The 144,179-nt window shown below is 47.1% G+C and overlaps 1 protein-coding gene across 1 annotated transcript; it reads left to right on the top strand.

Annotated features, from left to right (window-relative positions):
* Positions 1 to 86,849: 86,849 nt before the first annotated feature.
* IDH2 (isocitrate dehydrogenase (NADP(+)) 2) lies at positions 86,850 to 134,279 on the top strand. Its single transcript, XM_063925827.1, has 11 exons — positions 86,850 to 87,050; positions 102,377 to 102,468; positions 106,338 to 106,503; positions 128,115 to 128,275; positions 128,353 to 128,496; positions 129,522 to 129,658; positions 130,520 to 130,671; positions 132,293 to 132,405; positions 132,818 to 132,915; positions 133,744 to 133,839; positions 133,932 to 134,279. Exons 1-11 carry the CDS (start codon positions 86,942 to 86,944, stop codon positions 134,017 to 134,019), a joined length of 1,356 nt encoding a protein of 451 aa, XP_063781897.1. The 5' UTR covers positions 86,850 to 86,941; the 3' UTR covers positions 134,020 to 134,279.
* The last annotated feature ends 9,900 nt before the right edge of the window (positions 134,280 to 144,179 follow it).

Genomic DNA, 144,179 nt, shown 5'->3' with positions numbered 1-144,179 from the left:
CTCTGCACAGAAACGTGACATGCACTGACTGCATGTCACGTTTCTCCAGGGAGCCAATCAGGAGGAGGAACACACTGGAGTGGAGCAGAGCATGAACGATCATCCTCCAGGACCAGCAGCAGCAGCCTCATGTCGGGTGGGTGCGCCGTGCGCACTAAGAAAAATACAAAAATCAACAAAAAATGACAGGGGGGGCACGTGCCTTGGTGCCCCCCCCTAAATCCGCCACTGGGTCTATTTACTAAGCCTTGGATGTATATAAAGTGGACAGAGATAGAGTACCAGCCAATCAGCCCCTAACTGCTATGTTACAGGCTGTATTTGAAAAATTACATTTAGGAGCTGGCCGGTTGGGACTTAATCTCCATCCCAGAGGTGTAACAAGGGTTTTTGGAGCCAAGGGCAAGATTATGAATTGCCCCCCCCCCCCACCACCACCACCACCACCCCAAGGAATTCATAAGCTAAGCTATGTGCCTCAAAAATGGGCATGGTCACGCACCAGAGGGTGGCATGGCCACCGAAAATGGGGCGTGCCGACATGACATGCCACCTGTTTCACGTCACAATGGAAACATTCTCTTCAGTTGCACACGCACCTTACCTATATGATGGTTTCTCACAATGTGGAACCTCTGGAGAAATGTATTCTCTAAGGCAGATGGCATCTTCAGTCGGTATTCACTATTCATGTAGGAGATCACATCGTCCAGAAGATGCCTGGTTGTGTAGGAATATTAACAAAGTCAGCATTGTACAACAGCGGTTCAGCCAGACTCACATCCTGCCCCTTGCTTCTCTCAGCCACACTATCTCCCCACTGCATCTCTCAGCCCCACCATCTCCCACCTTTGTCTCTCAGCCACACCATCACCATCGTCACTCTGCACATCATCACCCACCCTGCGCGGTCACTCAGCACACCATCATCTCCCCTTGTGTCGTCACTCAGTACACCATCACCTACCCCTGCATCATCTCTCAGCCCACCATCACCTACCCTATGTGTCGTCACTCAGCACACCATCACCAATGTTGCCGCTGACAGAGTAGTAGCCTTAGACGGGTAGATGGCGGGAGTATTGTGTCTAGGGGGCTGGGGGTGATAGGTGGGCAGTGCATGTACCTGGGGCCGGAGGGGTATGGTGGATAGGGTATGTCCCTGGGCTGGGGTGGTGGTTAGGGAGGAGGTATGGTGCGTAGTGTATGTTGCTGGCCTGGTGGGGGGGGGGGGGGGTGCTGAATGTCTAGGGGGCCAGGGGGGATGTATTTTATGTCTCAGAGGCTGTTGGGGTACTATGGCTTACGGGTATGTTCTGAAGGCAGGGCTGGTGGTTAGGGTTGGTACTGTGAGGCCTGGAGCATAGCCTCCATACACTTCACCACCACTGCCTGGGGGCAAAATGGGAGTAGAAGTAGTGGGAATAAGGGGGCAGGATGGGAGTAGATATAGTAATGGGAAGCAGGGGGCTGGATAGGAGTAGTGGAAAGCAAGGGACAAGTTGGGAGTAGTAGTAGTGCAGATCAGGGCAGGCTGGGAGCAGCAGTAGTGTTGAGCAGGGGGACAGGATAGGAGGAGGAGGAGTAGTGCGGAGCAGGATAGGAGTAGTAGTAGTAGTAGTGCAAATCTGGAGGCAGGATAGGAGTAGTAGTAGTGCGGAGCAGGGGGGTAAGATAGGAGGAGAAGTAGTGTGGAGCAAGGGGGTAGGATGGGAGGAATGGTGTGGAGCAGGGGTGGTAGTATGGGAGCAGTGGTGCGGAGTGGGGGGGCCGGATGGGAGCAGTGGTGTGTAGCAGGGTGGGCAGGATGGGAGTAGTGGAACGGGGGGGCAGGATGGAAGCAGTGGTGCAGAGCAGGATGGGAGCAGTGGTGTGGAGCAGGGGGGCAGGATGGGAGAGTGGTGTGATGTGGGGGGGGGGGCAGGATGGGAGCAGTGGTGCGGTGCATGGGGGAGCAGTATGGGAGTAGTGGTGTGGAACAGGGGTGGCAGGATGGGAGTAGTGGTGTCGAGCAGGGGGGCAGGATGGGAGTAGTGGAACAGGGGTGGCAGGATGGGAGTAGTGGTGTCGAGCAGGGGGGGCAGGATGGGAGTAGTGGAGCAGGGTGGCAGGATGGGAGTAGTGGAGCAGGGGGGCAGGATGGGAGTAGTGGTGTGGAGCGGGGGGGCAGGATGGGAGTAGTGGTGCTGGGGGCAGGATGGGAGTAGTGGAGCAGGGGGGCAGGATGGGAGTAGTGGTGTGGAGCAGGGGCGCAGGATGGGAGTAGTGGAGCAGGGGGGGGCAGGACGGGAGTAGTGCTGAGAAGAAGCGGCAGGAATGATGGTAGTTAAATGGACTCGCTCAGTTAAACAATAATGTTGTCACCTGCACCTGCAAACAAGAATAATGCAGCTCCCAGGTCCCGGTTCTGGCCGCCGTGGTTTCCTCCGTGGACAATGGCAGCAGCCTCACACAGGAGCCAGGACAGACAGCCGGCGCGAGTGTGATAGTTGAAAGCTCCCGCTCCTCCGGCTCCTACTCGTGACGTCACAAGTCCAATCAGCATAGCGCCGCGGGGGGGGGGGGGACAGTAATCGGCATGTGTGAGTGAGGGTTGCCGGATATTAGGGGGTGCCTGTGCGCACCAGGCCCTCCCAGTGCACACGCCTATGGCAGCAGCGACTGTGGAGGGCAGACTCAGAGCTCTGGCGGCGGTGGGCGCATAGGGCGAGTGGGCCGCGCAGGTGCCGGTGGCGCCCCCCTCTGCTGGGGCTGCCACGGCGCCCAGGGCACGCACCCTGCTCGCCCTGTGCTAGTTACGCCTCTGCTCCATCCACTTTATCTCCATCCAAGGTTTAGTAAATAGACCTCACAGAGTTTTATGGGGCATAGTGGAGGGTGGGTTAAGTATACGCTCGTCCTTTCAAGAGCTTATCAGTCATGGCATCAACTCACTCATTAGGTGCTTGTCTGGCACCAGGGAGACTAAGAAGAAACAAGTTTCTTCAAAAAGCAGCATGACTGTGGGGTAGTACACACTCCTCCTATAAGGGGGCAGTGCTTGACAGCAGCAGTCATCAATTAGCGCTTACCCTTGTACAGATGGAGCCCTCTTCATCTTTGCCTTTAATAGGATTAACTGAGCCAAGAAATCGGACTTGATCCCCTGCTGTATTGTTCTCTCTATTGTATCGCAGCTGAGAACAATAGATGAAAGGCTTATGCTAATAAACCATGGTGCACCTAGGCGCAGCAGAGAAGCCAAGATGAGCGTGGCTCCATCTGTATAATCAAATACTTATTTCCCTATAGCCAGTATACACTGAAGTGCCAAAAGTCATGGGGTAGGTGCCTAGCATCGTGTAGGACCCCTTTTAGCCCAGTAAAGTGCAGCAAATTGACATGGCGCTGATTCCACAAGTGAACGGAAGACCTCTGTAGATCTGGATAGCTTCCCACAGCTCCCTGATATTTTTAGGTGCAGGACCTCTTCACAACAAACTATTATGGAACAACCACCAGCATGCATGGTGCCTTGTTGACAACTGGAGTCCATGGCCTCATGGGGTCTGCACCACACTCGAACCCTAAACAACTGGAACCATGACTGATCGGACCACACCACATATTGCCAGTCCTACAGGGTTCAATTAGCGATGTCAGGAGAGGTGCTGTATCTAGTGTCGTAGTGTTAACAGGGGCACTCTGGTGGGTTTTCTGCTCCCATGTCCCATGGAAGCTAAAGATAGCTGAACTGGCCTACTGGTTATGCGTCTGGTAACTCCTGCATTGAATGTGCATGTGATTTTAGCCAGTGTCACAGACAATTCTGGCCACATGCTGCAGGTCACAATCATTAAGCACCCGCAGACAGCTACTGTGCTGTCCACGGTGGGTGGTAATGCCTTCCATGAGGTATTCCTTGTACACACGTGAGGACTGTTGAATGTCCACACAACTTTGGAAATGGAATGTCCCATCCGTCAAAAACTCAATATCATGCTCTTTTCAAACTCTGATAATTCACGTTGCCTAGCTGGTGTTCAAACTGACAAGATGTCAGATTACAACTGATGTAGGTCTGGCCATTTCCAAGACTTCACAGTACGGTGGTACCACCTACCATTACCTATACATACCACTATCCCAGGATATTTGGCACTTCAGTGTAAGCTTTTCGACTTTTACTTTGTCTATCTGTTATTACAGAGTCTTATTTTATTATGTTTCTATTACTGTTTTGTTCCTAATAGTAAAGCACAATGGAATATGCTGGTGCTATATAAGTAAAGGGGGCCAGACTGTGGTGATAGTGCATGTATAGGCGGATGGTGAGCCGACAGAGCAAATGTGGGCTGAGCACCATTTGCACTATCCTAGTTATGGCCTTGCGGTCAGGGTACAATGGAGGAGGCTGGAGCCAGGTGTCCTCTTCAGGGCTGGAGCCCGGAGGCAACTGACTCTGTTGCCTCCAGGAGTTCCACCCCTGGCTCAAGCAGCTACTGCCCTCACAGAGCTGGCATCTATACATAATATGTGCATTTTAGTAGAGATGAGCGCCTGAAATTTTTCGGGTTTTGTGTTTTGGTTTTGGGTTCGGTTCCGCGGCCGTGTTTTGGGTTCGAACGCGTTTTGGCAAAACCTCACCGAATTTTTTTTGTCGGATTCGGGTGTGTTTTGGATTCGGGTGTTTTTTTCAAAAAACACTAAAAAACAGCTTAAATCATAGAATTTGGGGGTCATTTTGATCCCAAAGTATTATTAACCTCAAAAACCATAATTTACACTCATTTTCAGTCTATTCTGAATACCTCACACCTCACAATATTATTTTTAGTCCTAAAATTTGCACCGAGGTCGCTGTGTGAGTAAGATAAGCGACCCTAGTGGCCGACACAAACACCGGGCCCATCTAGGAGTGGCACTGCAGTGTCACGCAGGATGTCCCTTCCAAAAAACCCTCCCCAAACAGCACATGACGCAAAGAAAAAAAGAGGCGCAATGAGGTAGCTGTGTGAGTAAGATTAGCGACCCTAGTGGCCGACACAAACACCGGGCCCATCTAGGAGTGGCACTGCAGTGTCACGCAGGATGGCCCTTCCAAAAAACCCTCCCCAAACAGCACATGACGCAAAGAAAAAAAGAGGCGCAATGAGGTAGCTGTGTGAGTAAGATTAGCGACCCTAGTGGCCGACACAAACACCGGGCCCATCTAGGAGTGGCACTGCAGTGTCACGCAGGATGTCCCTTCCAAAAAACCCTCCCCAAACAGCACATGACGCAAAGAAAAAAAGAGGCGCAATGAGGTAGCTGTGTGAGTAAGATTAGCGACCCTAGTGGCCGACACAAACACCGGGCCCATCTAGGAGTGGCACTGCAGTGTCACGCAGGATGTCCCTTCCAAAAAACCCTCCCCAAACAGCACATGACGCAAAGAAAAAAGAGGCGCAATGAGGTAGCTGACTGTGTGAGTAAGATTAGCGACCCTAGTGGCCGACACAAACACCGGGCCCATTTAGGAGTGGCACTGCAGTGTCACGCAGGATGTCCCTTCCAAAAAACCCTCCCCAATCAGCACATGATGCAAAGAAAAAGAAAAGAAAAAAGAGGTGCAAGATGGAATTGTCCTTGGGCCCTCCCACCCACCCTTATGTTGTATAAACAAAACAGGACATGCACACTTTAACCAACCCATCATTTCAGTGACAGGGTCTGCCACACGACTGTGACTGATATGACGGGTTGGTTTGGACCCCCCCCAAAAAAGAAGCAATTAATCTCTCCTTGCACAAACTGGCTCTACAGAGGCAAGATGTCCACCTCATCATCACCCTCCGATATATCACCGTGTACATCCCCCTCCTCACAGATTATCAATTCGTCCCCACTGGAATCCACCATCTCAGCTCCCTGTGTACTTTGTGGAGGCAATTGCTGCTGGTCAATGTCTCCGCGGAGGAATTGATTATAATTCATTTTAATGAACATCATCTTCTCCACATTTTCTGGATGTAACCTCGTACGCCGATTGCTGACAAGGTGAGCGGCGGCACTAAACACTCTTTCGGAGTACACACTTGTGGGAGGGCAACTTAGGTAGAATAAAGCCAGTTTGTGCAAGGGCCTCCAAATTGCCTCTTTTTCCTGCCAGTATAAGTACGGACTGTGTGACGTGCCTACTTGGATGCGGTCACTCATATAATCCTCCACCATTCTATCAATGTTGAGAGAATCATATGCAGTGACAGTAGACGACATGTCCGTAATCGTTGTCAGGTCCTTCAGTCCGGACCAGATGTCAGCATCAGCAGTCGCTCCAGACTGCCCTGCATCACCGCCAGCGGGTGGGCTCGGAATTCTGAGCCTTTTCCTCGCACCCCCAGTTGCGGGAGAATGTGAAGGAGGAGATGTTGACAGGTCGCGTTCCGCTTGACTTGACAATTTTGTCACCAGCAGGTCTTTCAACCCCAGCAGACTTGTGTCTGCCGGAAAGAGAGATCCAAGGTAGGCTTTAAATCTAGGATCGAGCACGGTGGCCAAAATGTAGTGCTCTGGTTTCAACAGATTGACCACCCGTGAATCCTTGTTAAGCGAATTAAGGGCTCCATCCACAAGTCCCACATGCCTAGCGGAATCGCTCCGTGTTAGCTCCTCCTTCAATGTCTCCAGCTTCTTCTGCAAAAGCCTGATGAGGGGAATGACCTGACTCAGGCTGGCAGTGTCTGAACTGACTTCACGTGTGGCAAGTTCAAAGGGCATCAGAACCTTGCACAACGTTGAAATCATTCTCCACTGCGCTTGAGACAGGTGCATTCCACCTACTATATCGTGCTCAATTGTATAGGCTTGAATGGCCTTTTGCTGCTCCTCCAACCTCTGAAGCATATAGAGGGTTGAATTCCACCTCGTTACCACTTCTTGCTTCAGATGATGGCAGGGCAGGTTCAGTAGTTTTTGGTGGTGCTCCAGTCTTCTGTACGTGGTGCCTGTACGCCGAAAGTGTCCCGCAATTCTTCTGGCCACCGACAGCATCTCTTGCACGCCCCTGTCGTTTTTTAAAAAATTCTGCACCACCAAATTCAAGGTATGTGCAAAACATGGGACGTGCTGGAATTTGCCCATATTTAATGCACACACAATATTGCTGGCGTTGTCCGATGCCACAAATCCACAGGAGAGTCCAATTGGGGTAAGCCATTCCGCGATGATCTTCCTCAGTTGCCGTAAGAGGTTTTCAGCTGTGTGCGTATTCTGGAAAGCGGTGATACAAAGCGTAGCCTGCCTAGGAAAGAGTTGGCGTTTGCGAGATGCTGCTACTGGTGCCGCCGCTGCTGTTCTTGCGGCGGGAGTCCATACATCTACCCAGTGGGCTGTCACAGTCATATAGTCCTGACCCTGCCCTGCTCCACTTGTCCACATGTCCGTGGTTAAGTGGACATTGGGTACAACTGCATTTTTTAGGACACTGGTGAGTCTTTTTCTGACGTCCGTGTACATTCTCGGTATCGCCTGCCTAGAGAAGTGGAACCTAGATGGTATTTGGTAACGGGGGCACACTGCCTCAATAAATTGTCTAGTTCCCTGTGAACTAACGGCGGATTCCGGACGCACGTCTAACACCAACATAGTTGTCAAGGCCTCAGTTATCCGCTTTGCAGCAGGATGACTGCTGTGATATTTCATCTTCCTCGCAAAGGACTGTTGAACAGTCAATTGCTTACTGGAAGTAGTACAAGTGGGCTTACGACTTCCCCTCTGGGATGACCATCGACTCCCAGCAGCAACAACAGCAGCGCCAGCAGCAGTAGGCGTTACACGCAAGGATGCATCGGAGGAATCCCAGGCAGGAGAGGAATCGTCAGAATTGCCAGTGACATGGCCTGCAGGACTATTGGCATTCCTGGGGAAGGAGGAAATTGACACTGAGGGAGTTGGTGGGGTGGTTTGCGTGAGCTTGGTTACAAGAGGAAGGGATTTACTGGTCAGTGGACTGCTTCCGCTGTCACCCAAAGTTTTTGAACTTGTCACTGACTTATTATGAATGCGCTGCAGGTGACGTATAAGGGAGGATGTTCCGAGGTGGTTAACGTCCTTACCCCTACTTATTACAGCTTGACAAAGGGAACACACGGCTTGACACCTGTTGTCCGCATTTCTGTTGAAATACCTCCACACCGAAGAGCTGATTTTTTTGGTATTTTCACCTGGCATGTCAACGGCCATATTCCTCCCACGGACAACAGGTGTCTCCCCGGGTGCCTGACTTAAACAAACCACCTCACCATCAGAATCCTCCTGGTCAATTTCCTCCCCAGCGCCAGCAACACCCATATCCTCCTCATCCTGGTGTACTTCAACACTGACATCTTCAATCTGACTATCAGGAACTGGACTGCGGGTGCTCCTTCCAGCACTTGCAGGGGGCGTGCAAATGGTGGAAGGCGCATGCTCTTCACGTCCAGTGTTGGGAAGGTCAGGCATCGCAACCGACACAATTGGACTCTCCTTGTGGATTTGGGATTTCGAAGAATGCACAGTTCTTTGCTGTGCTGCTTTTGCCAGCTTGAGTCTTTTCATTTTTCTAGCGAGAGGCTGAGTGCTTCCATCCTCATGTGAAGCTGAACCACTAGCCATGAACATAGGCCAGGGCCTCAGCCGTTCCTTGCCACTCCGTGTCGTAAATGGCATATTGGCAAGTTTACGCTTCTCCTCCGACAATTTTATTTTAGGTTTTGGAGTCCTTTTTTTTCTGATCTTTGGTGTTTTGGATTTGACATGCTCTGTACTATGACATTGGGCATCGGCCTTGGCAGACGACGTTGCTGGCATTTCATCGTCTCGGCCATGACTAGTGGCAGCAGCTTCAGCACGAGGTGGAAGTGGATCTTGATCTTTCCCTAATTTTGGAACCTCAACATTTTTGTTCTCCATATTTTAATAGGCACAACTAAAAGGCACCTCAGGTAAACAATGGAGATGGATACTAGTATACAATTATGGACTGCCTGCCGAGTGCAGACACAGAGGTAGCCACAGCCGTGAACTACCGTACTGTACTGTGTCTGCTGCTAATATAGACTGGTTGATAAAGAGATGTCTATGTAACTATGTATGTATAAAGAAGAAAGAAAAAAAAACCACGGTTAGGTGGTATACAATTATGGACGGACTGCCTGCCGAGTGCAGACACAGAGGTAGCCACAGCCGTGAACTACCGTACTGTACTGTGTCTGCTGCTAATAATATAGACTGGTTGATAAAGAGATGTCGTAGTAGTATGTATGTATAAAGAAGAAAGAAAAAAAAACCACGGTTAGGTGGTATACAATTATGGACGGACTGCCTGCCGAGTGCAGACACAGAGGTAGCCACAGCCGTGAACTACCGTACTGTACTGTGTCACAACTGAGGGCCTGAGCTGACGGGAGGCAGCCTCAGTTGTAGGGGCTGAGATGTACCGGAACCTGGGAGGTTGTATCAGACCCCTGGACATGTAAGTAACATAAATAATAACTGCCCGAAGGCGTGACCACGACAACTTGGATAAAAGTCAATGATGTTTATTATGACAACTCCGCAACACAGCAGCAGTAAAAGAAAACGTAAAAGTCAGCAAAGAATAAATACAGTTCCTGGGTACTACAGGATGGCAGGAGCCACAGGGCACTGGTAGTGTGAGATAGTTCTTATGATCTCCTAGATGGAAAGTCCTTACCAGGCCCGACTGTAGCAATGGAGATAACCCAGGATTGTGCCAGCTGGTGTTCCAGGAAAAGCTGGGTTTCTGAAGATAAAACAGCTGCTGTGGATACTGGCTGGAACCAGACTGTTGTTAGCACGGAGTGGATACTGGCTGGAACCAGTTAAATAATAAATGAACTTGGGAGCGATGAAATATGAACTGAAATGTAGAACTTGAGAGCGGAGAAATAATAATACCGGTGGAGAGTGGTAAAGTGTAGAAAGGACACCGGCCCTTTAAGGGAAGCTGTACTCTGCTGGAAGCTGAGCTGGAAGCAGGTAATGTTGTAGCTGGAAACAGATGAATCCACAATGGATTGGAGAGTCAGGCTACACCGCAGGTGGAATGCTGGTGCGGGTCTCTATGGTGGAAGTCTTGAGACAGGAGCTGGAACCTGGAAGACAATCACAAGAGAGAGACAAACAGGAACTAGGTTTGACAACCAAAGCACTGACGCCCTCCCTGCTCAGGCACAGTGCATCTACACCTGCAGCAAGGAAGGGATTGGCCAGGCAACCATGCAGATCATCAACACTGAGAACAGATTGGTGGAAATGATCAGCTGACAGAATCCAAGATGGCTGCGCCCATGCAGACACCTGGAGGGAAGTTTGGTTTGTAATCCATGTGGTAATGAAAACAGTAATGGCGGCGCCGGCCACCGGAGACAGGAGGCGCCAGGCTGACAGATGCACATCCAACCACGCGGACACAGCGGAGGCCGCGGCTGACGTAATCGCCACTCAGACACTCTGCATGCAGAAGTTCAGGGACGGCGGCGGAGGCCGCGGGAGACGCCATGCCAGGTGTAATATGGCGTTTACTGTGACAGCGTCCCAGAGTGACAGGAGAGGATACAGGAATGTACACATCAGGATAACAGATGGGATCCGGTCCTGGAGCGCTGAGCCAGCCTTAGGAGGCATCTGATGGGTAAGAAATGGCGTCCAGATACCCGGATCGTGACAGCACCCCCCCCTTTAGGAGTGGCCCCAGGACACTTCTTTGGCTTTTGAGGAAACTTGGAATGGAATCTCCGGACCAAGGCAGGAGCATGGACATCAGAAGCATTGGTCCATGAACGTTCCTCAGGACCATAACCCTTCCAGTCAATAAGATATTGTAGTTGACCGTAACGGTGACGTGAGTCCAGGATCTTGGCCACTTCATACTCAACGCCTCGTTGAGTTTGGACTTTCGGAGTTGGAGGAAGTGAGGAATGAAACCGATTCAAGATCAGCGGTTTCAACAGGGAAACATGGAATGTCCTGGGTATTTTTAAGAAGGGAGGCAACTGGAGTTTGTAAGCAACAGGATTGATGACTTGTTCAATCTTGAAAGGACCGATATAGCGAGGTGCAAACTTCATACTGGGAACTCTTAACCTCAAATTCTTCGTGGATAACCATACCCGATCACCCACCTTGAGAGCAGGAACTGCTCGACGCTTCTTATCCGCAAACTTCTTGTACCTGAACGATGCCTTGAGCAGAGCTGATCGTACGCTCTTCCAGATATTGGCAAACTGATGCAAGGTGATATCCACTGCGGGAACAGAAGTTGCTGGAAGCGGTTGGAACTCAGGGACTTTAGGGTGGAATCCAAAGTTAGTGAAGAATGGTGTTGAAGCAGATGAAGAATGATACTGGTTGTTATGACAGAACTCGGCCCAGGGAAGTAATTGAACCCAGTCATCTTGAGAGGAGGACACATAGATGCGGAGGAAGGCCTCCAAGTCCTGATTCACCCTCTCGGTTTGACCATTGGTCTGAGGATGGTAAGCCGTGGAAAACTTTAGCTTGACTTGGAGGACTTGACATAAACTTCGCCAGAATTTGGCTGTGAATTGAACTCCTCGATCAGAGATAATTTCTTCAGGAAGACCGTGGAGTCGGAAGATCTCTTGTATGAATACTTGAGCCAACTTGGAAGCTGACGGAAGACCGGTGAGAGGAATGAAGTGTGCCATCTTGGTGAACCGGTCAACTACCACCCAGATGGTATTGAACTTGTTGCACATGGGTAAGTCTGTAATGAAATCCATCGACAAGTGGGTCCATGGTCGACGGGGAACGGATAGTGGAACCAGTTGCCCCGCAGGCGACTGGCGGGATACTTTATGTTGGGCACACTTTGGGCAAGATGCAATAAACTCCAAGACGTCCTTTTTCAGAGTTGGCCACCAATAGGACCTAGAGATAAACTCCAGGGTTTTTTGGATACCTGTATGTCCGGCAAAACGGGAAGCATGGGCCCAATGCATGAGCTTCTTCCTTAGCGTCGGCTTCACAAAACTTTTCCCTGATGGGGGCGTAGAGTCCATCCCTACCGTGGAGAATGCCAACGGACTTATAATAGGATGCTTGTCTGAAGACTCTGACTCATTTTCTTGCTCCCATGAGCGGGAAAGGGCATCGGCCTTGCGATTCTGAGAGCCCGGACAGAACTGGAGTTTAAAGTCGAACCTGGAAAAGAAAAGTGCCCATCTGGCCTGACGAGGGTTGAGACATTGTGCGCCTTTCAAATATAGAAGGTTCTTGTGGTCTGTAAGGATGGTGATTGAATGAGAAGCTCCCTCCAACAGATATCTCCACTCCTCTAGAGCGAGCTTGATGGCTAGCAACTCCTGGTCGCCAATGGCATAGTTGCGCTCCGCTGGGGAGAACTTCCGTGAGAAGATACTGCAAGGATGTAAATGGCCATCTTTAGCCCTCTGAGATAACACCGCTCCTACTCCAACGGAGGAGGCATCCACCTCTAGGATGAAAGGAGAGTCGATGTCAGGCTGTTTCAGGACAGGCGCAGAGATGAACCTCTGTTTTAAAAGATGAAAAGCTTGCATGGCTTCTTCAGACCACTTGGACGGGTTAGCACCCTTCTTGGTGAAAGCAGTAATAGGCGCCACAATGGTGGAAAAGTCTCGTATAAACTTTCGGTAATAATTGGCGAACCCTAAGAACCTCTGGACCCCTTTGAGGGTTAAGGGTACCGGCCAATTCTGAATTGCTTGTAGTTTCTCAGGATCCATCTCTAGTCCGGAACCGGACACAATGTACCCTAGAAACGGAATGGACTTGACTTCAAAGACGCATTTCTCTAATTTGCAATAGAGATGATTGACACGGAGACGGGACAGAACCTCCTTTACCCAAAAACGATGTTCCTCTAAATTGTTGGCAAAAATGAGGATATCATCTAGATAGACCACGACATGACGGTATAGAATGTCTCTGAAGATCTCATTGACGAAATGCTGGAAGACAGCTGGAGCATTGCTCAATCCGAAGGGCATGACGAGGTACTCATAATGTCCGTCACGGGTGTTAAATGCGGTCTTCCACTCGTCACCCTCACGGATCCGGATGAGATTGTATGCACCTCGCAAGTCCAGCTTTGTAAAGATGGTAGCTCCGCTAACTCTGTCAAAGAGCTCAGTAATCAGGGGTAAAGGATAACGGTTCTTGATGGTAATGTCGTTCAAACCTCTGTAGTCGATGCACGGCCGCAGACCACCATCTTTCTTTTTTACAAAAAAGAAGCCTGCGCCGGCTGGAGAAGAAGAAGGTCGAATGAACCCCTTTGCTAGGTTCTCTTTAATATATTCCTCCATAGAATGCGTCTCAGGCAGAGACAACGGATAAGTTCGGCCTCGAGGTGGAACCTTCCCTGGAACGAGATCAATCGGACAGTCCCATTCTCTATGAGGAGGAAGGATATCAGCAGAAGCTTTACTGAACACATCCGTGAAATCTTGATATGGAGGAGGTGGAACATCAGACGACCTGGGGGAGGAAGAACAGACAGGAAATACTTTAAACAAACATGTCTCAGCACAGGAGGAACCCCATGCCAGGATTTGCGTAGTCGTCCAATCAATTGTAGGATTGTGAAGACGGAGCCATGGAAGGCCCAGGACCACAGGATGTGTGGCTCTTGGAATCACTAAAAAAGAAATAAGTTCGGAATGAAGAACTCCCACTCTCAGACGAACTGGTAGAGTCCTTAAAGAAATAACTGCATCAAAAATTTTGCTGCCATCCACGGTAGTTAAAGAAATGGACGAAGGAAGTCTCTCGGTGGGTAGGGACCACCGTTTAACATAGGCTTCGGTAATAAAGTTCCCAGCTGCTCCGGAATCAAGGAGGGCAATGACGTTCCGATAACGTTGAGCAACTTGAAGCGAGACTGGGAGATTACAATCTTGAGAAGATGGAGAGGAGATCATTACTCCTAGCCGGCCCTCTCCTTGGCGAGCTAGGATTTGGAGTTTCCCGGACGTTTGGGACAGGCATTAATGGTGTGAGACGGAGCTGCACAATAGAGACAGAGAAACTCGGAGAGACGTCTTCGGCGCTCAGCAGGAGTTAAACGGGAACGGCCAAGTTGCATGGGCTCATCTTTAGATGGTGACAGTTGACGAGGAGGAGGAGCAGAAGATTTTGGAGCAGATGATCTTCCACGCTCAGTTGCTCTCTCTCTGAAACGTAAATCAACTTTCGTGCAGAGTGAGATTAGCTCATCTAACTTAGAAGGTAAGTCTCTGGTAGCTAACTCATCTTTAATACGCTCAGATAAGCCATGCCAGAATGCAGCATACAGGGCCTCGTCGTTCCATGCCAGTTCGGACGCCAGGATCTGGAACTGTATCAGATATTGTCCTACAGTACGTGACCCCTGGCGTAAACGGAGAATCTCGGATGAAGCTGAGGTTACCCGGCCTGGCTCGTCGAAGATGCGCCTGAATGTTGACACGAAGGCAGTGTAGGAAGATAGCAGGGTGTCGGACCTCTCCCATAACGGTGATGCCCAATCAAGGGCTGAGCCACTGAGAAGAGAAATAATGTAGGCAATTTTTGTACGGTCACTGGGAAAATTGCCAGGTTGTAGCTCAAACTGAATCTCACACTGGTTGAGAAATCCCCTGCAGAATCTTGGAGATCCGTCAAATTTTGCTGGCGTTGGAAGATGAAGACGTGGAGCAGAAATGGGTAAGGTGGGTGGGGTTATAGCTGGAGTCACTGTGGTTGACGCACCAGACGCGCCTGATCCACGGAGAGTTGTCTGAATCCCATCCAGCCGAGTAGAGAGATCCTGGAGACAGCGGATGATGTGGCCCTGTGCAGCCTCCTGATGTTCTAGTCGGGCTGCCAGTTCTTGCATCGGCCTGGCCGCTTGATCCTGGTCTCCGGCTGGATTCATTAGGTCAGTGCTTACTGTCACAACTGAGGGCCTGAGCTGACGGGAGGCAGCCTCAGTTGTAGGGGCTGATGTACCGGAACCTGGGAGGTTGTATCAGACCCCTGGACATGTAAGTAACATAAATAATAACTGCCCGAAGGCGTGACCACGACAACTTGGATAAAAGTCAATGATGTTTATTATGACAACTCCGCAACACAGCAGCAGTAAAAGAAAACGTAAAAGTCAGCAAAGAATAAATACAGTTCCTGGGTACTACAGGATGGCAGGAGCCACAGGGCACTGGTAGTGTGAGATAGTTCTTATGATCTCCTAGATGGAAAGTCCTTACCAGGCCCGACTGTAGCAATGGAGATAACCCAGGATTGTGCCAGCTGGTGTTCCAGGAAAAGCTGGGTTGCTGAAGATAAAACAGCTGCTGTGGATACTGGCTGGAACCAGACTGTTGTTAGCACGGAGTGGATACTGGCTGGAACCAGTTAAATAATAAATGAACTTGGGAGCGATGAAATATGAACTGAAATGTAGAACTTGAGAGCGGAGAAATAATAATACCGGTGGAGAGTGGTAAAGTGTAGAAAGGACACCGGCCCTTTAAGGGAAGCTGTACTCTGCTGGAAGCTGAGCTGGAAGCAGGTAATGTTGTAGCTGGAAACAGATGAATCCACAATGGATTGGAGAGTCAGGCTACACCGCAGGTGGAATGCTGGTGCGGGTCTCTATGGTGGAAGTCTTGAGACAGGAGCTGGAACCTGGAAGACAATCACAGGAGAGAGACAAACAGGAACTAGGTTTGACAACCAAAGCACTGACGCCCTCCCTGCTCAGGCACAGTGCATCTACACCTGCAGCAAGGAAGGGATTGGCCAGGCAACCATGCAGATCATCAACACTGAGAACAGATTGGTGGAAATGATCAGCTGACAGAATCCAAGATGGCTGCGCCCATGCAGACACCTGGAGGGAAGTTTGGTTTGTAATCCATGTGGTAATGAAAACAGTAATGGCGGCGCCGGCCACCGGAGACAGGAGGCGCCAGGCTGACAGATGCACATCCAACCACGCGGACACAGCGGAGGCCGCGGCTGACGTAATCGCCACTCAGACACTCTGCATGCAGAAGTTCAGGGACGGCGGCGGAGGCCGCGGGAGACGCCATGCCAGGTGTAATATGGCGTTTACTGTGACAGCGTCCCAGAGTGACAGGAGAGGATACAGGAATGTACACATCAGGATAACAGATGGGATCCGGTCCTGGAGCGCTGAGCCAGCCTTAGGAGGCATCTGATGGGTAAGAAATGGCGTCCAGATACCCGGATCGTGACATACTGTGTCTGCTGCTAATATAGACTGGTTGATAAAGAGATGTCTATGTAACTATGTATGTATAAAGAAGAAAGAAAAAAAAACCACGGTTAGGTGGTATACAATTATGGACGGACTGCCTGCCGAGTGCAGACACAGAGGTAGCCACAGCCGTGAACTACCGTACTGTACTGTGTCTGCTGCTAATATAGACTGGTTGATAAAGAGATGTCTATGTAACTATGTATGTATAAAGAAGAAAGAAAAAAAAACTACGGTTAGGTGGTATACAATTATGGACGGACTGCCTGCCGAGTGCAGACACAGAGGTAGCCACAGCCGTGAACTACCGTACTGTACTGTGTCTGCTGCTAATATAGACTGGTTGATAAAGAGATGTCTATGTAACTATGTATGTATAAAGAAGAAAGAAAAAAAAACCACGGTTAGGTGGTATACAATTATGGACGGACTGCCTGCCGAGTGCAGACACAGAGGTAGCCACAGCCGTGAACTACCGTACTGTACTGTGTCTGCTGCTAATATAGGCCCTCATTCCGAGTTGTTCGCTCGGTATTTTTCATCGCATCGCAGTGAAAATCCGCTTAGTACGCATGCGCAAAGTTCGCACTGCGACTGCGCCAAGTAACTTTACTATGAAGAAAGTATTTTTACTCACGGCTTTTTCTTCGCTCCGGCGAACGTAATGTGATTGACAGGAAATGGGTGTTACTGGGCGGAAACACGGCGTTTCAGGGGCGTGTGGCTGAAAACGCTACCGTTTCCGGAAAAAACGCAGGAGTGGCCGGGGAAACGGTGGGAGTGCCTGGGCGAACGCTGGGTGTGTTTGTGACGTCAACCAGGAACGACAAGCACTGAAATGATCGCACAGGCAGAGTAAGTCTGGAGCTACTCTGAAACTGCTAAGTAGTTAGTAATCGCAATATTGCGAATACATCGGTCGCAATTTTAAGAAGCTAAGATTCACTCCCAGTAGGCGGCGGCTTAGCGTGTGTAACTCTGCTAAATTCGCCTTGCGACCGATCAACTCGGAATGAGGGCCATAGACTGGTTGATAAAGAGATGTCTATGTAACTATGTATGTATAAAGAAGAAAGAAAAAAAAACCACGGTTAGGTGGTATACAATTATGGACGGACTGCCTGCCGAGTGCAGACACAGAGGTAGCCACAGCCGTGAACTACCGTACTGTACTGTGTCTGCTGCTAATATAGACTGGTTGATAAAGAGATGTCGTAGTAGTACTGTATGTATGTATAAAGAAGAAAAAAAAACCACGGTTAGGTGGTATACAATTATGGACGGACTGCCTGCCGAGTGCAGACACAGAGGTAGCCACAGCCGTGAACTACCGTACTGTGTCTGCTGCGACTGGATGATAAATGATATAAAAAATATATATATATCACTACTGCAGCCGGACAGGTATATATTATATATTATATAATGACGGACCTGCTGGACACTGTCTGTCAGCAGAATGAGTTTTATTTTTATAGAATAAAAAAAAAAACAACACACAAGTGAAGTCACACGACGAGTGTTTAACTTTTTCAGGCAATCACAATATAAGTATACTACTAACTATACTGGTGGTCAGTGTGGTCAGGTCACTGGTCAGTCACACTGGCAGTGGCACTCCTGCAGCAAAAGTGTGCACTGTTTAATTTTAATATAATATTATGTACTCCTGGCTCCTGCTATAACCTATAACTGGCACTGCAGTGCTCCCCAGTCTCCCCCACAATTATAAGCTGTGTGAGCTGAGCAGTCAGACAGATATATAATATATATAGATGATGCAGCACACTGGGCTGAGCCTGAGCAGTGCACACAGATATGGTATGTGACTGAGTCACTGTGTGTATCGCTTTTTTCAGGCAGAGAACGGATATATTAAATAAACTGCACTGTCTGGTGGTCACTCACTAGTAAACTCTCTGCACTCTCTACACTTCTACAGTACTCCTCCTAGTCCTAAGCTCCAGTAAATCTCTCTCTCTTATAATCTAAATGGAGAGGACGCCAGCCACGTCCTCTCCCTATCAATCTCAATGCACGTGTGAAAATGGCGGCGACGCGCGGCTCCTTATATAGAATCCGAGTCTCGCGAGAATCCGACAGCGTCATGATGACGTTCGGGCGCGCTCGGGTTAACCGAGCAAGGCGGGAGGATCCGAGTCTGCTCGGACCCGTGAAAAAAACCATGAAGTTCGGGCGGGTTCGGATTCAGAGAAACCGAACCCGCTCATCTCTACATTTTAGGGCTGAAGGCATATATGGTGTCCTCTATTATGAAAATCATGCACTTGGTCTTGTAATTTTAGAAACTTTAACTAGGCAGAGAAATCATTCATAATATTTGAACATGAGAATACACGATGCTCTAGCTCTTTAGTTTTATTGTAACCTCTAGAAAGCTCTTTGTTTCAGACTAATTGTTTTCATTGCTGTGTTATCAGTAATGCTTGCAGGTTTTAAAATACAGGCTAGCAAAAAATTCTAATAAGGAGGAACTGACTCTGTTGCCTCCAGGAGTTCCGCCCCTGGCTCAAGCAGCTACTGCCCTCACAGAGCTGGCATCTATACATAATATGTGCATTTTAGGGCTGAAGGCATATATGGTGTCCTCTATTATGAAAATCATGCACTTGGTCTTTAATTTTAGAAACTTTAACTAGGCAGAGAAATCATTCATAATATTTGAACATGAGAATACACGATGCTCTAGCTCTTTAGTTTTATTGTAACCTCTAGAAAGCTCTTTGTTTCAGACTAATTGTTTTCATTGCTGTGTTATCAGTAATGCTTGCAGGTTTTAAAATACAGGCTAGCAAAAAATTCTAATAAGGAGGAACAGCCTTTCATTAACACCATACCCCTCCGATAGTCCTGATTGTGCAGTACTGTCACACTATCGGGAGGCTGGTCCCAATTTGCAGGGGTGGGAGATATTCCAATGCATGCCTCAGAAGAAAGGAGTTTTTATTGTAAAAACATCCACTGGGGTGTGTCCACATTTACCACGATGCGGTCATTACCCCCGTATCCATTTGTATTTTCCCAATGTCGGGAGATATGTTAACCACTTAACTGACTAATTTTTATATCCAAAAGCCCCACGGAAATTTTTTTTTTAAGATTGATTTAGGTAAAGAATAGTTAGATAAATTATCAAATAATGATTTTTTACAACCCCCCCCCCCAAACCCCCCCCCCCCCCACCCTAACATTTAAAAAAAAAAGAATGTAAAAATAAGATTTTAAACCTACTGGTAAATCTTTTTCTCCTAGTCCGTAGAGGATGCTGGGGACTCCGTAAGGACCATGGGGTATAGACAGGCTCCGCAGGAGACATGGGCACTTTAAGACTTTAAATGGGCGTGAACTGGCTCCTCCCTCTATGCCCCTCCTCCAGACTCCAGTTATAGGAACTGTGCCCAGAGGAGACGGACATTACAAGGAAAAGGATTTTGTTAATTAAGGGTGAGACACATACCAGCTCACACCACAAACACACCGTACAACATGGTATATAAGTAAACCAGTTAACAGTATGAACAACAAATATCAGCAACAGCCTGATCTCAACTGTATCACAACCCTTGTGTTAACTTATCAATAACTATGTACAATCATTGCAGATTTCAGTCCGCACTGGGACGGGCGCCCAGCATCCTCTACGGACTAGGAGAAAAAGATTTACCGGTAGGTTTAAAATCTTATTTTCTCTTACGTCCTAGAGGATGCTGGGGACTCCGTAAGGACCATGGGGTTTATACCAAAGCTCCAGACCGGGCGGGAGAGTGCGGATGACTCTGCAGAACCGATTGAGCAAACATGAGGTCCTCATCAGCCAGGGTATCAAACTTATAGAATTTTGCAAAAGTGTTTGCACCCGACCAAGTAGCTGCTCGGCAAAGCTGTAACGCCGATACACCTCGGGCAGCCGCCCAAGAAGAACCCACCTTCCTAGTGGAATGGGCATTTACCGATTTTGGTAACGGCAATCCAGCCGTAGAATGAGCCTACTGAATCGTGTTACAGATCCAGCGTGCAATAGTCTGCTTGGAAGCAGGCGCGCCAATCTTGTTGGCCGCATATAGGACAAACAGTGCCTCTGTTTTCCTAATACGAGCCGTTCTGGCTACATAGATTTTTAAAGCCCTGACCACATCAAGGGACTTGGAATCCACCAAGACATCCGTAGCCACAGGCACCACAATAGATTGGTTCATGTGAAACGACGAAACCACCTTGGGTATAAATTGAGGACGAGTTCTCAATTCCGCTCTATCTACATGGAAAATCAGATAGGGGCTCTTGTGAGACAAGGCCGCCAATTCGGACACCCGCCTTGCTGATGCCAAGGCCAATAACATGACCACTTTCCAAGTGAGAAATTTCAAGTCAACAGTTTGAAGAGGTTCAAACCAATGTGATTTAAGGAACTGTAACACCACGTTAAGGTCCCACGGTGCCACTGGGGGCACAAAAGGAGGTTGGATGTGCAGTACTCCCTTCACAAAAGTCTGCACTTCTGGAAGAGAGGCCAATTCCTTCTGAAAAGAATATTGATAAGGCCGAAATCTGCACCTTAATGGAGCCTAACTTTAGGCCCATATCCACTCCTGTCTGTAGAAAATGGAGAAAACGACCCAGCTGGAAATCCTCCGTAGGAGCATTCTTGGATTCACACCAAGACACATACTTCCTCCAGATACGGTGATAGTGCTTCGCCGTTACCTCCTTCCTAGCTTTAAGTAGAGTAGGGATGACTTCCCATGGAATACCTTTCCTAGCTAGGATCTGGTGTTCAACCGCCATGCCGTCAAACGTAATTGCGGTAAGTACTGGAACACACACGGCCCCTGTTGTAACAGGTCCTCTCTGAGAGGAAGAGGCCAAGGATCTTCCGTGAGCATTTCCTGAAGATCTGGATACCAGGCCCTTCGAAGCCAATCTGGAACAATGAGTATCGTCTGAACCTTTGTTCTTCTTATGATTCTCAATATTTTTGAGATGAGTGGAAGTGGAGGGAACACATAGACCGCCTGATACACCCATGGTGTTACTAGCGCGTCCACTGCTATTGCCTGAGGGTCCCTCGACCTGGAACAATATGTCCGAAGCTTCTTGTTGAGGCGTGACGCCATCATGTCTATTTGAGGAAGTCCCCAGCAACTTGTCACTTCTGCAAAGACCTCTTGATGAAGTCCCCACTCTCCTGGATGTAGATCGTGCCTGCTGAGGAAGTCTGCTTCCCAGTTGTCCACTCCTAGAATGAATACTGCTGACAGAGCGCTCACATGATTTTCCGCCCAACGAAGAATCCTGGTGGCTTCCGCCATTGCTGCTCTGCTCCTTGTTCCGCCATGTCGGTTTACATGCGCCACAGCTGTGATGTTGTCTGACTGGATCAGAACGGGTAGGTTGCGAAGAAGATGCTCCGCCTGTCTGAGGCCGTTGTATATGGCCCTTAATTCCAGCACATTTATGTGCAGACAAGCCTCCTGGCTTGACCATATTCCCTGAAAGTTTTTTCCCTGTGTGACCGCTCCCCATCCTCGGAGGCTCGCGTCCGTGGTCACGAGAACCCAATCCTGAATTCCGAACCTGCGACCCTCTAGAGGGTGAGCACTCTGGAGCCATCACAGGAGAGAGATCCTGGCCCTGGGGGACAGGTTTATCATCCGATGCATTTGGAGATGGGACCCTGACCACTTGTTCAATAGGTCACACTGAAAAGTTCTTGCATGGAACCTGCAAAACGGAATGGCCTCGTAGGCCGCCACCATCTTTCCCAACACTCGAGTGCATTGATGAATCGACACTCGTTTTGGTTTCAGCAGATCCTTGACGATGTTCTGGATTTCCTGAGCTTTTTCCACTGGAAGAAAAAACCTCTGTCTTTCCGTATCCAGAATCATGCCCAAAAACGACAGCCGAGTTGTCAGAACCAACTGCGACTTTGGCAAATTTAGAAGCCAACCGTGTTGTTGTAGCACCCTCAGAGAGAGATCCACGCTTTTCAGTAATTGTTCTCTTGATCTCGCTTTTATCAGGAGATCATCCATGTATAGGATAATTGTGACACCCTGCTTGCATAGGAGCACCATCATTTCTGCCATTACCTTGGTGAAAATCCTCGGGGCCGTGGAAAGCCCAAACGGCAATGTCTGAAATTGGTAATGACAATCCTGCACAGCGAATCTCAGGAACGCCTGATGAGGAGGGTATATGGAGACATGAAGGTATGCCTCCTTTATGTCTAGTGACACCCTAAAATCCCCCCCCCCCCCCCCCCCCCCCCGTCCAGACTGGAGATCACTGCTTGGAGAAATTCCATCTTGAATTTGAATCTCTTCAAATACAGATTTAGGGATTTTAGGTTCAGAATCGGTCTGACCGAGCCGTCTGGCTTCGGGACCACGAATAGAGTTGAATAAAAACCCTTTCCCTGTTGTAACCGGGGAACCATGATAATCACTTGCTGTTGACACAGCTTTTGTATAGCCGCTGAAACTATTGTTCTCTCTGGGAGAGAAGCTGGTAAGGCCGATTTGAAAAATTGGTGTGGAGGCACTTCTTCGAACTCCAGTTTGTACCCTTGGGACACAATTCCTACCACCCAAGGATCCAGGTCCAACTGAACCCAGAGCTGGCTGAAGAGCTGAAGACGTGCCCCTACCGGTGCGGACTCCCGCAGGGGAGCCTCAGCATCATGTGGTGGATTTGGCAGAAGCCGGAGAGGACTTCTGCTCCTGGGAACTAGCCGTAGCTGGTGTTCTTTTGCCTCTTCCTCTACCGCTGGCGAGGAAAGATGATCCACGCCCCTTTCTGAATTTATGAGACCGAAAGGACTGCATCTGGTACTGAAGCGTTTTCTTTTACTGTGGGGGAACAAAAGGCAAAAAAGAAGACTTACTCGCGGTAGCTGTGGAAACCAGGTCCGCAAGGCCATCCCCAAACAAAACTTCACCTTTGTAAGGCAAAGCCTCCATAAGTCTCTTGGAGTCAGCATCACCAGTCCATTGATGGGTCCACAGCGACCTCCTAGCTGAAATTGCCATGGCATTGGCCCTTGATCCCAAGAGGCCAATATCTCTCGCAGCCTCCCTTAGGTATAACGCTGCGTCCTTGATGTGACCCAAAGTTAACAGAACAGTGGCCCTCATTCCGAGTTGTTCGCTCGCAAGCTGCTTTTAGCAGCATTGCACACGCTAAGCCGCCGCCTACTGGGAGTGAATCTTAGCTTATCAAAATTGCGAACGAAAGATTCGCAATATTGCGAAAAGGCTTCTCTGTGCAGTTTCTGAGTAGCTCGAGAACTCTTCCAGTGCGATCAGTTCAGTGCTTGTCGTTCCTGGTTTGACGTCACAAACACACCCAGCGTTCGCCCAGACACTCCTCCGTTTCTCTAGCCACTCCCGCGTTTTTCCCAGAAACTGTAGCGTTTTTTCACACACTCCCATAAAACGGCCAGTTTCCGCCCAGAAACACCCACTTCCTGTCAATCACATTACGATCACCAGAACGAAGAAAAAACCTTGTAATGCCGTGAGTAAAATACCAATCTTCATAGCAAATTTACTATGCGCAGTTGCAGTGCGAACATTGCGCATGCGCAATTAGCGGAAAATCGCTGCGATGCAAAGAAAATTACCGAGCGAACAACTCGGAATGACCACCTGTATCCCTGTCGAGGGTGTCCATGTCAGATGACAAGTTATCTGCCCAACCTGCAATCGCGCTACTCACACATGCCGACGCAACCGCCAGTCTGAGCAGGGCTCCCGTAGTCGCATAAATTGATTTTAAAGTGGTTTCCTGCTTGCGGTCCGCAGGATCCTTTAGGGTCGCCGTGTCCGGGGACGTTAGGGCCACTTTTCTGGATAACCGCGTCAAGGCTTTATCCACCGTGGGCGAGGATTCCCACCGTAACCTGTCCTGGGAGGGGAAAGGATACGCCATAATAATTCTCTTGGGAATCTGCAGCCTCTTGTCTGGAGTTTCCGAAGCCTTTTCAAATAGAGCGTTCAGTTCTTGAGATGGGGGAAACGTTACCTCACGTTTCTTCTCCTTAAACATACAGACCCTTGTGTCAGGGACAGAGGGGTCCTCTGTGATATGTAATACATCTTTTATTGCTATAATCATATACTGAATACTCTTGGCCACCCTTGGGTGTAACCTCGCATCATCATAGTCAACACTGGAGTCGGAATCCGTGTCGTTATCAGTGTCTGCTATCTGGGTAAAGGGACGTTTCTGGGACCCTGATGGGTTCTGTGACACAGTAATATCCATGGATTGTCTCCATGCTTGGTTCTGAGACTCAGATTTGTCCAACCTTTTATGTAATAAAGCCACACTTGCATTCAAAACATTCCACATGTCTACCCAATCAGCAGTCGGCGGTGTCGACGGAGTCATTACCACATTCTGCTCCGCTTTCTCCCTCGAAGAGCCTTCCGCCTCAGACATGTCGACACACACGTACTGACACCCCAAACACACTGGATTATAGGGGACAGACCCACAATGAGGTCCTTTGGAGAGACAGAGAGGGAGTTTGCCATCTCACACCCAGCGCCGCCACAGTCTGAAATATTAACAATACCTCAGACCTGTAAGCGCTTTTATATATAAATATATATCAAATCAGCACCAAATTATTGTGCCCCCCCTCGTTTTGCACCCTGTTACTTGTGTATAGCAGGGCAGGGTCCGGGAGCAGCGTCTCTGCAGCAAGCTGTGGAGAAAATGGCGCTGGTTAGAGCTGAGGGAAGAAGCCCCGCCCCCCTAATGGCGGGCTTCGGTCCCGCTATTATTGATACTGGCGGGGGTTTGTATACCCTGCCTATGCAGTGTATATACTATGCCAGTTTAGTATCTGAGGTAAATTTTGCTGCCCAGGGCGCCCCCCCCTGCGCCCTGCACCCTTGTAGTGCCTTGTGTGTGTGTGGGAGCAATGGCGCACAGCGCGACCGCTGCGCAGTACCTCACGAAGATCTGACGTCTTCTGCCGCCTCTGAAGTCTTCTTGCTTCCTATACTCACCCGGCTTCTATCTTCCGGTTCTGTGAGGAGGACGGCGGCGCGGCTCCAGGAACGAACAGCTAGACGACACCAGTGTTCAGACCCTCTGGAGCTAATGGTGTCCAGTAGCCTAAGATGCAGAGCCCATCAGTCTAGGAAAGTGGGTCTGCTTCTCTCTCCTTAGTACCACGAAGCAAGGAGCCTGTTGCCAGCAGTGCTCCCTGAAAAAAAAAAAGCTAACAAAGTCTATTTTCCAGAGAAACTCAGTAGAGCTCACCTAGTGTGTGACCAGTCTCCTCTGGGCACAGGATCTAACTGGAGTCTGGAGGAGGGGCATAGAGGGAGGAACCAGTTCACTCCCATTTAAAGTCTTCAAGTGCCCATGTCTCCTGCGGAGCCCGTCTATACCCCATGGTCTATACAGAGTCCCCAGCATCCTCTAGGACGTAAGAGAAAATGTGTATATCTATATATAATTTATGTATTTATATATAATATCGGAAAACCATTGATGATCGAAACATTGTAACCATCGATGATCGGGACATCGAGACCATCGCGTCTTCCCGTTTTAGGCATGTGGCCCTCAACAGCCCCCGGAGCCCTTCAGGAAGGTGAGGGGCTGTGGGGGTTTTTTTTTACATTTCCCCAGCGGCTGCTAATGTCTGCAGCCACTGGGTGGGGGGTGCTGCCGGGCTGACCAATCAGCAGTGCTCAGCAGCATGGCAGGCACTGGAGGGGAGGGAACCAGGAAGAAGAGGGACCTGAGGTTGCTCTGAGAGCAGCATTTGCAGGAAGCTTTGCTTCCTGCTGCTGCACAGTGAGTTTTCTGACTGTTCGCATCAAATGCGACCATGTCAGGGAAAGCCCACCCTGGTGTGGTCGCATTTGATGCAACCATGCCAAGCAAGTGGTTAAAACCAAAGAAATTAAATTTAAAATATGAATGGTGCCTATGTAATAACATGAAGCAAAGATACATTATAGTAGTGTAACCCATAACAACCAATGAGATACATGGTTCCGGATGTAATGAAGTCCGAGTTGGCCAGAGGTGCGGGTTCCTGGCCGAACTCAGATGTTTTTGTTAAGCGGCAATCACGTACAAGCCATGGTTTTTGCTTTGTACATGACTGCTGCTTTAAAAAAAAGTCAGAGTTCGGCCAGAAACTGGCACCTCCGGCCAACTCAGACTTCACTACATCCAGCCCCTGATTTTAATTGTCTAGTGTTCCATAACCCCCAACCTTTCAGGGCCACAAATCAGGACACAACTGGATGTGCCTTAGCACATATAGGGGTGTATGTAATTGCGGTCGAATTGCCGCAAATGTCGAAAAATGGGGCATTTTCGACACACAAAAAAAATTCGACAATGCAATACAGTACTTTTCGACAAAAAAACGAACTTTTCAGATTCGACATTTTGAAATTCGACAGTTGACAAATTCGACATTTCTGCAATGGTAAAAATGCGGCTTTTCGACAAAAGTATATTCAATTGAAGAATGTCGATTCGACAACAGTGCTTTTCGACAGTAATTTCGTCAATTTTATTCCGCCTCACTTTGCTGGCGGAATCTAATAAAAAAATGTAAAACATTTTTTTTTGTGTTTTTTTTTTATTGCTAATCGCATATCTATTTATATTAGAAGGGATTATGTACTTGGTTTGTCTATTAGGAGACACAAGTATTATTTATAGATTTTTTAAAAGAATATTTTTTTTTTAACTGACTAAAATAGAGAGAGCATGGTTTTCAGTGGGAATGGGTTAAAATCACACAAAAAAAATGTGTGCCCCCCCCCTCCTAAGCATAACCAGCCTCGGGTTCTTTGAGCCGGTCCTGGTTGTAAAAATACGGGGGGGAAATGGACAGGGGATCCCCCGTATTTTTAGAACCAGCACCGGGCTCTGCGTCCGGTCCTGGTGCAAAAAATACGGGGGACATAAAGCGTAGGGGTCCCCCGTATTTTTTGAACCAGCACCGGGCTCCACTAGCTGGAGAGATAATGCCACATCCGGGGGACACTTTTATACCGGTCACTGTGGCCGTGGCATTAAATCCCCAACTAGTCACCCCTGGCCGGGGTACCCTGGAGGAGTGGGGACCCCTTAAATCAAGGGGTCCCCCCATCCAGCCACCCAAGGGCCAGGGGTGAAGCCTGAGGCTGTCCCCCCCATCCAAGGGCTGTGGATGGGGGGCTGATAGCCATGTGTAAAAATAAAAGAATATTGTTTTTTGCAGAAGAACTACAAGTCCCAGCAAGCCTCCCCCGCAAGCTGGTACTTGGAGAACCACAAGTACCAGCATGCGGGGGGGAAACGGGCCCGCTGGTACCTGTAGTTCTACTGCAAAAAAAATACCCAAATGAAAACAGGACACAGACACCGTGAAAGTAAAACTTTATTACATACATGCCGACACACACATACTTACCTATGTTCACATGCTGACTGTGTCCACGTCTCCAAGTCTGTCGACGTCTCCAATAATCCGGGGTACCTGAAAATAAAATTATACTCACCTAAATCCAGTGTGTCCTGTTCTTTTTTTGTAATCCACGTACCTGGCAAAAAAACAAACCGCATTTACCCGAACCACGGACTGAAAGGGGTCCCATGTTAACACATGGGACCCCTTTCCCCAAATGCTGAGGCCCCCCGTGACTCCTATCACAGAGGGTCCCTTCAGGCAATCAGGGAGCGCCACGTCGTGGCACTCTCCTGATTGCCTATGTGCGTCTGAGCTGGCAGACAGCGCATCGCACAGCGGCTTATGCGGTAATTGGTCCGTTTTCCGACAGCGGGACTGTCGAATCCGTTTTTTATTGAATATGTCGAATTCCGGCACCCGCCGGCCGGAATTCGAGGGTCGAATTGTGTCGAATTTAAAAACGGGCGAAAAAAAGCCGCAATTCGCCTGGAATTGCATATACCCCATAGGGGGTAATTCCAAGTTGATCGCAGCAGGAATTTTGTTAGCAGTTGGGCAAAACCATGTGCACTGCAGGGGAGGCAGCTTTAACATGTGCAGAAAGAGTTAGATTTGGGTGTGGTGTGTTCAATCTGCAATCTAATTTGCAGTGTAAAAATAAAGCAGCAAGTATTTACCCTGCACAGAAATAAAATAACCCACCCAAATCTAACTCTTTCTGCATATGTTATATTTGCCTCCCCTGCAGTGCACATGGGCCCTCATTCCGAGTTGTTCGCTCGCAAGGCGATTATAGCAGAGTTACACACGCTAAGCCGCCGCCTACTGGGAGTGAATCTAAACATCTTAAATGTGCGACCGATGTATTCGCAATATTGCGATCAAAACCGAGTTAGCAGTTTCTGAGTAACTCCAGACTTACTCTGCCTGTGCGATCAATTCAGTGCTTTTCGGTCCCGGCTGACGTCATAAACACACCCAGCGTTCGCCCAAGCACTCCCACCGTTTCTCCAGACACGCCTGCGTTTTTTCCGGAAACGGTAGCGTTTCCTGCCACACGCCCCTAAAACGCCGTACATCCGCCCAGTAACACCCATTTCCTGTCAATCACAATGCGTTCTCCGGAGCGACGAAAAAGCCGTGAGTAAAATTACTTTCTTCTTAGTAAAGTTACTTGACGCATGCGCAGTGCGAACATTACGCATGCGCACTAAGAGAATTCTCACTGCGATGCGATGAAAAATACCGAGCGAACAACTCGGAATGAGGGCCATGGTTTTGCCCAACTGCTAACAAAATTCCTGCTGCGATCAACTTGGAATTACCCCTATAATCCACAGCCATATTGTCAAATGCCACACCTTAAGGCTGCTAAATCCTGACTATTTCAGAGTTCCCGAACTGCAACGGTTTTCCAAAAGTAGACAAATACATTGTGCACATATAAATGAGCTGCGTGAATGTGCAATCAATACAACAAAGGTAGTGTTATTCAGTATGCCCAATGACATGCTATTTTATTAGGTCATAAGATAGTGCAAGCACGTAGTTACACAAGGAAAACTAAACCAATTTAGATGCTATACTGTTCAAGCCCTCTGCAAGGCCTCACAGGTCAGAGAACTCCATCAGGAATACCCTATATCCACCTTAAAGAAACAAATTTCAATTTAGTAATTTAAACATAAGAAAGAAGAGTGAAGGTTGTCCATAGCAACCAATGACATGATAGCTATCTTGTTCTAGAATATACTGTAAATTTAATAGCTAAAATCTGATTGCTCGTTATTTTCTTTTTTAGAAGATTTATTAAAGCTACAAAAAAGTAGCAGTATATAGGGGCATGTAGTGCACCGATGTGGTGTAGCATATAAGGGGATGTAGTGTAGCGATGTAGTGTAACATATAGGTTATGTAGTGGAGTGATGTAGTTCAGCATGTAGGGGATGTAGTATAGTGATGTAGTGCAGTGGATAGGGGAGTAGCGCAGTGATGAAGTGTTATGATATAGTGCAATGTATGGGGACACACAGAGGAGCATGTAATTGAACACGCTGGCAGGGCATGTGACGCATAGGGCATTTGAGGCACAAAGGGTAATATTGTTCAGTAGTATCCACTTTTTTCCAAATGTTTGATAATCTGATTATTTTAGTCTGATAGGGTTTATTTTTTTGGGGGGTGGGGTGGTGATGGGGGGGCGGGGGAAGGGGGTGGTGGTTTGGGGGTCTCCAAATTACTGCCTTGTCCCGGGTGACAAAATTCCTAGTTTCGGCCCTGGTGAAGTGTTGTAACAAAATTTGATATTCCTTTCTACAGATGGGTCACTTTTTGCTAGTTGAGACATAGGGGGACATGTACTAAGCAGTGATAAAAGTGGAGAAGTGAGCCAGTGGAGAAACTGCCCATGGCAACCAATCAGCTGCTCTGTATACAGGGGCGGAACTGTGGGAGGCAGTGGAGTCGGCTGCCGCCGGGCTCCTGGCCACAAGGGGGCGCATCTCCTCCACTGTCTCACGCAGCCTGAGGACTGCGCTGCTATTGCAGATGGAGGAGCTGTGTCAATGACACGGAAGCTGCCTCCTGTAGAGAGAGATGGCACTGGCTGCAGCTAGGGGGAGCTCCAGAGCACAGCTCCTCCCGGGCCCTTAGTAAGCCAGCCGAGGGAAGCTCAGAACTCTCTGCTCCTCCATGCTCTGGATGATAGCCAAAGGTAGGCACTGTGTGGGGGGTGGGGGAGAGGTGTATTTGGGGGGAAGTACTGTGTTTTGTGTGTGCTTGTTTTTAAGTGAGGTGTGTGTGTTTTTAAGGAAAGTTGTACATTCAAGTAAAAGAGGCATGTGTGTGTGTGATGTGTGTGAGAGTGGCATGTGTGTGAGAGGCATGTATGTGTATGTAAGTGGGAGGCATGTGTATGTAAGTGAGAGGCATGTGTGTGTGTGTGAGAGGCATGTGTATGTAAGGGGCCCTACACACTCGGCGATGCGCCGCCGAGGTGCCCGACGGCCGACGAGCGACCCAGCGGCGGGGGGGGCAGTGAAGGGGGGAGTGAAGTTTCTTCACTCCCCCCGTCACCCGGCTCCGTAGACTTGCAGGCAAATATGGACGATCTCGTCCATATTGGCCGGCATGCACAGCCGACATGGCCCCAGCGATGAACGAGCGCGGGGTCGCGCATCGTTCATCGCTGGGGACTCCACACTGCACGATATGAACGATATCTCGTTCATTAATGAACAAGATCGTTCATATCGTGCAGTGAAATCGCTATGTGTGTAGGGCCTATAAGTGAGAGGCATGTGTATGTAAGTGAGAGGCATGTGTATGTGAGAGGCATGTGTATGTGAGAGGCATGTGTATGTGAGAGGTGTGTGTAAGTGAGAGGCACGTGTGTGAGAGGTGTGTGTAAGTGAGAAGTGTATGTAAGTGAGAGGCGTGTGTGTTTAAGTGAGACGTGTGTTTAAGTGAATGAGGCGTTTGTCTTTTTTTTAATATATATCTAGTGTTCACGCTAGGTGTCTGCCCCTTTTTTAGACAGCTGAATCCCGCCCTGCCCGTTTTTGTGCGCCCTGCCGCCCCGCCGTTTGCTGCCTGCCGGACCCCGCCACGTCGCCGGATCCAGCCGTGCGCCGCCGGACCCGGTACGTACATGAGAGTCCCCCTGGGCTAAATTAACCTTGTAAGTATTTTGCAGCTGTAAACATTAATCTCAGTGCTTTCTACCTGGTGCAGTGTGCCTCAGTGCTCTCTACCTGGTGCAGTGTGCCTCAGTGCTCTACCTGGTGCAGTGTGCCTCAGTGCTCCCTACCTGGTGCAGTGTGCCATTAGTGCTCCCTACCTGGTGCAGTGTGCCTGAGTGCTCCCTACCTGGTGCAGTGTGCCTGAGTGCTCCCTACCTGGTGCAGTGTGCCTGAGTGCTCCCTACCTGGTGCAGTGTGCCTCAGTGCTCCCTACCTGGTGCAGTGTGCCTCAGTGCTCTCTACCTGGTGCAGTGTGCCTCAGTGCTCTCTACCTGGTGCAGTGTGCCTCAGTGCTCTCTACCTGGTGCAGTGTGCCTCAGTGCTCTCTACCTGGTGCAGTGTGCCTCAGTGCTCTCTACCTGGTGCAGTGTGCCTCAGTGCTCTCTAGCTGGTGCAGTGTGCCTCAGTGCTCTCTACCTGGTGCAGTGTGCCTCAGTGCTCTCTACCTGGTGCAGTGTGCCTCAGTGCTCTCTACCTGGTGCAGTGTGCCTCAGTGCTCTCTACCTGGTGCAATGTGCCTCAGTGCTCCCTACCTGACGCAATGTGTATAATGTGCTCTATCTGGCGCAATGTGTATAATGTGCTCTATCTGGCGCAATGTGTATAATGTGCTCTATCTGGCGCAATGTGTATAATGTGCTCTATCTGGCGCAATGTGTATAATGTGCTCTATCTGGCGCAATATGTATAACGTGCTCTAGCCTCTACCTGGCGCAGTGTGTATAGGAGGTTCTAACTGGTGCAATGTGTATTAGGGGCACTACCGTGTGGTGTAATGTGAATTGACACTATTATGTGGCCACGCCCCTTCCCCACGAAACAACGCCCCTAGATTTTTGCTGCGCACCTTCGGTGCGCACTGTCCATGTTTTGCCCATAGGAATGGGAGCACCAAGCATTATAGTATGTACCTAAGTTTGCCCATTTAACTTAAAAATTTACCCTCACGAATGAAAAATGTGCCCTCCCCGTGATCAGCACCCTGCCCTAAAAAAAAAAATACTACAGTGAACACGAATTATATTGGCACACCGCTGCGCCAAAGCATCTCCATGGAGACCTGGTGGGTGAGGGAGCACTGTAGGTGTACTATAATGGTATGCTGGTGTCTGTTTTATTGTAATGACTGACTTGGAATGCGTCCACTTTCTATGTGTATCTATATTACTATTGGGAAAGGTACCTGAGCACCCTTCTACTGTTCACCCTGGGTGCGGGATAGCTACATATGGTATGTGTGTGTATGTGTAGGGGGGCACCAAAATGTATCATGCCTCCGGGCGACTGGGACGAACTTACGCCACTGTCTGTATACTTTTATAGTATGCAAATTATAAATGTTACGTCAATGCTGATTGGTTGCCATGGGCCACTTCTTCACTGGCTCACTTCTCCACTTTAATCACTGCGTAGTACATGTCCCCCATAGGGAGGAATTCAAATAGGTGCAAGTTTGATCTCAGAAACAAAAGTTGTGAGATATCCGCAACAAGATCCCTCTCTGACGAAACTGACCACAAAGTACAGTTTTATACTGTCAACAGAGATTTAAATTAATAATTTACCAAATGCCTCTAATACTTATACTGAAAGAATGGTAATTCCATTCAAAATTAATGTGTTGCTCCCCAGAGTCAGATGACATAGAAAAAAACTTACTGTGAATTCGCCTTGCGAGATCAAGCTTCCGACATAGAAGAAAAAAAGAAGATTCTATTTTGGGGCACACTTTAGAATATATCCAGAATATATTCTACAGTGTGCCCCCAAAATAGTCTTCTTTTTTTCTTCTATGTCGGAAGCTTGATCTCGCAAGGCGAATTCACAGTAAGTTCGCAAATACATTTACAATTCAATTCCAAAGTCACATTACTTTTTCAGAGTAAATTCATCTGTTATTATTTGCATCCACCTAAGCAGGTGAGAAGGTAGGGAAAATCTTTATTGTAAGGTAAAAATGTCAGGACTTGCTTCAGAACCACTTGGACACCCCCATCCCAATGACTAATTAGACATGAGGAAGTTTTCAATTAGCTAAACTGAGACAATAATCACATGTCATTTTTAGGATGAATAAAAAATTAATGGCCTCAAATGTCCATTTTTTATTTAATCCCCTCATAATTAAACAAAATTCGTAAGCTTTTTACATTATTTTACTTTTTTGTTTTTTTTATTTTTTTAAATGTACAATTTAGCCATTTGACGGGTGTGGTATAACAGATAGACAGTGTCTAGTTAGTCAATAGATAGACACCACATGTTAAACAGTCAAATGGTCGACAGGGTCAAAAGGTAGACATGAAAAAAGTAGACAGTACAAAAGGTAGACAGGGTCAGAAGGTCGACATGAGAATGGTCGACATAAAAAATGCAGACAACATTTGTTTTGCATTTCTGGGGTTTGTGTGGATAGTTTTATCATCTGGGACCCCCAACTGTAGAAAGGCATCCCCTCACGGGGCTCGCTTCGCTCGCCACACTTTGGGTTCGGTGGCTTGCTGCCTTCGCCACAAGGTTTATAACCAACTCTATGCCGACATGGATAGAGAAGGTATGAAAAAGTCCAAATACATGTACAGTTGAAAAAAAACCAACAACGGTGTCTACCCTTTTTTTTTGTGTCAACCATTTTCATGTCAACATTTTGACCCTGTCGACATATTGTACTGTCTACCTTTTTCATGTCGACCTTTTGACCATGTCGACCTTTTGACCCTGTCAACTTAATGTCTGTCTAACATATGGGGGTATATTCAATTGAAGTCAAAACCTGCCGTCCTATTGGAAAGACAGCAGGTTTCGACTTTTTCAGGTCGGAAGGGGTTCCGACCTATTCAATTCCTGATCCGCATGCTTCTGTCGGAAACGGGACCAAATGTGACAGGTTTTGGTCCCGTTTCTGACCATCTCAATCCGACTTTAAAAAAAGTCGGATTGAGGAGATGAGACGGGGCAGTGGGTCGGCGGGCTATAGGGGCAGCAGGACACAGGTACCTCTATAGTAGGGCGTCCCCCTGGCCAGGCTCCTCACTCCCGGCAGCTCACCCTGTCCGCCGCAGACAGCTCATCTGGCAGCCGCTGACAACTCCCCCAGCCACCGCCGACAATCGGATTTGGCCGCTCATTGAATAGGGCTCGTCGGATCCATTCCGTCAAATGCATGTCAGAATGGATCTTACTTTAATTGAATATACCCCATGGTGTCTATCTATTGACTGTCTAACTAGACACTGTCTATCTATCATCCGGAAACCCCATTTGACACCTTTTAAAAGCATCTCAGTACATTTCTTATGCCCACTAACAGCATATGGTTCTACTAACGAAGTTGCCACTTTTGGGGCTCAGGAAGGTCTCCCTACTTTTTCATGCTCTTTTCCCAGTTCACTTTATGGACAAAATTTGCGCAACCTCACTGCAAGTAGTGCAAATTGGCATTTCTAATTTAAGTGTGCAAAATCTGGGGTTCACGCATGAAGGCAAAGTGTGCGAGTTTAACTAGGCAAATTTGTTTTATGCAAACCCCCACCTAATTGAATTCCCCCATAGGGTTCAATCCAGCTATCCATAATTTACTTGCAGGTGCAAGTAAGGCCATATGCTGCACTGATGTACCACTGGATTTGTGGATTTTTGTTGACAGCCCCATAGTGCGGCATTAGAAAATCCATGAATCTGGGGCAGGAGAAGGCTGCGAGGAGGGGGGGGGGGCATTTCCGATGCCGTTTACGGTGTCGTAGTGGCAACTCATCCCTGTAGGATGCTTTTTTTTAGTTAAGCTGCAAATAAACTTGTGCAAAGAGATAGGAGGGAGGGAAGGAAGTTATCATTTAAATTAGAGATGTGCGGCGGGCACTTTTCGTGTTTTGGTTTTGGTTCTGGTTCCATGCTTGTGTTTTGGATCTGGATTGGTTTTGCCAAAACCACCTTTTTGTGTTTTGGTTTTGGATCTGGATACAGCAGTACCACTGGACATATACGGCAGTATCACTGGAATTATATGGCAGTACCACTGGACATATATACGGCAGTATCACTGGACTGAATTTATACGGCATTACCACTGGATTTATACGGCAGTACCACTGGATTTATATGCAGTATTACTGGACTTATACGGCAGTATCACTGTACTGGATTTATATGCCAGTACCACTGGACATATACAGCAGTATCACTGGACTGTATTTATACGGCAGTATCACTGGACTGGATTTATATGGCAGTACCACTAGATTTATATGGCAGTACCACAGGACATATATGACAGTATAACTGGAATTATATGGTAGTACCACTGGACATATATGGCAGTATCACTGGACTGGACTTATACGGCAGTACCACTGGACATACTGTTTACGGCAGTATCACTGGATTTATACGGCAGTACCACTGGACATATACAGAAGTATCACTGGATTTATACGGTAGTACCGCTGGACTTATACGGCAGTACCACTGGAATTATATGGCAGTACCTCTGGATTTATACGGCAGTACCACTGGACATATACGACAGTATCACTGGAATTTTATGGCAGTACCACTGGACATATACGGCAGTATCACTGGACTGGACTTATACGGCAGTACCACTGGACATATACAGCAGTATCACTGGATTTATACATCAGTACCACTGGACATATACGGCAGTATCACTGGACTGGACTTATACGCCAGTACTACTGGACTTATACGCCAGTACCACTGGACTTATACGCCAGTACCACTGGACTTATACGCCAGTACCACTGGACTTATACGTGTCACGATCCGGGTATCTGGACGCCATTACTTACCCTTCAGATGCCTCCTAAGGCGGGCTCAGCGTTCCAGGACCGGATTCCGCTGTTCCTGAGTTTCCACATGCAGAGTGGTCTTTTCATCAGCCGCGGCCTCCGCTGTGCCCGCGTGGTTAAATGTGCATCTATCAGCCTGGCGTCTCCTGTCTCCAGTGGCCGGCGCCGCCATTACTGTTTCCCAGACCACATGGATTACAAACCAAACTTCCCTCCAAGTGTCTGCATGGGCGCAGCCATCTTGGATTCTGTCATCTGATCATTTCCACCAATCTGCTGTCTGTGTTGTTGATTTGCATAATTGCCTAGCCAACCCCTTCCTTGCTGCAGGTATAAGTAAGCTGTACCTGAGCAAGGAAGACGTCAGTGCTTTGGTTGTCAAACCTAGTTCCTGTTTGTCTCTCTTCTATGATTGTCTTCCAGGTTCCAGCTCCTGTCTCAAGACTTCCACCATAGAGACCCGCACCAGCATTCCACCTGCGGTGTAGCCTGACTCTCCAATCCATTGTGGATTCATCTGTTTCCAGCTACAACACTACCTGCTTCCAGCCTCAGCTTCCAGCAGAGTACAGCTTCCCTTAAAGGGCCGGTGTCCTTTCTACACTTTACCACTCTCCACCGGAATTATTATTTCTCCGCTCTCAAGTTCTACATTTCAGTTCACATTTCATCGCTTCCAAAGTTCATTTATTATTTAACTGGTTCCAGCCAGTATCCACTCCGTGCTAACAACAGTCTGGTTCCAGCCAGTATCCACAGCAGCTGTTTTACCTTCAGCAACCCAGCTCTTCCTGGAACACCAGCTGGTACAATCCTGGGTTATCTCCATTGCTACAGCCGGGCCTGGTAAGGACTTTCCATCTAGAAGATCATAAGAACTATCTCACACTACCAGTGCCCTGTGGCTCCTGCCATGCTGTAGTACTCAGGAACTGTATTTATTCTTTGCTGACTTTTACGTTTTCTTTTATTGCTGCTGTGATGCGGAGTTGTCATAATAAACATCATTGACTTTTATCTAAGTTGTCGTGGTCACGCCTTCGGGCAGTTATTATTCATGTTACTTACATGTCCAGGGGTCTGATACAACCTCCCAGGTTCCGGTACATCTCAGCCCCTACAACTGAGGCTGCCTCCCGTCAGCTCAGGCCCTCAGTTGTGACAGTAAGCACTGACCTAATGAATCCAGCCGGAGACCAGGATCAAGCGGCCAGGCCGATGCAAGAACTGGCAGCCCGACTAGAACATCAGGAGGCTGCACAGGGCCACATCATCCGCTGTCTCCAGGATCTCTCTACTCGGCTGGATGGGATTCAGACAACTCTCCGTGGATCAGGCGCGTCTGGTGCGTCAACCACAGTGACTCCAGCTATAACCCCACCCACCTTACCCATTTCTGCTCCACGTCTTCATCTTCCAACGCCAGCAAAATTTGACGGATCTCCAAGATTCTGCAGGGGATTTCTCAACCAGTGTGAGATTCAGTTTGAGCTACAACCTGGCAATTTTCCCAGTGACCGTACAAAAATTGCCTACATTATTTCTCTTCTCAGTGGCTCAGCCCTTGATTGGGCATCACCGTTATGGGAGAGGTCCGACACCCTGCTATCTTCTTACACTGCATTTGTGTCAACATTCAGGCGCATCTTCGACGAGCCAGGCCGGGTAACTTCAGCTTCGTCTGAGATTCTCCGTTTACGCCAGGAATCACGTACTGTAGGACAATATCTTATACAGTTCCAGATCCTGGCATCCGAACTGGCATGGAACGACGAGGCCCTGTATGCTGCATTCTGGCATGGTTTATCCGAGCGTATTAAAGATGAGTTAGCTACCAGAGACTTACCCTCCAAGTTAGATGAGCTAATCTCACTTTGTACGAAAGTTGACTTACGTTTCAGAGAGAGAGCAACTGAGCGTGGAAGATCATCTGCTCCAAAATCTTCTACTCCTCCTCCTCGCCAACTGTCACCAACTACAGATGAACCCATGCAAATTGGCCGTTCCCGTTTAACTCCTGCTGAGCGCCGAAGACGTCTCTCCGAGTTTCTCTGTCTGTATTGTGCAGCTCCGTCTCACACCATTAATGCCTGTCCCAAACGTCCGGGAAACTCCAAACCCTAGCTCGCCAAGGAGAGGGCCGGCTAGGAGTAATGATCTCCTCTCCATCTCCTCAAGATTGTAACCTCCCAGTCTCGCTTCAAGTTGCTCAACGTTATCAGAACGTCATTGCCCTCCTGGATTCCGGAGCAGCTGGGAACTTTATTACTGAAGCCTATGTTAAACGGTGGTCCCTACCCACCGAGAGACTTCCTTCGTCCTTTTCCTTAACTGCTGTGGATGGCAGTAAAATTTTTGAGACAGTTATTTCTCTAAGGACTCTACCAGTTCGTCTGAGAGTGGGAGTTCTTCATTCCGAACTTATTTCATTTTTAGTGATTCCAAGAGCCACACATCCTGTGGTCCTGGGCCTTCCATGGCTCCGTCTTCACAATCCTACAATTGATTGGACGACTACGCAAATCCTGGCATGGGGTTCCTCCTGTACTAAGACATGTTTGTTTAAAGTGTTGCCTGTCTGTTCTTCCTCCCCCAGGTCGTCTGATGTTCCACCTCCTCCATATCAAGATTTCACGGATGTGTTCAGTAAAGCTTCTGCTGATATCCTTCCTCCTCATAGAGAATGGGACTGCCCGATTGATCTCGTTCCAGGGAAGGTTCCACCTCGAGGCCGAACTTATCCGTTGTCTCTCCCCGAGACACATTCTATGGAGGAATACATTAAAGAGAACCTAGCAAAGGGGTTCATTCGACCTTCTTCTTCTCCAGCCGGCGCAGGCTTCTTTTTTGTAAAGAAGAAAGATGGTGGTCTGCGGCCGTGCATCGACTACAGAGGTTTGAACGACATTACCATCAAGAACCGCTATCCTTTACCCCTGATTACTGAGCTCTTTGACAGAGTTAGCGGAGCTACCATCTTTACAAAGCTGGACCTGAGAGGTGCATACAATCTCATCCGGATCCGTGAGGGTGACGAGTGGAAGACCGCATTTAACACCCGTGACGGACATTATGAGTACCTCGTCATGCCCTTCGGATTGAGCAATGCTCCAGCTGTCTTCCAGCATTTCGTCAATGAGATCTTCAGAGACATTCTATACCGTCATGTCGTGGTCTATCTAGATGATATCCTCATTTTTGCCAACGATTTAGAGGAACATCGTTTCTGGGTAAAGGAGGTTCTGTCCCGTCTCCGTGTCAATCATCTCTACTGCAAATTAGAGAAATGCGTCTTTGAAGTCAAGTCCATTCCGTTTCTAGGGTACATTGTGTCCGGTTCCGGACTAGAGATGGATCCTGAGAAACTACAAGCAATCCAGAATTGGCCGGTACCCTTAACCCTCAAAGGGGTCCAGAGGTTCTTAGGGTTCGCCAATTATTACCGAAAGTTTATACGAGACTTTTCCACCATTGTGGCGCCTATTACTGCTTTCACCAAGAAGGGTGCTAACCCGTCCAAGTGGTCTGAAGAAGCCATGCAAGCTTTTCATCTTTTAAAACAGAGGTTCATCTCTGCACCTGTCCTGAAACAGCCTGACATCGACTCTCCTTTCATCTTAGAGGTGGATGCCTCCTCCGTTGGAGTAGGAGCGGTGTTATCTCAGAGGGCTAAAGATGGTCATTTACATCCTTGCAGTTTCTTCTCACGGAAGTTCTCCCCAGCGGAGCGCAACTATGCCATTGGCGACCAGGAGTTGCTAGCCATCAAGCTCGCTCTAGAGGAGTGGAGATATCTGTTGGAGGGAGCTTCTCATTCAATCACCATCCTTACAGACCACAAGAACCTTCTATATCTAAAAGGCGCACAATGTCTCAACCCTCGTCAGGCCAGATGGGCACTTTTCTTTTCCAGGTTCGACTTTAAACTCCAGTTCTGTCCGGGCTCTCAGAATCGCAAGGCAGATGCCCTTTCCCGCTCATGGGAGCAAGAAAATGAGTCAGAGTCTTCAGACAAGCATCCTATTATAAATCCGTTGGCATTCTCCACGGTAGGGATGGACTCTACGCCCCCATCAGGGAAAAGTTTTGTGAAGCCGACACTAAGGAAGAAGCTCATGCATTGGGCCCATGCTTCCCGTTTTGCCGGACATACAGGTATCCAAAAAACCCTGGAGTTTATCTCTAGGTCCTATTGGTGGCCAACTCTGAAAAAGGACGTTTTGGAGTTTATTGCATCTTGCCCAAAGTGTGCTCAACATAAAGTATCCCGCCAGTCGCCTGCGGGGCAACTGGTTCCACTATCTGTTCCCCGTCGACCATGGACCCATTTGTCGATGGATTTTATTACAGATTTGCCCATGTGCAACAAGTTCAATACCATCTGGGTGGTAGTTGACCGGTTCACCAAGATGGCACACTTCATTCCTCTCACCGGTCTTCCGTCAGCTTCCAAGTTGGCTCAAGTATTCATACAAGAGATCTTCCGACTCCACGGTCTTCCAGAAGAAATTATCTCAGATCGAGGAGTTCAATTCACAGCCAAATTCTGGCGAAGTTTATGTCAAGTCCTCCAAGTCAAGTTAAAGTTTTCCACGGCTTACCATCCTCAGACCAATGGTCAAACTGAGAGGGTGAATCAGGACTTGGAGGCCTTCCTCCGCATCTATGTGTCCTCCTCTCAAGATGACTGGGTTCAATTACTTCCCTGGGCCGAGTTCTGTCATAACAACCAGTATCATTCTTCATCTTCCTCAACACCATTCTTCACCAACTTTGGATTCCACCCTAAAGTCCCTGAGTTCCAACCGCTTCCAGCAACTTCTGTTCCCGCAGTGGATATCACCTTGCATCAGTTTGCCAATATCTGGAAGAGCGTACGATCTGCTCTGCTCAAGGCATCGTTCAGGTACAAGAAGTTTGCGGATAAGAAGCGTCGAGCAGTTCCTGCTCTCAAGGTGGGTGATCGGGTATGGTTATCCACGAAGAATTTGAGGTTAAGAGTTCCCAGTATGAAGTTTGCACCTCGCTACATCGGTCCTTTTAAAATTGATCAAGTCATCAATCCTGTTGCTTACAGACTCCAGTTACCTCCCTTCTTAAAAATACCCAGGACATTCCATGTTTCCCTGTTGAAACCGCTAATCTTGAATCGGTTTCATTCCTCACTTCCACCAACTCCGAAAGTCCAAACTCAACGAGGCGTTGAGTATGAAGTGGCCAAGATCCTGGACTCACGTCACCGTTACGGTCAACTTCAGTATCTCATTGACTGGAAGGGCTATGGTCCTGAAGAACGCTCTTGGACCAATGCCTCTGACGTCCATGCTCCTGCCTTGGTCCGAAATTTCCACGCAAAGTTTCCTTTAAAGCCTAAGAAGTGTCCTGGGGCCACTCCTAAAGGGGGGGGTGCTGTCACGATCCGGGTATCTGGACGCCATTACTTACCCTTCAGATGCCTCCTAAGGCGGGCTCAGCGTTCCAGGACCGGATTCCGCTGTTCCTGAGTTTCCACATGCAGAGTGGTCTTTTCATCAGCCGCGGCCTCCGCTGTGCCCGCGTGGTTAAATGTGCATCTATCAGCCTGGCGTCTCCTGTCTCCAGTGGCCGGCGCCGCCATTACTGTTTCCCAGACCACATGGATTACAAACCAAACTTCCCTCCAAGTGTCTGCATGGGCGCAGCCATCTTGGATTCTGTCATCTGATCATTTCCACCAATCTGCTGTCTGTGTTGTTGATTTGCATAATTGCCTAGCCAACCCCTTCCTTGCTGCAGGTATAAGTAAGCTGTACCTGAGCAAGGAAGACGTCAGTGCTTTGGTTGTCAAACCTAGTTCCTGTTTGTCTCTCTTCTATGATTGTCTTCCAGGTTCCAGCTCCTGTCTCAAGACTTCCACCATAGAGACCCGCACCAGCATTCCACCTGCGGTGTAGCCTGACTCTCCAATCCATTGTGGATTCATCTGTTTCCAGCTACAACACTACCTGCTTCCAGCCTCAGCTTCCAGCAGAGTACAGCTTCCCTTAAAGGGCCGGTGTCCTTTCTACACTTTACCACTCTCCACCGGAATTATTATTTCTCCGCTCTCAAGTTCTACATTTCAGTTCACATTTCATCGCTTCCAAAGTTCATTTATTATTTAACTGGTTCCAGCCAGTATCCACTCCGTGCTAACAACAGTCTGGTTCCAGCCAGTATCCACAGCAGCTGTTTTACCTTCAGCAACCCAGCTCTTCCTGGAACACCAGCTGGTACAATCCTGGGTTATCTCCATTGCTACAGCCGGGCCTGGTAAGGACTTTCCATCTAGAAGATCATAAGAACTATCTCACACTACCAGTGCCCTGTGGCTCCTGCCATGCTGTAGTACTCAGGAACTGTATTTATTCTTTGCTGACTTTTACGTTTTCTTTTATTGCTGCTGTGATGCGGAGTTGTCATAATAAACATCATTGACTTTTATCTAAGTTGTCGTGGTCACGCCTTCGGGCAGTTATTATTCATGTTACTTACATGTCCAGGGGTCTGATACAACCTCCCAGGTTCCGGTACATCTCAGCCCCTACAACTGAGGCTGCCTCCCGTCAGCTCAGGCCCTCAGTTGTGACAATACGCCAGTACCACTGGACTTACATGGCAGTACCACTGGACATATCTGGCAGTATCACTGGACTGGACATATACGGCAGTATCACTGGATTTATACGCCAGTAATCACTGGACTGGATTTATATGGCAGTATCACTGGACTTATAAGGCAGTATCACTGGACATATACGGCAGTACCACAGGACATATACAGCAGCACAGGTACACCACCACTGGACTGATGCAGGACAACACAGCACCACTGCAATGGACTGGACTTATACAGCAGCACTGGACATATGGCAGCAGAGGACACCACCACTGTGACTGGACTGATGCAGCACAAGACACTACCATTGGACTGATGCAGGACAACACAGCACCACTGCACTGGACTTATACAGCTACACTGGACATATGGCAGCAGAGGACACCATCACTGTGACTGGACTGATGCAATATAAGACACTACACTGGACTGAGCAGCACAAGACAGCACTGGAATCGTCACCCCACTTTCCCTCCCGCACAGACACTGAGGACGGAGACACGTCCTCTCGCTACACTCTCCAAAGCCAGAGTGAAAATGGCGGCAACGTGCGGCTCCTTATATGGCATCCAAAACCCGCGAGAATCCGACAGCGGGATGATGACGTTTTGCCTCGTTCTGGTTTCTGAGTCGGGCGGGAAAACCCGAGCCGGGCTCGGGTAGTGAAGTTCGGGGGGTTCGGTTCTCAGAGAACCGAACCCACTCATCTCTAACTTAAATACAGTGAAAAGGATGTCACAAAAGTCTAATAGCAAACAGTATTGCTGCTGCATGGATGTGCGGTGTGGGAGTGTAGTCAGAGTAAATTTTCCACATGAAAATGGGCTGATACTGTAAGTGCTGTAAAATGGGCAAAGTCATACAGCATTGGGCCCAGGCCTCTAGGGAAGAGCCTGTTTAAATGACTGGGAGCGATGACAGACCGCTCCCGAATGGCTGTCCATATATTAATGTTAATGTCCCAACGAGTCTCCTGGACATTAATTAATTGGCAGTGAGAGCTGCTCATGAGCAATCATTAGCTTTGTGTATGCAGGTATTATTTATTTATTTATTTCAATATGAATTATGTCGGAAAAAGAAAACAAAAGGGATTCCAGGTGAATATTTCGTTTGCCTCTTGCACTACAGAAACACATATAACTACAATAATGAAGTGGTCCAAAGTAAATAAATATTCATCCAGACCTGCCTGCTTCTTGAATGCTATGTCTGCAACAAGAGGAACAGATAAGATAACCAACAAGTAAGTTAGGGTATAGGGGGGAATGGGTATAGCTTATGGTAGGCATCTGTAACAATTGGGGTTAATGTTTTAATGGAGTTAATTAAGATGAAGGCTAATTAATAATGGGCATTATGAAGGTAATGATTGTATCATAAAATACTAAATGGGGTTATTACGATGATTCTGAAATACTTAATTCTGAGAAAGGCGTTAGTGCCTTACTATTCAAATTATTTAGGGACTAAGCTGGAGTTTAGCGGACACCAAGTCGAAGCAGTGTGAACAAAAAAACACCTCATCTGCGATTCTGCACAGAGCTGCACAATTGCTGGCAATAGCCTCCAATCTGTATAATTAATGTAATAGAGTTCAGTCCAACCAGCAAATGGGCACTACCCAATTAATATAAGACTATTCAGGTTGCTCCAACTCAGCTACTTTATAAAGCCATCCGTCTGGGCACAAAATGTGGGAGAACAGTGCGTTCTCTGCATTATATGGTGGTCACTGTGATGTCAACTGCATTATATAGTGGTCACTGTGATGTTCTCTACATTATATGGTGGTCACTAAAATGTTATCTGCATTATATGGCAGTCATTGTTATGTTGTCTGCATTTTATGGAGTAGTGTTCATTTTAGCACCCGGCACCTAATCAGCGAGGAGGGCATATTTTAATTTGCCCAACTCACTGATTAGGTGCAGGGTGCTTGAATGAACATTGGGGAGGTCAATGTGATGCTCTCTGCATTATATGGTGGTCACTCTGATGTTGTCTGTATTATATGGTGGTCACTCTGATGTTTCCTGCATTATATGTTGGTCACTATGATGTTCTCTGCAGTATATGGTGGTCTACGATTTTCTGTGTTGGGTGAGGTAGTATCCTGAAACAACACAGCCTGCATACACAATTTAAAAGTAAAGATATCGCAGAACCACAGAATAAATGCAGCAGTCCATGACACCTTCATGTAATGGGATTAAAAATAGGGTTTGACCTCACCCTACAAACATTTCAGTCTTTACAATGTTGACGTTTGTATTCAAGCAAGCGGAGAGAGCGACCAGAGCCGGATTAAAGGGGGGGGGGGGGGGCCTGGGGGTATGTGCTCTCTGCTCCCAGCGATGTGCTCACAGACCCAGCGCTGCATAGCAGGACAGGACAGCTGAACGATGGCTCAGCTGTCCAATAGTTTGTGAAGTACAGTAGCAGCCTGCGGCTCAGTCATTGGCTGGTCACGCAGGCTGCACTGCTGCAGGGCCCAGGGGAGAGAGATGTGGCGGCCTGACAGAAGAGACAGCGCTAGCTCTCCTATCTCCTGTTTGACATCAGCCTACAGTACCTGGAACTTCTGGAAGCAGCAGAGGAAATGGTAATGCTGCCTGTTTTTTTGTTTTTTGCTATTGCTGCTACTATCAGTGAAATTTAAATTCAGGCTCTAGGCATACCCTCCAACTGTACCTTTTTGGCAGGTACAGTACCTTTTTTTTATGGTCTGTACCAATCTTTGGCTCTCCAAACTTCCATTGAAAGTATAGGAAAAGGAGCGTGCCCACGCGCACTTTACCCGTGGCCACGCCCCCTTTCCTAATTTGTACCGATTTTTATGTGTAAAATGTTGGAGGGTATGTCTAGGTTGTGTGTGTGTATACATACGAGTGTGCGTGTGTGTGTGTGTGTGTGTGTGTGTGTGTGTGTGTGTGTGTGTGTCTGTGTATGTAAACATACTGTATATGCATGTGTGGTTATATACATGAGTGTGTGTGTATATGTATGTACTGTATGTATGTGTGGATGCCGCAGGAGGGGGTAGGGGGTGTTAGGTTTAGGCAGGAGAAGGGGTGCAGGGCCGTGAAGGTTAGGGTTAGGAACCGGGGAGGGAAGGTTAGGGTTAGGCACATAGAAAGGGAGGTTAGGGTTAGGCACCAAGTGGGGAGGGTTAGGTTTAGGCAGAGGGGAAGGGAGAGTTTATTTATTTATTAACGGTTTCTTATATAGCGTAGCAAAGTCCGTTGCGCTTTACAATTGGACACAATGATACAAAACTGGGTAATAAACAAACAGTCAGAGGTAGGAAGGCCCTGCTCACAAGCTTACAATCTATAGGGAAATAGGCATTGATACACAAGGAAAGGCATTATCTATTGCATATTTGTCCACCGGATTGCAAAGGTTCTAGGTGAGTTGCATGATATCACATCACAGCAATGATGAACCCTGGTCAGAAGGAAGGGAAAGTGAAGAAAGAGAAAATATGTGGAGGATATGTGCGGACTGTACAGTGGGGATATAATTGGATAGGAAAGTTTATGAAGGTTCAGTGGGCGGTTCTGGAATGTAATAAGCTAGCCTGAAGAGGTGAGTTTTCAGGGATCGTTTGAAGGTTGGAGACTAGGGGAGAGTCTTACTGTGCGTGGTAGGGCATTCCACAGAGTGGGTGCAGCCCAAAGGAAGTCCTGCAATCGTGCATGGGAGCAAGTAATGAGTGTGGATGAAAGACGCAGATCTTGTGAAGATCGGAGAGGTCGGGCTGGGAGATATTTTGAGATGAGCAAAGAGATGTACATTGGTGTAGTATGGATTATAGCCTTATGTGTGAGTAAAAGTATTTTATATTGAATACGGTAGAACACAGGTAACCAATGGAGGGACTGACAGAGCGGATCTGCAGATGATGAACGTCTAATGAGGAAGATTTAGCCTCGCAGCTGCATTCAGAATGGATTGTATTGGTGAGAGTCTCATTTTGGTAAGACGAGGGAAGGTTCAGGTAGGGGGCAGAGGAGGTTTATGGTACTTTAGATGGTGCTGTCGGAATTCTGATGGACGGGATGCCGCTGTCGGTATCCTGACCGCTGGCATCACGTCCATTGGGAAATTACGGGATATATATATATATATATATATATATATATATACAAAGAGATGAGCGGCACTCCCAGGTCTTATCCGAAAGAAAGGGTTCTCAACCCATCAGTAAATGCAACGTTTCGGTACTTTTATTTCAACCGTCGTCAGGCTTATCACGACGGTTGAAATAAAAGTACCGAAACGTTGCATTTACTGATGGGTTGTGAACCCTTTCTTTCGGATAAGACCTGGGAGTGCCGCTCATCTCTTTGTATATACAGTGGGTGCACCTGCATGAGAAGGCACCGGGCATTACTTTGTTTAAGATTGGAGTGCCGATTACGAGGACGTCTATATATATATATATATATATATATATATATATTCATCTGCCTGCCTCTGTATTAGGGGCCCCACTGTCTGAAATGCCCCGGGACCCCCATAGCTTTAATCCGGCTTTGAGAGTGACTACTATCAATGTAGTGGAGGGAGCACTGAGACTTTGTCTCAGGTGACAGAAAGTCCAGTGTAACCCCTGCAATGCTGTATTTAAATAAATGATGAAGGGAAGCGCAGTGTAGACTGTTTGCCAGTTCAGCAGCATCCAACATGTATTTAAACATTCTGTTCTGTCTCTGTACATTGCTAGCCCTGTGTCCTCAGAAGACCTGACTTTGTGTAATTGGGATGTTGGCAAGTGACTGCATGCCAGTGGAAGATTACTCACTGATAAGCACAGTGAATTCTGATGTAGAAACAATAATATTCTAATGTAGTTATCTATAGAAAAATATACTAAAACACAACATTTTAATTCCTGTCTGATCATACTACTGTACATTATTGTAATTACAGCAACATGCAACATATTTCTCCAGGTTACACTTTACATTGCAATGTTATGTTTTTTGGGGGGTTATTTTTAGTAGAAACCTGAAATAAGCATTACATTTTATGTTGTGCTGAATTATGAAGTATTGTTTGTTTAGTATTAATTAAAAAAATATTATTTTTTTTCAGAAAATACATTTTATCATGTACAAACTGGTGTGTACTCATCATCTCTCTGGTTGCCCTGTAGCCGTCATGGCATGGTGAACCACACCATATACAGGATGCAAAATCCAGGATAGTGGATGACTAACCTTATTTCTACATGTACACTATTATGTGTGCGGGTTGATCGCACTAACCTCCTGCTTCGACTAGAGGCCAGGTGAATCCATAGACTTGGCACAATTAATCCCATGCACTCATAGGCTGACAGGCTTCATTTTTTATTAGTTGTCATCTGCAGAAATAACTCCTTTTGGTAACCTATTATTCCTGTTCTGTATTAATGCTTTTCCATTTCTGTTTTGGTTTTACTATATTCATGTACATTCTCTTTTAGCTTCTACATTGAGTATAGACCTTTTGGTTTTGACTAGCCTCTTCCCTTTCTTTATCTCCCTCAATTGTTTTTAAGCCCATTTGCACCTCTGTTTAGCTAACCTTTTGTTAGGGAGTTTTCTGTTATTAATCTTTTGACGGGTAACAACCTGTGACACTCATCTTTGAAAAATATTATATATATATATATATATATATATATTGTGAAATCAACTCAAAACTTTGAGAAATCAGTGGGACCCAGGTATACCCATCTACAGTTCAGAGAAGTCTGTCCAGAAGTGGTCTTCATGGAAAAATTGTGGCCAAAAAGCCATATCTTCGATGAGGAAACAAGGCCAAGCGACTCCACTAAGCACGAAAACATAGGAACTGGGGTGCAGAAAAATGGCAGCAGGTGCTCTGGACTGACAAGTCAAAATTTGAAATATTTGGCTGTAACAGAAGACAGTTTTGTTCAACAAAGAGCTGGAGAGTGGAAGATTAATGAGTGTCTACAGGCGATAGAGAAGCATGGTGGAGGATCCTTGCAAGTTTGAGGCTGCATTTTAGCAAAAGGAGCTGGGAATTTGGTCAGGATTAACAGTGTCCTCCAATGCTGAAAAATACAGGCAGGTACTTATCCATCATGCAAGACCATCAGGGAGGCGTCCGATTGGTTCCAAAATTGTTCTGCAGCAAGACAACGACCCCAAACATGATGATATGGCTCCCAAAGAGCCCTGATCTCAACATCATCAAATCTGTCTGGGATTACATGAAGAGACAGAAGGATTTGAGCAAGCCTACACCCACAGAAGATCTGTGGTTAGTTCTCCAAGATGTTTGGAACAACCTCCGAGCTGAGTTCCTTCAAAAGCTGTGTAAGTGTACCTAAAGAATTGATGCTGTTTTGAATGCAAAGGGTGGTCACACCAAATATTGATTTGATTTAGATTTCTCTTCTGTTCATTTACTTTGCATTTTGTTAGTTGATAAAAAATAAACTATTGACACTTTGATTTTTTTAAAGTGTTCTTACTTTGTAGCATTTTTTCCACATCTCCCTAAACCTTTTGTACAGTACTCTATACATATCTAAACTCTAGAAGTTTTTTTTATCCTTCTTTCTGTGCCCTTTTTTATAGTTTAAAAAATAAAGAGAAAGACTACTTAACTTAAAGCTGAAGCTCTCAATCAATCCATGGTCTTCACAAAAGGGTTTTTTTGCAAATAAATTATATAGAATATATTGAGATGATAATACATGCAAAAGAGAATAAAAAGACGACAATCTAATGCAATATGTTCAGAGTTTGTCCTGATATAATGAAATATGCCGTCACTCCAAGATATAATGAGTATATGTCAGACAAACAATGAAATATTTTTTTTTTTTAAATAAAACAATTCAACAATAAAAATGTCCATATTATTGTGGAAAGAATGATTGACATTCACTTATGTTACAATCCAAACTTATGAGGGTGGCTTCCTACCAGATTCCGGATTTAAGAAGTGCACATAGGAAACTGTGTAGATGTTCTACGTCCCCAGGGAAGAATCAGCTCCAGCAATGGGCACCCCGTTCTCTCTCCTCGTCTGGTCAGACTGCTGCTTTACCCCCTTGTCAGCCAACGTGTTTCAATCAGTATGCTGATCTTAGTCAAGGCATGATCTGAGGTAACACCTTTTGGACATCCATTATTTTTTTGCTACCCATGTGCGCAATTTCTGGCTGGTGCAAAAACATGTAATTTCTGAGTTATATATATATATATATATATATATATATATATACACTGCTCAAAAAAATAAAGGAAACACTAAAATAACACATCCTAGATCTGAATGAATGAAATATTCTTATTAAATACTTTGTTCTTTACATAGTTGAATGTGCTGACAACAGAATCACACAAAAATTATCAATGGAAATCAAATTTATTAACCCATGGAGGTCTGGATTTGGAGTCACACTCAAAATTAAAGTGGAAAAACACACTACAGGCTGATCCAACTTTGATGTAATGTCCTTAAAACAAGTAAAAATGAGGCTCAGTAGTGTGTGTGGCCTCCACGTGCCTGTATGACCTCCCTACAACCCACACAAGTGGCTCAGGTAGTGCAGCTTATCCAGGATGGAACATCAATGCGAGCTGTGGCAAGAAGGTTTGCTGTGTCTGTCAGCGTAGTGTCCAGAGCATGGAGGCGCTACCAGGAGACAGGCCAGTACATCAGGAGACGTGGAGGAGGCCGTAGGAGGGCAACAACCCAGCAGCAGGACCGCTACCTCCGCCTTTGTGCAAGAAGGAACAGGAGGAGCACTGCCAGAGCCCTGCAAAATGACCTCCAGCAAGCTACAAATGTGCATGTGTCTACTCAAATGATCAGAAACAGACTCCATGAGGGTGGTATGAGGGCCCGACGTCCACAGGTGGGGGTTGTGCTTACAGCCCAACACCGTGCAGGACGTTTGGCATTTGCCAGAGAACACCAAGATTGGCAAATTCGCCACTGGCGCCCTGTGCTCTTCACAGATGAAATCAGGTTCTCACTGAGCACATGTGACAGAGTCTGGAGACACCAAGGAGAACGTTCTGCTGCCTGCAACATCCTCCAGCATGACCGGTTTGGCAGTGGGTCAGTAATGGTGTGGGGTGGCATTTCTTTGGGGGGCCGCACAGCCCTCCATGTGCTTGCCAGAGGTAGCCTGACTGCCATTAGGTACCGAGATGAGATCCTCAGACCCCTTGTGAGACCATATGCTGGTGCGGTTGGCCCTGGGTTCCTCCTAATGCAAGACAATGCTAGACCTCATGTGGCTGGAGTGTGTCAGCAGTTCCTGCAAGATGAAGGCATTGATGCTATGGACTGGCCCGCACGTTCCCCAGACCTGAATCCAATTGAGCACATCTGGGTCATCATGTCTCGCTCCATCCACCAACGCCACGTTGCACCACAGACTGTCCAGGAGTTGGCAGATGCTTTAGTCCAGGTCTGGGAGGAGATCCCTCAGGAGACCATCCGCCACCTCATCAGGAGCATGCCCAGGCGTTGTAGGGAGGTCATACAGGCACGTGGAGGCCACACACACTACTGAGCCTCATTTTGACTTGTTTAAAGGACATTACATCAAAGTTGGATCAGCCTGTAGTGTGTTTTTCCACTTTAATTTTAAGTGTGACTCCAAATCCAGACCTCCATGGGTTAATAAATTTGATTTCCATTGATAATTTTTGTGTGATTTTGTTGTCAGCACATTCAACTATGTAAAGAACAAAGTATTTAATAAGAATATTTAATTCATTCAGATCTAGGATGTGTTGTTTAAGTGTTCCCTTTATTTTTTTGAGCAGTAATATATATATATATATATATATATATATATGTATATACACAAAAATCAGAGAGTGCTTTACAGATGAAGTGTTAAGATATAAGCGCAATAAAATTCTATAAGATCAGTGGGTCATCTTTACTGTGTCTACAAGTCCTTTCCATTAAGAACCTTCAAGGTGTAGAATTGTAGAGGCTGACGTTTGTCTGAGATGTTCCTAAAAATACCCTCCCATTACAGATCACCCAACAAGAAAAAGACCCAATGGTCAATCAGTAAATAATTGCAATTACTATTATTATTTTTTTTATAAAAAACAATACATAACTTACAAAAATTGCTTACAGCATAAAGGTGACAAGTATCTACAATCACTATACAATTGAGGTGATGGTATATTCTTGCCACCACCCTTATGGGTGTGAGCTTACTTGGCAGGATCCTCCTGCTTAGTGTATGGACATGGCACTAGAAACCCTATGTGTTTAATCCATAAATGGACTTCTTCGGAGATAAGAGATCATAAATGTTAATGCTATGTCGTAATTGATATACTGGAAATCGTCCATAGACAATTCATAGCAATAAGCCCAAATAGGAACATTGGTTGTTTGCACCATCAAGCAAAAACAGGAATTCACATCCAGTGAATAAGTGGATCCCAAAAAGGTACTCCAAACATATGTCTGTTCCCGAATGCAATAAAAGTCTTATATACAGATATATATATATACACAGGGCCGGTTCTACACCTTGTGGCGCCCAGTGTGAAAGTTTCCACTGGCGCGCCCCTCCCCCCTGCGCGTTTTCAAAAAGTAGGGGCATGGCTTCATAGGGGAGGGGCGTGGCCAGTTATGCCCCCAGATTTGCTCCAAGTAGTTGTGCCCTCCAGTAGATTTGCCGCCTATAGCTGTGCCCTCTGTTGCTGTGCCCCAAGTAGTTGTGTCCTGTCGCTTTGCCCCCAGTAGTTGTGTCCCCTGTCGCTGTGCCCCCAATAGTTGTGCCCTCTGCTGCTGTGCCCCCTGTTGTGCCCTCTGCTGCTGTGCCCTGTTGCTTTGCCCCAGTAGTTGTGCCCTCTGTTGCTGTGCCCCGTTGCTTTGCCCCCAGTAGATTTGCCCCAGTAGCTGTGCCCCCAGTTGCTTTGCCCCCAGTAGTTGTGCCCTCTACTGCTGTGCCCCCTGTTGCTGTGCCCCCAAAAGTTGTGCCCTCTGCTGCTGTGCCCTCTGTTGTGCCCCCTGTAGCTGTGCCCCCAATAGTTGTGCCCTCTGCTGCTATGCCCCCTGTTGCTGTGCCCCCAATAGTTGTGCCCTCTGCTGCTGTGCCCCCTATAGTTGTGCCCTCTGCTGCTGTGCCCCCTGTTGTGCCCTCTGCTGCTGTGCCCCCTGTTGTGCCCTCTGCTGCTGTGCCCCCTGTTAACACACACACAAAAATAAAAAAAACAATACTTACCACTGCCCCGCTCCTGCTTCCTGACGCTGCTACCGCTGCTGCCGCTCCGTCTGGCCGCCGGCTCCTCTTTATGGGAGAGACGTCATAACATCTCTCCCATAGCAGCGCCGCACAGACACTAGAGGTCAATCCTGACCTCTAGTGTCTGTCACTGGAGCCGGCTGCAGCGGACGCCCACACAGCCCACGGCGTCTGCTGCAGCCGGGGAGTGGGGTGCGGGTAGGCGGCGGTGCCTGCGGGTTGACTGCGACCACGCCCCCAGGCCGTAGCGCCCTGGGCACAGGCACTGCTTGCCCGCACCAAGGACCGCTCCTGTATATACACACAGTGGTTCAATAAGTAAGGTAACAAGAACTCTTCCGTGTGCACCAAATTCAAACCTGTTTCCGCCATCCCCGCCATCTTACAACTTATGTTGGGATCAATGACTGATATGAGGCACATTCTAGTGGCCGTAAGGGAAAGTAGTGGTCTACCTGCTCTGGCTTGGTGGGAAATAAGAATGATATAGAGAACATTACGCGCATGAGAGGTCTTGTTATGTTACTTATTCAACCACGTGTGTGTGTGTGTGTGTGTGTGTGTGTGTGTGTGTGTGTGTGTGTGTGTGTGTGTGTGTGTGTGTGTGTGTATCCTATCAGCAGCTTCATCAGAATGTTCTGATGAAACTGCTGACGAGTTGTGGAGGCAGAGAAATGCATTATTGCCACTAGTCAGTACCAGCTGGTTATTGCACACATTTCTGGGAAGTATCTATCAATGTTGGAAAATGTTGCCGGATATGGCTGCATATTAGGACTGCCCCAGCAAACGGGAGGCACATCACTGTGAGTTCACTTCACTTTTAAAGGACATGTTCAACGAGTTTGCACTAATTATATTTGCTGAATAAAAAAAAAATATTTATGATAACCTATTTTTCCTGGCCAGGTTGCAACATTCACTAAGTGAATGAATGGAGACTATTTTTCACTTCAACCAACAATTTTTAATCCTTATATTGATAGCTAGCGCTTACTTTTCTTGGTTTGTTATAAGGGTTGAGTAGTCTCTATAACAGAAAGCAGCAAGTAATCAAGTTATTGCACTGGTTAATGATTAAGCGCCAGGTGTTCCTGGTGTGCTGTTTCTTGACTTCTAGCAATGGGGGGAATTCAATTGTTTTTCCCCGCAGCCGCTACTAGATGGCGCCCAACATAGCAATTCAATTGTTGCTCCATTCGGGCATGTTGTGCTGCGAGGTGACACATTTCAGCTTGCAGGCCCCCATGCTGGCGAACCGACATGTGCGAAGTGACCGGTTTGGGTGCCCAAATAGCACTGTTCACATCACACTCAGGACTTTTAGGTTTAGCATTCTACGTGGCTAAACCTGACCTGCCAGCCCAATTAGCGCGATAGAATAAAAGACAATTGAATCGCGCCCTGCCTCACTCATGTTATCAGAGATTGGGTGCACAAAACAATTGAATAACCCCCAATGAGTTAATCCACAAATTAGTAGATGAGGAATTCTCAATTTCCATGCCTGAAATATAGCTATAGAACTATATTCCATTTACTCTAGCTCACACTGGCTTTTGTGCTACACCAAGTATTTCCTTTTTATTATGCCATTCATGCCAATCACAGAGCGCTGCAGATATGAATCTTACCATGGTGAAAAGCTTACCTCAGTTTCTGTAGGCAGGCTTTCTGCAGTAACACCTATGTAACACATAAAATTTGCATTACTATTTTAAATATTGCATACTTTGCTACAGCCTCATCATGGATGCAGATTAAACAAAAGGAGTATGACCACTGGTGTGCAGTGGCGAAACTATCAAAGGTGCAGGGGGTGCAGTTGCTATGGGGCCTGAGATATTTCCAGGGCCCACTGCTCCCCCTGCACCAAGTCAATTCGAAGGCCCGTGGTGGAGGTTTGGGGTACTGCTGTCACCATCCCCCAGGGCAACCCGAAGATGTGTCACTAGAGGAGGAGCCGCCTGGTCGCACTAAGCTCCATCCCAACATGGAGGTGGCCCGCTCTCTGGTGAAGCATCCTGTCCTGCCACAGTGTCCTGTCCTGCCTCAGTGCTTCCTGCAGTTAACCGGGTTGGGTGAGTCACAGTGTCCCTGCTGAGTGGCATTGATCTTATATATATATATATCGGCACTCCACTTCTGAAAACTGATACCTGGGTGCCCTCCCACGGACCTTTAAGGAACAATGCACTGTGTAGAAAGTTTTGAGGCACTCCACGGATTTGAGCAAGTTACACAGCCACCACGGGTGGTATTCATGTGACCGCCGGTCAGCTGACCGACAGTCACATGACCTCCTCCACCAGCCCGACGGGTCACTATCCCGATGGTCGGCATGCCGACCAACAGGGACTATTTCTACTCGTGGGTGTCCACGACACCCATAGAGTGGGAATAGAACCCGTGGCGACCGCATGTCGCCACCGAGCCCGCAGCGTGGTGAGCGCAGCGAGCTCGCAAGGGGCTTGCTGCACTCGCCTCTCCCCTGTCCGTAAAATAATGTATTCTGATGTATAAGATAGCTCTGCCTGGTATTGATATACTCTCTTAGGTGTTTTTAATCGTTTGTTACTTTCACTCTTTGTAAGTGTATTTGTTATTTGTAGTAGCGATAATAAGAATTTACTTACCGATAATTCTATTTCTCGTAGTCCGTAGTGGATGCTGGGGACTCCGTCAGGACCATGGGGAATAGCGGCTCCGCAGGAGACAGGGCACAAAAGTAAAAGCTTTAGGAACAGGTGGTGTGCACTGGCTCCTCCCCCTATGACCCTCCTCCAAGCCTCAGTTAGGATACTGTGCCCGGACGAGCGTACACAATAAGGAAGGATTTTGAATCCCGGGTAAGACTCATACCAGCCACACCAATCACACTGTACAACCTGTGATCTGAACCCAGTTAACAGCATGATAACAGCGGAGCCTCTGAAAAGATGGCTCACAACAATAATAACCCGATTTTTGTAACAATAACTATGTACAAGTATTGCAGACAATCCGCACTTGGGATGGGCGCCCAGCATCCACTACGGACTACGAGAAATAGAATTATCGGTAAGTAAATTCTTATTTTCTCTGACGTCCTAAGTGGATGCTGGGGACTCCGTCAGGACCATGGGGATTATACCAAAGCTCCCAAACGGGCGGGAGAGTGCGGATGACTCTGCAGCACCGAGTGAGAGAACTCCAGGTCCTCCTCAGCCAGGGTGTGCCCCTGACCAAGTAGCAGCTCGGCAAAGTTGTAAAGCCGAGACCCCTCGGGCAGCCGCCCAAGATGAGCCCACCTTCCTTGTGGAATGGGCATTTACATATTTTGGCTGTGGCAGGCCTGCCACAGAATGTGCAAGCTGAATTGTACTACACATCCAACTAGCAATCGTCTGCTTAGAAGCAAGAGCACCCAGTTTGTTGGGTGCATACAGGATAACAGCAAGTCAGTTTTCCTGACTCCAGCCGTCCTGGAAACCTATATTTTCAGGGCCCTGACAACATCTAGCAACTTGGAGTCCTCCAAGTCCCTAGTAGCCGCAGGTACCACAATAAGCTGGTTCAGGTGAAACGCTGACACCACCTTAGGGAGAAACTGGGGACGAGTCCGCAGCTCTGCCCTGTCCGAATGGACAATCAGATATGGGCTTTTGTGAGACAAAGCCGCCAATTCTGACACTCGCCTGGCCGAGGCCAGGGCCAACATCATGGTCACTTTCCATGTGAGATATTTCAAATCCACAGATTTGAGCGGTTTAAACCAATGTGATTTGAGGAATCCCAGAACTACGTTGAGATCCCACAGTGCCACTGGAGGCACAAAAGGGGGTTGTATATGCAGTACTCCCTTGACAAACTTCTGGACTTCAGGAACTGAAGCCAATTCTTTCTGGAAGAAAATCGACAGGGCCGAAATTTGAACCTTAATGGACCCCAATTTGAGGCCCATAGACACTCCTGTTTGCAGGAAATGCAGGAATCGACCGAGTTGAAATTTCTTCGTGGGGCCTTCCTGGCCTCACACCACACAACATATTTTCGCCACATGTGGTGATAATGTTGTGCGGTCACCTCCTTCCTGGCTTTGACCAGGGTAGGAATGACCTCTTCCGGAATGCCTTTTTCCCTTAGGATCCGGCGTTCAACCGCCATGCCGTCAAACGCAGCCGCGGTAAGTCTTGGAACAGACATGGTACTTGCTGAAGCAAGTCCCTTCTTAGCGGCAGAGGCCATGAGTCCTCTGTGAGCATCTCTTGAAGTTCCGGGTACCAAGTCCTTCTTGGCCAATCCGGAGCCACGAGTATAGTTCTTACTCCTCTACGTCTTATAATTCTCAGTACCTTAGGTATGAGAAGCAGAGGAGGGAACACATACACCGACTGGTACACCCACGGTGTTACCAGAACGTCCACAGCTATTGTCTGAGGGTCTCTTGACCTGGCGCAATACCTGTCCAGTTTTTTGTTCAGGCGGGACGCCATCATGTCCACCTTTGGTCTTTCCCAACGGTTCACAATCATGTGGAAGACTTCCCGATGAAGTCCCCACTCTCCCGGGTGGAGGTCGTGCTGAGGAAGTCTGCTTCCCAGTTGTCCACTCCCGGAATGAACACTGCTGACAGTGCTATCACATGATTTTCCGCCCAGCGAAGAATCCTTGCAGTTTCTGCCATTGCCCTCCTGCTTCTTGTGCCGCCCTGTCTGTTTACGTGGGCGACTGCCGTGATGTTGTCCCACTGGATCAATACCGGCTGACCTTGAAGCAGAGGTCTTGCTAAGCTTAGAGCATTGTAAATTGCTCTTAGCTCCAGTATATTTATGTGGAGAGAAGTCTCCAGACTTGATCACACTCCCTGGAAATTTTTTCCTTGTGTGACTGCTCCCCAGCCTTTCAGGCTGGCATCCGTGGTCACCAGGACCCAGTCCTGAATGCCGAATCTGTGGCCCTTTAGTAGATGAGCACTCTGCAGCCACCACAGAAGAGACACCCTTGTCCTTGGAGACAGGGTTATCCGCTGATGCATCTGAAGATGCGATCCGGACCATTTTTCCAGCAGATCCCACTGAAAAGTTCTTGCGTGAAATCTGCCGAATGGAATCGCTTCGTAAGAAGCCACCATTTTTCCCAGGACCCTTGTGCAATGATGCACTGACACTTTTCCTGGTTTTAGGAGGTTCCCGACTAGCTCGGATAACTCCCTGGCTTTCTCCTCCGGGAGAAACACCTTTTTCTGGACTGTGTCCAGAATCATCCCTAGGAACAGCAGACGTGTCGTCGGAGACAGCTGCGATTTTGGAATATTTAGAATCCACCCGTGCTGTCGAAGAACTACTTGAGATAGTGCTACTCCGACCTCCAACTGTTCTCTGGACCTTGCCCTTATCAGGAGATCGTCCAAGTAAGGGATAATTAAGAAATCATCATTTCGGCCATTACCTTGGTAAAGACCCGGGGTGCCGTGGACAATCCAAACGGCAGCGTCTGAAACTGATAGTGACAGTTTTGTACCACGAACCTGAGGTACCCTTGGTGAGAAGGGCAAATTGGGACATGGAGGTAAGCATCCTTGATGTCCAGGGACACCATATAGTCCCCTTCTTCCTGGTTCGCTATCACTGCTCTGAGTGACTCCATCTTGATTTGAACCTTTGTATGTAAGTGTTCAAATATTTCAGATTTAGAATAGGTCTCACCGAGCCGTCTGGCTTCAGTACCACAATATAGTGTGGAATAATACCCCTTTCCTTGTTGTAGGAGGGGTACTTTGATTATCACCTGCTGGGAATACAGCTTGTGAATTGTTTCCAATACTGCCTCCCTGTCGGAGGGAGACTTTGGTAAAGCAGACTTCAGGAACCTGCGAGGGGGAGACGTCTCGAATTTCCAATCTGTACCCCTGGGATACTACTTGTAGGATCCAGGGGTCCACTTGCGAGTGAGCCCACTGCGCGCTGAAACTCTTGAGACGACCCCCCACCGCACCTGAGTCCGCTTGTACGGCCCCAGCGTCATGCTGAGGACTTGGCAAAAGCGGTGGAGGGCTTCTGTTCCTGGGAATGGGCTGCCTGCTGCAGTCTTCTTCCCTTTCCTCTATCCCTGGGCAGATATGACTGGCCTTTTGCCTGCTTGCCCTTATGGGGACGAAAGGACTGAGGCTGAAAAGACGGTGTCTTTTTCTGCTGAGATGTGACTTGGGGTAAAAAAAAAAGTGGATTTTCCAGCTGTTGCCGTGGCCACCAGGTCCGATGGACCGACCCAAATAACTCCTCCCCTTTATACGGCAATACTTCCATGTGCCGTTTGGAATCTGCATCACCTGACCACTGTCGTGTCCATAAACATCTTCTGGCAGATATGGACATCGCACTTACTCTTGATGCCAGAGTGCAAATATCCCTCTGTGCATCTCGCATATATAGAAATGCATCCTTTAAATGCTCTATAGTCAATAAAATACTGTCCCTGTCAAGGGTATCAATATTTTCAGTCAGGGAATCCGACCAAGCCACCCCAGCGCTGCACATCCAGGCTGAGGCGATCGCTGGTCGCAGTATAACACCAGTATGTGTGTATATACTTTTTAGGATATTTTCCAGCCTCCTATCAGCTGGCTCCTTGAGGGCGGCCGTATCTGGAGACGGTAACGCCACTTGTTTTGATAAGCGTGTGAGCGAATTATCCACCCTAAGGGGTGTTTCCCAACGCGCCCTAACTTCTGGCGGGAAAGGGTATAACGCCAATAATTTTCTATCGGGGGAAACCCACGCATCATCACACACTTCATTTAATTTATCTGATTCAGGAAAAACTACAGGTAGTTTTTTCACACCCCACATAATACCCTCTTTTGTGGTACTTGTAGTATCAGAAATATGTAACACCTCCTTCATTGCCCTTAACATGTAACGTGTGGCCCAAATGGAAAATACGTTTGTTTCTTCACCGTCGACACTGGAGTCAGTGTCCGTGTCTGTGTCTGTGTCGACCGACTGAGGTAAATGGGCGTTTTAAAGCCCCTGACGGTGTTTGAGACGCCTGGACAGGTACTAATTGGTTTGCCGGCCGTCTCATGTCGTCAACCGACCTTGCAGCGTGTTGACATTATCACGTAATTCCCTAAATAAGCCATCCATTCCGGTGTCGACTCCCTAGAGAGTGACATCACCATTACAGGCAATTGCTCCGCCTCCTCACCAACATCGTCCTCATACATGTCGACACACACGTACCGACACACAGCACACACACAGGGAATGCTCTGATAGAGGACAGGACCCCACTAGCCCTTTGGGGAGACAGAGGGAGAGTTTGCCAGCACACACCAAAACGCTATATTATACAGGGACAACCTTATATAAGTGTTTTCCCTTATAGCATCTTAATATATAATAATATCGCCAAATAAGTGCCCCCCCTCTCTGTTTTAACCCTGTTTCTGTAGTGCAGTGCAGGGGAGAGCCTGGGAGCCTTCCTAGCAGCGGAGCTGTGTAGGAAAATGGCGCTGTGTGCTGAGGAGAATAGGCCCCGCCCCCTTTTCGGCGGGCTTCTTCTCCCGTTTTTCTGACAACCTGGCAGGGGTTAAATACATCCATATAGCCCCAGGGGCTATATGTGATGTATTTTTAGCCAGCATAGGTACTTTCATTGCTGCCCAGGGCGCCCCCCAAGCGCCCTGCACCCTCAGTGACCGTTGGTGTGAAGTGTGCTGAGAGCAATGGCACACAGCTGCAGTGCTGTGCGCTACCTCATGAAGACTGAGAAGTCTTCAGCCGCCGATTTCTGGACCTCTTCTCTCTTCAGCATCTGCAAGGGGGTCGGCGGCGCGGCTCCGGTGACCCATCCAGGCTGTACCTGTGATCGTCCCTCTGGAGCTAGTGTCCAGTAGCCTAAGAAGCCAATCCATCCTGCACGCAGGTGAGTTCACTTCTTCTCCCCTAAGTCCCTCGTTGCAGTGAGCCTGTTGCCAGCAGGACTCACTGAAAATAAAAAACCTAACAAAACTTTTACTCTAAGCAGCTCTTTAGGAGAGCCACCTAGATTGCACCCTTCTCGGCCGGGCACAAAAACCTAACTGAGGCTTGGAGGAGGGTCATAGGGGGAGTAGCCAGTGCACACCACCTGATCCTAAAGCTTTTACTTTTGTGCCCTGTCTCCTGCGGAGCCGCTATTCCCCATGGTCCTGACGGAGTCCCCAGCATCCACTTAGGACGTCAGAGAAATCTTTGTTTGTCTGCACTTCCTGTTGTTTACGATTGCCTAGCAGCGCCTCGACGTGTGTGCGGAGCCGCGCCCCCTACCCGCCTGACGCAGATCTCCGGCGCTGGTTCGTGCTGATGACATCATCGTCCGGCGGCAGGGAGAGGCGGACGGAGCCACGCGATAGGAGTCTGGTAAGGTACCGGTTTTGTATATATATGTTTTGTATTACAGGGTGCTGGTTGTGTCTTGATAAAAGGGAGTCATCCCTGAAACGTTGACCGCATCAGCGTTGCCTCTGTAGTAGTTTTTTCTGAGTGCCACCATACGTTCTTCTATATATATATATACATATATAAAATGACAATAATCCGGCACACTTGGCTCCAGCACTCTTCTGGATTATCTGTTTTGCCGAATTATCATGGTATTGTCGTGGTGGTATCGGCAGCATCCTGAACCCCCCCCCCCCCCCCCCCCCCCCCCCCGCAGCCTAACTCCCCCCTGCAGTACCTAAACCTCCTGCGGCCTGACTACCCCACGCAGCCCGACTTCCCCATGCAGCTCGACTCCCATCCACAGCCTAACTTCTCCCCGGCACCTGATGTGTCCAAATTAAAAGAGGTGCCGGACATTCAGTGTTGTACGTGTGTGTGTGTGTGTGTGTGTGTGTGTGTGTGTGTGTGTGTGTGTGTGTGTGTGTGTGTGTGTGTGTGACCCATTGATGAAGTCAGATCGACGAGACGCATTGGACACTCCTTATTAAGATAAGCTATTTTTTTTATATTTTTATACAAATACATTTTACAGTCTCTATTTAACTTGTACTCTATTTTACTTCTTGTTGGTGCTACAGCTTTTTACAAAAAAAGTTCCCCCTTAGTGTTTTGTGAAGGTACACACATTTTTTACTAGTCTTTTTTATTAGTCCTTTTAGGTCACTTGCGTAGTCCCACCCTACACATTCCATATGATATTATGTAAGTTCATTTAAGATGTGCTGTTTTTTAAACCTCTATATATATGTAATTTTTGAAAATATATTTGTTGAAAAACTCCTTTAACCCCAAAAATCTTTATTGCTCCGCCCATATATATATTTTTTTATACATATATATATATAATATAAAACATGCAGTTTTGGATGGTGAGTCGCTAAGTCCAAATTGACCTGCATGCACAGGTGATGGAGGGAGCCGATAATGATGCGCGGAAGCGTGTATTGTTCATTGTTCGTAGCGTACACAGTGGGCGATATTACAAACGATATTGGGGGTAAGTCCAAGTTGATCGCAGCAGGATTTTTGTTAGCAATTGGGCAAAACCATGGTGGTCATTCCGAGTTGTTCGCTCTGTAATTTTCTTCGCATTGCAGCGATTTTCCGCTAATTGCGCATGCGCAATGTTCGCACTGCGACTGCGCCAAGTAAATTTGCTATGAAGATTGGTATTTTACTCACGGCATTACGAGGTTTTTTCGTCGTTCTGGAGATTGTAGTGTGATTGACAGGAAGTGGGTGTTTCTGGGCGGAAACTGGCCGTTTTATGGGAGTGTGTGTAAAAACGCTACAGTTTCTGGGAAAAACGCGGGAGTGGCTGGAGAAACGGAGGAGTGTCTGGGCGAACGCTGGGAGTGTTTGTGACGTCAAACCAGGAACGACAAGCACTGAACTGATCGCACTGGCAGAGTAAGTCTCGAGCTACTCAGAAACTGCACAGAGAAGTCTTTTCGCAATATTGCGAATCTTTAGTTCGCAATTTTGCTAAGCTAAGATTCACTCCCAGTAGGCGGCGGCTTAGCGTGTGCAATGCTGCTAAAAGCAGCTTGCGAGCGAACAACTCGGAATGAGGGCCCATGTGCACTGCAGGGGAGGCAGCTTTAACATGCAGAAAGAGTTAGATTTGGGTGGGGTGTGTTCAATCTGCAATCTAATTTGCAGTGTAAAAATAAAGCAGCCAGTATTTACCCTGCACAGAAATAAAATAGCCCACCCAAATCTAACTCTTTCTGCACATGTTATATCTGCCTCCCCTGCAGTGCACATGGTTTTGCCCAATTGCTATCAAAAATCCTGCTGCGATCAACTTGGAATTACCCCCTTTGCTCGGAAGCGTGAAAATAAGTGATATGGTTTAAAATAGTGCATAGTGTGTATGCAGCTTAAGTTTTGTAAGAATGTTTTTTAAATTCAGCTCAGAATGTATGAGTGAGGGGTGCAGAGCAGACTGCTGTGATGGATGCTGGTGCTATGTGCTGGCCGGGTGAAGAGTAATGGGTGTTGCTGGCTGCTGCTCCTGCTGTGATTTGTGCTGCGGGGTGATGGGTGTTGTGCTCGGGATGGGTGCTGGGTTAGAGACGGAACTAGTGGCGATGCAGCTGATGTATTGCAACTGCGCCCACCGTAATGTAGGGTCCCGCAGTAGCAGTATAATGACACTAAATTAGACCCAGATTTATCAAGCCTTGGAGAGTGATAAGTAGCACAGTGATAAAGTGCCAACCAATCAGCTCCTGTCATTTTTCAAACACAGCCTGAAACATGTCAGTTAGGAGCTGATTGGCTGGTACTTTATCACCTTGCTATTTATCACTCTCCAAGGCTTGATAAATCTGGGCCTTAGCTTGGTAGTGGGATTATCTGCTAGGGGGCCCCAACAAAAAAATTGGATTTTAATTACCTACCGGTAAATCCATTTCTCGTGGTCCGTAGAGGATGCTGGGGTCCACATGAGTACCATGGGGTATAGACGGGTCCACTAGGAGCCACTGGCACTTTAAGAGTTTAATAGTTTGGGCTGGCTCCTCCCTCTATGCGCCTCCTACCAGACTCAGTCTAGAAACTATGCCCAAGGAGACGGACAACTTCAAGAGAAGGATTTTACACAGATAGTGGCGAGATTCACACCAGCTCACACAAACAAGGCAAACCAAGCTAACTAACTGGAAACTTAGCAACAGCTGAATAACATTACTTACCAAGCAATAATGCAGTACATAACTAAGAACAAAGCAGTACTGGACCAAGTAACCACTGCAGGATAATGAAGCGCTGGATGGGCGCCCAGCATCCTCTACGGACTACGAGAAAAGGATTTACCGGTAGGTAATTAAAATCCTATTTTCTCTAACGTCCTAGAGGATGCTGGGGTCCACATTAGTACCATGGGGATGTACCAAAACTTCCAGAACGGGAGGGAGAGCGCGGAGGCTCCTGCAGAACTGTACGACCAAAGTTTAGGTCCTCAGTAGAGATGTGCACCGGAAATTTTTCGGGTTTTGTGTTTTGGTTTTGGGTTCGGTTCCGTGGCCGTGTTTTGGGTTCGAACGCGTTTTGGCAAAACCTCACCAAATTTTTTTTGTCGGATTCGGGTGTGTTTTGGATTCGGGTGTTTTTTTCAAAAAACCCTAAAAAACAGCTTAAATCATAGAATTTGGGGGTCATTTTGATCCCAAAGTATTATTAACCTCAATAACCATAATTTCCACTCATTTTCAGTCTATTCTGAACACCTCACACCTCACAATATTATTTTTAGTCCTAAAATTTGCACCGAGGTCGCTGGATGACTAAGCTCAGCGACCCAAGTGGCCGACACAAACACCTGGCCCATCTAGGAGTGGCACTGCAGTGTCAATTAACACAGGATGGCACTTCAAAAAAATTGTCCCCAAACAGCACATGATGCAAAGAAAAAAAGAGGCGCAATGAGGTAGCTGTGTGACTAAGCTCAGCGACCCAAGTGGCCGACACAAACACCTGGCCCATCTAGGAGTGGCACTGCAGTGTCACGCAGGATGGCCCTTCCAAAAAACACTCCCCAAACAGCACATGACGCAAAGAAAAAAAGAGGCGCAATGAGGTAGCTGTGTGACTAAGCTCAGCGACCCAAGTGGCCGACACAAACACCTGGCCCATCTAGGAGTGGCACTGCAGTGTCACGCAGGATGGCCCTTCCAAAAAACACTCCCCAAACAGCACATGACGCAAAGAAAAATGAAAGAAAAAAGAAGTGCAAGATGGAATTGTCCTTGGGCCCTCCCACCCACCCTTATGTTGTATAAACAAGGACATGCACACTTTAACCAACCCATCATTTCAGTGACAGGGTCTGCCACACGACTGTGACTGAAATGACGGGTTGGTTTGGACCCCCACCAAAAAAGAAGCAATTAATCTCTCCTTGCACAAACTGGCTCTACAGAGGCAAGATGTCCACCTCATCATCATCCTCCGATTCATCACCGTGTACATCCCCCTCCTCACAGATTATCAATTCGTCCCCACTGGAATCCACCATCACAGCTCCCTGTGTACTTTGTGGAGGCAATTGCTGCTGGTGAATGTCTCCATGGAGGAATTGATTATAATTCATTTTAATGAACATCATCTTCTCCACATTTTCTGGAAGTAACCTCGTACGCCGATTGCTGACAAGGTAAGCGGCGGCACTAAACACTCTTTCGGAGTACACACTTGTGGGAGGGCAACTTAGGTAGAATAAAGCCAGTTTGTGCAAGGGCCTCCAAATTGCCTCTTTTTCCTGCCAGTATACGTACGGACTGTCTGACGTGCCTACTTGGATGCGGTCACTCATATAATCCTCCACCATTCTTTCAATGGTGAGAGAATCATATGCAGTGACAGTAGACGACATGTCCGTAATCGTTGTCAGGTCCTTCAGTCCGGACCAGATGTCAGCATCAGCAGTCGCTCCAGACTGCCCTGCATCACCGCCAGCGGGTGGGCTCGGAATTCTGAGCCTTTTCCTCGCACCCCCAGTTGCGGGAGAATGTGAAGGAGGAGATGTTGACAGGTCGCGTTCCGCTTGACTTGACAATTTTCTCACCAGCAGTTCTTTGAACCCCTGCAGACTTGTGTCTGCCGGAAAGAGAGATACAACGTAGGTTTTAAATCTAGGATCGAGCACGGTGGCCAAAATGTAGTGCTCTGATTTTAACAGATTGACCACCCGTGAATCCTTGTTAAGCGAATTAAGGGCTCCATCCACAAGTCCCACATGCCTAGCGGAATCGCTCAGTGTTAGCTCCTCCTTCAATGTCTCCAGCTTCTTCTGCAAAAGCCTGATGAGGGGAATGACCTGACTCAGGCTGGCAGTGTCTGAACTGACTTCACGTGTGGCAAGTTCAAAAGGTTGCAGAACCTTGCACAACGTTGAAATCATTCTCCACTGCGCTTGAGACAGGTGCATTCCACCTCCTATATCGTGGTCAGTTGTATAGGCTTGAATGGCCTTTTGCTGCTCCTCCAACCTCTGAAGTATATAGAGGGTTGAATTCCACCTCGTTACCACTTCTTGCTTCAGATGATGGCAGGGCAGGTTCAGGCGTTTTTGGTGTTGCTCCAGTCTTCTGTACGTGGTGCCTGTACGCCGAAAGTGTCCCGCAATTCTTCTGGCCACCGACAGCATCTCTTGCACGCCCCTCTCGTTTTTTAAATAATTCTGCACCACCAAATTCAAGGTATGTGCAAAACATGGGACGTGCTGGAATTTGCCCATATTTAATGCACACACAAAATTGCTGGCGTTGTCCGATGCCGCAAATCAACAGGAGAGTCCAATTGGGGTAAGCCATTCTGCGATGATCTTCCTCAGTTGCCGTAAGAGGTTTTCAGCTGTGTGCGTATTCTGGAAAGCGGTGATACAAAGCGTAGCCTGTCTAGGAAAGAGTTGGCGTTTGCGAGATGCTGCTACTGGTGCCGCCGCTGCTGTTCTTGCGGCGGGAGTCAATACATCTACCCAGTGGGCTGTCACAATCATATAGTCCTGAGTCTGCCCTGATCCACTTGTCCACATGTCCGTGGTTAAGTGGACATTGGGTACAACTACATTTTTTAGGACACTGGTGAGTCTTTTTCTGAGGTCTGTGTACATTTTAGGTATCGCCTGCCTAGAGAAATGTAACCTAGATGGTATTTGGTACCGGGGACACAGTACCTCAATCAAGTCTATAGTTGGCTCTGCAGTAATGATGGATACCGGAACCACGTTTCTCACCGCCCAGGATGCCAAGGCCTCAGTTATCCGCTTTGCAGCAGGATGACTGCTGTGATATTTCATCTTCCTCGCAAAGGACTGTTGGACAGTCAATTGCTTGGTGGAAGTAGTAAAAGTGGTCTTACGACTTCCCCTCTGGGATGACCATCGACTCCCAGCAGCAACAACAGCAGCGCCAGCAGCAGTAGGCGTTACACTCAAGGATGCATCGGAGGAATCCCAGGCAGGAGAGGACTCGTCAGAATTGCCAGTGACATGGCCTGCAGGACTATTGGCATTCCAGGGGAAGGAGGAAATTGACACTGACGGAGTTGGTGGGGTGGTTTGCGTGAGCTTGGTTACAAGAGGAAGGGATTTACTGGTCAGTGGACTGCTTCCGCTGTCGCCCAAAGTTTTTGAACTTGTCACTGACTTATGATGAATGCGCTGCAGGTGACGTATAAGGGAGGATGTTCCGAGGTGGTTAACGTCCTTACCCCTACTTATTACAGCTTGACAAAGGCAACACACGGCTTGACACCTGTTGTCCGCATTTCTGTTGAAATACTTCCACACCGAAGAGCTGATTTTTTTGGTATTTTCACCAGGCATGTCAATGGCCATATTCCTCCCACGGACAACAGGTGTCTCCCCGGGTGCCTGACTGAAACAAACCACCTCACCATCAGAATCCTCCTTGTCAATTTCCTCCCCAGCGCCAGCAACACCCGTATCCTCCTCATCCTGGTGTACTTCAACACTGACATCTTCAATCTGACTATCAGGAACTGGACTGCGGGTGCTCCTTCCAGCACTTGCAGGGGGCGTGCAAATGGTGGAAGGCGCATGCTCTTCACGTCCAGTGTTGGGAAGGTCAGGCATCGCAACCGACACAATTGGACTCTCCTTGTGGATTTGTGATTTCGAAGAACGCACAGTTCTTTGCTGTGCTTTTGCCAGCTTAAGTCTTTTCATTTTTCTAGCGAGAGGCTGAGTGCTTCCATCCTCATGTGAAGCTGAACCACTAGCCATGAACATAGGCCAGGGCCTCAGCCGTTCCTTGCCACTCCGTGTGGTAAATGGCATATTGGCAAGTTTACGCTTCTCCTCCGACGATTTTATTTTAGATTTTTGAGTCCTTTTTTAACTGATATTTTGTGTTTTGGATTTTACATGCTCTGTACTATGACATTGGGCATCGGCCTTGGCAGACGACGTTGATGGAATTTCATCGTCTCGGCCATGACTAGTGGCAGCAGCTTCAGCACGAGGTGGAAGTGGATCTTGATCTTTCCCTATTTTTGGAACCTCAACATTTTTGTTCTCCATATTTTAATAGGCACAACTAAAAGGCACCTCAGGTAAACAATGGAGATGGATGGATACTAGTATACTTATGGATGACGAGTGACTGACGACACAGAGGTAGCTACAGCCGTGGACTACCGTACTGCGTCTGCTAGTATAGAGATGATAATGATATAAAAAATATATATATATCACTACTGCAGGTATATATAATATAATGACGGACCTGCTGGACACTGTCAGCAGACTCCTAAACTACTAGTATGAAGAAGATAGAAAAAAAAACCCCACCACAGGTAGGTATACAATTATGGACGAGCACTGACGACACAGAGGTAGCTACAGCCGTGGACTACCGTACTGCGTCTGCTAGTATAGAGATGATAATGATATAAAAAATATATATATATATCACTACTGCAGGTATATATAATATAATGACGGACCTGCTGGACACTGTCAGCAGACTCCTAAACTACTAGTATGAAGAAGATAGAAAAAAAACCCCCACCACAGGTAGGTATACAATTATGGACGAGCACTGACGACACAGAGGTAGCTACAGCCGTGGACTACCGTACTGCATCTGCTAGTATAGAGATGATAATGATATAAAAAATATATATATATATCACTACTGCAGGTATATATAATATAATGACGGACCTGCTGGACACTGTCAGCAGACTCCTAAACTACTAGTATGAAGAAGATAGAAAAAAAAACCCCACCACAGGTAGGTATACAATTATGGACGAGCACTGACGACACAGAGGTAGCTACAGCCGTGGACTACCGTACTGCGTCTGCTAGTATAGAGATGATAATGATATAAAAAATATATATATATATCACTACTGCAGGTATATATAATATAATGACGGACCTGCTGGACCCTGTCAGCAGACTCCTAAACTACTAGTATGAAGAAGATAGAAAAAAAAACCCCACCACAGGTAGGTATACAATTATGGACGAGCACTGACGACACAGAGGTAGCTACAGCCGTGGACTACCGTACTGTGTCTGCTAGTATAGAGATGATAATGATATAAAAAATATATATATATCACTACTGCAGGTATATATAATATAATGACGGACCTGCTGGACACTGTCAGCAGACTCCTAAACTACTAGTATGAAGAAGATAGAAAAAAAAACCCCACCACAGGTAGGTATACAATTATGGACGAGCACTGACGACACAGAAGTAGCCACAGCCGTGGACTACCATACTGCGTCTGCTAATATAGAGATGATAAAGATGATAGAGATGAACAAAAAAAATATAACACTACTGCAGGTAAATATTTATATAATATAATGAATGACGAACCTGCTGGACACTGTCAGCAGAATGCGTTTATAGAATTAAAAAAAAAAAACACCACAGGAGTGTTTAACTTTTTCAGGCAGACAATATACTGGTGGTCACTGGTCAGTCACACTGGCAGCAAAAGTGTGCAGTGTACTCCTGCTATAACTGCACCCCAGTCTCCCCCACAATTCAGCTGTGTGAGCAGTGAGCAGTCAGCACAGTCAGATATACATATAGATGATATTATCATGCAGCACACTGAGGCTGAGCACAGATATGGTATGTGACTGTGTATCGTTTTTTTTCAGGCAGAGAACGGATTATATTAAATAATAAATAAAACTGGTGGTGGTCAGTCACTAGTAACTATCAGCAAAACTCTGCACTCTGAGTACTCCTAATGCTCCCCAAAATTACTAAGTAATCAACTCAAGTGTCTCTATCTATTCTAACGGAGAGGACGTCAGCCACGTCCTCTCCCTATCAATCTCAATGCACGTGTGAAAATGGCGGCGGCGCGCGGCTCCTTATATAGAATCCGAGTCTCGCGATAGAATACGAGCCTCGCGAGAATCCGACAGCGGGATGATGACGTTCGGGCGCGCTCGGGTTAGCCGAGCAAGGCGGGAAGATCCGAGTCTGCCTCGGACCCGTGTAAAAAGGCTGAAGTTCGGGGGGGTTCGGATTCCGAGGAACCGAACCCGCTCATCTCTAGTCCTCAGAGGCCAAAGTATCGAACTTGTAGAACTTAGGAAACGTCTTCGACCCAGACCAAGTAGCCGCTCAGCAATACTGTAAAGCTGAGACACCCCGGGCAGCCGCCCAGGAAGAACCCACCTTACGAGTAGAGTGGGCCTTAACAGATTTTGGACACGGCAATCCTGCCGTAGAACACGCATGCTGGATAGTGAACCTGATCCAGCGAGATATTGTCTGCTTAGAAGCAGGATACCCAAGTCTCAAAAAGAGTCTGATTTTCTGTGACGAGCAGTCCTCTTCACATAGATTTCCAGAGCCCTTACAACATCCAAGGACTTTGATGACATTGCGGAGTCAGTAGCAACTGGTACCACAATAGGTTGGTTGATATGAAATGCCGACACAACCTTCGGAAGGAATTGCAGCAGCCCAGGAAGAGCCCACTGACCTTGTGGAGTGGGCCTGAAGAGAACTCTGCAGCGGCAATGCTGCCGAATAAGCTTGTTGAATGGTCAACCTGAGCCAACGAGCAATGGACTGCTCAGAAACAGGACATGCAATCTTGGTAGCATCATAAAGGACAAAAAGCAAGTCAGACTTCCTGTGACGAGTTGTCCTTTTGACGTAAATCCTCAAAGCTCTCACAGCCTCCAATGACTTTGGAGCAACCGATGTGTCAGATAGTATCGGAACCACTATTGGTTGATTAATGTGAAAGGCTGATACTACTTTCGCCAAAAACTGCGGGCAAGTCCTGAGCTCCGCCCTATCCTCGTGAAATATCAAATACAGGCTCTTACAGGATAATTCTGACACACGTCTTGCAGAGGCTAAAGACAGTAACATGAAAGTCTTCCAAGTAAGATATTTCAATTCTACCCTTTGCAAGGGTTCAAACCAGTCCAGGAGATGTTTACCAATAAGGTATATACAGGCGCTGAGACGGTTTGCTTTTACCAAGCAGCTGCTGAATAGAGATAGGCAACAAAACAACAGAAAGCAGCGCTCAAATTCTAGATATATTATAATCATGTATTGAACATATATTTAATAATTAAAACATTACATATATAATAACAATGTTAAAGATCAGTATCAATTGATATATAACCTAAAAAGGCTGATCTCACCCACTGAGGTATGCTAAATATTGAGTCCAATCAATAGTAAACCTGTTCCTATATTGCTGCCGGTATCATAAAGAGTTCAGTCTTAGGTCTTTGTGTGGAATAATTTTGATATCCTGGGGTGATCACCCTGTTTGGTGCTTCTGTGATGAAATCTGGTGTGCCGGTTGCGGAGGGACTTCTCATATGCTTTGATTTCATTCACCACTGGAGGAGTGGCATCCCGAGCTCTATTGATGGTAAATAAGCCATGGTTCTCAGATGGAATGCAATCTCTGTCCACTACCGTTTTAGTTTTCGGCAACCATCACAGATACTCAATGGTGGATACTCAATGCACCTTTCCACAGGTCGGTTCCAGGGCTGGTTCAGGTTATAAGTGTCTTGTGGGTGGATGGGGTAGATAGCCTACCTTTATCATACCTCAGAGGGTGAGATCAGCCTTTTTAGGTTATATATCAATTTATACTGATTTTTAACATTGTTATTATATATGTAATGTTTTAATTATGAAATATATGTTCAATACATGATTATAATATATCTAGAGTTATTTGAGCGCTGCTTTCTGTTGTTTTGTTCAAACCAGTTCGACTGGAGAAAGGTCAAGACCACATTGAGATCCCACAGAGCCGTGGGAGGGACAAAGGGTGGTTAAATGCGGAGAACACCCTTCAGGAATGTCTGTACTTCCGGAAGTACCACCAGCTGTTTCTGAAAGAAGATGGAGAGAGCCGAAACCCGAACTTTGATGGAGTCTAACCGTAGGCCCATATCCACGCCTGGTTGCAGGAGAGCCAAGAAACATATTTCTTCCCGATACGGTGGTAATGTTTTAACGTGACCTCTTTATGGGCCTGGACCATAGTTGAAATAACCTTGGAGGGAAAACCTTTTCTGGCTAGAATTTCCATCTCAACTTCCAAGCCGTCAAAAATAGCCACAGTAAGTCTGGACAGACGAACAGCCCTTGTTGAAGAATGTCCTTGAAAAGCGGCAGAGGCCAGGGCTCCTCCAGAGACATGGTCAGGGTCTGTATAACAGGCCCGCTGAGGCCAATCTGGGGCCATTAGAATTGCCTAAACGCTTTCCCTTTTCAGTCGTTTTAGAACTCTGGGAATGAGAGGGATTGGAGGAAACAGGTACACGAACTGGTAAGTCCACGGTGCCGTCAGAGCGTCCACTGCTGTAGCCTGCGGATACCTTGTTCTGGAACAGTAACAACTGAGCTTCTTCTTGAGATGAGAAGCCATCAGGTCTATCAGCGGACAGTTGTTGAAACACCTGAGGGTGAAGGCCCCATTCCCCTGGATCGAGGTCGTGCTTGCTGAGGAAGTACGCCTCCTAATTGTCCACGCTGGAATGAATATGGCTGAGATGGCCCTTGCGTTGACTTCCGCCCAGAGGAGTACTTGTGACACCTCTCGCATTACGGCCCTGCTTTTTGCTCCTCCCTGCTGGTTTATGTACGCCACTGCCATGGTGTTGTCCAACTGTATCTGAATGGCCTGATTTTGGAGAAGATAGAAGGCCTGCAGAAGAGCATTGTAAATTGCCTTGAGTTCCAGGACGTTGATTGGCAGCGAAGATTCCAAACTCGATCGCCTTCCCTGAAACTGAGCCCCCTGCGTCACAGTCCCCCAACCCCGGAGGCTGGCATCTGTTGTCAGCAGGACCCAAGATTGGGTACTGAAGCTCCGACTCTCCACAAGGTGAGAGACCTGGAGCCACCATAACAGGGAGATCCGTGCCTTCGGCGACAGAGTTATACACTGGTGCATCTGCAGGTGAGACTCTGATCACTTGTCCAGGAGATCCAGCTTTAATGGGCGGGCATTTAATCTGCCATACTGGATTGCCTCGTAGGAGACCACCATCTTGCCCAGTAGGTGGATGCAAAGATGAATCGAGATCTTGCGAGGTCTGGGCGAACCATAGCCTGGATTGTCGAGGCCTTGTCCATGGGGAGGAATACCTTCTGAGACACCGTGTCCAGTATCATTCCCAGGAACTGAATTCTCTGTGACGGTTCTAGGTGAGATTTTTGGAAATTTAGGATCCACCCATGTTCTGTAAGAAGGCGAGTAGCCAAGTCGGTGCTATGTAGCAGACATTCCCGGGACACCGCCTTTATCAGGAGATCGTCCAAGTATGGGACTATGTTGACTCCCATGTTGCGCAATTGCAGCATCATCTCCACCATGACCTTTGAGCTGTGGAGAGACCAAAGGGTAAGGCCTGAAACTGGAAGTGGTGGTCCAGTATAGCGAACCGGAGGTAAGCCTGATGAGGAGGACATATTGGGATATGCAGATATGCATCCTTGATATCCAGGGATACCAGGAATTCCCCCTCCTCCAGGGCCAGAAACCACTGCCCTTAGGGATTCCATCTTGAACTTGAACACGCGTAGATACGGGTTCAGAGATTTGAGGTTCAAGATTGGCTGTACCGAACCATCCGACTTCGGTACTACAAATAGACTTGAATAAAATCCCCTGTTGTGCAACTGAGGAGGTACTGGAACAATAACCCCCGGTAGTAGTAGTTTCTGAATGGCGTAACCCTTGCCAAGGTAACCCTTGCTACAGGTGAAGCTGGTAAGCTTGACTTGAAGAATCTGAGAGGAAGTAGTGCTTGAAATTCTAACCTGTATCCTTGGGATATGAGGTCCCTCACCCAAGGTTCCCGGCAGGATTTCGCCCACACATGGGGCAGTGTTGAAGGCGAGCACCCACCTGAAATTTGCTGGGGCCAACCGTCACGCAGAGGGTTTAGTGGATGAGGTTCCGGAGGCCTGGTCCAGAGATCCAGCAGCTGCTGGTTTACGGGACTTACCTCAATTTCCTCTGGCAGCATTTGAGGCACCTCTGGCTCTGCCTCTAAATCTGGACACACGAAAGAACTGCAGCGAGGGCCCAAGGTAGGGACGTCTAGCGGGGGACGTAGCAGACGGCATATAGGTAGACTTACCCACTGTTGCTTGAGAAATCCACTTGGTCAATTCTTCCCCAAACAAGGCCTCCTGTAAAAGGAAGATTCTCCACGCCTTTCTTGGAATCGGCATCCACTGACCACTGTCGCAGCCACAGAGCCCTGCGAGCCGAGACCGCCATCGATGTGGCACGGCCATTGATGAGGCCTATTTCTTTAATTGCCTCACTCATAAAATTTGCAGCATCTTGGATATGATGCAGTAGAGTCAGGATCTCTTCCGGAGGTAGAGTGTCAAACCCCTCTATTATATTATTAGATCATTTTATTATAGCCCTTTTAATCCAGCCGCAAGCTATGGTGGGCCTCTGTGCTATGCCCACTGCTGTATAAATTGATTTGAGTGTAGTCTCAATTTTGCGGCCAGCATGGTCTTTGAGTGAGATAGCCCCAGATACAGGCAGCACAATCTTACGTGAAAGCCTGGACACTGAAGTATCCACACACAGGGGATTTTCACATACTTTCCTATCCTCAGGTGGGAAAGGAAAAGAATTTAGTAACCGTTTAGGGGTTTAGAATTTTTTGTCAGGGTTGACCCACGCCTCTTTAAAAAGGGAGTTTAATTCCTTGGAGAAAGGAAAAGTGGCAGAGGATTTTGGTTTCACATTAAAAAAAAATTCTTCCTCAGGTTCTGTCTCCTTATCCAGTATGTTGAGAACTTCCCTTATAGAATAAATCAGACCCTCAACACCCTGAGACAGAGTATTGTCACCTTCCACAACCACCTCCCCTTCATCCAGATCTGGCATGTCAGTATCAGAGTCAGACTGGAGCACCTGTGGGAGCGTGCGTTTATGAGAGACCAACGGGGGAAGGGGGGGCTGAGGAGCCTGTCTGTGGTCAGCAGCCTTAATCAAAAAATCATCTACAGATTCTTTAAGGGTCTGCCTTTCCTGTCTGGCAGTAGCCAACTCTGTATTTATATTAGTAATCATTCCTTTGAATGATTCTAACCACTCAGGTTCCTGAACACTACTACCTTGTGAGGGTAGAGAACACTGGGTACATAGGAGAGAACCCCCCGGTGAAGGGGAAAACTTAGTGTTACATGAGGGACGCCCAGCCTTTTTCCCCAGACATTCTGTTTTTCAGAAACACACAGAGTTCAGTGAAATAACACACTATCCCCAGACAGCCTGTATGGAGTGACACAGAGAGGATTGGGACCAGCACACAATACCTCAGGCAAAGCAGTACTCTGCTGGGTATAATTCAGAGCCTTAGTAAGGCAGCTTGTGTAATAATAACCTATATGCTCCCCGCCTCTCTATAATGCCCCCTGGTACCAGTACAATTGGTGATTCAGCTGGGTTTGTGGAGGAGCAGCTCTTGCATGCAGCCTGGCAGCAGCAGCAGGAAATTACGCCTTTCACCCTCTGGTCCCGCTCTCCGGGAAGCCTCGCCCCCTCAATGGCGTGGCCCCTATTAGATTATACTGCCTGTATAACAATGAATATAGTGTACAATGGAGTTTTTTTTTTTAATAAAGTAATTTTTATTCAATAATATGGAGATTAAGTTACAGACATTGCATATCAACGGCACATCACATATATCAGATAAATCACCTCCTCGTTTATGAGATATGATTACAACAGTGGAGTATCAGGCTGTGTCTATGAGGAAATGAGCAAAGAGCATGCAGTTAATCGGCACATTTGAACCTGCAACATCCGCAATTAATATATAAGTCTCCATGGAAATTTTGGATTTTCGCCCTTAAACTTACCCCCCAAACAAAAAAAAAGAGGGTACATAAAAAAGAAAATGAAAAGAAGGAAGAAACTTGAAAGAAACTGTTAGGGTCTCCTGCTCTGTGCTGCCACGTCGTCATGGCAACCGGGAGACAAGTGCTAGCGGAGTAACCTGAGCGTAGCTGATACTCCGGTTCGGGTCTTTTGCTGTGCAGTGGTTACAGGCTCTGTGCACGGCAGGGGATCCGGTGCTGGTTTTTGTGCTCACAGTCTGTGAGGTCTGAGTGGGGCGTGGACAGCACCTGCTATATAAACCCTCTTCTCAGGTTAGGCAGATGCTGCTGAATCTTTGTTGGTTAGTCAGTTCCTGAAAGCTAGCTAGTACTGTGTAAACTTTGTATTTGTTTGTTGCTTACTGCAAATAGGCCTTGGGATTTGGTATTACACTCTGCCAATCCAGACCTAGCAGTAAGACTGGAGTCAGTCGTTTAACCTGCTGGGGTTCTTTTGCTACTCTGTGAACCTAGCAAGTTTGCGGCTGTATTCTCAGACTTGCCTGCCAAAATCCTTTCTCACTGTGCAAGGTGTTCAGGTGTCAGTTTAGTGGCAGTAAGCTGAACCAGTGCACTGCAAGTGAGGACAAGGATTGTGGAGACTCTCCTTGTGTCTATTATTCCATCTCTGACCAAGGAGTTTACTGCCACACCCGTTGGTAACCCTTAAGGGTTTTGCTGTTGCCCTTAGCAACAGCATTTCGGGTTCTCTACGTATTTAATCACTACATCTTGCTTCTTTCCATCTGAGCATTCCTAATATTAGGGAGACACCCAGTTTCTTAGCCTTTGGGCTTCTCTGTTTACTTTGTGTTTATTTTGTTACCCTATCACCTTCTGTGTATGTAATGTCATATTCCCCAGTCTGTCTGTGAGTTCATTTGTTTTGCAGCCCTCACCGTTCAGACACCAGTACATTCCTGCTGGCACTGGTGTGCATAACAGAAACATAGTAGAGAATATTCATCTAAACCCGGACCTTATCAGTCGTGCACGTAATTAGGCGACCCCGCAGAGCTCAGCAGCCAGCCATCTAAACCTACATCTTTAATCAGTGAGTCATTGGCACAATAGCTCTTCAGCATCCACTATGATTGAGGGGCCAGGTGGGAGTGGGGAGATTCCAGCCATGGAGATCAGACTCTTTCAAACTTGGCTGATGCGTTCTGTTTCATGTATATATATCTTTCTTTGGATATTGTATCATCAACTAGGGTCTTGAGCGCAGAAACTAAAGGGCCACTAGGGGCCATCCAGGGCCTTGCAATGCAAACCTTAGCCAAGGCACATACATTACGAGCATATAAATCCACCGGACCAGTCTCAGAAGTAGAGCATCCCATCCCCAAAATACAGAATTGTGGGGTAAGCAATCCGCCAGTCACTCCCGTACTCTCCAGAATAGACCTAACCCCCGACCAGAACACCCGCAGTCTCGGGCAGTCCCACACTAGATGCCAAAATGTTCCCATATCCACCCCGCACTTAGGGCAAAGGCCAGATCTGCCAGTCCCAAAAGTGGCCATTCTAGCTGGAGTCATATATGTTCTATGTAGAATAAAAAAATTGAATTTGTTGATACCTGAGGGACTTGGTAACTGTAGCAGGATATTCCAGAGCAAGGGCCCAGTCCTCCTCATTTATTAGACCCAAGTCCTCCTCCCATTTTCCACGGAGAAGCGTCAAAGTGTCCGCATGGAGTTTGGCAAGAAGATATCCATATGCAAGGGAGACCATCTTAGCTCGACCCAATGTAGTCACAAAGGTCTTGATGGGAAATGGGAGGATTCGTGGGGGGGACTCAGCAAACTGGGACCGGAGGGCATGTCGAAGTTGAAGGTATCTGAAAAAATAGGAGTTGGGTAAATCAAACTCATCTTTCAGTTGCTGAAAGGATTTGAATACACTATCTAGGTATAGTTGGGAAATAGAAACCACAGATCTAGGGGCCCATACCTCTCGTCCCTCAAGCGCATGCAATTCAGGAAGCCAGTCAGAGTACCATAGGGGGGTGTCCGGGTCCAGGTCGTCATACCCTAGGAGGTCTCTCAGGGCCCGCCATATCTTTAAGGCCTGAAAAATAATAGGGGGAAGAAACCTATCTATGCTCCCACTCAGCAACACCTGCATAGGAGAGAGGTGAGGGAAATAGCAGCGAATTAACTCACAATGTAAAGAATCATCGCCAGAATCCTGCGCCCATACACTAATATGAGTTAGCTGAGCAGCATAGTAATACATCTGAAAGTTAGGCATAGCTAGGCCGCCATCAGAGCGCTGCCTGGTGAGGGTATTTAACTGTATCCTAGGTCGTTTGTTAGCCCAAATCAGTGAGGACAGAACACTATTCAATTTCCTATAGAATAATGGATAGATATAAACAGGGGACTGGAGAATAATGTATAAAAGTTTGGGCAGTATGATCATTTTAATGAGATTAACCCTACCAGACACCGTCAGTGGAAGCCTACACCAGGTTTTGGATTTGCACATGATCTGCTGCATGGTCGGGTCCAGGTTCAGAGGGATAAAATCACAAGGGTCGTTAGTTATTTGGATTCCGAGGTATTTAAATTGTATTGTCCAACATAGTGGTAGGAAGATTTTAGGAACAGTAGGAGGGGGGCCTATGACTGGCATAATGTATGATTTAGACCAGTTGATCTGAAGACCCGAGTGAGCACCAAAGCCCTCAATCACATGCAGCAGAATGGGCATTGACCTGGTGTAGTCTTGCAAAAACAACAATATGTCGTCGGCATAGAGTGCTATCCTATCCTCACGTGAGCCCGTACAAATTCCCGCAATATCTGGGTGCGATCTTACCAAACAGGCCAAGGGCTTGACGGCCAAAGCAAACAGTGCGGGGGATAGGGGGCAGCCCTGCCTAGTACCACGGGACAATTGAAAGGAGGGGGATACATAGCCGTTCATCAAGATCCTGGCACTCGGATGTTGATACAGTAGTTTAGTCCATCTGATAAAATTGGGCCCAAAGCCCATACAAGCCATCACCTCCCATAAATAGGCTCATTCAATACTATCAAAGGCCTTGGCCGCGTCCAGCGAGACCACAGCCGAGTCAGAAGGGAAGTCATGTGGGAGTTGTAAAATGGTATACAGTCTACGTAGGTTAATAGACGTGGACTTCCCTGGCATAAAGCCAGTCTGGTCCGGGTGAACGAGGGAGGTGATCACTGTGTTAAGTCGTACTGCCAGTATCTTTGCCAGGATCTTAGCGTCGGTGGGAATTAGTGATATCTGCCTATAGGAGTCTGGAGACCTAGGGTCCTTACCGGGCTTTGGAATCACTATTATAATTGCCTCCGACATAGAAAGGAGAAGTTCATTATTGGCAAATATATCTAAGTATAAGGCGTGGAGCTTGGGCCCGAAAAAATCAACATGAGTTTTGTATACTTCTGAGGGAATTCCATCACACCCCGGAGCCTTGCCATTAGGGGACACACCAATAGCCGCAGTCACCTCCGCGAGCGTCAAAGGCGCCTCCAGTACCTCCCGGGCCTCAGAGGAGAGTGCGGGCAGCGGAATGCCCCCCAGATAAAAGGAGAGATCTAGAGTAGAGCATGTCAATTGTGAGCTATAAACCTTGGTGTAATAGGATCGGAATAACTGCGCAATGTCCGGTGTGGTGTCAACAAAGGAGCCATCACTGTCGGACATTTGAGTGATCACCGTCCCAGGACGATCATGATGTATCAGCCGGGCCAGGAGGCCACCCGTCCTATCAGCCTGCATATAGATATTAGTAGCCCTAAAGAGGAGGGACCGTGAGTTTTTATCGGACAGGTGGACAAGCCAAGCCGACTGAGCCACCAGCCAGCGTGCTTTCGTCGTGGGGGTACCATCCAGCAAATATTGGGACTCCAAATCTCTGGCGTCACTCTCAAGGGCCTTTTCCCTCTCCCTAGAGGATACTTTATGAGCTGCTATGCGTCCAATATATGAACCCCTCAAAAACGCCTTGAATGAATCCCATACCATCGTTCCCGGGGCAGACCCCGTATTGTCGTTGAAGTAACCCTCCCACTGAGTTTCTAGGTCAGTGCAGTCACCCAGCTGAGGCAGCCAAGAAGGGTGCAACTTCCAATAAGAGTGCCCCCTCTGACCCTCCACAGCAAGGGTCATCAACAAAGGGGAGTGGTCAGATACCCCTCGGGCCTCATAGCGGACGTCAGTGATCACAGGGACAAGGGCGGGGGACACCAGTATCAGGTCTATTCTAGAAAAGGAGCCATATGTGCTGGAGAAACAGGAGAACTGACGGATCGCAGGGTGGCGAAGCCTCCACACATCTACCCACTGCAAACTATTCAAGAAATCAGCAAACTTGGTAAAACCACCACTCACCACCGCATCAATCGGTGAATGCCATCGGTCCAAGGACACATCTAGTATATTATTAAAGTCGCCCATACATATCACTGGGGTGGTAGTAGAGGGAGCTATAAAAGATGCAGCTTGCTGCAATACAGCATATGAAAAAGGAGGGGGGACATACATTGCTAAAATGTAATAGGGCTGGGAGCTCAGTTTGCATTCCAGAAATACAAATCTTCCATACGGGTCAGTTTTGACCGATATTAACTCAAATTGCACCGATTTTTTAATCAGAACAGACACACCCCTGGAGAAGGAGGAATGAGAGGCATGGTAGGCCCATCCCACCCAGGCCCGTCGTAGAGATAACAACCGATTTCCCTCTAAGTGGGTCTCGCTGAGGCATGCAATATCCGGGTCATATTTCTTAATCATATTTAAGACTAAAGAGCGTTTGATTTTGTTATTCAAACCTCGGACATTCCATGCCAGAAATTTCAGATTAATCATGACCCCAGTTATACGCCATGTGCCACACGGATAGACATCTCACAGAATATATCTGAGAATCAGCACTATTAGCCACAGCAACATATATCTCATGCAAGCCCTGCGTTGTAAGCCATAACATCCAGTATATCAAACATCCTAGTTTCAGAAAAAACATAGATATGAAAAATAACAAACTAAAGAAAGAAAACCAAAAACAACAAGAGGAGCCGCAACTAGCAGCTTCCCAACCATCCTTCCCCTCCCCGTACACCACCCCGAACACTGGCATACTTATATCCCAAACAACCAACCCCAACTACCAAATGCCAATAAGGCCTAGATTCTCAACTTAACCCAAACCTCCTTAACCAGTAGCACTTAAGCGTGAAAAGTCTTGAGCCACCAATGCAAAGGGGGGGTTCCCCGAACTGTGGTCGTCTCTACGGTAGTCAAGATCCCAGCATCTTCTACGCAGGGAATCAGTCCGGAGCCAGCTGACGAGCACCCGGCGCAAATCTGTCCAGCCACTGGGCCGCCTCTCTAGGAGAATTAAAACACTTTGTCTCCCCATCCGCCACTACCCGGAGCCGAGAGGGAAACAACATGGAGTATGAGAGGTTGAGGTCCCGCAGATGTCGTTTAATAGGCATAAACTGGGCTCGGTCCTTCTGGACGTCTGCGGCAAAATCCGGGAAGGCCGACACCCTGACTCCATTACGGACCAACGGGCCCTTCGTACGACCCAGGCGGAGAACCGAGTCACGATCCTTATAGTGCAGGAACTTGGCGATGAAGGTGCGAGGAGGGGCACCAGGAGGTAGCGGCCGAGATGGTATCCTATGTGCACGCTCCACCGTGAATTGGGCCGTAAAGGACTCAGCGCCGTATATCTCTTTAAGCCAGGATTCGAGGAAGTCCTCCGGCTGTGAGCCCTCCTCTCTCTCAGGCAGACCCACAAATCGTACATTATTCCTGCGCAGCCGACCCTCCATGTCTAGAAGCTTGGTCTGGAGGGATGAGACCTGCTGGGTCACTGCGGACACGGATTGCTTGAGGGGGCCACACACATCCTCCAAGTTGGAGACACGCGTCTCCGCCTCACCCACTCTCTCACGGATACGCTGAACATCTTGTCGGAGTAAGGAGAGGTCGCACTGCACCTTTTCCATCTTATCGGAGAGACGCTGCTCACTGCCTGCTATAGCCTCCAACACCTGCTGAATAGACGGCGCCTCCGCTGCCGTTGGGGAGTTGGCAACAGACGCAGAAGGGGAGCTTAAGTGTGTTGGAGAGGCACTCTGAGGTGGAGCCGATGACCCCCTGGGGTTAGGCTGTCTAACAAATCTCTCTAGTTTGGCCGCGGCCGCACTTTGGCCGTTCCTAACCATATTGATGAGGAGCGGTCACACACACCTCCGGGTAGGGTTGCAGTATAGAAGTGCAATTAGAAGACAGCAGGCTGTATGTTTCCAGAGCCGGAAAGCAACCGTGCCCGATTTTTGGGGTCAAAATATCAATGGATAAAAAGCACAGGTTGTGTGTAAAAGTAAAATAATATAGGTAATATTGAGGAGAGAATGTCCTGCAACAAATTCCAGGAGGCAAAGGTAGGGTATTGGTGTGTAATACACTGGCCCTCATTCCGAGTTGATCGCTCGCAAGGCGATTTTAGCAGAGTTACACACGCTAAGCCGCCGCCTACTGGGAGTGAATCTTAGCTTCTTAAAATTGCGACCGATGTATTCGCAATAATGCGATTACTAACTACTTAGCAGTTTCAGAGTAGCTCCAGACTTACTCTGCCTGTGCGATCATTTCAGTGCTTGTCGTTCCTGGTTGACGTCACAAACACACCCAGCGTTCGCCCAGGCACTCCCACCGTTTCTCCGGCCACTCCTGCGTTTTTCCCGGAAACGGTAGCGTTTTCAGCCACACGCCCCTGAAACGCCGTGTTTCCGCCCAGTAACACCCATTTCCTGTCAATCACATTACGATCGCCGGAGCGAAGAAAAAGCCGTGAGTAAAAATACTATCTTCATTGTTAAATTACTTGGCGCAGTCGCAGTGCGAATATTGCGCATGCGTACTAAGCGGAATTTTACTGCGATGCGATGAAATATACCGAGCGAACGACTCGGAATGAGGGCCACTGTGAGGTATTAGTGTAGCACAACAGCACAGTGAGTTCCAAGGTACATGCAGCCCTTGCAGGGTAGACTGGGAGAGCTGTGTAATGAGGCTGAATATGGAGCTGCACCCAAAATGGCCCCCGGGTTTATAGGCACTTCTCCCCTTTCCCCAGAGTACCTTTCTTAATTGTCCAGCCAGCAGTCTCAGGCCCCATCCAACCAGGTGCAGGAGGGTCAATGTCCTCTGTGGTGTCTCCTGTGGTGTCTCCTGTGGTCAGACAGCGCCGCCCGCCCGTCAATGAGGCCCCGGGAGTCGCGCGGCCGGGAGCGCCAAGGGAGTCGCGCGGCCGGGAGCGCCAAACTCGAGGCCGGGGATCCGGAGGAGTCACAGGCCGCAGTGCCGGAAGTCGTCCGCCGCGGTCAGCCAGCCCGCGGAGATCGCGGACAAAGGTGCCCGCCGCAGCCCGGAGGTAAGGGGGGACCAGCACTGGGGGGTAGACACTCCGGAGGGACTCAGGATGGGTTCAGGAGTTGTTAAAACGGGGAGCTCCCTGGATCCGCTGCCTACTCCTTCACCGCCGTGGCCACACCCCGTGTACAATGGAGTTTAATAACTCCATTTACCTCAGCGCCAGTGTGGGCGTCCGCAGCGGGCACCGTAGCCCACAGCCAGGTGACTGCCGCGCCCTTATGCCTCCATGTTCACCAGGGATCCACTACCCGGGACCCCGGTGTTAGTACTCACCGCACCGCGTCTTCAGCATCTGTTAGGGTGGCAGCATGCTGCCGGCGTGTGTGCACATCCTGGGGGCATGTGAAACAGCCCCTCAGGAGCTTAATGTCCTGTCAGCGGGGATACGAACCATTAACCCTATAGGAGGTTGGTTCGGTCCTCCCCCCTAAGTCCCACAACGCAGGCTGACTGGTTGCCAACCAGTGGTGCCTGAAAATAATAAACTAAAAAGTTTTGAAGAAAACTCTCTGGAGCTCCAGAAGAATGCACCCATCTCCTTGGGCACATTTTTCTAAACTGAGTCTGGTGGAGGGTCATAAAGGGGAGGAGCCAGCACACAGTAATGATTTCTTAAAGTGTCAGGCTCCAATGGACCCGATCTATACCCATAGTACTGATGTCATCCCAGTATCCCATAGGACGTTAGAGAAATCTTGCTTTTATCTGTTTCTACGTCCCTGCTTCCTCTCTCTTTGTCCATTCGTCCCTGTGGGTCTACCTAAGTCCCTGCAGTCTCTCTATCTGTCCCTATGTCCTGCTGTCTCTCTCTGTTTCTATGCCCCTACTGCCTCTTTCTGTCCCAAGTCCCTGCTGCCTATCACTGTCCCTATGTCTTTTGCTGGCACTCCCCCTCTGTGCAGGGGTGTAGCGAGGGTGGCTCCAGTGGAGCACGAGCTCCGGGCGCAAAAAAGTTAGAGGGTGCAGATGGGGCGCACACTGACTCGGACTCAGAGACTAGGTGGGGAACAGGTCAGGCCAGTGGTGACAGCAGGAGACACTGACATCCAGCACATGCCGTAGCTCTGCCCAACCTTTTTACATGTCTCACTGTCTGATTGTGGCTTTGCAGCCGGGTTACTTTTGTCCTGCGGCCTTCACTGCTGCAGCACCTCTTTCTACCCAGGCTGCTGCAGCACCTCTCTCTGCCCCAGATGCTGTAGCACCTCTCTCTGCCTCGGCTGCTGCAGCACCTCTCTCTGCTCCGGCTGCTGCAGCACCTCTTTCTACCTTGGCTGCTGCAGACCTCTCTCTGCCCCAGCTGTTGCAGCACCGCTCTCTGCCCTGGCTGCTACAGCATCTCTCTCTACATTGATGCTGCAGCATCTTACTATGCCCCAGCTGCTGCTGCAGCACCTTTATCTGCATTATCTATGTATTTGTTGTGTGTCTGGGGACGCACTATCTCTGCTTTATACTTTATGGGGGGGGGGGGGGGGGTGAACTTGCCCAGAGGAAACTTTCACCCTGAGCTCGACAAGGTCTAGAACTGACCCTGTGACCAATTCAGAATTTTTAAATATTTTTTATTTTCAAATGTAACATGCCACCACATGTTGGGCAGGCCCCCAATTCAGTACAGGGGAGGGGGCGCCAAAACATACCCTTGCTCCGGGCACCATGGCACCTAGCTACACCTCTGTCTCTGTGTCCCTACCACCACTCTCTGTGTCCCTGTCTATCTCTATGTTCCTGTTGTCACTTTCTATGTCCCTTCCGCCACTCTCTCTGTCTCCATGTCCCTGCAGCCACTCTCTGTCTGGAGAACTGAGTTGCCCTGGATTTAGTATTACCAATAACCTGTATTTGATTTTATACATAACCTATAATAAAACATAAAGGAAAGGAGCCAAATATATGTACTAGTTTAACAGTAACAGTGTGGCAGCATCCATACCCTCCAACATTTTACATATAAAAAGCGGTACAAATCTGAAAAGGGGGCCTGGCCACACCTTTTCCTATACTTTCAATGGAAGTTTGGAGAGGCAAAAATCGGTTCAGACCATAAAAAAGGTTCTGTACCTGCCAAAAAGGTACAGTTGGAGGGTATGAGCATCTTGTCACGAGATTTACAAGTGCAATATGTATAGAGGAGGAGAGTACAGTGTGATGCCTTGAGCTGCTGTCCTTTGTACTCTGAGACAATTGGAAAGTCAGTCATAATGGCCATGGAAGTTTCCATCCATAGTTACATAGCTCTGCTCAGCCAGTCTGTCATTCTGGAAGGAGGCTGTGACATTGAGAACATGAAGAACTTCTCCTGGAGTGACATAAATACAGTGCAGGGAGGTGCCCTCACCACCAACACGCCTGAGGACACAGAGGACACTGCCCTCACCTTGGGAGCCTGTTCTGAGTGCCAGAGCTGTGTGCCAGCCTCAGGCCCCTGAGCTCACAGTCACATGCCAGGATGACCCGTACCAGCTGCTGTGCCCGGAACAGGATCTGACACTTACATGCTCAGTGTACTGTATTGCAGTGACTTCATCTCTGTATGTGACTAGTAACGGAGCCCTGGTCCCTGGTGTAGGCTGGGCATGCTGACTGACAGAGCAGGAGGCGAATGGGTAGCACAGTGCTGCTGTCAGGACAGGGCGAGAGGCGGCAGTTGGGGTGACAGCACTAGCAGCACAGACGCGGCCTCTAGGTGGCGCTCGCTCCCCCCTCCCGTGTGCCGGCAGAGAGAATGAAATAAATGAATGGAGAAGCAAAGGGAGCGCGTGCTCCGGCTCCCCGCTGGCCCCGCCCCTCTCTTAGCAGCTGCCGCGCGTGACGTCACCGAAGCTATAAATTGCCGCGATGCTGACGTGTGCGCCCTTCACTACCAGCAGCTGCAGCAGCAATCTGCCGCCACCGGCTCCCTGTAACCCGCCTGTGACTCCCGTCTCTCCCGTCCCACGGCGACATGGCCGGCTACCTCCGCGCAGTCACCTCTGTCTGCAAGTCCTCCGCTGTGGCCTTCGGAAAGAACCCCGGTGCCCTCGCCCCGGCCCTCAGCCAGCAGCAGCGGAACTGTGAGTGCGCCCGCTGTGCGCCCTTGGGCGCTGCATTCCCCGGGAGCCGAGGGGTTAACGCCCTGCAGCATACACAGGGGTGGGGGGCAGCTGTGGCCCATTGAAAAGTAAAGTCCCAGCATACAGTTACTCTGCTGGGATTTGTAGTTCCCCCAGCAGCTGGGTAGTGGCTTGTGCATGCCGACGCCTGGCGGGCTGCGCTCCATGCAGTAGCCGGGCTCTCTCCCTTTATATGGGCATGTGTCTGCCGGTGCCTGATATATCTGCCCCGCTCTCCTGCAGCTCTGTGTGATGGAGGAGGAAGGGGGGCGGCTGCCGGCGCTGCACACTGCGCTCTACACGTCCTTTGTCCTCAGTGGCCGGCCCCCTATCCGTACAGCGCGACCCAGGGACCGGACAGCTGACGGCCAGAAGGTCGCACAGTAGCGGCAGCATCCCTGGGCGGAGAGATGGGGCCGGGGAGACTTGGCAGATGCATCATCCCTACATGCACTTGTCCTATATGGGGAGGGAGAGGCGCTGGTGCTGTCCCCGCTTATGCAGCATCACCGTGCATGGGCTCCTGGCTGCCTCTGTATAGTGTCATGCACTGTGGCTCCTGTGTTGGCTGCAGAGTGAGGGGCTTTGTGTAGCTCCGGTCGCCGGTGTAGGCCTCTTGTGTCATTTAAAAAAAATACCAGAGTGTAATTTACTGCTTCCTAGGATATTTACTACAGTATAGTAACGCTTGTGTGCGCTTAGTGATGCTATATATCAGCTGTAACAAATGTTGATGGCCTATTTAGTAATGTATTGCTTTGGAGGAATTGTTCCTTCAGGGTTTTGTAATGAATATGATCTACATTGTCATGTATAGAGCGTGTATACTGTCGCTTTCCTCTTTAATATCCAACCTGAAAGCTGTAACTGCATACCTCAGGCACGTGACCAAACGTCAAATGGAAAATTTTAAACTTCTATACAGTGCTGACAACTGCTGCAGCTGTATACCATTGTACTCAGTGCTGACTGAAAGACTGATTGTCATGAACGTTTTAGATCATGATTTAAGAAGCCAGTTTATTTCAAATGTTCCTCATCAGTCGGGTGAAGTCCCTAATGGCCAGTAACAGTTCTGATTTTCCCATACACCCCATAGGGTTGTCCAGGAGAGTGTAAAGGGTCCCCATACACTTATGCAACATGTCCGTCTAACATGTTGCAGGCGATCACCCCGGCAGCCTCCCGGGGGGCCAGATTGCCCAAGATACATCATATGCTGTCCTTATGCATATGATATATCTTGGGTGATCCCATCCATGCCTGCGGGGTAGGACATGATTGAATGTGCAGCACATTCAATCTGGAGGAACCGATGCTCATGGGAATGTAGATCGGAAACCCCTCCAAAATGCCAGATTTCATCCGATATATCGGGCCGAGTGCCCGAAATCGGATGGACACAGGCATTATCGTCCTACTGTATGGGGCCCTTTACTGTATCATATTCTACCTTGGTTTGTGAGGCCGAATATCACCATGGCAAATTCAATTTCCCTCTTGTTGCATGTATGGTAAATAGTTTGTAAGTGGTGACCTCTATTTGACATAGCTTGAAAATAACAGACTTTATAGTGGCGTTTACACTTGCTGCAGTCCATATGAAACTACATGTGTTAAAAGGACACAAAATGGTTAATGGTAATGTTTACTGCTAATGTACTGGATATTCCTTCTTGTCACTTAGATGGTTGCAGGTTCCCAAACGCGGTCCTCAAGGCACCCCAATGGTCCCGGTTTTAAATGCATCTGCTTGGCCACAGGTGACTTAATTAGCACCCAATTCAATTTGATGTAACAATCTGTTCTGAGCCATGGATATACCTAAATCCTGGACTGTTGGGGTGCCTTGAGGACCGCGTTTGGGAACCTCTGTCATAGTTAACTGCTGTCATACTCTTGCCACAGGTCCAGTTTGACCTTCAGGGCCATAATGACCCAGACGGTAGTGGTGAGCCGCATAAGTCAAAAGGTGTCTGAGCAGATGTATAGACATGGCCTAATGTGACCGTCATTTACAAGCTACAGAAATATCACAAGAAATGTGATTGGTGACATGCAAAAAACTATTTTCATTTTGGATATTGTGACTGCATCATGCTGGTGTACTCATGTTCAGATGTGTTTTCAGAAAGAGCTGCATATTAAAGGTACAGAAATTATGGGATATAGTTTTAAGGGTTGATTCGATTGCGCTTCAGTTCCATTGTAGCCATACACAATGAGTATCGGTTTCCAGCAATTACTGTAAAAGACAGTGTCCTGTGAGGCTGCAGGTCCTATTGTGTGGTAGCTATCCCTTTCAAGTGTAAGGTTCTATTACTCTGCTATATTTGGTTTTCTTAATTTAGTGGTCTCAATAGTCCTAAGGATTAAACAGTCCTGCAGGTTCTTAACAGTTTGCACAGTATTTCTGTGGCAACTAGCAGCATAAGCAAAGGAAGCTAAACATTGACACTGTACAGACCGGCTTGCTGACAGTTAGTGGTTTTTGGAAGAATGTGTAACTTCCAGTGTAAAGAATGATCTTGCATTGTGACGTACGTAGCTGTAGTGCTTACCAGCCTCCATTATTTCTTTGAATATACTGTGCAAAAATCTTGCTAAACTGTACTAGATTTGGTTTGCACTTTTCAATGGCACTTACTGCTAAGTTCTTGCAGTTTTGCAAAGCATCTTAGTGTATTGTGTAGTTAGTCTGCTTATTGGGATTGTGTGGTTTCTGTAAACCTTCTCAAGGAAATATGAAGTAGGCATTGTACAGATTGATCTGGACAGGCTTAGTTTGAACTTGTCCTTGGAAAGTGTATTCTCAAGGTTGATGTAGAGGTCAGATGAGCGGCTTCATGTTGATAGTGGCAAGTTTGACTGTTTGAATGTGTCGTGTGTGTATATATTTACTAATGTGTATACCATCAACATTTTTTGTCAGTTACTCTACCATCAGCTACTTGATTCCTGCTTTGGTTAGTTAAACAATAAATGCTAATGATCAAAGGAGATCACCTTGTTTGCAGTGTAAATAAGCTGCACAGATTCTCAATCTTCTGCATGCAAGGCTTATGTTGCTGAACTGAGCTATTTTTATCTGGGATAGTAGGACTGAGGGACGTGATCTGATTACATATGTCACTCCAAGCGTCTGTGTTCTCTCTGCTTTCTATGAAATGGGTTTTAAGGTCTTTAAACATTCAATGCATGTTTAAGGCTTATGACTAGCTGTTCTGATAGTGTACATAAAATAGTATAAGTGAATAGATGTGCACATGCTCTTGGGACTAACATTTTAATTTTTCATCCTTGCCTGTAGCATTCAAAAGCTCAAGTTCTGTACTTGGGCCAACTTGAGGACTCTTGGGGCTGATTCAGTAGTTTTGTGTGTCTAAAAATCCCATCTAAACAGGACTTTTTAGACACCCAAACAACGGTCACAATTTGGGCGGCCATTGCACATTGCGAATGTCACGGCCAAACAGACAGGGTTTAGCTGTCTAAAGGGCTAAACGCCCTGCTTTGGGCATACAAACTCCTGTTTGAATGCCCAAAGTGCCCAGTTTACACACTTTCTTGCTCCTCAGGAGGCAGAACAATTGAATTGCTGCTGCTTAGTGCCCTCTAGTGGTGGCCATGGAAAAAAATGTGAATTGGCCCCAATCACTGCTATTCCTTGTACTGAGGGCAGAAATAACGTACATACTTGTGTTTAGAAGAGAGTCCATTAGGCAATACTGTAGGGACTACCTTCTATATTGCACTCAGGAGTGCAGGTTATATTGACTCCATTTTTAAAAGTAATCCAGTGATTAATGGTTTGCACAGGAACTTTTCACAATACTAGCAGTATTATCCTATTGCACCCATAGGATGACCACCTTGCCATAATGTAGCAGCTGCTTTATCTGTTGGCTTACTGTTGTAAGAAATATGTTGTGATTAACGCAAATCATTGTTCAGTCCATTGGCAAGCCGTATGATGTCTTTACTTGTAGGGGTGCTGGCGGTCATGTGACTAATACATATCAAACCCGTTTGCAGACCTTCAATTCTACCATTACTACTGATGCCTGATTTGCCTCTTGGTAGGCTTTTGCAATGCAAACTCCAGTTTTTATTGCTATCACAGCAGTAAGTATTGGTTAATACAGTGCTCCAAGGCCTATGTGTAATATAACAAATGCATGTAACTAGAATTAAATGTAAACAGCCACGTTTGGGGAAGGTAGGGGGGAGAGAGAAGCAAGTAACTAGCAGTGCTTGCTCACTAGAATGCTTTTTATCTATATAAGTTCTCCTTACAAAACTAGGCTAAACACATTACAGATCTGTATCTATGATGTGTTATCTGGTCAGCATACCAGTGTTCGGGATGCTGGCAATTGGAATACAGACACTGGTCAGAAGACCAATGCCAGCATCCTGACATGGATTGCATTGCTGGCACCAGAATCCTGGGGAAGGTTAGGTTTAGCCACTAAGAAGGGGGAGGGCTAGGATTAGGCTGTGGCAAGGGATGGGTAGGGGCTTAGGGTTTAGACTACTTACCGAACAGGTGTCTGGGTCCTGTGTGTCAGGATGCTGCTGTCTGTATTCTGATACCAGCACCCCAAGCGTCAAGATCCCAGTACATTTTCATGTATCATTGGGGGGATGGTATTTCATATCCGCAATGACTTGAACTTCAAAGACAGTGCAAAGCAGTGTTAATTTTGTCAGGGATTTTCAATTTCGTTTTAGTCTTAGTCACTTTCCTAAAATTTTACGAATTTAAATGTCACATTTTAGTTAAATTTTTTAATTTTCTTAGTCAAGTTTTAGTCAGTGGATCTTGACGAACATTTTCGTCTAATTTTAGTCATTGATTTAGTCATAGCTTTGCAGTTTTGATACTCTAATGAATTTTGATGAAGATCATTTCCCTAACATTCCCTTGAATACTGTACTTTGTATACCTTTCACTATGTGTTTAATCTAGATATCAAACAAGTACAACACAAATACGATTTCCTTCACAGCAGGTAATTTATTTTCTGCAAATACTGGATCAATTCAAAAATACAATTGTTTATTTTTAATTGAAAAATGTTAATTTAAATAAAAGAAAAATACAAGCTGCCTGATACAAGTAGTACAGTACTAGTCTACTGCAAAATAAAATGAAGCTGTAAGGATGCATATTATAATATATAGTTATACCCCTTTTCCACCTAGAAGCACGGGTCGCAGCCGGGAGCCTGACACGGGTGTTACCTGGCTGCAGCCCGTGCTAAGCCCCCTTTCCCACTGCACTTACCAACCCAGCAAATTGCTGAGTTGGTGACACTGGCGACACGGCGCCGGGAGATCACATGATCTCCAAGCGCCACCCTTCCATACACTGAACGGGAGCGCTTCTGTTTACACTGCACAGCTTACCGGGTTGAACTCGTGTTCAACCCGGTAAGCTACCCGGGTAGGATTACTGGATCACTTCATCTGGTTTTTGCAGAGGGACCCTTTTCCACTTGCAAGAAACACGGGTAAATGTGCACCCCCATGCATTTACCCGTGCTTCTTGAGCTAGTGGAAAAGGGGTATAAGCTAAAGTTAACTAATTAGCTAGTTACATAAACTTGCTGTGATTCTCATGACAGTTGTTGTGCAGCCGCAGTGCAAGTAATAAGTAAATCTAGGAACAGAGGCTGGATAAAACGGTCTAAAATACAGTATTGATTTTTTGGATTCTTTAATCACTGGAAAAATGTGGTGTCCTGATGAAAATGATACAGCATTTTCGTCTAGTCCGTTTTAGTAGTGACAACATGAACGAATATTTAGTTAACATTTTCGTTAAGAAATTTCTATTTTCGTTATCGTCACATTTTAGTCACATAAAAAACCTTCGTCGACTAATAGTTTTAGTCTAAATTTTCGTTGATGAAATTAACACTGGTGCAATGCATTTACTACCTTGCTAATGCAGTAACTAAAGGTGGTAACTTTTTGGGCTTTGCTTAAAGTGTCTGATTACAATTATCTACTGTACCCTTATAAGCTTGCGTCTGGCCAATTCACATTTAGACTTTCTTTTTTAATACTGTCAGCAACAGGTGGGAACTTTAGTTTTGCGTTAATGCCACTCCTTGCTGTGCAAGATTAGATACCACCAGAATTTATCAATAATTACCCTTTCAGGCCTAGGCAGTATCTTCGTCTTTTCCTGGTTGCTGGCAGCCTGACTTTGCTTGTGAAAAGGTTGGAGGAAAATGCACGTGCGTGGCAGATGTCCACCCTGCACAGTAGGAGCAGCTTAGCTGGTCCCCACTACTGGCCATAGGCAGGATGGCTTTACTTAGCAGTTTAAGCTATCCCCATAGTAGTGTTCACTCTAGGATATTTCTCTGACGTCCTAAGTGGATGCTCGGACTCCGTAAGGACCATGGGGGATAGTGGCTCCGCAGGAGACTGGGCACAACTATAAAGAAAGCTTTAGGTCTAACTGGTGTGCACTGGCTCCTCCCACTATGACCCTCCTCCAGACTTCAGTTAGAATCTTGTGCCCGGCTGAGCTGGATGCATACTAGGGGCTCTCCTGAGCTCCTAGAAAGAAGCATATTTAGGTTTTTTATTTTACAGTGAGATCTGCTGGCAACACTCACTGCAGCGAGGGACTAAGGGGAGAAGAAGCGAACCTATCCCAACATATATATATATAGCGCTCTGGTGTGCTGGCATACTCTCCCTCTGTCTCCCCAAAGGGCTAGTGGGGTCCTGTCCTCTATCAGAGCATTCCCTGTGTGTGTGCTGTGTCGGTACGACTGTGTCGACATGTATGAAGAGGAAAATGATGTGGAGGCGGAGCAATTGCCTGTACTGGTGATGTCACCCCCTAGGGAGTCGACACCTGAGTGGATGAGCTTATGGAAGGATTTACGTGAAAGTGTCAGCTCTTTACAAAAGACGGTTGATGACATGAGACAGCCGGCTACTCAGCTGGTGCCTGTCCAGGCGTCTCAAAGACCATCAGGGGCTCTAAAACGCCCGCTACCTCAGATGGTAGATACAGACGCCGACACGGATACTGACTCCAGTGTCGACGATGAAGAGACGAATGTGACTTCCAGTAGGGCCACACGTTACATGATTGAGGCAATGAAAAATGTTTTACACATTTCTGATAGTACAAGTACCACTAAAAAGGGTATTATGTTTGGTGAGAAAAAACTACCTGTAGTTTTTCCTGCTTCTGAGGAATTAAATGAAGTGTGTGATGAAGCGTGGGTTTCTCCCGATAAAAGACTGATAATTCCTAAAAAGTTATTGGCATCATACCCCTTCCCGCCAGAGGATAGGGCACGTTGGGAAACACCTCCTAGGGTGGATAAAGCGCTCACACGCTTGTCAAAACAGGTGGCACTACCGTCTCCGGATACGGCCACCCTTAAGGAACCTGCTGACAGAAAGCAGGAGAATATCCTAAAATGTATATACACTCACACGGGTGTTATACTGCGACCAGCAATCGCCTCAGCCTGGATGTGCAGTGCTGGGGTGGCTTGGTCGGATTCCCTGACTGAAAATATTGATACCCTGGATAGGGACACTATATTACTGACTATAGAGCATTTAAAAGATGCGTTTTTATATATGCATGATGCACAGAGGGATATTTGCCGACTGGCATCAAGAGTAAGTGCGCTGTCCATATCTGCCAGAAGAGGGTTATGGACGCGGCAGTGGTCAGGTGATGCTGATTCCAAAAGGCATATGGAAGTATTGCCTTATAAAGGGGAGGAGTTATTTGGGGTAGGTCTATCGGACCTGGTATCCACGGCAACTGCTGGGAAATCCACATTTTTACCCCAGGTAGCCTCTCAACATAAAAAGACGCCGTATTATCAGGCGCAGTCGTTTCGGCCCCATAAGGGCAAGCGGGCGAAAGGCTCCTCATTTCTGCCCCGTGGCAGAGGGAGAGGAAAAAGGCTGCAGCAAACAGCCAGTTCCCAGGAACAGAAGCCCTCTCCCGCTTCTGCCAAGTCCTCAGCATGACGCTGGGGCTCTACAAGCGGACTCAGGCACGGTGGGGGCCCGTCTCAAGAATTTCAGCGCGCAGTGGGCTCACTCACAAGTGGATCCCTGGATCCTTCAAGTGGTATCTCAGGGGTACAAATTGGAATTCGAGGCGTCTCCCTCTCGCCGTTTCCTAAAGTCTGCCTTACCGACGTCTCCCTCCGACAGGGAGGCGGTATTGGAAGCCATTCACAAGCTGTATTCACAGCAGGTGATAATCAAGGTACCCCTCCTGCAACAGGGAAAGGGGTATTATTCCACGCTGTTTGTGGTACCGAAGCCGGATGGCTCGGTGAGACCTATTCTAAATCTAAAATCTTTGAACACTTACAGAGGTTCAAATTCAAGATGGAGTCACTCAGAGCGGTGATCGCGAACCTGGAAGAAGGGGATTATATGGTGTCTTTGGACATCAAGGATGCTTACCTCCATGTCCCAATTTACCCTTCTCACCAAGGGTACCTCAGGTTTGTGGTACAGAACTGCCACTATCAGTTTCAGACGCTGCCGTTTGGATTGTCCACGGCGCCCCGGGTCTTTACCAAAGTAATGGCCGAAATGATGATACTCCTTCGAAGGAAGGGAGTTTTAATTATCCCTTACTTGGACGATCTCCTGATAAGGGCAAGATCCAAGGAACAGTTGGTAGTCGGAGTAGCACTCTCTCAAGTAGTGCTGCGGCAGCACGGTTGGATTCTCAATATCCCAAAATCGCAGCTGATCCCGACGACACGTCTTCTATTCCTAGGGATGATCCTGGACACAGTCCAGCAAAAGGTGTTTCTCCCGGAAGAGAAAGCCAGAGAGTTATCCGAGCTAGTCAGAAACCTCCTAAAACCAGGCCAAGTATCAGTGCACCAATGCACAAGGGTCCTGGGAAAAATGGTAGCTTCCTACGAAGCAATCCCATTCGGCAGATTCCACGCAAGAACATTCCAGTGGGACCTGCTGGACAAATGGTCCGGATCGCATCTTCAGATGCATCAGCGAATAACCCTGTCCCCAAGGACAAGGGTGTCTCTCCTGTGGTGGTTGCAGAGTGCTCATCTTCTAGAGGGCCGCAGATTCGGCATTCAGGACTGGGTTCTGGTGACCACGGATGCCAGCCTGCGAGGCTGGGGAGCAGTCACACAGGGAAGAAACTTCCAGGGCTTGTGGTCAAGCCTGGAGACATCACTTCACATAAATATCCTGGAGTTAAGAGCCATTTACAATGCTCTAAGCCAAGCAAGACCTCTGCTTCAAGGTCAGCCGGTGCTGATCCAGTCGGACAACATCACGGCAGTCGCCCATGTAAACAGACAGGGCGGCACAAGAAGCAGGAGGGCAATGGCAGAAGCTGTAAGGATTCTTCGCTGGGCGGAAAATCATGTGATAGCACTGTCGGCAGTGTTCATTCCGGGAGTGGACAACTGGGAAGCAGACTTCCTCAGCAGGCACGACCTCCACCCGGGAGAGTGGGGACTTCACCCAGAAGTCTTCCACATGATGATAAACCGTTGGGAAAAACCAAAGGTGGACATGATGACGTCCCGCCTCAACAAAAAACTGGACAGGTATTGCGCCAGGTCAAGGGACCCTCAAGCAATAGCTGTGGACGCTCTGGTAACACCGTGGGTGTACCAGTCGGTGTATGTGTTCCCTCCTCTGCCTCTCATACCCAAGGTGCTGAGAATTATACGGCGGGGAGGAGTAAGAACTATTCTCGTGGCTCCGGATTGGCCAAGAAGGACTTGGTACCCGGAACTTCAAGAGATGCTCACAGAGGACCCGTGGCCTCTACCTCTGAGAAGGGACCTGCTCCAGCAGGGACCCTGTCTGTTCCAAGACTTGCTGCGGCTGCGTTTGACGGCATGGCGGTTGAACGCCGGATCCTAAAGGAAAAAGGCATTCCAGACGAAGTCATCCCTACTTTGATAAAAGCCAGAAAGGATGTAACCGCAAAGCATTATCACCGCATCTGGCGGAAATATGTTGCGTGGTGCGAGGCCAAAAAGGCCCAGACGGAGGAATTTCAACTAGGTCGATTCCTGCATTTCCTGCAAGCAGGAGTGTCTATGGGCCTAAAGTTAAGATCCATTAAGGTCCAGATTTCGGACCTGTCGATTTTCTTTCAGAGAGAACTGGCTTCAGTGCCTGAAGTCCAGACGTTTGTTAAGGGAGTGCTACATATACAGCCTCCTTTTGTGCCTCCAGTGGCACCCTGGGATCTGAATGTTTTGGATTTCCTAAAATCACACTGGTTTGAACCACTCAACACTGGAATTAAAATATCTCACATGGAAAGTGGTCATGTTGTTGGCCCTGGCTTCAGCCAGGCGTGTGTCCGAATTGGCGGCGTTATCCTGTAAAAGCCCTTACCTGATTTTTCATACGGACAGGGCAGAATTGAGGACTCGTCCTCAATTTCTCCCAAAGGTGGTTTCAGCGTTTCATCTGAACCAGCCTATTGTGGTACCTGCGGCTACTAAGGACTTGGAGGACTCCAAGTTGCTGGACGTTGTCAGGGCCCTGAAAATATGTTTCCAGGACGGCTGGAGTCAGAATATCTGACTCGCTATTTATCCTGTACGCACCCAACAAGCTGGGTGCTCCTGCTTCTAAGCAGACTATTGCTCGCTGGATTTGTAGTACAATTCAGCTTGCGCATTCTGTGGCAAGCCTGCCACAGCCAAAATCTGTAAAAGCCCACTCCACAAGGAAGGTGGGCTCATCTTGGGCGGCTGCCCGAGGGGTCTCGGCTTTACAACTCTGCCGAGCTGCTACTTGGTCAGGGTCAAATACTTTTGTAAAATTTTACAAATTTGACACTCTAGCTGAGGAGGACTTGGAGTTTTCTCACTCGGTGCTGCAGAGTCATCCGCACTCTCCCGCCCGTTTGGGAGCTTTGGTATAATCCCCATGGTCCTGACGGAGTTCCCAGCATCCACTAGGACGTCAGAGAAAATAAGAATTTACTTACCGATAATTCTATTTCTCGTAGTCCGTAGTGGATGCTGGGCGCCCATCCCAAGTGCGGATTATCTGCAATACTTGTACATAGTTATTGTTAACAAATCGGGTTATTGTTGTTGTGAGCCATCTATCCAGAGGCTCCTCTGTTATCATGCTGTTAACTGGGTTCATATCACAGGTTGTACGGTGTGATTGGTGTGGCTGGTATGAGTCTTACCTGGGATTCAAAATTCTTCCTTATTGTGTACGCTCGTCCGGGCACAGTATCCTAACTGAGGCTTGGAGGAGGGTCATAGGGGGAGGAGCCAGTGCACACCAGGTAGTCCTAAAGCTTTTCTTTTTGTGCCCAGTCTCCTGCGGAGCCGCTATTCCCCATGGTCCTTACGGAGTTCCCAGCATCCACTACGAGAAATAGAATTATCGGTAAGTAAATTCTTATTATCTGACAGGGTATCAGACCACGCTGCAGCAGCACTATTTATGCTGAGGCAATTGCAGGTTTCAGTATATAACCTGAGTGTGTAAATACAGACTTCAGGATCGCCTCCTGCTTTTTATCAGCAGGTTCTTTCAAGGTGGCAGTATCCTAAGATGGCAGTGCCACCTTTTGACAACCGTGTGAGCGCCTTATCCACCTTAAGGGATATCTCCCAACGTGACCTATCCTCTGGCGGGAAAGGGTACGCCATCAGTAACTTTTTAGAAATTACCAGTTTCTTATCGGGGGAACCCACGCTTCTTTACACACTTCATTCATTCATCTGATGGGGGAACAAAACACTGGCTGCTTTTTCTCCCCAAAAATAAAACCCATTTTATGTGGTACTTGGGTTCATGTCAGAAATGCGTAACACATTTTTCATTGCCGAGATCATGTAACGGATGTTCCTAGTGGGTTGTGTATATGTCTCAACCTCGTCGACACTGGAGTCAGACTCCGTGTTGACATCTGTGTCTGCCATCTGAGGTAACGGGCGCTTTTTTGAGCCCCTGATGGCCTTTGAGACGCCTGGGCAGGCGCGGGCTGAGAAGCCGGCTGTCCCACAGCTGTTTTACGTCATCCAGCCTTCTATGTAAGGAGTTGACATTGTCGGTTAATACCTTCCACCTATCCATCCACTCTGGTGTCGGCCCCACAGGGGGCGACATCCCATTTATCGGCCTCTGCTCCACCTCCACGTAACCTTCCTCATCCCACATGTCGACACAGCCGTACCGACACAGCACACACCCAGGGAATGCTCTGACTGAGGACAGGACCCCACAAAGTCCTTTGGGGAGACAGAGAGAGAGTATGCCAGCACACACCAGAGCGCTATATAATGCAGGGATTAACACTATAACTGAGTGATTTTTCCCCCAATAGCTGCTTGTATAAACAATATTGCGCCTAAATTTAGTGCCCCCCTCTTTTTAACCCTTTGAGCCTGAAAACTACAGGGGAGAGCCTGGGGAGCTGTCTTCCAGCTGCACTGTGAAGAGAAAATGGTGCCAGTGTGCTGAGGGAGATAGCTCCGCCCCTTTTTTGCTGACTTTTCTTCCGTTTTTTTATGGATTCTGGCAGGGGTATTTATCACATATATAGCCTCTGGGGCTATATATTGTGATGATTTTGCCAAGCAAGGTGTTTATATTGCTGCTCAGGGCGCCCCCCCCCCCCCCCCCCCCAGCGCCCTGCACCCATCAGTGACCGGAGTGTGAGGTGTGCATGAGGAGCAATGGCGCACAGCTGCAGTGCTGTGCGCTACCTTGGTGAAGACTGAGGTCTTCTGCCGCCGATTTTCCGGAACACTTCTTGCTTCTGGCTCTGTAAGGGGGCCGGCGGCGCGGCTCCGGGACCGAACATCAATGGCCGGTTCCATGCGGTCGATCCCTCTGGAGCTAATGGTGTCCAGTAGCCTAAGAAGCCCAAGCTACCACCAGTTAGGTAGGTTCGCTTCTTCTCCCCTTAGTCCCTCGCTGCAGTGAGTCTGTTGCCAGCAGATCTCACTGTAAAATAAAAAACCTAAAATATACTTTCTTTCTAGGAGCTCAGGAGAGCCCCTAGTGTGCATCCAGCTCAGCCGGGCACAAGAATCTAACTGAGGTCTGGAGGAGGGTCTTAGTGGGAGGAGCCAGTGCACACCAGGTAGTCCTAAAGCTTTCTTTAGTTGTGCCCAGTCTCCTGCGGAGCCGCTAATCCCCATGGTCCTTACGGAGTCCCAGCATCCACTTAGGACGTCAGAGAAATCTAATTTACAAGTGCATGACAATTGTTGATGTACATGATCTGGTGACTCCACAAGATTGAAGTTTTTCTGAGTGTCACTGGGCCTAATTCAGCTACTTCACTGTTGCTCACTTTGCATAAAAGTCCTCACTGCAGCTGCCATCGCAAGGCCATCACTGCACATGCAATTTTTTTCCTCCCCACTGTGCCGCGATGGTTTTGTGATGGACACAGTAAGGACTTATTTGCTTAGAGAGCCGACAGGCGGGTAACAGGATACGGGGATTCAAACACAGGAGTGTTGCGACCGTTTCAGGGGAGGCGAATCTTAGCTTGTTACTGCCATTTTCCCAAGTACCGTATACTCAAGCATGGATAGCCTTAAAACCTGGACTGTAATTGCGAAGTTTGGTAAACTGTTTTACGCAGTTGCAATGGCTCTGGTGTCTTATGCTGGGTACACACCTATAGATATATCTGCAGATCAATTAATCTGCAGATATATCTTTGGGCTGATCGGGCAGTGTGCTGTACACTGGCCGATCTGTGGGGGATTGACGTCATGAACTGGGCAGGCATTTACACACGCCCATCCAGTTCAGCTGTCAGTCACTGCCGGCTGCTGCAGCTTGTGTATGGGCAGTTTGCCGACCGCCTGTACACACAGCGATGCGCCAATAAATTGTTAGATTTATTGGCCGTCGACTGCTGCAAGACCGACACAATATGTCTGATCAACAGCATTCAGACATATCACTTATATCACGGGTACATCGGCCATTCAAGAGAACGGCTGATATTATCGGCCTGTGTACGCACCTTTATTTCCTACAGGCATGCTCTTTGCACATAGGGTTACTCAGGTCTATTATTGACCAATGTGCATACAGTGGGGTCAAGTCAATTTGCTGACAGTTGAATAGCACTGGGAATTAGCTCCCATCGCTTTTCAGTTCTGCTCATGTTAAATCCGGGAGAACGGGCATTCGCAGACTTAACAGGTTGATTTGTTGGGAGAACAGGCATTCTCCGACTTAACTGCCTGGCGCGATGCTGATTCCCGACAGAATCAGCCTCGCACCGGCCACACACCAGCACTATTTTCAGATTTCTGCTCGCACCCCGCGGGGGTGCGAGAAAATCCTGACTGTTAAGTGTCACATGGCGCTGTATTAAATAGCACTGGGAGCTAATTCCCGGTGCTGTTCAACGGTCAGCAAATTGAGTTGACCCCAATGTGTTTATATACCCATGAATGTATCCTTCCTCCTACAGCAACAGACAGCTGTTTTGTTGATTACTGCTTTAAGTGCACATTAAACTGTACATGCCAGTTTTATACTGGTCAATAAATTGCCTAGATAATAAAATCACATGAAAACAGGTTTACACAGAACCTTTACTGACTCAAATGCTTCCAAATAAACAAACTAGTCCCGGTGTGAGGTATTTAGTACTGCTAAAGTGTGTTTTCTACCTGCTGCTCTCCCCAACTGGTGACAATAAGGAACCCAAGGGGAAATGTACCAAGCAATGAAGAGCACAGAAGTCGAGAAGTTGCATGTTGTAGCCAATTAGCTTTTGGCTAGCATTTATAAAGTGCATTCTTTAATATAGGTGGAAGGTGGTCGCTAAGGGCAAATTCTCAAGTTCACGTTGCCACTCTATTCAGCCCTAGATATAGCGGCCCCAGAATGATCTGTAGCTCCTATTCTGTATCTTACACTCTGCATTTTTGACCAGTGTTATTTGCTAGCCAATTGGCCAGATACCACGGTGTACCCAACATAAGCGTAGTCCCGCTAGCAGAATATATTACTGTGAATGTTGAAGACCGGTCATCTATGGCTGGAAAGATAACCTGCTGCATGGAATGACCTGCCTTTGACAAATGTGGCCAAACTGGACATCAGGCCAAGCAGTAAGATCAGCCCCTGTGTGCAGAATGTCTCCAGGCCACACTGATAAGTCACTTCTTATTCAGAAGATTATTAGGGGAAATGTATTTACCTATAACTGCTGTGCCTGGCTTGCTCTAGTCTAGACTCAATAGTTCATCCATTTTTTCTTACTACAGATGCAGACAAACGTATCAAGGTGGCTAACCCAGTGGTGGAGATGGACGGTGATGAGATGACACGTATCATCTGGGAGTTCATTAAGGAAAAGGTGATTGCCAACTATGGTAGAGATGCAAAGCTGTGCACATGTATATTTTATTGTAGACACTTCATAGTTGACTTGTGCAAGCCTTCTGCATTACATAAAGGGGTCGCTTCAGTTCACTGACAGCTGAATAGCGCTGGGAATTGGCTCCCGGCGCTATTACAGTGACAAGTGACCCTCAATTGTCGGGAATTCTTCTCTCACCCCTGGGGGATGAGAGAAGAAATCCGACAAGTGTGGCCAGCGCAAGGCTGATTCTGTCGGGAATCGGCATCGCGGCGGGGGAAGGGGAATGCCTGTTCAACCTGTTAAGTCCGGGAGCATGGGTCTTCGCCAACTTAACTTGAGCTGAATTGAATAGCAACGGGAGCTAACTCCTGGTGCTTTTCAACTGTCAGTGAATGGAATCTACCCCATTGGGGTCGATTCAATTCGGCAACTTATGAATAGCGCCGGGAATTAGCTCCCGCCGCTATTCAATTCAGCTCCAGTTAAGTCTGCGATGGCCCATTCTCGCCAAGTAAACAGGTTGAATTGTCGGGAGAACGGGCATTCTCCGACTTAACTCCCCGGCGCGAGGCTGATTCCCGACAATCAGCCTCGCGCCAGCCGCGAGGCAGCACTTTTGTCGGGTTTCTTCTCTCATCCCCCGCGGATGAAAGAAGAATTCCCGACAATTGCGGGTAACTAGCAGCTGAATTGAATAGCGTCGGGAGCTAATTCCCGGCGCTATTCAGAAGTTGCCGAATTGAATTGACCCCATTGTGCCTTAAAGCTGTACACATCTTGCTCAATTTCATAATGCTGTGCTATTCATCTGTAACTGCATGACGCTGTCCTTAAAATCCAGTGTTTCTGTGTAGGGATGTGTGGCTATTGGCTCATGTATTAACATTATTGTGAAATGCTGTTCATGTCAGCAGTATTCTTGGAATAAGACTTGGTTACCCAACTGATGTACTGAGGCTTAAGAGGACATTATAGGATGATGAGGGTCAGATTACTTAATGTGTTGCAACTGCTTACTATATAAACATGAATTGTTTAATTTGGTGTATTTACATGCATACTACTGTGTTGTGTAGTTGGGTATTTTTGCAAATTACGTTTACAGGAGTTGAATTCCTGCGCATACCTCATAGACTAAGGGACAAATTCAATTATCCGCAATGAGCAGTTTTAGCTGTAAAAACTGAATTAAAATCGGAAAGGGCCAATTCAATTGTCAAACGAAGTACTGCAAATTTCAAGTCACCACCTCTAAAGAGGTGAAAAGTTGGGAAAATTCTTATTTCAATTTAAGAATGTTGTGATTTGCTTCAGAACCCCTGGGACACCAGCCTGAATGACTAATAAGGCACTTAGATGTGTAACTTTTAATTGGCCAATGTTTTTTTTTGGGTGAAAGTGCAAAATTATGGAAACTGGGACACAATGTATAGGACAGGTATATAGGGGTACTTTGAGTAGTACAAGTGTTTTTAGGCTTGCTGGTGGGAGTAATTTTCTCTTTTGGAATTTTTCCAAAGTGGTGTGAAATTACCCAAATATGTACTTCCATTTTTATGTACCCGCATTTTAATGACACACTGGCTTTCTATAATTCACTTTTTGAAAAATGCATATAGGCCATTTGACCCAATTTGCCCAAAATACTTTATTATAACAGATTTTAAGCTCTTATACGGTTATCTGATTTAGCTTTTTTGGGGGGTACAGGCAGATTTACTTTTCACTGCTGGTATGGGAAGTCGGCCTATGTCCATGTATGTACAGATGTAGCAGCCTGGCCTGCCAAACTGTGTTGCAGCATGCTGCATCGCAACAAAGATGAGCATGGCTACATCTGTATGACACTTCAGAAAAGTACTATATTATGTACTTAGCAGGATGCAGTAATGTCAAATGTTGACAGTTAAAATGTAGACATCTGAACGGAGTAACGGCAGCAGAAGGTTAGTTAGATCCTAGTTAGTGAAGTGATTGCCGCTGGTTGTGAATACACTGCTGGAGCTGCCGAATCAGTAAAGTCACTGATACACCACAAGAAACCTTTTGCCAACATTCTAATTATGTTAGCATTTCATGTCAATGAGGGGTAATTAAATTGTTTTGGGCGTCTAATTTTCCTGTCTAAAACAGGACTGTATGGATACCCAAACAGTTGTCAAAATTCAGTTATGTGGGAGCACGTGCTTGTCATGCCCAGACAGGGTTTAGCCACGTAAAACTGCTAAACCCATCTAAAGTCCTGCTTTGGGCATCCAAACTCCTGTTTGGACACCCAAAGTGCCAACTAAGCACACATTTCTTCTCGCACCTCAGGAGATTGCAAGTAGAAATGTCATCCCTGCTGCTACTGGGCGTTTAAACGGCTCAACAATTGAATTGCTCAATTTTGCACACCCTAGTCCTAGCTGTGGGGTGAAACAGATTTCCCCCTAATGTCTATATGCTGCATGCCTATTAAATATAGCAAACCTGTACTACAGGGTAGCATTTATTGCTTCTGCTTTCATTCCTCATCTGAGTGCAAGCCTAAAACATACTAGAGGGCTGTGTAAGCTTGCATGTACTGTATGCAGTGGTCTAACTAGCTGCCATGGTGCCCAGAGCAAGGGTATGTTTCAGTACCCTCTCCCCTGTACTGAATTGGGGCATTTTACATTTGAAAAGGAAAATTTATTGAAAAATCCTAAATTGGTAACAGGGCAGGTTTCAGACCTTGTGGAGCTCAGGGTGAAAGTTTCCTTTAGGCGCCTCATGTTTAGAACAGGGATAGAAAATAGGGGAGGTTGTCACAGTAGAGCCACTTATACGTGTTACTCTGCAGCTTCTAATGTAGAGGGGGGTGCTGTGGCACAGAAGTAACCTGCTCCTCCTCTGCGGCTGCCTTTACAGTGGTATAGGGGGCAAAAGGAGGGGATGAGCAGGATCCGGCGTGCCCTCTAACTTTTCCGGCACCTGGAGCTTGTGCTTCACTGGGGCCACCCTCGCTACACCCCTGACTGTATGCTTGCGGACCTGGATGAGTCTGGCAACTGAACAATATATAAAATGCATTTTGTTTTTGTGCTGCATTTTGTGCCTATGTTAAGACTAAATGGTGGGGGATTTCAGCTGAATGATTAGCTCTGGGAATAAGTGCTGAGAGCTATTCAATTTGTTGTGCTATAGGATTTCTACGCCCCATCCCCTTTTAATGTGCCTAACTCTACATGAGCCCCGTATAATGTGTAAGCATGTTTGTCTGGGCTGTCTTATCTTGTTGTAATGTAGTGTCAGTGTAAAGCACTGCTAACATTTTGGTGCTTTATTGCTAAAAAAAAGTTACACCTCTGCATTTACCATTTTGCTGCCAGAGGCCTGTTTACCTGTTGATTGGCTCAATTATCATGGTTTTGCTGTATTTCAGTTTAGCCCTTGATCATTTGTGTATACATTTTTCATCAATAGCTGTATTGAATCTCTGGTCATAAATTATGCACAGGTTGTGAAAAATCTGAGCTGACTGTATAAACAAAAACTTGAAGTAGCCAAAACTAGCTCCACGTTTAAGATAGGCCTGTCCCAAATAATGGATACCTTAAATGTAGTCTGCTCAGAAGTCCCACAAGGCTGGGGCATTAGGTGCTGCCAGCCTTTCCAAATAAAAGGCAAAGGCACTTTCTCTAGCAAAGCTGTAAAATGCTTTAAGTAGAAGTTATCCTGATAGTGGACCTTGGTAGCTGCCTGTAATCTTGATGTAGTAATTATACTAGTTATTGCGTAGACATAGATGCAGGTCTTGTGAATAATGCATTGCAGTCTTTACAGTGAGACTGATTTTAGAATGTCATTTTATTTTGACTAAATGTGTATTTTCTTTGTAGTTGATCTTGTCTAATGTTGATGTTGAACTGAAATATTACGATCTCGGGCTTCCATATCGTGACCAAACCAATGACCAGGTCACCATTGACTCTGCTTTGGCTACGCAAAAGTACCACGTTGCTGTGAAATGTGCCACGATTACTCCTGATGAGGGGCGAGTAGAAGGTAGTGTACTGTAACGAGAGATGTACATGTTCAGTGACTGTTCAAATGCAAACTTAGTTTAGTGTTCATAAATCGCTTTGGTACTTCAGAGCTGCATATAGAAGCTTAAATTGCTATAAATACTCCAAGTAACTACTTCTACCACACCACCCACTCCCCCAAATTCTTCCCACTGTTTAGACACTAGGCATGCTACAGTTTAGTTGTAGGGGTCAATCCAATCACCCTTGAAGGGGAGTTGCCGCTGCAGTGGTGTGTGAACGCAGGTATCGCATTTCACTGCTGTTGCGGTGTAATCTTACCCCACACTAAAATCTGAGTCTGGTGGTACCATAAGTGTGGCATACAGCTGCACTTATTTTGTTGCAGGTGATTGGACTGACCCCCTAGAGTGACATAGGCATTATAAAATCCACTTATCCAGAGTGCAATAATGTAATGAATATGCAGGTCTTCTGTTATATGCTATAATTCTACAGATAGTTCATAATGCTGCTCTTGTAAAAAAGTTCTTTTTATAATGTAGGTAATTTTGGCCTTTCCACAATTGTATACTTTTCCTGAGCTTCACTGCTGTTTGGTACTGTAAAAGTAGATGAGGTTTTGGCCATTATAGGACAGGCTTGCCACCTAGCTAGTGGCTGATATATGCTTCCACTGAAATAACGTGTTCACTGTAGGATTGTTCTGGGCAGGTTGTTGACCCTGAGGAGGGCACATTTAATTTTAAAGGGCTAAATATTGGGTCATTTCTGAAGCTGATGTATGCAGTTAAATACATCAGTCTTATCAGACCGCGTTGCCATGTTGCACTAGCATTTTGTATACAGATTCTTTCTGGTTGCAACCCGGCTGAGACCCTTTTCAGACTGGCGGTGACTTGGCTTATTGCGGGGTTGGTGAAGTCATTGTTGAGGTGGCGCTTGGAGATAAGGTCTCAAAGCCCCGCCTCTTCCTATGCAGTGAATGGGTGCTTGTTTGCATCGACCCGACTTACTGTTCACACTGCCAGGTTGCTTGCCCTGTAATAACCCTGATTATTGCTGGCAGTCTGAAGGGGATATAATAGAACAGTAACATGAATGTAAGCAAAGTTCCTTTATATCTAATAAAATACTCCCAATTCATTATGCCAAACAATGGTGCCCCTTCAAATTTTACATTGACATTAGGAATATGTCAAATGTTCCCTTTACCTCATTTTTCCTAACAAATGGAAGAAATGGTTATGCCATTTCTCTAACGTCCTAGTGGATGCTGGGGACTCCGTCAGGACCATGGGGAATAGCGGGCTCCGCAGGAGACAGGGCACATCTAAAAAAGCTTTTAGGTCACATGGTGTGTACTGGCTCCTCCCCCTATGACCCTCCTCCAAGCCTCAGTTAGGTTTTTGTGCCCGTCCGAGAAGGGTGCAATCTAGGTGGCTCTCTTAAAGAGCTGTTTAGAAAAGTTTTTTTTTTTAGGTTTCATTCAGTGATTCCTGCTGGCAACAGGATCACTGCAACGAGGGACTTAGGGGAGAGATCTCCAACTCACCTGCGTGCAGGATGGATTGGGATCTTAGGCTACTGGACACTGAGCTCCAGAGGGAGTCGGAACACAGGTCAGCCTGGGGTTCGTCCCGGAGCCGCGCCGCCGATCCCCCTTACAGACGCTGAAGAAGACGGCAGAACGGAGGTCCGGAAACAGGCGGCAGAAGACTTCACAGTCTTCATGAAGGTAGCGCACAGCACTGCAGCTGTGCGCCATTGTTGTCACACGGCTCACTGACCTAGTCACGGAGGGTGCAGGGCGCTGCTGGGGGCGCCCTGGGCAGCAATATAAGTACCTTATTGGCAAAATAAATACATCACATATAGCCATTAAGGCTATATGTATGTATTTTAACCCAGGCCAGTTCTTAAAAACCGGGAGAAAAAACCCGCCGAAAAGGGGGCGGAGCTTATTCTCCTCAGCACACAGCGCCATTTTCCCTCACAGAAAGGCTGAGGGGAAGGCTCCCATGCTCTCCCCTGCACTGCACTACAGAAACAGGGTTAAAACAGAGGGGGGGCACTGATTTGGCGATATAAATATATATTAAATGCTATAAGGGAGGAACACTTTTATAAAGGTTGTCCCTGTATAATTATAGCATTTTGGTGTGTGCTGGCAAACTCTCCCTCTGTCTCCCCAAAGGGCTAGTGGGTCCTGTCCTCTATCAGAGCATTCCCTGTGTGGGTGCTGTATGTCGGTACGTGTGTGTCGACATGTATGAGAAAAATGTTGGTGAGGAGGCGGAGCAAATTGCCTGTAATGGTGATGTCACTCTCTAGGGAGTCGACACCGGAATGGATGGCTTATTTGTGGAAGTACGTGATCATGTCAACACGCTGCGAGCCGGTTGACGACGTGAGACGACCCGCAAACAAATTAGTACCTGTCCAGGCGTCTCAGACACCGTCAGGGGCTTGTAAAAACGCCCATTTACCTCACGGACACTGACTCCAGTGTCGACGGTGAAGAAACAAACGTATTTTCCTTTAGGGCCACACGTTACATGTTAAGGGCAATGAAGGAGGTGTTACATATTTCTGATACTACAAGTACCACAAATAAGGGTATTTTGTAGGGTGTGAATAAACTACTTGTAGTTTTGCCTGAATCAGATAAATTAAATGAAGTGTGTGATGATACGTGGGGTTCCTCCGATAGAAAGTTATGGGCGGTATACCCTTTCCCGCCAGAAGTAAGGGCGAGTTGGGAAACACACCTTAGGGCAGTGTTTCCCAACCGCGGTCCTCAAGGCACACCAACAGTCCTGGTTTTAGTGATATCCAGGCTTAAACACAGGTGACTTAATTAGTACCTCAGTTATTTTGATTTAACCATCTGTGCCGAAGCCTGGATATCACTAAAACCTGCACTGTTGGTGTGCCTTGAGGACCGCGGTTGGGAATGCCTGCCTTAGGGTGGATAAGGCGCTCACACGCTTATAAAACAAGTGGCGTTACCGTCTCCAGATACGGCCGCCCTCAAGGAGCCAGCTGATAGGAAGCTGAAAAATAGCCTAAGAAGTATATACACACATACTGGTGTTATACTACGACCAGCAATCGCCTCAGACTGGATGTGCAGCGCTGAGGGGGCTTGGTCGGATTTCCTGACTGAAAATTTTGATACCCTTGACAGGGACAAGATTTTATTGTCTATAGAGCATTTTAAGGATGCATTTCTATATATGCGTGATGCGCAGAGGGATATTTGCATTCTGGCATCAAGAGTAAATGTGATGTCCATATCTGCCAGACGAAGACACGACAGTGGTCAGGTGAGGCAGATTCCAGACGGCACATGGAAGTATTGCCGTATAAAGGGGCGGTCCATCGGACCTGGTGGCCATGGCAACAGCTGAAAAATCCATCTTTTGTTCCCCGAGTCACATCTCAGCAGAAAAGGACAGTCTTTTCAGTCTCAGTCCTTTCGTCCCCATACGGGCAGGCGGGCGAAGGCCAGTCTTATCTGCCCAGGGGTAGAGGAAGGGGAAGAAGACTGCAGCAAGCAGCCCATTCCCAGGAACAGAAGCCCTTCACAGCTTCTGCCAAGTCCGCAGCATGACGCTGGGGCAGTACAAGCGGACTCAGGTGCGGTAGGGGGTCATCAAGAGTTTCAGCACGCAGTGGGCTCACTCGCAAGGGGACTCCTGGATCCTACATGTAGTATCCCAGGTGTACATTGGAAATTCGAGACGTCTCCTCCTCACAAGTTCCGGAAGTCTGTTTTACCAACGTCTACCTCCGACAGGGAGGCAGTATTGGAAACAATTCACAGGCTGTATTCCCAGCAGGTGATAATCAAAGTACCCCTCCTACAACCAGGGAGGGGGTATTATTCCACACTATATTGTGGTACTGAAGCCAAACGGCTCGGTGAGATCTGAAATATTTGAACACTTACATACAAGCGTTCAAATCAAGATGGAGTCACTCAGAGCAGTGATAGCGAACCAGGAAGAAGGGGATGAGATGGTGTCACTGGATATCAGGGACATTTACCTACATGTCCAAATTTGCCCTTCTCACCAAGGTTACTTCAGGTTCGTGGTACAGAACTGTCACTATCAGTTCAGACGCTGCCGTTTGGATTGTCCACGGCGCCCCGGGTCTTTACCAAGGTAATGGCCGAAATGATGATTCTTCTTAAAAGAAACTTGGACGCTTTCCTGATAAGGGCAAGGTCCAGAGAACAGTTGGAGGTCGGAGTAGCATAATAGTTCTACGACAGCACGAGTGGATTTTAAATATTCCAAAATCGTAGCTTTTCCGAGGACACGTCTACTGTTCCTAGGGATGATTCTGGACACAGTCCAGAAAAAGGTGTTTCTCCCAGAGGAGAAAGCCAGGGAGTTATCCGAGCTAATCGGGATCCTCCTAAAACCAGGAAAAGTGTCAGTGCATCATTGCACAAGAGTCCTGGTAAAAATGGTGGCTTATTACGAAGCAATTCCATTCGGCAGATTTCACGCAAGAACTCTTCAGTGGGATCTGCTGGACAAATGGTCCGGATCGCATCTTCAGATGCATCAGCGGATAACCCTATATCCAAGGACAAGGGTGTCTCTCCTGTGGTGATTACAGAGTGCTCATCTTCTAGAGGGCCACAGATTCAGCTTTCAGGATTGGATGCTGGTGACCACGGAGGCCAGCCTGAGAGGCTGGGGAGCAGTCACACAGGGAAAAAAAAAAATTTCCAGGAAAGTGTGATCAAGTCTGGAGAATTCTCTCCACATAGATAGAGCTAAGAGCAAAATTATAAGGCTCTAAACTTAGCAAGACCTCTGCTTCAAGGTCAGCCGGTATTGATCCAGTGGGATAACATCACGGCAGTCGCCCACGTAAACAGAAACGGCGACACAAGAAGCTGGAGGGCAGTGAAAAAACTGCAAGGATTTTTCGCTAGGCAGAAAATCATGTGATAGCACTGTCAGCAGTGTTCTCTCCGGGAGTGGACGACTGGGAAGCAGACTTCCTCAGCAGGCATGACCTCCACCTGGGAGAGTGGGAACTTCATAGGGAAGTTTTTCCGCATGATTGTGAGCCATTGGCAAAGACCAAAGGTGGAAATGATGGCGTCCCGCCCGAACAAAAAACGGGACAAGTATTGCGCCAGGTCATGAGACCTTCAGGCGATAGCTGTGGATGTCCTAGTAACACCGTGGGTGTAACAGTCGGTGTATGTGTTCCCTCCTCTGCTTCTCATAACCAAGGTATTGAGAATTATAAGATATAGAGGAGTATGAACTATACTCGTGACTCCGGATTGGCCAAGAGGGACTTGGTACCCGGAACTTCAAGAGATGCTCACAGAGGACTAAGGGCCTGGGGAGCTAAGAAGGGACTTGCTTCAGCAGGTACCATGTCTATTCCAAGACTTACCGCGGCTGCGTTTGACGGCATGGCGGTTGAATGCCGGATCCTGAAGGAAAAAGGCATTCCATAAGAGGTCATACCTACCCTGGTCAAAGCCAGGAAGGAGGTGACCGCACAATGTCATCACCACATGTGGTGAAAATATGTTGCGTGGGTGAGGCCAGGAAGGCCCCACGAAGAAAATTCAACTAGGTCGAATTCTACACTTCCTGAAAACAGGAGTGTTTTGAGCCTAAAATTGGGGTTCTTTAAGTTTTTAAGTTTCGGCCCTGTAGAATTTCTTCCGAAAAGAATTGACTTCAGTTCCTGAAGTCCAGATTGTCAAGGGAGTATTGCATATACACCCCTTTTTGTGCCTCTAGTGGCACCGTGGGATCTCAACATAGTGTTGGGATTCCTTAAAATCATATTGGTTTGAACCGCTCAAATCTGTGGATTTGAAATATATCACATGGAAAGTGAACATGCTGTTGACCAATATCTCACATGGACAGTGACCATGCTGTTGGTCCTGGCCTCGGCCAGGCGATTGTCAGAATGGGCGGCTTTGTCTTACAAAAGCCCATATTTAAATTTCCATTCGGACAGGGCAGAACTGGGACTCGTCTCCAGTTTTCTTCCTAAGGGGGTGTCAGGTTTTTCACCTGAAACAACCTATTATGGTGCCTGCGGCTTCTAGGGACTTGGAGGTCTCCAGGTTAATAGACGTTGACAGGACCCTAAAAATATATATATATATATATATATATATATATATATATATATATATATATATATATATATATATATATATATAAAATATGTATGTTTAGGACGGCTGGAGTCAGAAAGTCTGACTTGCTGTTTATATTGTATGCACCCAACAATATGGGTGCTCCTGCGTCTAAACAGACGATTGCACGTTGGATCTGTAGCACAATCCAACTTGCACATTCTGTGGCAGGCGTGCCACAGCCTAAATCTGTAAAGGCCCACTCCACTAGGAAGGTGGGCGCATCTTGGGCGGCTGCCCGAGGGGTCTCGGCATTACAACTTTGCCGAGCAGCTACGTGGTCAGGGGAGAACACGTTTGTAAAATTTTACAAATTTGATACTCTGGCTAAGGAGGACCTGGAGTTCTCTCATTCGGTGCTGCAGAGTCATCCGCACTCTCCCGCCCGTTTGGGAGCTTTGGTATAATCCCCATGGTCCTGACGGAGTCCCCAGCATCCACTAGGACGTTAGAGAAAATAAGAATTTACTTACCGATAATTCTATTTCTCGTAGTCCGTAGTGGATGCTGGGCGCCCATCCCAAGTGCGGATTGTCTGCAATGCTTGTACATAGTTATTGTTACAAAAATCGGGTTATTCTTGTTGTGAGCCATCTTTTCAGAGGCTACTTCGTTTTGTTATCATACTGTTAACTGGGTTCAGATCACAAGTGGTACGGTGTGATTGGTGTGGCTGGTATGAGTCTTACCCGGGATTCAAGATCCTTCCTTATTGTGTACGCTCGTCCGGGCACAGTACCTAACTGAGGCTTGGAGGAGGGTCATAGGGGGAGGAGCCAGTACACACCATGTGACCTAAAAGCTTTTTTAGATGTGCCCTGTCTCCTGCGGAGCCCGCTATTCCCCATGGTCCTGACGGAGTCCCCAGCATCCACTACGGACTACGAGAAATAGAATTATCGGTAAGTAAATTCTTATTTTTACATATTGCCTGCAAGACGGGTGTCTTGCAGAATCCATCCTCTCCCAGTATTCCACCTGACAGTAAGAAGCTGAGACTGATCAGGATATGGCTGTGATCACTATGTAGACCTGAAATTCCAGTATTCATTCATACACGTCAACATTTACACATTGGGAAGAGTGCTATGCCTTGCCAGTCATGCCTAGTGTGCGCTCTACTCACTGGGAGATTTAAATGTAATTTTCAATGTTAGAATAGTGAAATTATTTAAAATGGTGTGGTTTGTGTATAGCACTGTCCCGCTTTACTGTAACATTCTTCCAAGCGTACTCTTGTGGTTTATATATTGAATACATTTTGTTGATATGCATTTATGTGCCACTAATAAGGTGACGTGTCATGCGAGCAGAGGATTTAAAGATACTTATGTGTTCAATTGTTCTTTCTCTGACGTCCTAGTGGATGCTGGGACTCCGTCAGGACCATGGGGAATAGCGGCTCCGCAGGAGACAGGGCACAAAATGTAAAAGTTTGACCACTAGGTGGTGTGTACTGGCTCCTCCCCCTATGACCCTCCTCCAAGCCTCAGTTAGGTTTTTGTGCCCGTCCGAGCAGGGTGCAATCTAGGTGGCTCTCCTAAAGAGCTGCTTAGAAAAAGTTTTAGGTTTTTTATTTTCAGTGAGTCCTGCTGGCAACAGGCTCACTGCAACGAGGGACTTAGGGGAGAAGTGAACTCACCTGCGTGCAGGATGGATTTGCTTCTTAGGCTACTGGACACTAGCTCCAGAGGGACGATCACAGGTACAGCCTGGATGGGTCACCGGAGCCGCGCCGCCGACCCCCTTGCAGATGCCGAATAGAGAAGAGGTCCAGAAACCGGCGGCAGAAGACGTCTCAGTCTTCATGAGGTAGCGCACAGCACTGCAGCTGTGCGCCATTGCTCTCCGCACACTTCACACCAGCGGTCACTGAGGGTGCAGGGCGCTGGGGGGGGCGCCCTGGGCAGCAATGTAATATACCTATTCTGGCTAAAATATATCACATATAGCCCCTGGGGCTATATGGATGTATTTAACCCCTGCCAGGTTCCAAAAAAAACCGGGAGAAGAAGCCCGCCGAAAAGGGGGCGTGGCCTATTCTCCTCAGCACACAGCGCCATTTTCCTGCCCAGCTCCGCTGCGAGGAAGGCTCCCAGGACTCTCCCCTGCACTGCACTACAGAAACAGGGTAAAAACAGAGAGGGGGGGCACTTATTGGCGATATTTATAATATTTGAGCTGCTATAAAGGGAACACACTTATTAAGGTTGTCCCTATATATATATATATATATATATATATATATATATATATATATATATATATATATATATATATATATATATATATATATATATATATATATATATATATATATATATATATATATATATATATATATAGCGCTTGGGTGTGTGCTGGCAAACTCTCCCTCTGTCTCCCCAAAGGGCTAGTGGGGTCCTGTCTTCTATCAGAGCATTCCCTGTGTGTCTGCTGTGTCGGTACGTGTGTGTCGACATGTATGAGGACGATGTTGGCGTGGAGGCGGAGCAATTGCCTGTAATGGTGATGTCACCCCCTAGGGAGTCGACACCAGAATGGATGGCTTTGTTTATGGAATTACGGGATAGTGTCAGCACGCTACAAAAGTCGGTTGACGACATGAGACAGCCGGCAAACCAGTTAGTACCTGTCCAGGCGTCTCAGACACCGTCAGGGGCTGTAAAACGCCCTTTACCTCAGTCGGTCGACACAGACCCAGACACTGAATCCAGTGTCGACGGTGAAGAAACAAACGTATTTTCCAGTAGGGCCACACGTTATATGATCACGGCAATGAAGGAGGCTTTGCATATCTCTGATACTGCAAGTACAGGTTGAGTATCCCATATCCAAATATTCCGAAATACGGAATATTCCGAAATACGGACTTTTTGGAGTGAGAGTGAGATAGTGAAACCTTTGTTTTTTGATGGCTCAATGTACACAAACTTTGTTTAATACACAGTTATTAAAAATATTGTATTAAATGACCTTCAGGCTGTGTGTATAAGGTGTATATGAAACATAAATGAATTGTGTGAATGTACACACACTTTGTTTAATGCACAAAGTTATAAAAAATATTGGCTAAAATTACCTTCAGGCTGTGTGTATAAGGTGTATATGTAACATAAATGCATCCTGTGCTTAGCTTTAGGTCCCATCACCATGATATCTCATTGTGGTATGCAATTATTCCAAAATACAGAAAAATCCGATATCCAAAATACCTCTGGTCCCAAGCATTTTGGATAAGGGAGACTCAACCTGTACCACAAAAAGGGGTATTATGTGGGGTGTGAAAAAACTACCGATAGTTTTTCCTGAATCAGAGGAACTGAATGAAGTGTGTGATGAAGCGTGGGTAACCCCAGATAGAAAACTGCTAATTTCAAAGAAGTTATTGGCATTATACCCTTTCCCGCCAGAGGTTAGGGTGCGCTGGGAAACACCTCCTAGGGTGGATAAGGCGCTCACACGCTTATCAAAGCAAGTGGCGTTACCGTCTCCTGATACGGCCGCCCTCAAGGATCCAGCTGATAGGAGGCTGGAGAATACATTAAAAAGTATATACACACATACGGGTGTTATACTGAGACCAGCAATCGCCTCAGCCTGGATGTGCAGTGCTGGCGTGGCTTGGTCGGAGTCACTGTCTGAAAATATTGATACCCTGGATCAAACATTTCAGCGCACAGTGGGCTCACTCGCAGGTGGACCCCTGGATCCTGCAGGTAGTATCTCAGGGTTACAGGTTGGAATTCGAGAAGTCCCCTCCTCGCCGTTTCCTAAAGTCTGCTTTGCCAACGTCTCCCTCCGACAGGGCGACGGTATTGGAGGCCATTCACAAGCTGTATTCTCAGCAGGTGATAGTCAAGGTACCCCTCCTACAACAGGGACAGGGGTATTACTCCACGCTATTTGTGGTACCGAAGCCGGACGGCTCGGTAAGACCGATTCTAAATCTAAAATCTCTGAACCTGTACATACAAAAGTTCAAGATGGAGTCACTCAGAGCAGTGATAGCGAATCTGGAAGAAGGGGATTTTATGGTGTCCTTGGACATCAAGGATGCTTACCTTCATGTTCCAATTTGTCCTTCACACCAAGGGTACCTCAGGTTCGTGGTCCAAAACTGTCATTATCAGTTTCAGACGCTGCCGTTTGGATTGTCCACGGCACCCCGGGTCTTTACCAAGGTAATGGCCGAAATGATGATCCTTCTTCGAAGAGAAGGCGTCTTAATTATCCCTTACTTGGACGATCTCCTGATAAGGGCAAGATCCAGAGAACAGCTGGAGGTCGGAGTAGCACTAACCCAAGTAGTGCTCCAACAACACGGGTGGATTCTGAATTTTCCAAAATCCCAACTGATCCCGACGACACGTCTGTTGTTCCTAGGGATGATTCTGGACACTGTTCAGAAAAAGGTATTTCTTCCGGAGGAGAAAGCCAGGGAGTTATCCGATCTAGTCAGGAACCTCCTAAAACCAGGAAAAGTATCTGTGCATCAATGCACAAGAGTCCTGGGCAAAATGGTAGTTTCTTACGAAGCGATTCCATTCAGCAGATTCCATGCACGAACTTTTCAGTGGGATCTGCTGGACAAATGGTCCGGATCGCATCTGCAGATGCATCAGCGGATAAAATTGTCCACAAGGACAAGAGTGTCTCTGCTATGGTGGTTGCAGAGTGCTCATCTGTTAGAGGGCCGCAGATTCGGCATACAGAACTGGGTCCTAGTGACCACGGATGCCAGCCTGAGAGGCTGGGGAGCGGTCACACAGGGAAGAAACTTCCAGGGCGTGTGGTCAAGCCTGGAGACGTCTCTTCACATAAATATACTGGAGCTAAGAGCAATCTACAATGCTCTAAGCCTGGCAAAACCTCTGCTTCAGGGTCAGCCGGTGTTGATTCAGTCGGACAACATCTCGGCAGTCGCCCACGTAAACAGACAGGGCGGCACAAGAAGCAGGAGGGCAATGGCAGAAGCTGCAAGGATTCTCCGCTGGGCAGAAAATCATGTGTTAGCACTGTCAGCTGTGTTCATCCCGGGAGTGGACAACTGGGAAGCAGACTTCCTCAGCAGACACGATCTGCACCCGGGCGAGTGGGGACTTCATCCAGAAGTCTTCCACATGATTGTGGTCCATTGGGAAAGACCAATGGTGGACATGATGGCGTCCCGCCTCAACAAAAAACTGGACAGGTATTGCGCCAGGTCAAGAGACCCTCAGGCAATAGCTGTAGACGCTCTGGTAACACCATGGGTGTACCAGTCAGTGTATGTGTTTCCTCCTCTGCCTCTCATACCAAAAGTACTGAGAATTATACGGCAAAGGGGAGTAAGAACGATACTCGTGGCTCCGGATTGGCCAAGAAGAACTTGGTACCCGGAACTTCAGGAGATGCTCACGGAAGATCCGTGGCCTCTACCTCTAAGACGGGACCTGCTTCAGCAGGGACCGTGTCTATTCCAAGACTTACCGCGGCTGCGTTTGACGGCATGGCGGTTGAACGCCGAATCCTAAGGGAAAAAGGCATTCCGGAAGAGGTCATCCCTACCCTGGTAAAAGCCAGGAAGGAGGCGACTGCACAACATTATCACCGCATTTAGAGAAAATATGTTGCGTGGTGTGAGGCCAGGAAGGCCCCGACGGAGGAATTTCAACTGGGTCGATTCCTACATTTCCTGCAAACAGGATTGTCTATGGGCCTCAAATTAGGGTCCATTAAGGTTCAAATTTCGGCCCTGTCGATTTTCTTCCAGAAAGAATTGGCTTCAGTTCCTGAAGTCCAGACTTTTGTAAAAGGAGTACTACATATACAGCCCCCGGTTGTGCCCCCAGTGGCACCGTGGGATCTTAATGTAGTTTTGGATTTTCTCAAATCCCATTGGTTTGAGCCACTCAAATCGGTGGATTTGAAATATCTTACATGGAAAGTAACCATGCTACTGGCCCTGGCTTCAGCCAGGAGAGTGTCAGAATTGGCGGCTTTATCGTATAAAAGTCCATATCTGATTTTCCATTCGGACAGGGCAGAACTGCGGACGCGTCCTCACTTTCTGCCTAAGGTGGTTTCAGCGTTTCACCTGAACCAGCCTATTGTGGTGCCTGCGGCTACTAGCGATTTGGAGGATTCCAAGTTGCTGGACGTTGTCAGAGCATTGAAAATATATATTTCAAGGACGGCTGGAGTCAGAAAATCTGACTCGCTGTTTATACTGTATGCACCCAACAAGCTGGGTGCTCCTGCTTCTAAGCAGACGATTGCTCGTTGGATTTGTAGCACAATTCAACTTGCACATTCTGTGGCAGGCCTGCCACAGCCTAAATCTGTCAAGGCCCATTCCACAAGGAAGGTGGGCTCATCTTGGGCGGCTGCCCGAGGGGTCTCGGCATTACAACTCTGCCGAGCAGCTACGTGGTCAGGGGAGAACACGTTTGTAAAATTCTACAAATTTGATACCCTGGCTAAGGAGGACCTGGAGTTCTCTCATTCGGTGCTGCAGAGTCATCCGCACTCTCCCGCCCGTTTGGGAGCTTTGGTATAATCCCCATGGTCCTGACGGAGTCCCAGCATCCACTAGGACGTTAGAGAAAATAAGATTTTACTTACCGATAAATCTATTTCTCGTAGTCCGTAGTGGATGCTGGGCGCCCATCCCAAGTGCGGATTGTCTGCAATACTTGTACATAGTTATTGTTACAAAAAAATCTTGTTGTTGTTGTGAGCCGTCTGTTCAGAGGCTCCTACGTTTGTCATACTGTTAACTGGGTTCAGATCACAAGTTGTACGGTGTGATTGGTGTGGCTGGTATGAGTCTTACCCGGGATTCAAAATCCTTCCTTATTGTGTACGCTCGTCCGGGCACAGTATCCTAACTGAGGCTTGGAGGAGGGTCATAGGGAGAGGAGCCAGTACACACCACCTAGTGGTCAAACTTTTAAATTTTGTGCCCTGTCTCCTGCGGAGCCGCTATTCCCCATGGTCCTGACTGAGTCCCAGCATCCACTACGGACTACGAGAAATAGATTTATCGGTAAGTAAAATCTTATTTTAGAGTGTATGTGTATATGTATGTTCCTAATGACACAATGGGACAGATGTATTAAGCCTGGAGAAGTGATAGAGCAGTGATAAGTGGAAGGTAATAACGTATCAGCCAGTCACTATGGGTTTGAAAAATGACTGGCTGGTGCGTTGTCACCTTCCACTTAGCACTGCTTTATCACTTCTTCAGGCTTAATTCATCCGTCCTAATTTTGTCTCTACAAGCCACCAATTTTTAAATAAAGCAATGACGTTGAAGTGCAGACTTTCAGCTTTAATTCAAGGGGTTGAACAAAATATTGTATGAAACGTTTAGGAATTGCAACCACTTTTATACAATCCAGTTTTCAGGGATTCAAATGTAATTGCACAAATTAGCATAATCCTAAATAACTCTTAATACTTTGGGGGACATTCTATTTACCTGCAGTACTTTACCCACGGGTAATTAATTATAGAATCCTTCATCTTAAATGTAGAAGGCTATTCAATTGGCCTCCTAAAAGGGTTGTTGATGCCTGTAGACTTAATGTATTAACAGGGATTATAAAGTGTTAACTCGTGTAATCTAGGAAAGTTATCATTGTTTTCACCTGCCGGAAGCTGGTTAAAATTCGCTGTTACGTGCTGGGGCTAATTGAAGAGCCCCTATGGCAGGCCTGGCCAACCTGTGGCTCTCCAGCTGTTGTAAAACTACAAGTCCCATCATGCCTTTCCACAGTTTTGCTATTAGAGAATGCTAAAACTGTGGCAGGGCATGCTGGGATGTGTAGTTTCACAACATCTGGAGAGCCACAGGTTGGCCAGGCCTGCCCTATGGGATAGATTAGTTGTGGCAATTGAATTCCCCCTGGTCAGACTTTTTGCAGGCAGTGACTACCTGAAATCTGGAATCCATGGACACCCCAAATGCTGGGTTTCCTCCTTTATGCTTTTCCAGGCCTTTACTGCAGGGTATTCAGTTGTGAAAAATGTCCCTGTTGGCTGGGCAAAAGGGATGTTTCGTGCCCAGTACTAAAGTCGGGTTTAGCGTCGTGCTCTGACAGGTGCTTGATGAAACTATTGAATTCCTCTATTAGAGGTTGCAGGTTTGCAGTTTCCTCAAATTGTAAGTGTCCAGATACTGTTACAAATAGATATTATAGTAGCCTGTGAAGGGTAATGTGATAGTCTGGCACTATATAGTGGAATATAACTCCTTGTTCCACTTTTTCCAACTGTCCCTGTAGTTTGGTGGTCCATCCATCACTGTTTAATATGGGGTATAGTTTTTTGATAATTGGTCTCTATTAACTATATAATTGCCCTTCTACAGGTATTGAACATATTGCGAATTGTGTACAAAATTACCTTAAATGGCTCTACTGAAAATGATTCGGTTATGTACTGACCAGTTATTGGCTCCACAACATATACTGGAAGTGTGAAACAGGCATACAGTATTTAGCTTCTCTTCTATAGGATTACCACTGTAATTTGCTTCAGAGATTATACCTGCTTATTTGTAAAACAATATCTGTATGGTTAGTCAGACCAATGAAAACAAACATGTTACCACTAAAGGTGGGTACATGGAGCATGTCGCCTAGTGTTTCCCCTTCCGGGGCGGTCCGTTTCCGGGCATACACAGAGCGATATGACGTTCATATCCTTCAGTGAAGTCACGCAGCGACCGTGCAGACAGCTGTTGGACGTCAGTCCACAGTGAGCTGCCTGCGTGTCTGACAGAGGGCAGTTAACGACCCGCTGGGCCGTGCATCGCTGGTCTGTGGCATACACACTTGCCGAGGAATGAGCAACGTTGCTCAGGAACGGTTAAAATGAGCGACATTGCTCATTTTCTTGGCACGTGTGCACTTTTAGACATTCAATTTTCTCTAACGTCCTAAGTGGATGCTGGGGACTCCGTAAGGACCATGGGGAATAGCGGCTCCGCAGGAGACTGGGCACATCTAAAGAAAGCTTTAGGACTATCTGGTGTGCACTGGCTCCTCCCCCTATGACCCTCCTCCAAGCCTCAGTTAGATCTCTGTGCCCGAACGAGAAGGGTGCACACTAGGGGCTCTCCTGAGCTTCTTAGTGAAAGTTTTAGTTTAGGTTTTTTATTTTCAGTGAGACCTGCTGGCAACAGGCTCACTGCATCGAGGGACTAAGGGGAGAAGAAGCGAACTCACCTGCGTGCAGAGTGGATTGGGCTTCTTAGGCTACTGGACATTAGCTCCAGAGGGACGATCACAGGCCCAGCTTGGATGGGTCCCAGAGCCGCGCCGCCGGCCCCCTTACAGAGCCAGAAGGCAGAAGAGGTCCGGAAAATCGTCGGCAGAAGACGTCCTGTCTTCAACAAGGTAGCGCACAGCACTGCAGCTGTGCGCCATTGCTCTCAGCACACTTCACACTCCGGTCACTGAGGGTGCAGGGCGCTGGGGGGGGCGCCCTGAGACGCAATAATAAACACCTTGGATGGCAAAAAAATGCATCACATATAGCTCCTGGGCTATATGGATGCATTTAACCCCTGACAAAATACATAAAAAACCGGAAGATAGGCTCCGCCCCCTTATCGGCGGCCTTTTCTCCTCAGCACACTGGCGCCATTTTCCCTCGCAGCTCCGTTGGAGGGAAGCTCCCTGGCTCTCCCCTGCAGTCACTACACTACAGAAAGGGTTAAAAAAGAGAGGGGGGCACAAATTAGGCGCAGTATTAACTATACAGCAGCTATAAGGGGAAAAACACTTATATAAGGTTATCCCTGTGTGTGTATATGTATGTATGTATATATATATATATATATATATATATATATATATATATATATATATATATATATATATATATATATATATAGCGCTCTGGTGTGTGCTGGCAAACTCTCCCTCTGTCTCCCCAAAGGGCTGGTGGGGTCCTGTCCTCTATCAGAGCATTCCCTGTGCGTGTGCTGTATGTCGGTACTTTTGTGTCGACATGTATGAGGAGAAAAATGATGTGGAGACGGAGCAGATTGCCTGTAATAGTGATGTCACCTCCTAGGGGGTCGACACCTGAGTGGATGAACTGTTGGAAGGAATTACGTGACAGTGTCAGCTCTGTATAAAAGACAGTGGTTGACCTAAGACAGCCGGCTACTTAGCTTGTGCCTGTCCAGACGTCTCATAGGCCGTCAGGGGCTCTAAAGCGCCCGTTACCTCAGATGGCAGATATAGACGCCGACACGGATACTGACTCCAGTGTCGACGGTGAAGAGACAAATGTGACTTCCAGTAGGGCCACACGTTACATGATTGAGGCAATGAAAAATGTTTTACACATTTCTGATAATACGAGTACCACCAAAAAGGGGTATTATGTTCGGTGAGGAAAAACTACCTGTAGTTTTCCTGAATCTGAGAAATTAAATGAGGTGTGTGATGCGTGGGTTTCCCCCGATAACAACTGATAATTTCTAAAATGTTATTGGCATTATATCCTTTCCCGCCAGAGGTTAGGGTGAGTTGGGAAACACCCCCTAGGGTGGATAAAGCGCTCACACGCTTGTAAGGGCTCTATCCTCTCCTGAGATGGCCGCCCTTAAGGATCCTGCTGATAGAAAGCAGGAGGGTATCCTAAAATGTATTTACACACATACTGGTGTTATACTGCGACCAGCAATCGCCTCAGCCTGGATGTGCAGTGCTGGGTTGGCGTGGTCGGATTTCCTGACTGAAAATATTGATACCCTAGATAGGGACAGTATATTTTTGCCTATAGAGCATTTGAAAGATGCATTTCTATATATGAGTGATGCACAGCGGAATATTTGCCGACTGGCATCAAGTCTAAGTGCGTTGTCCATTTCTACCAGTAGAGGGTTATGGACACGTCAGTGGTCAGGTGATGCGTATTCCAAACGGCATTTGGAAGTATTGCCTTATTAAGGGAGGAGTTATTTGGGGTCGGTCTTTCAGACCTGGTGGCCACGGCAACAGCTGGGAAATCCACGTTTGTACCCCAGGTCGCCTCTCAACATGAGAAGACGCCGTATTATCAGGCGCAGTCTTTTCGTGGATAAGCGGGCAAAAGGTTCCTCATTTCTGCCCCGTGACAGAGGGAGAGGAAAAAGGCTGCAGAAATCAGCCAGTTCCCAGGAACAGAAACCCTCTCCCGCCTCTGCCAAGCCCTCAGTATACGCTGGGGCTTTACAAGCAGAATCAGGCACGGTGGGGGGCCTGTCTCAATGAATTTCAGCGCGCAGTGGGCTCACTCGCAAGAAGACCCCTGGATCCTTCAGGTGATATCTCAGGGGTACAAATTAGAATTCGAGACGTCTCCCCCTCGCCTTTTCCTAAAGTCGGCTTTACCGATGTCTCCTTCTGACAGGGAGACAGTTTTGGAAGCCATTCACAAGCTGTATTCCCAGCAGGTGATAATCAAGATACCCCTCCTGCAACAGGGAACGGGGTATTATTCCACACTGTTGTGGTACCGAAGCCGGACGGCTCGGTGAGACCGATTCTAAATCTAAAATCTTTGAACACTTACATACAGAGGTTCAAATTCAAGATTGAGTCACTCAGAGCAGTGATTGCGAACCTGGAAGAAGGGGACTACATGATGTCTCGGGACATCAAGGATGCTTACCTTCATGTCAAAATTTACCCTTCTCACCAAGGGTACCTCAGGTTTATGGTACAGAACTGTCACTATCAGTTCAGACGCTGCCGTATGGATGGTCCACGGCACCCCGGGTCTTTACCAAGGTAATGGCCGAAATGATGATGATCCTTCAAAGGAAGGGAATTTTAGTTATCCCTTACTTGGACGATTCCCTGATAAGGGTAAGATCCAGGGAACAGTTGGAGGTCGGTGTAGCACTATCTCAGGTAGTGTTGCTGCAGCACGGTTGGATTCTCAATATTCCAAAATCGCAGCTGGTTCCGACGACTTGTCTTCTGTTCCTAGGGATGATCCTGGACACAGTCCAGAAAAAGGTGTTTCTCCCGGAGGAGAAAGCCAGGGAGTTATCCGAGCTAGTCAGGAACCTCCTAAAACCGAGCCAAGTCTCAGTGCATCAATGCACAAGGGTTCTGGAAAAAATGGTGGCTTCCTACGAAGCAATCCCATTCGGCAGATTCCACGCAAGAACTTTCCAGTGGGACCTGCTGGACAAATGGTCCGGGTCGCATCTTCAGATGCATCAGCGGATAACCCTGTCACCAAGGACAAGGGTGTCCCTCCTGTGGTGGTTGCAGAGTGCTCATCTTCTAGAGGGCCGCAGATTCGGCATTCAGGACTGGGTCCTGGTAACCACGGATGCCAGCCTGCGAGGCTGGGGAGCAGTCACACAGGGAAGGAATATCCAGGACTTATGGTCAAGCCTGGAGACATCACTTCACATAAATATCCTGAAGCTAAGGGACATTTACAATGCTCTAAGCTTAGCAAGACCTCTGCTTCAAGGTCAGCCGGTGTTGATCCAGTCGGACAACATCACGGCAGTCACCCACGTAAACAGACAGGGTGGCGCAAGAAGCAGGAGGGCAATGGCAGAAGCTGCAAGGATTCTTCGCTGGGCGGAAAATCATGTGATAGCACTGTCAGCAGTATTCATTCCGGGAGTGGACAACTGGGAAGCAGACTTCCTCAGCAGACACGATCTTCACCCGGGAGAGTGGGGACTTCACCCAGAAGTCTAACACATGATTATAAACCGTTGGGAAAAACTCGACAGGTATTGCGCCAGGTCCAGGGACCCTCAGGCAATAGCTGTAGACGCTCTGGTAACACCGTGGGTGTACCAGTCAGGGTATGTGTTCCCTCCTCTGCCTCTCATACCCAAGGTACTGAGATTGATAAGATGGAGAGGAGTAAGCACTATATTCGTGGCTCCGGATTGGCCAAGAAGGATTTGGTAACCGGAACTTCAAGAGATGCTCACGGAGGATCCGTGGCCTCTACCTCTAAGAAGGGACCTGCTCCAGCAAGGGACCCTGTCTGTTCCAAGGCTTACCGCGGCTGCGTTTGACGGCATGGCGGTTGAACGCCGGATCCTGAAGGGAAAAAGGCATTCCGGATGAAGTCATCCCTATCCTGATCAAAGCCAGGAAGGATGTAACCGCAAAAACATTATCACCGCAATTGGCGAAAATATGTTGCGTGGTGCGAGGCCAGTAAGGCCCGACGGTGGAAATTCAACTGGGTCGATTCCTACATTTCCTGCAAACAGGAGTGTCTATGGGCCTGAAATTGGGGTCCATTAAGGTTCAAATTTCGGCCCTGTTTTCTTCCAAAAAGAACTAGCTTCAGTCCCTGAAGTTCAGACGTTTGTAAAAGGGGTACTGCATATACAGCCTCCTTTTGTGCCTCCAGTGGCACTTTGGGATCTCAATGTAGTTTTGGGTTCCAAAAGTCACATTGGTTTGAACCACTTAAATCTGTGGAGTTAAAATATCTCACATGGAAAGTGGTCATGCTGTTGGCCCTGGCCTGGGCCAGGCGCGTGTCAGAATTGGCGGCTTTATCCTGAAAAAGCCCTTATCTGATGTTCCATTCGGACAGGGCGGAATTGAGGACTCGTCCTCAGTTTCTCCCTAAGGTGGTTTCAGCGTTTCACCTGAACCAACCTATTTGTGGTGCCTGCGGCTACTAGGGACTTGGAGGACTCCAAGTTGCTAGACGTTGTCAGGGCCCTGAAAATATGTTTCCAGGAGGGCTGGAGTCAGGAAATCTGACTCGCTGTTTATCCTGTATGCACCCAACAAGCTGGGTGCTCCTGCTTCTAAGCAGACTATTGCTCGTTGGATTTGTAGTACAATTCAGCTTGCACATTCTGTGGCAGGCCTGCCACAGCCAAAAATCTGTAAATGCCCACTCCACAAGGAAGGTGGGCTCATCTTGGGCGGCTGCCCGAGGGGTCTCGGCTTTACAACTTTGCCGAGCAGCTACTTGGTCAGGAGCAAATACGTTTGTAAAATTCTACAAAATTGATATCCTGGCTGAGGAGGACCTGGAGTTCTCTAATTTGGTGCTGCAGTCATCCGCACTCTCCCGCCCGTTTGGGAGCTTTGGTATAATCCCCATGGTCCTTACGGAGTCCCCAGCATCCACTTAGGACGTTAGAGAAAATAAGAATTTACTTACCGATAATTCTATTTCTCATAGTCCGTAGTGGATGCTGGGCGCCCATCCCAAGTGTGGATTGTCTGCAATACTTGTACATAGTTATTGTTACAAAAATCGGGTTATTGTTGTGAGCCATCTTTCAGAGGCTCCTCTGTTATCATGCTGTTAACTGGGTTCAGATCACAGGTTATACGGTGTGATTGGTGTGGCTGGTATGAGTCTTACCTGGGATTCAAAATCCTTCCTTATTGTGTACGCTCGTCCGGGCACAGTATCCTAACTGAGGCTTGGAGGAGGGTCATAAGGGGAGGAGCCAGTGCACACCAGATAGTCCTAAAGCTTTCTTTAGATGTGCCCAGTCTCCTGCGGAGCCGCTATTCCCCATGGTCCTTACGGAGTCCCCAGCATCCACTACGGACTATGAGAAATAGAATTATCGGTAAGTAAATTCTTATTATAATTGCTGATGACGAAAAATTGTTGATTGCTCTGTTTACCTGCTGACAATTGCCATTTACATTAGAAAGTGTCCACTTCTGAAATGTCAAATGTGCCCAGTAAGAGCAGATGCGTAGATTTTTCCTATGCCGTTGTATGAGATCTGTTAGTTAATCCTCTAATAACAAGCAATGGCCTGAACATGGGAGTATTTTAAAATCATAAGTCACTTTTCTAATAAAATTAAACATTCCCTAAATAGTGCCACAAATTTAATGTGCATTAACTACGTTTATTTAATGTAAATGTCCCCTAGCGTGCTTGAACGTAATGATTTTTGGATGCATTATAGAATATAGAATATGTAAGGTGGTGAGATGTACCTTTCTTGTGTGCATTTTTTTTTTTTTTTTTACAAACTGGATCTTGTCTTTAAAACACTGCAGTTAGGCTGGAGGTAAAATGATCATCTAGATTACAAGAGTGCAAATACAATGTTGCACTTAAATCACTCTAAATTGGTTAACTAGATTAGAGAGATGCCTGTTACTGTAGGCCTCTGATAAACCTATGGCAGTCTGCTTTCTCATTTTGTCAGTTTTAACCATGCCCCAAAATTAGAACCTATTCTCCTTGTTGCTAAGCCTCCCAAATAGTAGAATGGGAAACATGGACTTTTCTATGGTAGCGAAGAAGTCCTGTCTCCTCCTGGTGTAGCTTCCAGCACTGTCTGCATTTGGGCAATGCTGTTTCATAAGATTCCTTTCATATTATGTAAAGTTTTAACGTTGACAGTTCTGCCAATGTAATACCCTAGCATTGTCCTATCGTAACTAATGTTAAATAAAATGTCTTAGAGTTTAAGCTGAAGAAGATGTGGAAGAGTCCCAATGGAACCATCAGGAATATCTTGGGTGGAACAGTTTTCCGGGAGCCAATTATTTGCAAGAACATTCCACGCCTGGTTCCTGGATGGACACAGCCAATTACCATTGGCAGACATGCCCATGGTGACCAGGTAAGCTCAGTGATTAGTTATAATGGTCGAACATGTAATGTGGCCAATATTCTCAATAGCTTCAATTTTTGTTTTAGTACAAAGCCACAGATTTCGTTGTTGACAAGGCTGGAAACTTCAAGATGGTGTTCACACCAAAAGATGGGACAGCCACTAAGGAATGGGAAGTGTTTGACTTCCCTGCTGGAGGTGTTGGCATGGGAATGTACAACACAGACGAGGTATGTGTGGAATTGTTACATTTAAAAGTTCAACATTAATTGCTTTGATTCACAACATATTACTGCAATATTTTCCTTAGTTTTCAATAGGCATTACTTAAAATATGGATGCCCACAAACTGCATCTTATATGGATGGGGGGGTGCTAAAGTATGTGCCTGATCTATAAAACGGATGGCTTTGAGGAAATGGCATACCTACTCAACAGCTATGGGGTGTATTCAATAACTGCTGGAAGCTGCCGTCTTGGAAAGACGGTAGCTTCCAACAGAAATAGGTTGAAAGAGGTTCCGACCTATTCAATAGCGGATGATTTTTATTTATTTTTTTTATATATTTTTTTTTTCCGACAAGTCGGGGACTCCCGACTCGTCAGAAAACACATGGTTCGTTGGAATAACCGCAGATCCACGTGCTTCTGTCGGAAATGGGGCCAAATCCGACAGGTTTTGGCCCCTTTCCGACGAACTCAATCCGACTTGAAAACAAGTCTGATGTGAGAAGACGAGCGGTGCTGCTGGGCGGAGCTGAGATTGACGTCCGGAGGGGGAAGCTATCTCTGCTTCACCAGCCGCCTGCAGCCACCTCTTCCTGCAGTGCCTCCCACCCAGACATGGCATCCGCGCCCTCTTTCTTCCCCCTGCCAGCTCTGGCCGCCGATCTCTGCTCCTCCGCTGCTGTCCCACTCACTGCCGCAGCCATCTGCACCCCTGGCTGCTGCGCCAGGACAGGACCCTGTGTACGCCCAAATCAGACAGTCTTATTTGTCCGTCCATAGAATAGGGGTTGTCTGAACCATTCTGACAACTGCATGTCAGAATGGATCAGACTTATTGAATATACCCCTTATTCTCTAAGGATGGAAGCTAGAGATGCGTGTGGGGCTTGATTACATATTCGTGTTATGTCCAACACTATAACAAGCCTTTCGTCCTAAAATGATCCATGTGATAAAGGAAGGATCTCATGCAAGAGTGTATTCTGAATGTTCAGGTCTGATAGTTGCCTGTTTATTGCTCCTGTAGTCTATCTCTGGGTTTGCACACAGCTGTTTCCAGTATGCTATTCAGAAGAAATGGCCCCTCTACATGAGTACAAAGAACACCATTTTGAAAGCTTATGATGGTCGCTTCAAGGACATCTTCCAGGATATCTTTGAGAAGTAGGTTTTTGATTTAACTTTTTACACCAAAAAATGAGATTTTAAAACAAACTATGTAAATTGAACTTTAAAGGGACACTCTTTAACCATGTTTCTTTTTGACATAGGCAGACCTTTATTTCTCTGTATAGAGCTCGTGGTGTGTATTTGCCTATCTGAGTTTGTTTGAAGCCTGCATATGGCTGGCTTGCCAGACTTCATACCAGCCTTAAGCACTTGCAAGATAATAGTACAGTATGGTGCATGGAGCGCTAATAGCCTGAGGAAGAGGTGCCCTTTGAGCGCTGCATGCTACATTTTGAGTGGGCACATCAAAACCACCAGGGCACACAGCCATTGGTAACTTTGTTACAATTTCCCCTTGATCCAGTACTTCTATAAGTAGATGAGGATTGTTTATAATTGAACATAGTTATGTGATGTTTCTTACAGCCTCTAAATCTAAAGGCTAACGTGCTGTAAAATGTTTTCTGTGCTTGAACATTGAATATTTAAATTATAGTTGCGTAATTCTTTTCAGCTATGTATCCTAAGCAGAAGCCTCATGCACACCTGATTGGAAATGATACACTTAGACTGCTATGCATCAGGGTAATATCCAGATTTCTATGTTGGAAGATAGTGTAGGGAATATTTGAGCCTGGAGTTGCTCATAATTTGAATTCCTTGTTGGCCTAAAACTAAAGTCTATTGAAATGTGTTTATTGTGAAAATGTACACCTCTATAATGGACATACATATTTTATAATGCATGTTGGACAGCTTTGGTTTCCTCAGATCTGTTCTAGCATGGTAGTTTAAGCATGCGAGTGCCAAAAAAACAAATTATGTAATGACCATAAAACATTGCTTCATCTCTAGGCATTACAAGCCAGACTTTGACAAACTGAAGATCTGGTATGAGCACCGGCTAATTGATGACATGGTAGCACAGGTACTCAAGTCTAATGGAGGCTTTGTCTGGGCTACCAAGAACTATGATGGTGATGTCCAATCTGATATTCTTGCTCAAGGTAGGTGGTTTTGATTAGTGATGTCTGAACATGAGCCTTTGCCTGTAGAGTTGCTGCTGTTTGAGATCTTGCCATTGTTGTAGTCACCCAAAGTAGGTGGTGCTGGGTGCAAACCATCTGTGTATTTACTTGGGCCCTGCAACAGATCTCAAAGCTGCTAAACGGTACGCTGACTGCTCTGCTCATACCTGTATTTGTATAGTGTCACATGGGCAGTCCCTGAGCCTCCCAAATTAGCACAGGAACCAGCTGATATGAACCTGGCCTACATGCATTGTAAGTTCAGGTTGCTGCTGCTACACACGCCTCCTCATACACCGAACTCTCCTGTTCTGCATACTTGTTTCCTCTACTGTGCCTATTGGTTCCAAAATTGTTTTCTAGCATAATGATGCTTAATAGTATTAAACAGGTCTTTTACCTGTTTAACTTGGCTTGTGCTCCTTTTTCTTGAATCTTCGTCCTACTTCACTTATAGGGGTAAATTTACTAAGGTGGGAGTTTAAGAACTGGCGATGCTCATAGCAACCATTCAGATTCTACTTAACATTTATCTAGCTGCTTCTAAAAGATAATAGCTAGAATCTGGATGTTATGGGCATCATTACTTCTATAAAAATAAATTCCCACCTTAGTAAATTTATTCCATAGTGTACTAGGTAGAGTTTGGGTGAGGTGAAGTAGCAAAGTCTGTGGCCCTTTTATGTACCTGCATGTGGACCCATTCTGTATGTTAAGTGACTATAGAAGGCACAAACATAGCTCTAACAGATGTGGGATGTTGTAGTAATAGAAACCCAACAGTGAGTAAATATACCTACAAAAATGTGACTATATGAAAGTCCCTTTGCAAGTCTTTTCCACTCATTCCTGAGTGGGAATTGAATTGCAGAATTAGTGTAAAGAAGGGCTTTTAAAGTGGTATTCTGATATTAATGTAAATGTAGGACAATTCTATAAGTCAACAATCGCAATGAAGTGTTGAATCCATGTTCCTGTCCATTAAGCTGTACAGTAAGTAGGTGACACATGCTCAGTAATATAATAGGGAACCCTCGCCACTAGATTAATAATGAGCATACCAAAAACTCACTTGGCAAGTTAAACGGATATGAATATAATTTTTTTTTTTTTACTAGAAGTACTTCACCTCTTGGTTATAGAATGTATTAAACACAACCAAACCACAAAAAGAGAATAAAATCTTATACAGCGTACCCAACTCATAGACAATGGTTCGGTTCCACACAACTGTTTGTGTGCATTCATCTACTCACAGGCACTTATGTAAAGTGATGTATTCCTGGTACTGAAAGATAAAAACTCTGTGAAAAAGCTAAGTCCATAAACTAAGTCAGCCTAAAATGAGTGAAGATGAATGACTGCAATGTGTCCCTGTACAGGTAGAAAGTCAGGACTAAAACCTGGGCAATGCATACCTTCAGCTCTGAGTGGAATCTTTGTAATGGTCCTTGATAGTCCACACAGGTGGTGCACCACAGGTTTCTTGACTATTTGTTGCATTTGCCTGTGTCGCCTTTGATCCAATTACTGTTTGGATGCATGCTGAGTACCTGCACTTGGTCTCCAAAATTTGTAATAACCAAATATTTGTTTTCAGGATTTGGTTCCCTGGGATTAATGTCATCTGTCTTGGTGTGTCCTGATGGAAAAACCATTGAGGCAGAAGCTGCTCATGGGACAGTTACTCGTCACTATCGGGAACATCAGAAGGTAGGTTTCAACCCCCCCCCCCCCCCCTTCTCCCCTCACTTAATCACCCATAAACCACCTTGACTCGTTGAGTAGGATTGACATCTGAGAGTTTCCAAAGGGCAACATGCTGTTGTCAAACACTCAATGTACACATGGAAAGTGCCCGGAGTGCTTGAAGGGTTTAGAAACAGACTCTGTACTCAGTTTATTGCAGGTGATACAATGGGACTTGTGCAGCTAAGGGCTATCTACAGTTTATGGATCAGGGATTTCACACCTTTGTTTAGAAGGTTTTAGTCAGCTTGGCAATTGCCTCAATGTACCGAATTTGCTTTTAATTAGGTCTCCACAGACAATGTGCTTTTGTAGGTTGTGATGCTTTTCTCAAAGATCAAGCTGACTTTTTTTTTTTTTTTTTCTTAACCATAAGGGTCGTCCCACAAGTACAAATCCGATCGCCAGCATCTTTGCATGGACACGAGGCTTGGAACACAGAGGAAAACTTGATGGAAACCAAGACCTAATTGAGTAAGTCTTGTCTGTCTGGTAATGTTTACATAATTTAAATAGTACTTGGTGCTCATGTACCTACAGGTTTGGCATTTCTTATTGGCAGGCCTGGTCAACCTGTGGCTCCTCAGATGTGAAACTGTGTCCCAGTATGCCCTGTCACAGTTTTATCAACCCCTAACATCAAAACTGTGGCAGGGCATACTGGGACTTGTAGTTACACAATAGTTGGAGAGCCACAGGTTGGCCAGCCCTGGGCTAGACCAATATTCAGTCTAATGCAGTGCATGCATACATAAACATGCCTGAGTGAGGAATAGACAATAGGTACATGCAGCAGTAATTATCTACAGTATGTTTTTAAAGTTTATATGGTGTGGTGCGGGTTAGTTATGATTAACCGGCAGCTGAAATCCTGGTGGTCATAATACAGACGCTAGTATCCCAAAGAATGAAATGGCGAAAGGAGTGATTAAGGTATTTTCTACTGTTCCCCCTAACCCACCCTTTCCACAGCCTAATCCTAATCTCCTTTTTAGTGCCTAACCTCCCTGCAGTGATGCCTAAACCTAACACACCCTCTCCGCAGCCTAACATTTCCTGTGCCATAGCCTAACCCTAGTCTAGGATAATGAGTGAAGCCCAAAGAGCAGCAAAGAAATACTGTGGATTGTGTGGATATGCAATAGAAGTTTGGCTTTACCTGTAAGTCATACAATATCTGGACCAGGAATGTTTATAAACCAGAATTGTGCTGACAAAGGACTGGCATATACACTATGCTGGTCATCTTACATACAGACAAGACCACCACATGTATTTACTTTTTTTTTTTTCCCCCCTCAGCTTTTCCTTAAAACTAGAAAAGGTTTGTGTGGAGACTGTTGAAAGTGGCGTAATGACGAAGGATTTGGCTGGCTGCATTCATGGAGGTTTCAGCAAGTAAGTGGGGGGTACTCTTTAATTCATGCATTTATGTAAATGGGGACTAAATTGCTGACCTGATTTTTATTTATTTTTTCTTTCTACCTCAGCGTCCGACTTAACGAGCATTATGTAAACACAACGGACTTCCTGGATGCTATTAAGAACAATCATGACAAATCGCTGGGGAAGAAATGAAGTTTGCACTAGTTCAATGGCCAGACCGTTTTTACCTCATTTTTAACCTTTAAATCTAGGAAGTCACCTTTGTGGCTCAGGAACAAACTTTTTAACCCGTCTAATGCTGGTTGTATTTTTAAACACCATAAACTGCTGCAGAAATGGGACAGGTTTGATCACCTGTCTAGTGCTGGAACTTTGCTGCACCTTTTGTATTTGTCATCTTACCTTTGTGGTGCAATTTATAGCAAATAAACATTCAGTCTTCTCCTTGTAAACTGTCCCAGACTTGTGTTTTCCTTGCTTTGTACCTAGAGAGGTCTCATTTGTATTTAGTAAATGTACCATAAACTGGCTTTTGTTTAACAGTTGATTAAAGCAGCTCAAGGCCCCTATCAGTGATATATTGCCGCAATGTCCTAATCCCCCGATGGTCTGGTTGGAGAATGTAATAAATGTTTCAAAATATCAGTCAATCTGCAAATTGGGGACTTTTAAAATTAATTTCCATGACCATCGTTGGCCGAAATTGAAAGCAAATGGGTTTTAATTACATTTATGATACCGTAGCTGTGCAGCGTGCCTGATTCAGAGATGGACGCAGTTCATATCACTGCTGCTTCTTTATACACAGCAGCAATGTGGAAATATTATAATGCAATCGGGGGTGTCTGATATGAAATGCCAGCAGGAGGCATCTTTTTCCCTCAGTACTGAAGACACAGCATTGGATTATCTCCAAGAACATCAGCCATCTGAGGTTACTCACATTGGCCTTCGCAGCTCTGTAGCTGAAGCCAGGAAGTCTGTGTTGGAAGAACCTGGTCTTGGTACTTCCAGAAAACTCTCAATATGCCCTGTCTTTAGGAATTCAGCCCAGCTCTGCCTCCTCCCCACCCCCAAATGGCCAGGCTTTCAATCAGGCTGCAGCTCAGGGCACTGCGTGCAACGATGCAGGACCTATTCTGCACATGTGTGGAATGGGTCCTGTGTAGGCTCCCCACTTTTGGATGTATGTAAACAATCTTGTTTGCATATATCTCTGATTAGGCACAGTAGTTAGACTTGGTAGCCCAAGGACTCTAAATCTTATTAAAGGGGAAGTCTGTTTTGAACAACCTACAATATCACTGGCACCTCGTATCCTACCTCAGAGTAGGAATATCAAGTGGTATGCTAATCACACTACCCTCAACAGTCAGTGCTGTGGGAGGTAACTTCCATGTTTGCTTTAAGTTCACATCCTTAGCTGCTTTTATATTCAATCTCCAACATAAACTTTCAATACCCAGTGCATCGGTGCTGGACACTCGCATGAGAACCGTGTGGTTGGGGTAGTAATAGCATGCCTTGGCTGGCTGAGTCAGTGTCCTGACATGGATAGGTTTTGAGGAACAAGGCTGCTTATGAATTGGAGAATCTAGAATTGAGGGATATCAATAATGGCAACTGGCAACCAAAACTAGACTGAAGCTTCTAACAAAGTAAATTCCCATTTGGCTGTTGCAAGGATAGTTATGAGTTTATGCTTTTTAAGTTCTAATTTTATGTAGTTATATAGCCCCAAATATTACAAAGAGAAAATTATTCACTGCAGTCTTACTCCGTCAGAGCTTACACTCTGTTCCCTACTGCACATGCACTTGGCTTCTGATAAAATGAACCCATCTGTGCCTCCGAAGTATAAGCGGAAACCTTAGCACCCAGAAAGAACTCTACAAAGATGGGGAGAGTAGTGCTGATTGCAGTATATAAAGGGATGTGCAATTATGGCTAGCAGTCTTTGTATAGCTAGTATTGCAGCAGCCTCACAAACTCAACAGGTGGTGAAGGAAGACACTTTGCAAAATCAAGGGACTTGAATCTAGTGCTATAGTGTGTGTGCTGCTAGTTTACACACAGCTTGAAGACTGTAAATGTAGGCGTAATGTTCGGCAGTAGAAACCTATAATTTGACAGCAGATAAGAACCACATAGCCCATCTAGTCTGCCCAATGTTACTGAAAGAGGGTTAGTTTGTAGCGTATTAACATTTTAATAATTTATACTTGAAATTTTTACTATAAAGAATAGGAAGAGGGCTGACTGAGCCCATACATTAAACTTTACAGTCTCTCAGCCACCTAAATCTCTAGAGCCTTTGCAGAAGAGAAACACATGCTAGCAATTTATTCCAACAAGAGTAAAGTGGGATTGCGAGTATGTTAACACTAGCAACTATAAACTAGTTTGGTCTGACTGCCATATGTACTACAAACCGCATTAAATTAGATCATTGGCCAAGTAGTCTTATATAAACAGTTGTCAGATGGCCGTTATTCATTTGCAGTTATGACTGACCTAGTACAGTGGTTCTCAAGTACCTCCACAGTTCATGTTTTCCAGGTCTCCTCAGAGGATTGCAAGTGAAATCATTTGCTCCACCTGTGGGTCTTTTATAATGTCAGTGAGTAATGAATACACTTGTTCAACTGCTAGCTGACCTGGAAAACATGAAATGTTGGGGCTACTGCAGGACAGAGGTTGAGAACCACTGACCTAGTTAGTATACACTATTAATGTTAATAGGAAGTGAATTTCCATTGACATGTATGATTTACTCTACTGGCTTATTTATACAGTTGGAAATGTCCATTTTACAATCTCCCGCATTTGTATGTGCTGAGTAAGGAATCAAAATGTAGAGGGTGAAGGCTTGTCAGTGTTTCTGTAACTGCATGGGCTGGCTTAGATTTGACTTGGTGTATGGTAAATATTCAGAAACACATTGCTAGTGAAGACATTCTAAAGCAGGGTTTCCCAGACTCTGTCCTCAGGGAGCACTGACTAAGTAAGTATATCCATGCTTGTGTACAGCCTGTGTAATCAATCTAGATCAGGTACTGTTTAATACCACTTTCTGACATAAGACCCTGGAAATACATGGGTACGTCCCAGGTCTATCAACCTGAAAAATCCCCAAACTGGATGCATTCACACTGAACCCACGTATGCCCTGGAAATTGAAGTCTATTTAAAGGGGACCCTTTCATATATATTATTCAGCCTTTGATAGTTGTCAAATTTGGTTTTATTTCCTATTTAAATACATTTCTCTGGCTGGGTCCACAGGATAACATTGGGATATTGTCGAGCGACGGCGAAAATGGCACCAACACGGTCACGAGCTTTCTGGCCTCCCAGGATGCATTGGGGCCTCCACTATAGTCCCGCCCACTGACTCAGTCAGATCAGATTTTTGCTTGGTGCGGCAGGAAGCCGCATGGTCATAGGGCTGCTGTGAATAAAGCAGCCTAAAGCTTTTATTTTTTTATTTTTATAGACTTACTATATTTTCTTGAGTGACTTCTCTTAACAGCGTCTTAAACGCATATTAGAAAGAGTCGCTCCAACAAATCCCCACCGGGTCGCAACAACGCTTACCTTCGGGTATCAGTGCTGTCTCGACGGGCGTCTGTGTCGGCTGTTCTAGCAGGTCCAGCAGACGTAACCAGGCTGTGGCCAGAGCATGGGGAGACGGTGAGTCTATGGACTTCCTCTTACTAGAGGGGTCAGGACACAGCTACACTGATTTGGTGGAGACTACAAACAGTGTGTTGATGCGCCAAACATTTCGAGTGTGACAGCGCTACACTCCGGGGATCATAGGCGCCAGGACTAGGTAGAGGCTGCGATCCTGGGAGTTTAAGTCAACGGGGGGGATTCAGACGCTCTCCTGGCCTTCCCTCCAAGTTCATGGCCAGTTCCCGCGTGTCTTTCGTTTCATGAACTGAATGACCTCACTTCCGGCTCAGATACTACCACGAGGGTACTCGGTCGTAGCTTAGACGCTACGGTTGTGTACACTGGAGATAAAACCCGCCAGGCCGAGTCGCAGGCCTTAGCGTCTGCATACACGTGGAAGTCACTCAGTGTCCGTTATCAGTTACCAAGAGCGGCAGTGTACACCAGTAGCGTCTGAATCCACTCAGCGTCTTACGAGCGTATTTGCTTGGATATGGAAGTGTGGTGAGTCTCCCTGTATCCCGCTCTCCTGAGGCAGGGTATACAGTACTAATAATTCCTTCTACTTTTCTCTAACGTCCTAGTGGATGCTGGGGACTCCGAAAGGACCATGGGGAATAGCGGCTCCGCAGGAGACTGGGCACAAAGTAAAAGCTTTAGGACTAGCTGGTGTGCACTGGCTCCTCCCCTATGACCCTCCTCCAAGCCTCAGTTAAGATTTTGTGCCTGAACGAGAAGGGTGCAATCTAGGTGGCTCTCCTGACCTGCTTAGAGTAAAAGTTTAAATAGGTTTTTTTTTTTTTTTTCAGTGAGACCTGCTGGCAACAGGCTCACTGCATCGAGGGACTAAGGGGAGAAGAAGCGAACTCACCTGCGTGCAGTGTGGATTGGGCTTCTTAGGCTACTGGACATTAGCTCCAGAGGGACGATCACAGGCCCAGCCATGGATGGGTCCCGGAGCCGCGCCGCCGGCCCCCTTACAGAGCCAGAAGAGTGAAGAGGTCCGGAAAATCGGCGGCAGAAGACGTCCTGTCTTCAATAAGGTAGCGCACAGCACCGCAGCTGTGCGCCATTGCTCTCAGCACACTTCACACTCCGGTCACTGAGGGTGCAGCGCCCTGGGACGCAATGAAAATACCTTAAATGGCTAAAAATACATCACATATAGCTCCTGGGCTATATGGATGTATTTAACCCCTGCCAGTTTAACACAAAAAAGCGGGAGAGAGGCTGCAGAAAAAGGGGCGGAGCCTATCTCCTCGGCACACAAGCGCCATTTTTTCCTCACAGCTCCGTTGGAGGAAGGCTCCCTGACTCTCCCCTGCAGTCCTGCACAACAGAAACAGGGTAAAACAAGAGAGGGGGGGCACTAAATTGGCATATTAATATATACAGCAGCTATATTAGGGAAAAACACTTATATAAGGTTATCTATATATATATATATATATATATATATATATGCGCTCTGGTGTGTGCTGGCAAACTCTCCCTCTGTCTCCCCAAAGGGCTAGTGGGGTCCTGTCCTCTATCAGAGCATTCCCTGTGTGTGTGCTGTGTGTCGGTACGCTGTGTCGACATGTATGAGGAGGAAAATGGTGTGGAGGCGGAGCAATTGCCTGTGTTAGTGATGTCACCCCCTAGGGAGTCGACACCTGACTGGATGGTCTTATGGAAAGAATTACGTGAGTGTCGGCACTTTACAAAAGACTGACGACATGAGACAGCCGGCAAATCAGTTAATACCTGTACAGGCGTCTCAAACACCGTCAGTGGCTATAAAACGCCTGTTACCTCAGGTCGATACGGACACTGACTCCAGTGTCGACGGTGAGGAAACAAACGTATTTTCCAGTAGGGCCACACGTTACATGATCACGGCAATGAAGGAGGTTTTGAACATTTCTGATACTACAAGTACCACAAAAAAGGGTATTATGTGGGGTGTGAAAAAACTACCCGTAGTTTTTCCTGAATCAGATGAATTAAATGAGGTGTGTGATGAAGCGTGGGTTTCCCCCGATAAAAAACTGCTAATTTCTAAAAAATTATTGGCATTATACCCTTTCCCACCAGAGGTTAGGGCGCGTTGGGAAACGCCCCCTAGCGTAGATAAGGCGCTCACACGCTTATCAAAACAAGTGGCGTTACTGTCCCCAGATACGGCCGCCCTCAAGCAACCAGCTGATAGGAAGCTGGAAAATATCCTAAAAAGTATATACACACATACTGGTATTATACTGCGACCAGCAATCGCCTCAGCCTGGATGTGCAGTGCTGGGGTGGCTTGGTCGGATTCCCTGACTGAAAATATTGATACCCTGGACAGGGACAATATATTATTGACTATAGAGCATTTAAAGGATGCATTTCTATATATGCGAGATGCACAGAGGGATATTTGCACTCTGGCATCAAGAGTAAGTGCGATGTCCATTTCTGCCAGAAGAGGATTATGGACGCGACAGTGGTCAGGGGATGCGGATTCCAAACGGCATATGGAAGTATTGCCGTATAAAGGGGAGGAGTTATTTGGGGTCGGTCTATCGGACCTGGTGGCCACGGCAACTGCTGGAAAATCCACCTTTTTACCCCAAGTCACCTCGCAGCAGAAAAAGATACCGTCTTTTCAGGCTCAGTCCTTTCGTCCCCATAAGGGCAAGCGGGCAAAAGGCCACTCATATCTGCCCCGGGGCAGAGGTAGGGGAAAAAGACTGCAGCAAACAGCCTCTTCCCACGAACAGAAGCCCTCCCCCGCTTCTGCCAAGTCCTCAGCATGACGCTGGGGCCTTACAAGCGGACTCAGGCACGGTGGGGGCCCGTCTCAAGAATTTCAGCGCGCAGTGGGCACACTCGCAAGTGGACCCCTGGATCCTGCAGGTAGTATCTCAGGGGTACAAATTGGAATTCGAGACGTCTCCCCCTCGCCGGTTCCTGAAGTCTGCTTTACCAACGTCTCCCCCCGACAGGGAGGCGGTATTGGAAGCCATTCACAAGCTGTATTCCCAGCAGGTGATAATCAAGGTACCCCTCCTACAACAGGGAAAGGGGTATTATTCCACGCTGTTTGTGGTACCGAAGCCGGACGGCTCGGTGAGACCCATTTTAAATCTGAAATCCTTGAACACTTACATAAAAAGGTTCAAGTTCAAGATGGAGTCACTCAGAGCAGTGATAGCGAACCTGGAAGAAGGGGACTATATGGTGTCTCTGGACATCAAGGATGCTTACCTCCATGTCCCAATTTGCCCTTCTCACCAAGGGTACCTCAGGTTTGTGGTACAGAACTGTCACTATCAGTTTCAGACGCTGCCGTTTGGAATGTCCACGGCACCCCGGGTCTTTACCAAGGTAATGGCCGAAATGATGATTCTTCTTCGAAGAAAAGGCGTCTTAATTATCCCTTACTTGGACGATCTCCTGATAAGGGCAAGGTCCAGAGAACAGTTAGAGGTCGGAGTAGCACTATCTCAAGTAGTACTACGACAGCACGGATGGATTCTAAATATTCCAAAATCACAGCTGATTCCGACAACACGTCTGCTGTTCCTAGGGATGATTCTGGACACAGTACAGAAAAAGGTGTTTCTCCCGGAGGAGAAAGTCAAGGAGTTATCCGACCTAGTCAGGAACCTCCTAAGACCAGGCCAAGTGTCAGTACATCAATGCACAAGGGTCCTGGGAAAGATGGTGGCTTCTTACGAAGCGATTCCATTCGGCAGATTCCACGCAAGAACTTTTCAGTGGGATCTGCTGGACAAATGGTCCGGATCGCATCTTTAAATGCATCAGCGGATAACCCTGTCTCCAAGGACAAGGGTGTCTCTCCTGTGGTGGTTACAGAGTGCTCATCTCCTAGAGGGCCGCAGATTCGGCATTCAGGATTGGGTCCTGGTGACCACGGATGCCAGCCTGAGAGGCTGGGGAGCAGTCACACAGGGAAGAAATTTCCAGGGCTTGTGGTCAAGCATGGAAACGTCACTTCACATAAATATCCTGGAACTTAAGGCCATTTACAATGCCCTAAGTCAGGCAAGACCTCTGCTTCAGGGTCAGCCGGTGTTGATCCAGTCGGACAACATCACGGCAGTCGCCCACGTAAACAGACAGGGCGGCACAAGAAGCAGGAGGGCAATGATGGAAGTGGCAAGGATTCTTCGCTGGGCGGAGAATCATGTGATGGCACTGTCAGCAGTGTTCATTCCGGGAGTGGACAACTGGGAAGCAGACTTCCTCAGCAGACACGATCTTCACCCGGGGGAGTGGGGACTTCACCCAGAAGTCTTCCACATGATTGTGAACCGTTGGGAAAAACCAAAGGTGGACATGATGGCGTCCCGCCTCAACAAAAAACTGGACAGATATTGCGCCAGGTCAAGGGACCCTCAGGCAATAGCTGTGGACGCTCTGGTAACACCGTGGGTGTACCAGTCTGTATGTGTTCCCTCCTCTTCCTCTCATACCAAAAGTACTGAGAATCATAAGAAGGAGAGGAGTAAAGACTATACTCGTGGCTCCGGATTGGCCAAGAAGGACTTGGTACCCGGAAATTCAAGAGATGCTCACGGAAGACCCGTGGCCTCTACCTCTAAGAAAGGACCTGCTCCAGCAGGGACCATGTCTGTTCCAAGACTTACCGCGGCTGCGTTTGACGGCATGGCGGTTGAACGCCGGATCCTGAAGGAAAAAGGCATTCCGGATGAAGTCATCCCTACCCTGATCAAAGCCAGGAAGGATGTAACCATACAACATTATCACCGTATTTGGCGTAAATATGTTGCGTGGTGCGAGGCCAGGAAGGCCCCTACAGAGGAATTTCAACTGGGTCGTTTCCTGCATTTCCTGCAAACAGGACTGTCTATGGGCCTCAAATTAGGGTCCATTAAGGTTCAAATTTCGGCCCGGTCAATATTCTTCCAAAAAGAACTGGCTTCTGTTCCTGAAGTTCAGACGTTTGTCAAGGGAGTACTGCATATACAGCCTCCTTTTGTGCCTCCAGTGGCACCTTGGGATCTCAATGTAGTTTTGGGATTCCTAAAATCACATTGGTTTGAACCACTCACCACTGTGGACTTAAAATATCTCACATGGAAAGTGGTAATGCTGTTAGCCCTGGCTTCAGCCAGGCGTGTCTCAGAATTGGCGGCTTTATCCTATAAAAGCCCTTACCTAATTTTTCATACGGACAGGGCAGAATTGAGGACTCGTCCTCAATTTCTTCCTAAGGTGGTTTCAGCATTTCATTTAAATCAGCCTATTGTGGTGCCTGCGGCTACTAGGGACTTGGAGGATTCCAAGTTGCTGGACGTAGTCAGGGCCCTGAAAATATATGTTTCCAGGACGGCTGGAGTCAGAAAATCTGATTCGCTGTTTATCCTGTATGCACCCAGCAAGCTGGGTGCTCCTGCTTCTAAGCAGACGATTGCTCGTTGGATTTGTAGTACAATTCAGCTTGCACATTCTGTGGCAGGCCTGCCACAGCCAAAATCTGTAAAAGCCCATTCCACACGGAAAGTGGGCTCATCTTGGGCGGCTGCCCGAGGGGTCTCGGCTCTACAACTTTGCCGAGCAGCTACTTGGTCACGGGCAAACACGTTTGCTAAATTCTACAAATTTGATACCCTGGCTGAGGAGGACTTGGAGTTCTCTCATTCGGTGCTGCAGAATCATCCGCACTCTCCCGCCCGTTTGGGAGCTTTGGTATAATCCCCATGGTCCTTTCGGAGTCCCCAGCATCCACTAGGACGTTAGAGAAAATAAGAATTTACTTACCGATAATTCTATTTCTCATAGTCCGTAGTGGATGCTGGGCGCCCATCCCAAGTGCGGATTGTCTGCATTACTTGTACCTAGTTATTGTTACAAAAATCGGGTTATTGTTGTGAGCCATCTTTTCAGAGGCTCCTTCTGTTATCATGCTGTTAACTGGGTTCAGATCACAAGTTGTACGGTGTGATTGATTGGTGTGGCTGGTATGAGTCTTACCCGGGATTCAAAATCCTTCCTTATTGTGTACGCTCGTCCGGGCACAGTATCCTAACTGAGGCTTGGAGGAGGGTCATAGGGGGAAGAGCCAGTGCACACCAGCTAGTCCTAAAGCTTTTACTTTGTGCCCAGTCTCCTGCGGAGCCGCTATTCCCCATGGTCCTTTCGGAGTCCCCAGCATCCACTACGGACTATGAGAAATAGAATTATCGGTAAGTAAATTCTTATTTTTAGTATGCATTGTTAATTTTTAGTACCTATTGCATGAGACCTGTATATTACTGTGTTTTCTGCATGTTAAGTTGAAAAAAAGAGCCAGTTGAAACAGAAGTATAATTTTCCTACTTATGTATAAGTTATGGAGGTTGTATTCTCATGACAATGTCTAATGCTTTAACATGTGACTGACTGCTAGTATGTGTGCTGACTTTTCTGTGTAATGTCAGTCCTGTTCTGACCATCAAACAGGTGTGCTGTGGTCAGATTGATCTCGCCTCTATATACTGACATATAGGGTGTTTTTCAGTCACAAAATTGTGTAGTCAATAACAGATTATTACCATGTCTGTGAGCGGCAAAAGTGATGAGGAGAATTTATCAAGCACTCCCATAGCCCTAACATGCTTATCTTGTAAGTCAGGGGTAATTGATATGAATCAATTGGTCACTTATGAGGGTTTGTGTGCAAA

The sequence above is a fragment of the Pseudophryne corroboree genome, chromosome 6 (assembly GCF_028390025.1).
Source record: "Pseudophryne corroboree isolate aPseCor3 chromosome 6, aPseCor3.hap2, whole genome shotgun sequence".
Taxonomy (NCBI): Eukaryota; Metazoa; Chordata; class Amphibia; order Anura; family Myobatrachidae; genus Pseudophryne; species Pseudophryne corroboree.
The sequence above is the reverse complement of the archived record's forward strand: the minus strand, read 5'-3'. Positions and strand labels throughout refer to the sequence as shown.

Bases quoted from the DNA above. Each gene is read 5' to 3' on its own strand.
- IDH2 (XM_063925827.1), top strand. From the start codon at position 86,942: ATGGCCGGCTACCTCCGCGCAGTCACCTCTGTCTGCAAGTCCTCCGCT. The intron at 128,497-129,521 runs GTATGTGTGGAA...TTGCTCCTGTAG, and splicing joins GAATGTACAACACAGACGAG to TCTATCTCTGGGTTTGCACA. The intron at 132,406-132,817 runs GTAGGTTTCAAC...CTTAACCATAAG, and splicing joins ACTATCGGGAACATCAGAAG to GGTCGTCCCACAAGTACAAA.